At 35.9% G+C, this 144179-nt stretch overlaps 4 protein-coding genes and 1 pseudogene across 7 annotated transcripts; 3 read left to right on the top strand and 2 right to left on the bottom strand.

Moving 5' to 3' along the window:
- The first annotated feature begins 14067 nt into the window (after positions 1-14067).
- On the top strand, positions 14068-29278 carry LOC132268212 (glyoxylate/succinic semialdehyde reductase 1-like). 2 transcript variants are annotated; one of them, XM_059769007.1, is made up of 9 exons: positions 14068-14230; positions 15123-15291; positions 17496-17606; positions 17693-17794; positions 18867-18968; positions 24961-25076; positions 26419-26570; positions 28215-28293; positions 28371-28536. In XM_059769007.1, the coding sequence occupies exons 2-9, from the start codon at positions 15181-15183 to the stop codon at positions 28402-28404; spliced, it is 807 nt and encodes a 268-aa protein (XP_059624990.1). In that variant the 5' UTR covers positions 14068-14230; positions 15123-15180; the 3' UTR covers positions 28405-28536. The 2 variants fall into 2 exon arrangements, with proteins under 2 accessions (XP_059624990.1, XP_059624989.1); XM_059769006.1 differs by lacking the exon at positions 26419-26570 and adding an exon at positions 28819-29278 and having other exon boundaries at positions 14072-14230; positions 28371-28541.
- A 15193-nt stretch (positions 29279-44471) lies between these two features.
- Positions 44472-46510, bottom strand: LOC132268703 (sodium/calcium exchanger NCL1-like). Of its 2 annotated transcripts, XR_009469344.1 has the most exons (4): positions 46217-46510; positions 45458-45548; positions 44928-45079; positions 44472-44835 (listed from the first exon to the last, which is right to left on the bottom strand). XR_009469344.1 is itself a non-coding variant. In XM_059769505.1 (3 exons), exons 2-3 carry the CDS (start codon positions 45020-45022, stop codon positions 44541-44543), a joined length of 390 nt encoding a protein of 129 aa, XP_059625488.1. In that variant the 5' UTR covers positions 45023-45079; positions 46217-46510; the 3' UTR covers positions 44472-44540. The 2 variants fall into 2 exon arrangements, 1 of the variants encoding a protein (XP_059625488.1); XM_059769505.1 differs by lacking the exon at positions 45458-45548.
- Positions 46511-59459: 12949 nt separating this feature from the next.
- On the top strand, positions 59460-60482 carry LOC132270526 (uncharacterized). The gene is made up of 2 exons (XM_059771702.1): positions 59460-59639; positions 59700-60482. Exons 1-2 carry the CDS (start codon positions 59460-59462, stop codon positions 60315-60317), a joined length of 798 nt encoding a protein of 265 aa, XP_059627685.1. The 3' UTR covers positions 60318-60482.
- Positions 60483-62066: 1584 nt separating this feature from the next.
- Positions 62067-63156, bottom strand: LOC132268702 (uncharacterized; annotated as a pseudogene).
- An 18390-nt stretch (positions 63157-81546) lies between these two features.
- On the top strand, positions 81547-132727 carry LOC132268211 (outer envelope protein 80, chloroplastic). Of its 2 annotated transcripts, none has more exons than XM_059769005.1 (17): positions 81547-82319; positions 97432-97525; positions 97758-97840; positions 97972-98069; positions 98203-98272; positions 109821-109914; positions 110169-110250; positions 110365-110400; positions 125758-125911; positions 125997-126137; positions 126590-126660; positions 126778-126856; positions 126938-127053; positions 127178-127325; positions 130840-130909; positions 132102-132257; positions 132406-132727. In XM_059769005.1, the coding sequence occupies exons 1-16, from the start codon at positions 81744-81746 to the stop codon at positions 132254-132256; spliced, it is 2067 nt and encodes a 688-aa protein (XP_059624988.1). In that variant the 5' UTR covers positions 81547-81743; the 3' UTR covers position 132257; positions 132406-132727. The 2 variants fall into 2 exon arrangements, with proteins under 2 accessions (XP_059624988.1, XP_059624987.1); XM_059769004.1 differs by having other exon boundaries at positions 81554-82319; positions 132102-132289.
- Positions 132728-144179: the final 11452 nt, after the last annotated feature.

The following is a 144179-nucleotide window of genomic DNA, read 5'->3' as shown; positions in this document are numbered from 1 at the left end:
ACAGGCAATTTTCTTTTTTTCGTCTTTTTTTTTTCCTAGTTGAGACTCACATACACTGCCTCCACTAAGGTTCAAACCCCTGACCTCCCTTTTGAAAGTAGGAACCTTGTATCGCTAGGCCACATGCTTGTTAGTTCTTTTTTTCATCTTTTCCCATTTATTATTTCCTTCGTGTAACCTCGCGATTTGTGCTCGGATTTGATTTTCAGCTTCGCGTGCATCCACCTCACTTGATTTCTAAGAAATACGTATCTTTACTTTTTTAGAAAAGCATATTAGTTGTTCACTTTCTTCCATAGGGGTATGGATGCCCAGTTTCTTTGGAAACATTTTCTTTTCTTGGGGTGTTTTTCGTAAATATTTTTTGAAGATATTTTGTCTTGGGGGTTTTTAAGAAAGTATCTTTTGAAAGATATTTTCATTTTAGATCATTCGTACAGTTATCATTTTATGTAGGGGCCTTTATGCAATTAACGAAAGTTAATGCTAAGTGCCTCGTTTTGGGCTTGGATCCTCGTATGAGATTTATTTTCATATTTCATCGAGTCACGTGCTCTTAGAAATGCCTTCCGGTCATTCTTTACCGTTTTAGGATTTTTGACCCGTTTGTAACCCAACTTGCTCGGGGCATTTCTTTCTGCTCGGGATTCGATTTTTGACGTCGTTTCTTCCGTTGTTCATTTTTTCTCATGTCGGTTCTTTTTTGTTCACGATCTTTTCCGTTTGAGCACTTCTGGACAGTTTTCACTTTTAGGGGTCGCGCGGGGTTTGGGGGACATTTTAGGGTTTCTATAAGAAGGCGAGGAGAGAGAAAAATCATTAGATCTTCCCCTCTCCCATGGCTGCTGCCACTCCTTTTTTTTTTCTTCCTTCTTCCTTCTCTCCTCCATTTGGTCTCTTTAACCTTTGATTCTTCCTTAGCCAATGAAGGCTTTTATGTCGGCCTTGGCAAGGCCTTCATTTCCATTCAACTAGATTTCTGTTTTGACTATTTTGAGTTCGGGATTTAACTCGGGTTTGGATTTGGGTGTTGCCGCAAGGGGACTTAACGTTCTCCTCGTTGTCCCCGTCATAACCCCGAAGTATCGTCACATTCGAAGGAGTTCCATTTTAGCGTCATTTGAGATTTCATGTCAAATTGAGGTAGGGGATGTCCTATGTTTATATCCTTAATATTTTAAGGTTGAATTTGGGGTTTAATATCTGTTGTATGCATGCTTACATTTCTAGAATCGCATATAGGTTGCTTAGTATATGATGAACTTAGGGTATCATGTTGATTTTAGCTTGTGTATAACCTATATAATGTGTATGTGTTGTTTCCTTTAGGTAATCTAGAATCTAGAGACTTTTAGGTTTGGGGGTTACTTAAATCTAGTGATTTTATGTGTATAAAGATTACTCGAATTGTGTAGAAAGCATGCTTATAAATTGTTGTATATTCCATGCTTAATTTATGTTATAATGAGGACTTGAAACTTGCTTCAGAATTAGATTAATGTATTTCATAAGTTGACTTGTATTGTAACTTAGAGATTTGCATTATGACTTATAGATATGTAGTGTTTATGTATAAATTATGTTGTGTGTGTGCCACTTGAGCTTTAGGAGCATTGTGGTCACATTTAATTCATAAACATGCATTTGATTTTAAATTATGTATGCACGACATACATAATAAGTTTGAAGGATGGACACCATCCGAATCTTGAAAAAAGTGGACATCGCGTCCAGTGGGTTGGAAGTCCTGCAATACACTTGGCCAATGGGGTGTGGAAGTGCACCATTCTCGTTTTCGTGCTCGAGATTTGATTCCGACACCATTTCTCATTATCTTGTGTCATGGAGTTGCATGTGTGAGTTGCATCATAGTGGAGTCTATGTGCGATCTATTTAGTAACTCTTGGTGTGTTGTATATTTTGTTTTCCTACTAGCTTTATGGTAGTTATAATCTTAAGTATATACCTTGTGTTTGATTTTACTTCATTTACAAGTTGGCATTGCCTTTTTAAGTTGTAACTTGTTGTATTCAATTATGGTGTTTGGTTTATAACATGTTCAATTGTAGCTTTAGAATGAACTTTAGCTTCCCCATTGAACTTAGACGTTAGGTAACATGTCCCGTGTGTATTCGGTCTATATTAAACTTGCAAATTCGTTAAAAATTTAGGTTATACACATATGATTTTTCTACGAGTAATGTAAGTTACTCACCCCCGCTGAATGCGATTTGTTTCAAACAAGAAGATGTGGTTTTGGAATATGCAACATCCCTAAGTTGATTTAGTTTTATTGATGTTCTTTGTGTAATTTCATATGCATGCAAATGTTAGCATGTCATGCTTTCTTATGAAATTGTAATATAAAGCTTAGTTTCAACATGCCCTTTTTACTTTGGAACATGCAATGAGTATCTAAGTGTATTCTTTAGATCACATTTTATATGTATGATATGTGTCCAAGGGCCAAACATTCTTTAGATTACATGTATGCTCTTTTAAAATTCAAATCCCTTTTATAATAGCAATTTTATGGATTTTTAGGTTTGATAGATGATATTTTGTATCTAGCGTCCATTGACGCCGTATGCCATTGGAACACATGTAAATATGTATATTACGTTTGCGTGTATGCTCACTTTGCACACAACATCACAATTGCATGAAATGAGCATCCTTTGGGCTCATTATTTTCAAGTTTTGCAAAATCTGGTTTAAGGGGCTTTTAGGGTATTTCTTTTGAAAAATAAGCGTCGGCGTTGACATGGTCACTTAGAAAATGTGATTTCAGGGGGTGTTTCTTCACAACATTTTTTCGAAAAATATCGTCTCAGTCTCAAAAATCCAGCGTCAAATCTGATTTTCTGGTGCGTGCACTTTTTTAGGAAAAAGTCTGATCTAAGGGGCATTTTGGGTATTTCACTTGAAAAATAAGAACTTCTCTTGACATGGCCATGTAGAAACATGATTTTTGGGGGGTCACTTCACAACTTTTTTTTCCAAAAAATGCCATGTATAATAATACTTTTGAAAGCATTTTGGGTCTGTTGTGTTGCATCGAGGATTGTATACTTTATCTTTTTCAACTTTAATTTCTTGTTGTATTCTCAATATATAAATTGAATATAAAAATGTGAATAAGGAAGATTAAGAAATATACTACAATTTAATACCTTAAATGACATTGTAGATTTTCCTATTATGTCTTGAAGTTTGTGTGATGACCCTGGTTTTACAAGCTAGTGCGTCATGTGATGACCCGAATGTTGATACGATAACATATCACGAAGGTGGAAGCGAAAACATAAACGAGGCCTCTAGGAATATACATCAACCCTAAAACGACAAGGTGACCTTCTCTGAAGTCACGGAACTCAACGAGAACGAGAACGGATGCTAGGGTTGAAAATAGACCAAGTATGGCCCCAAGGGCAAAATGGTCTTTTCACCTAGAAACAAAGTCTCTAGGGATGCACGTCATCCCTAAGACGTCAACGTAACTTCCCACGAAGTTACGGAACTCAAAGGATAACAAGATGCGGAAGCGACGTTTTAAAACGGACAAATGCAACCCTAGGGGTAAAATGATCATTTTAAAATAAAATTGGGTGCTACCGAGTACATCATTGGATAGACGACGAAAAATCAATGAAGTTAGACTTAAGAATCACTTGATTCAGAGTCCGAACGAAGGAGTATGATCAAATGAAAACAGGGCGTCAAGGTAGTCAAGCTGCGCCATTATTATTGTATTTATTTCAATGGTTTAATAATATTACATATATATAATTCTTTGTCTTTACTCATGTGCAGATTCATAGTGATAATTAAAGTGCGAAGTATGGAACATACTACAACACTTGCAACCCTAACAATGTTCGATGATTGCCAAACATTAATAAATTGTTCACTAAATAATTAACTACAATTACAAATTGAGCTAATTTTCCACCCTTATTCATAAAATTTTAATTAAATTAAAAAATAATACGTACTTGAAATTCTCAATAGCTCTAAATTCTCAATAGCTCTAAATTATATTTGTTCTTTTTGTAGGACATGGATGAATTCAGCAACAAAGTGACATGCTGCAAAGGAATATTTTTTTTTTTTTTTTTTTTTCCTGGTGAAGATATACTCAACAATAAATCGTGAAAACTTATTTTACGGTGGAAGAATTAAAATAATTGACACTTGATAATGATTCATTTAATGAAGAAATGAGATATGCAAAAAAAAATAAAGATTGAAAAATAAATAATTTAGGAATACTTTTATTTTCAAACAATTATAGTTTTGGATTTTTTTAACATATATGTTTCTTTTGAGAAGACAATTATTACAATCTAAAAATAGTTGGTGCCCTTTCAGATTTTATAATATATAGAATTTTTATATAGTATTTATTTATGAATGTTTTGTAAATTATAGAATTTTTATTTTCATATCTATACTATTATTAAATGTGCAAAGTGTTTCAGTATTTCAGTATTTATTTATTAATTAATATAAATTTTATAAAACTCAAAATTACCTAATAAAATTAAAATTAATTCAAATTAACAAAATATAAAAAGAGTTTAATTCAAATTACAAAGTCTCACATTGGTTTTAAGTAAAAATGATTATATGAAAGCTTCTTATAAAATTATAGAGCTAAAGAAATAATAATCACACCTTCTCGCCTTTTTGACTAAGATCAAGTGTAGTACTAAATTTTTTTTTGTCGGCCTTTTAGCTAACCTTTCTTGGTCTTCGTTCAAATTAAAAAATGAACGTCACCCATCTTGTCATCCATTTAAGATAGTATCTCAAAATTACCTAATAAAATTAAAATTAATTCAAATTAACAAAATATAAAAAGAATTTAATTCAAATTACAAAGTCCCATATTGATTTTAAGTAAAAAGGATTACATGAAAGCCTCTTATAAAACTATAGAGTTAAAGAAATAATAATTACACATTCTCGGCCTTTTGGCTAAGATTAAGTGTAGTACTAAATTTTTTTGGATCGGCTTTTTAGCTAACCTTTCTTGATCTTCAACGCCACCCATCTTATCATCCATTTAATACCGTATCTCTTACATATACCCTAGCTATATATACATACACTTCAATGAAATCTTATAAAATGACATTGAGTCAAAAAAAATTATTAAGTATTTTTCTTATATATATTCTTTTGGTAAATTATATCGATGCATATATATATATACATCCATAGATTTGACACTGGATCTCTGGAAATATCAACAAAGGCATGAAAATCAACAAAATTCAGATTTCCTTCATCGTTTTTGGGAAGACAACTTGCCTAGAATGGCAAAGATGGTCTCTGCATTCTCAAGTGAAAGCCAACTTGGATATTTTAAAAGCTGGATGTATAGTTGTATGTGACTCCACTTTGCCTTTATTTATTTTCTTCTTTACTAATTACTCTGTATATTCTCTTTTTCATAAAATATTAATTGGAAAATACCCTCCATTAATTCTAGCTGAGACACTGGACCGAATTGGACCGGAATGGTGGGCCTATATAGCACATGCAACTCATATTAATTTGATTAGCTAGCTGTTCCTGATTAATTGAGTTATCAATTAGTTTAATTGCTTCTCTTTGGCAACTTTATATTATTATTAAAAGTACAAAAAGTGTGTGAAGGTGTTTAAAATCATATTTATAAATAAAATAAAATAAGTTATGAAATAGAATAATAATCATATTCTATTCAGGATTGCCCATGGTTTACTGTACACGGGACTATCCTACTCTACAATTAAATAAAATAATAATCATATTTTACTCAAAATTATTCGTGGTTCAAATGTAGTACTACTTTCTCGGCCTTTGTGCAAAGAATTTTAGTATTTATTTATTAATTTATATAAATTCTATAAAACTCAAAATTACCTAATAAAATTCAAATTAATTCAAATTAACAAAATATAAAAAGAGTTTAAAGTAATTCAGTATTTATTTATTAATTAATATAAAATCTATATAACTCAAAATTACCTCATAAAATTAAAATTAATTAAAATTAACAAAATATAAAAAGAGTTTAATTCAAATTACAAAGTCCCACATTGGTTTTAAGTAAAAAGGATTATATGAAAATCTCTTATAAAACTATAGACCTAAAGAAATAATAATCACACCTTCTCGACCTTTTGGCTAAGATCAAGTATAGTACTAAATTTTTTTAGGTCGGCCTTTTGGCTAACCTTTCTTGATCTTTTGGCTAAGATCAAGTGTAATACTACTTTCTCGGCCTTTGTGCAAAGAGTTTCAGTATTTATTTATTAATTGATATAAATTTTATAAAACTCAAAATTACCTAATAAAATTTAAATTAACAAAATATAAAAAGAGTTTAATTCAAATTACAAAGTCCCACATTGGTTTTAAGTAAAAAGGATTACATGAAAGCCTCTTATAAAACTATAGAGCTAAAGAAATAATAATCACACCTTCTCGACCTTTTGGCTAATATCAAGTGTACTACTAAATTTTTTTGGGTTGACCTTTTGGCTAACCTTTCTTGGTCTTTTGGCTAAGATCAAGTGTATTACTACTTTCTCAGCCTTTGTGCAAAAGTTTAAGTATTTATTTATTAATTGATATAAATTCTATAAAACTCAAAATTACCTAATAAAATTCAAATTAATTCAAATTAACAAAATATAAAAAGAGTTTAATTCACAATAAAGCTATTATTAAATGTGCAAAGTATTTCAGTATTTATTTATTAATTAATATAAATTCTATAAAACTCAAAATTACCTAATAAAATTAAAATTAATTCAAATTAACAAAATATAAAAATAGTTTAATTCAAATTACAAAGTCCCACATTGGTTTTAAGTAAAAAGGATTACATAAAAGTCTTTTATAAAACTATAGAGCTAAAGAAATAATAATCACACCTTCTTGGCCTTTTGACAAAAATCAAGTGTAGTACTAAATTTTTTTTTGTCGGCCTTTTGGCTAACCTTTCTTGGTCTTTTAACTAAGATCAAGTGTAGTACTACTTTCTTGATCTTTGTGCAAAGAGTTTCATTATTTATTTATTAATTGATATAAATTCTATAAAACTCAAAATTACCTAATAAAATTCAAATTAATTCAAATTAACAAAATATAAAAAGAGTTTAATTCACAATAAAGCTATTATTAAATGTGCAAAATATTTCAGTATTTCAGTATTTATTTATTAATTAACATAAATTCTATAAAACTCAAAATTACCTAATAAAATTAAAATCAATTCAAATTACAAAGTCCCACATTGGTTTTAAGTAAAAATGATTACATGAAAACCTCTTATCCTTTTTAACAAAAAAAAAAAAAGAAAGCCTCTTATCATAATAAAATTCAAATTAATTAAAATTAACAAAATATAAAAAGAGTTTAATTCACAATAAATAGCTCTCATTAATTATTATATCACACGATATAAATTCTATAAAACTCAAAATTACCTAATAAAATTAAAATTAATTCAAATTAAAAAAATATAAAAAGAGTTTCCCGGCCTTTGTGCAAAGAGTTTCAGTATTTATTTATTAATTGATATAAATTCTATAAAACTCAAAATTACCTAATAAAATTCAAATTTTCAAAATATAAAAAGAGTTTAGTTAAAATGCAAATTCATATTTATTTATTTATTATGAGTTTTTTTAATAAAAGTAAATCTAATTAGACAAGAATTATTAAAATAAAAAATATTTATTAATTGTATATATTTATATCTATTATTAAATGTGTAAAGTGTTTCAGTGTTTAGTATTTCAGTATTTGTTTATTTATATAAAAAAATATTTATTAATTGATATAAAAATAGTTTTTGTAAAAATAGTTTCTATAAAATTCTAAAAATTAACTAATAAAATCAATTACATCCTATATAAAACTCTTATTTTTAGTTCAATATGAAAAGAATAGTAATTTTTTATGGATAATTATCACAATATAACCAGTCCGGCCCAATTATGATTATGTCATTATCAGAAAAAGGACACATGTCATCATCCTATTTATCCAAGAAACCTATAAATAAGGGCATGGAGGAAGGAGGAAGGGGCACAAAAATTGAGATTCTAGAAATCCAAAATTCTAGAGTAAAATACAGAAACTCTGCCAAAGAGTTTCAGTATTTATTTATTTATATAAAAAAATAGTTATTAATTGATATAAAAAAGAGTTTTAATCTATACTATTATTAAATGTGTAAAGAGTTTCAGTATTTAAATATTTATATAAAAAAATATTTATTAACAGATATGAAAAGAGTTTTTACAAAAAAAAAAAAAAAAAAAAAAAAAACTCTATATAACACTAAAATCTACATAATAAAATTTAAATTAACCCATTTATCTATTTATTATTATGAATTTTTTAATGAAAGAAAATCTAATTAGACAAGAATTATTAATATATAAAATATTTATTAATTAATATATAAAATACAATAATTTTTATAAAACTCTACAATAAATTATCATTTTTTATGAGTTTCTTAATAAAATTAAATCAAATTAGACAAGGATATATTTAAAGAAAATAAAATAATTTCTAAAAAATACTATTACAAATTACCTATTTTATTTTCAATGAAACTCTATCACACTAGACAAATATACACTTAAAGAGTTTCTATAAAAACATAAATTACCTATTTATCTATTTATTATGAGTTTTTTTTAGAAAATAAATCTAATTAGACAAGAATTATTAAAATAAAAAATATTTATTAATTGATATAAAAAAGAGTTTTTAAAAGAGTTTGTATTAAACTCTAACACAAATTACCTATTTATTTATTTATTATAAGTTTTTTAATAAAAGAAATTCTAATTAAACAAAAATTATTAATATTAAAAATATTTTTTAATTAATATAAAAAATAAAATAATTTTTCTAAAACTTTATCACAAATTACCTTTTATTATGAGTTTTTTTTTTTTATAATAAAAGCTAATCTAATTAGAGAGGAATTATTAAAGTATAAAAGTATTTATTAATTCAAATAAAAAGAGTTTAAAAAATATTTTCTATAACACTCTAACACGTATTACATATTTATCTATTTATTATTATTTTTTTAAATAAAAAATATAATTAAACAATATTATTTTTAAAGAAAATAAAAATTATGAATCTACCTAATAAAAATCTATCACAAATTCGCTAACTCTAAAATCTACCTAATAAAATTTAAATTAACCTATTTATCTATTTATTATTATTAATTTATTAATAAAAGAAAATTCAATTTTCAGAGTAAAATATAGAAACTCTACCAAAGTGTTTCAGTATTTATTTATTTATATATAAAAATATTTATTAATTGATGCAAAAGGAGTTTTTATCTATACTATTATTAAATGTGCAAAGAGCTTCAGTATTTAAGTATGTATTTATATAAAAATATATTTATTAATTGATATGAAAAGTTTTTTTATAAAAAATAAAATAAAAAATAAAAAATAAAACTCTATCAAACTCCAAAATCTATCTAATAAAATTTAAATTAACCTATTTATCTATTTATTATTATGAATTTTTTAATAAAAGAAAATCTAATTAGACAACAATTATTAATATAAAAAATATTTATTAATTGATATATAAAAGAATATAATTTTTTTAAAACTGTACCACAAATTAACTTTTATTATAAGTTCCTTAATAAAATTAAATCTAATTAGACAAGGATATATTTAAAGAAAATAAAATATTAAATGTGCAAAAAGTTTCAGTATTCAGTATTTATTTATTTATATAAAAAATATTTATTAATTGATATGAAAAGAGTTTTCATAAAAAAAATAATAAATAAAAGAAAAAAAAACTCTATAAACTCTAAAATCTACCTAATAAAATTCAAAATAAACTATTTAGCTATTTATTAATTTGAATTTTTTAATAAAAGTAAATCTAAAGTTTCAGTAATTATTTATTTATTTTAAAAATATTTATTAAATGTGCAAATAGTTTCAGTATTTTAATATTTATTTATTTATATAAAAAAAATTATTAATTGATATGGAAAGAGTTTTTATAAAATAAAAAAAAAAGAACTCTACAAATCTCTAAAATCTACCTAATAAAATTCAAATTAACCTATTTATTATTATGAATTTTTTAATTAAAAAAAATCTAATTTTCAGAGTAAAATAAGGAAGCTCTGCCAAGGTGTTTCAGTATTTATTTATTTATATAAAAAAATATTTACTAATTGATATAAAAAAAAAATTTATCTATACTATTATTAAATGTGCAAATAGTTTCAGTATTTAAGTATCTATTTATATAAAAAAAAATATATTTATTAATTGATATGAAACGAGTTTTTATAAAAAATAAAACAAAGTCTATCAAACTCTAAAATCCATCTAATACAATTTTAATTAACTTATTTATCTGTTTATTTTTATGATTTTTTTAATCAAATAAAATCTAATTAGACAAAATTATTAATATAAAAAATATTTATTAATTGATATATAAAATAAAATATTTTTCTAAAACTCTACCACAAATTAATTTTTATTATGAGTTTTTTAAGAAAATTAAAATCTAATTAGACAAATATATATTTAAAGAAAATAAAATAATTTCTATAAAATTCTATCACAAATTATTTATTTTATGTTCAACAAAACTCTATCACAGTAGACAGAAATATAATATTTAAAGAGTTTATATAAAATTTTAACGCAAATTACCAATTATATATTTATTAATAGTTTTTTAATAAAAGGAAATCTAATTAAAGAAGTATTATTAATATAAAAAATTATTTATTAATTGATCTAAAAAGAGGTTTTAAAACAGTTTCTATAAAACTCTAACACAAATTACCTATTTATCTATTTATTATTAGTTTTTTAATAAAAAGAAATCTAATTAGACAATAATTGTTATCATAAAAAATATTATTAAGAACTATTAATATAAAAAATATTTATTAATTGATAAAAAATAGTTTTTAAAAGAGATTCTATTAAACTTCAACTCAAATTATCTATTTATTTATTTATTATAAGTTTTTTAATAAAAGAAAATTTAATGAGACTATAATTATTAATGTAAAAAATATTTTTTAATTGATATAAAAAATAAAATAGTTTTTCTAAAACTCTACCACAAGCTGCCTTTTATTGTCTAAAAATTACCTAATAAAATAAATCACAATAAAATATTTATTAATTGATATAAAAAGAATAGTTATTTTTTATGGATAATTATCACAATATAACCTGTCTGGCCAATTATAATTATGTCATTATCAGGCGAGGACACATGTCATCATCCTATTAATTTATGAAACCTATAAATAGAGGTATGGAGGAAGAAGGAACGGGTAAAAAAATTGAGAAAAATCTAGAAATCCAGAATTTCAGAAAGAAATTCAGAGGGGGCATAAACCTAGAATTATAGAAGCTCTGCCAAAGAGTTTCAGTATTTATTTATTTATTTATATAAAAAAATATTTATTAATTAATATAAAAATAGTTTTTATCTATAAGATACAGAAGTTCTTCCAAAAAAAAAATTTATTATTAAATGTGCAAAGAGTTTTAGTACTTCTTAACTTATTTATTTATATATAAATATATTTATTAATTGATATGGAAAGAGATTTTATATATATAAAAAAAAACTTTATAAAATTACAAAATCTACCTAATTTCAAATTAACCTATTTATCTATTTATTATTATGAATTTTTAAATAAAATAAAATCAAATTAAAAAATAATTATTAATATAAAAATATTTATTAATTGATATATAAAATAAAATAATTTTTTTCTAAAATTCTATCGCAAGTAAGCTTTTATTATGAGTTTCTTAATAAAATTAAATCTAATTAGACAAGTATATATTTAAAGAAAATAAATTAATTTCTATTAAATTATATCACAAATTACATATTTTATTTTCAATAAAACTCTATCACGTTAGACAAAGATATATGTAAAGAGTTTATATAAAACTCTAACACAAATTACCTATTTATCTATTTATTATGAGTTTTTTAATAAAAGAAAATCTAATTGGATAAGCATTATTAAGATAAAAAATTATTTATTAATTGATATAAAAATAGGTTTGAAAAGTGTTTCTATAAAACTCTAACACAAATTACTTATTTATCTATTTATTTTGAGTTTTTTAATAAAAGGAAATCTAATTAGACAAGAATTATTAATATAAAAAATATTTATTAATTGATATAAAAAGAGTTTTCTAAAGTGTTTCTATTAAACTGTAATACAAATTACCTTTTTATTTATTTATTATAAATAGATTTCAGAAAATAAAATAATTTCTATAAAACTCTACCACAAATTATCTATTTTATTTTCTTTAAAACTTTATCACATATAACCTATTTTTATCTATTTATTATGAGTTTTATAATAAAAAAAATCTAAATTAGACAATGATATATTTAAGGAAAATAAAATAATTTTTTAAAAGAGTTTATATAAAACTCCGATACAAATTACCTATTTATGTATTTATTATGAGTTTTTTAATAAAAGAAAATATAACTAGACAAGAATTATTAATATAAAAAATATTTAATAATTGATATAAAAAAATAAAATAATTTTGGTAAAACTCTATCACAAATTACCTTTTATTATGAGTTTTTTTAAAGAAAATAAATAGTTTATATAAAATTGTACCACAAATTATCTATTTTATTTGTAATGAAACTCTATCACATTAGATAATGATATATTTAAAGAGTTTTTATAAAATTTTAACACAAATTACCAAAACTTTATCACAAATTAACTATTTTATTTTCTTTAAAATTCTATCACATACAATCTGTATTTATTTATTTATTGTGAGTTTTCTATTAAAAGGAAATCTAATTAAAAAAGGATATATTTAAAGAAAATAAAACCATTTTTATAACTCTATCACATTAAATAAGGATATATTTAAAGAAAATATATAATAATATAATAATACATATAAATAAAATATAAATGTTAAAGAATTTGAACATTTCCGTATTTATTTTTTTAATATAAAAATATTTATTAATTAATATAAAAAGAGATTTCTATCACATATAAGTATATATCCCTTGTATTTATTTATTTATTATGAGTTTTTTAATAAAAGAAAATCTAATTTTACAAAGATATATTTAAATAAAATAAAATAATTTATATAAAATTGCATCACAAATTACCTATTTTATTTTCTATAAACTCTATTACATTAGATAAGGATATATTTAAAGAAAATAAAATATAACTTAGGGTCTTCCAAAAACCACAAACTCCATATAATAAATTTTTATATCAATTTCAATCTAATGTATGATTAGTATAATTGAGTTTGTATTTTAAAATTTAATTAAAAATTAATATAATTGAATTTCTATTGTAAATTAAAAATTATACTAAATTTCAAATTACCTAATAAAATTTAAATTACCTAAAATAATTTGTTACTTTGCAAAACTCAAATATTTTACTATTAAAATAAAAAATTATTAATTAATAAAAAATAAAATTTAAATATTTCAGTATTAATATAAAAACCTAAAAGAATTTATTAATTTACGAAACTTAAACTCTACCACCAATTTTAAAATATTTCAGTATTTATTTATTAATATAAAGTATATATTTATTAATTCATATAAAAAGAGTTACAAAAAATTGCAACGTTTATTGTTACAAGTTTCAAATCAATAATTTTATAAGTTACAAAACATTCATCACGTGTATTGTGTCTTTTTCTAGTATTTTTTAAATGTTTATAAGACATTTTGGCCCAAAAGTGTTTTGTCTAATTTTTTATAAAATTATAAATAATTAAAAAATATATGAAAACTTTCCTTGTAGCCATCATATTTATTTATTTATTTATTATTTTTTTTTTTAAACTTTAACATCTGTTGATATTTTATTGAGTCATTTGTTATGCGGCCTAAGGTTTGTTCATTTTTTTTATTTTTGGGGTCCGGTTTACAATGCAAAAATACCATTTTGCCCTCATAACTTATTTTATAACATGTGCGTCAACTTAGAAACCCTAATACTTCTTCACAAGTTGCATTGCCGCTTCTAGAGAGTTTATCCGTGAAGCGATCACTGCTACTCGCCAATCTCCGATCCGTGCCATCTTGGATTTCCGGTCTGTTCTGCTCCGAGCATCTCCTTCTCCAATTAGTGAACCCATCTGTAAGTTCTTATTTTTGTTTCTTATTTTTGTTCCTTATTTTCGTTCCGATCATCACCATCACCGATTAGTGAACCCATCTGCAAAGCCTTATTTCTTTTTGCTACAAATCCTTATTTCTTTCTGCTAGTCAGTCAAAATGATTAATTAATTTGAATAAAACTTGACTTCTGAGTTCTTATCAATGATTGAAGGAAAAAATGAAAAGGATTCCGATTTGGCGTCTTAAATGAAATGAGCGGACTAGAATTAGCAGTATTCTAATATTTACTTTCTACCATACTATCTATTAGTGTTGTTATTGTAGTGTATAAAGTCGTACTCTATAATAAAGATAAAATAGGATCTTGATCAATTTACAATACTCTTCATATATTTATCAATTCCATATATGGAATCGGAATCTACATAGTATCCAATTCTATTTCTTTGGTACATCTATTTATTCCGATCAATCTAAAATAATCGACAGGTAACTCTTATTCTTATGGTTCTAATTCCTAGATTTTTTATTATTTCCAACATGAATCCCAATTTATTTTTAGCATTACGTAGGGAAAAAAAAAACATTAAGTTCTATTTTTTTTTAGCATTACGATGAAAAAAAAATTCTAAGTTCTTATTTTTGTTTCTTATTTTTGTTCTGGGTCCTTATTTCTTTTTGCTCTTCTGAACGATCTGAACTGGGAAAAAAGTCAAAAAAGACAAAAAAAAGGCAGGGGAAATAACTGTAAAATGCATATCAGGAACGACAATGATCTTTATCTATAATAAATAAAGAATTGTGTAATCAAATAAGAAATCACTATATTTGTTTTGTTGTATCACAATGTTTTGTCATTGTGAGTGAAAAGTGTACTATGGTTATTTTATTTGTATATGGCATCGGTACAGAGAGGATTTAAAGGTGTGCAGAGAGCATTGCCCGAACCAAAACTGAAGAAAATAAAAAATGGAGGAGGAAATTGGGCTTTTAGGGTTGGGAATCATGGGGATGGCCATGTCCAGAACCTTGCTCCGCCATGGCGCTAATTTGACTGTATGGAACCGGACCCCTTCTAAGGTACCCTCTTTCTCTCTATCTCTCTATATACATAAGTATATTTTTGTATGCTTGGACGTGGTTGGTGAGTTCTGTTGTTGCATTTGATGTTACTTGGCGCGAAACATTTGAAATTGATGTGTTTTCTGCCCTGAGTTTTGAAATAGAGGTGTTGCCTATTCCATTATTTTTATAAAGGAACTGTTAGCAATATCCTAAGGCTGCGGACATCTAAACCCCCAGACCCCTCAATGGAGGGAGACTTTGGGGGAGACTTTAATTGATAGCAATATTCTGTCTGCAATTTCTTGATAACCCATTTTGCTGAAAGTTCTTACCTTGCTGTTCTTCCCTGAGAAGGAAATAGATTCTTCAACGTACTGGTTAATTTGGTACCGTGCATTTTAACTTAAATTAAAATGTTAAGTTTTCTTGTATGAGTTTTAACATTAAAATGTTTGACTTTTCTTGTATGAGCTTTAACTTAGTAATTAAAAAAAGAAGAAAATCAAAGACCATTATCAAAATTGGTCAACATTTACCTCAGTCAAGAGTAATGAATGATGAATACCATAAACTCAACAAAGCTTTGACTCAATAGTTTGGGTTCAATTACATGACAACTTGCTTCACTATTCAGTCTATTTAATGATACAAATTCAATAGAACCACATGCTATCATATTTTTCTTAAATATCTCAAACTTTTAGTACTTTCCATTCCCTAATTAATCTCGATGTGGATCGTGTCAATCTTCCTCATTGGTGCATTTATTTTTCCTATTTGGGTGTTAGTCTTCTTTAATTTGAAATATGGCACCTACAATACCTACCCCATGAAAAGCATTCACCTACGTGAATTATACCGAAAACAAGGATCGAATTCTCAATTTAATCAAAATTCATGCCCCTGGCAATTATCCCCAACTTAAAATTTATTTAAATTCGTGAAGGAACCTGCAATGTTTTTATTTTTCTTTTTCTATAAATTCAATTAAGTTGTGAGTTAATTGTCTACACCACTTATTAGCGGTCCAATACTCTCTTGGAAATCCACTATCACAGGTATGTTGTTTGTAATTATTTGTACTCCGTATTTGTCTACACCACATACCTTGGCAGGAAGTCTCTATGTGCATGTGTGTGGTGCACACTCGCATTATTCTGTCAGTTTCAATTTTCTAATATCAATTGACAACTTTTAACTCCCTTTTCCTCAACAGTAACGACAAATATTTTCTAATTAGAGGTGATTCTGCTCCAGCTTAATGTGTCGAGATCTCTTAAACAAGTAACTCCATAAAATGAATGCCGGTTGCCCTCATATTTCTTTCTTCCTTTTCCGCCTAAGTTTGTTCTTACCTTTTCCCTTGCTTGCCACTTGGCTGAATTGAATCCTTTTCTTCTTAGCTTGATTACAGATTTCAATCGAGATTTAGTTGGTGAGAAATGTACTATGCTAGGGTAACTTTTATAGAAAGCTTTGGTCCTCCTATTCTGGCGGGTGGTCTTAGGTGTAGGAATAGTAGATGTCATGGGAAGGATCAAAGTCTCTTGGATAACTTGAGATGGCCATTACTTGACTAAATCAGGATATTCAGAGAAAGTAGTCCCTCTGGATTCGGCCATAGAGTCTGTCTCATCTTCCTCTAAAAGGCGATTTGAGGCCATAGAAGGTGGATTGAATTCTACATCTGAAATATAAAAATTCTGGGAATTTGTGCTCAAATTTGGTAAGAGAGTGAAAAGAGTTCAACTGCTTCTGAAAATGAGACCCCCCCCCCCCCCCCACCCAAAAAAAAAAAAAAAAAAAAAAAAACATTGATAAAGAAATGATAAACACTCATTTACCAATTGGTGGTGTGTAGCTTTTGTGATTCTTGTCCAATTAAAATTTTTAATTTAACTTTTGATGCATAGCAAATACTCCGTGATTAACTGCAATTATGAGGTTGCAATTTAGTAACTTTTCAAGGGGACAATGCATGTCCCACATGTCGCCTCAAAAATTTCTACTCCCCAAAAGGACATTTTTTTTGGGACAGAGGGAGGGATTATCTTCAACCATGAGGCATATGCACTTTGATCTGTGGTTTTTGACTCAGCGGGTTGAAGTGTGACCAACTTAATCAAGCAATTGGCATTATTTATTTATTTAATTTTTTTTCCTGTTTTTGTCATGTTTGAATCAAAGCCTTTTGTCCTCAAACCACCTTCTGATTTCAGTGTGAGCAGCTGGTGGAATATGGAGCTTCAGTAGCTGAAACCGCTGCAGCAGTAGTTAAGAAGTGCAAATATACCATTGCGATGTTGTCTGATCCTTCTGCAGCTCTTTCTGTTAGTAATTCAGGTTGGTATTTCTAAAATAAACATTTTAACTGACCTTATTGAATTTTCTATTTTTTTTTTTTTTTTTTGCTTAGGTGGTTTTTGATAAAGACGGTGTTCTTGAGCAAATTTGCAAAGGAAAAGGTTACATTGACATGTCAACTGTTGATGCTGACACGTCTTCGAAGATCAGCGAGGTTGACTTGCATGCCAATATTACTGCTTCCTTTTCCTTGTTTAATTGTCCTGCTTTCTATTCACTGTATTTATACCTATGCTACAAAATATGGTGATTGTAAATGCTTATATTAAAATTTTTAGCTCAACATTTTCTAGTTTAAAAAATGCATCCACAAGCTAAAAGGATATCTGCTCTTTCATGTCCAAGATGATATCAGTTAAACTAAATGGGGAGGCATGTATATAATAGAAGTACTTTTCTTAAACAAAAAATTTTTGGAACCATGCATTTAAATTTGTTGTAAAATAAGGTGGTTGTAAATACTTATATTATATCTTGTAGCTCAATGGTTTTAAATTTCTAAAAAGACTAAAATGCATCCCCAAGCCAAAAGGATATCTGCTCTTTCCTATCCAAGATGATATCAGTTGAACTGAGGCATATTTGGAAGAAGTGCTGTTCCTAAACATAATTATTATTATTTTTTTGGTACCATGCATTTAACTCTCTCTTGAAATAAGGTGATTGTAAATACTTATATTAAAATTTGTAGCTCAACGTCTTTAAGTTTCTAAAATGCATGCACAAACCAAAAGGATATCTGCTCTTTCGTATCCAAGAAGATATCAGTTAAACTAAGGATAGGCATATTTAGACAAAGTACTGTTCTTAACATAAAAATTTTGGCCCCATGCATTTAGCTTTCCTTCTTTTGAAAATTAATTTTTTCTGAATTTGCAACTTTAATGCTTATTTATATCTTTTTTCTTTTCTTTTCTTTTGCCAATTACCTTTCCCCCACCCAAAAAAAAGTAAAAAAAGAAAAGAATCAGTTTGATCCTTTCAAACACGTGACAATGGTATCCTCTTTTGTTGTTGATGAGCTGTTTGCTGAAGACCAACAATGTTTGCAATATCAGAAGCATTTTGGAATGGATTTTACAACACTTGATGTACCTAAATTTTTTATTACAGAAGTTTACACAAAAAAATGATGTTTGGTAAGAATAAAATAAAACAGAAAAGAGAAAGGAACCTTTATATGTGGAATTGATAGTCTGATACTTACATGATTCTGATATATACAGGCAATCACGTCAAAAGGTGGTTCTTTTCTTGAAGCTCCAGTTTCAGGTAGCAGAAAGCTTGCCCAAGATGGTGAATTGGTAATTCTTGCTGCTGGGGTGAAGGTAAATTTACTTTCAGCTTTACAGATGCAGTTTGTAGGATTAGTATTTGTAGGCTTACTATGTTGGCTTTTGTCTTTTGTCTTTTACTTTTCCTTTTTGATTGAAATACATATTGAGAAACTAAAGGAAGAACAGTCATCAAAATGACCAGGTGAGCATGGTAGATGGCCTAAATTTGTTACCCAAGCAGTAGCTCCAAGTGTACATCATATATGTGGGATGACATGTGTTATCTGTCAAAATTTGTTGTTCAATCATTCACCAAATATTTTTTTTGAGCAATTTACCATGTAAACTAAGAAGATCATTTCTAGTAAAAGTTCTCTTACCAATAAAGTCAAAACACGATGAAAAGGAAATACATCAGGTGTCTTTTTCAGTACTAAACATTAAACTGCAAATTTGGTAATACCTTTTTCGAATTAATATAGGTGACTGACAGTCTAGCTAGTAGCTATATTGTTATCCTATTTTAGAATTTCCCTATAAACTGCAAGTAACTTTTAAATATCCACAACCATCCATGTCAATGGATGTTACCTGGACTTTATTGATCTCTTGTTTCATAGAGATAACTGTGAAGACCAATGAAGAAACTTCTCTATTTATAAGAGACCTTGGGTATAATCTTTCCTGGCACATTGAAGTACTTAAAACAAAGTATTACATTTACAACTGTTGGCTTTGTTGTTTAATTCTCCCTGTCTCTCTTCTTCTTCATTTTTTTTAATAAAGAAAAAGGGTTTTGGAAATGTGCCACGAGGCCTTGTTCTCTTGTTTTTCTTCACCTTCTTTTTTGGGTTTGTGCATGTTCAACAAGCTTTGTCTTGCATTTTTTTTGTTCTCTTGATTTTTTTCCCTTTAAAAGTTGAGAACAAGTTGGTAATATTGTATAATTCTCAATTAGTATCTTTTGGATCTTAAATCAGCATAGTTTGCACTTTGCTATCCTAATTTTTCGACCACTTTTTTATGACAAGCTTGGTCAAAAGAAGAGTTAAGAGCATGGAGTGCCTGGTCCAATATTCTTAGAATCCCATCTAGTTGAAACAAAACAAAATGCTCAATCATGCCTAGTGTTAGAGGGGTCTTGTCCCATATCGGATCTGGATGTGAAAGTGATTGGGTATATATGGGTTGTGGGTGGTAGCACCACCTAGTCGCTTAATGATGGGGAACGTGATATGATTCGAATACATGAGTTGCACATGCTTCAACATTACTTTTAGAGAAGAGCCCCGGAGGTGTGGGGGTTTGGAAGGCCATTCGGAATGGGTGGAACGAATTCTCTAAACATAACAGATTCAGAGTTCAGGATGGCAGGGATATTCGTTTTTGGGAGGATATTTGGTGTGGAGATCGTACCTTAGCTTGTGCATTCCTTAGATAGTTCCGGATTGCGGAGGATAGGCATGTTTCGGTTGCTGACTGCTATCGGCTTGATAGCGGGAGGACGACCTGGGATGTTTCTTTTCGGAGATCTGTTCAGGATTGGGAGCTGGATGATGTCTACGGTTTTTTGGAGTTGCTGTACAGCCAGGAGGTTTGTGGTGAAGGTAGGGACTCTCTTGTTTGGATCTCTTCTTCTCGGGGTACATTTATTGTGAGATCTTTCTTTGGTTGTCTCTCGGATTCAGATGGGATGTTTTCGTGGAAGGTAGTGTGGCGCTCTAAGGCACCGCTTAAAGTGGCTTTCTTTACTTGGACAGCGGTGTGGGGCAAGATCTTAACCATTGACAATCTGAGGAGAAACCATTGTATTGCTGAATGGTGTTACATGTGTAAGCGTAATGGAGAATCAGTGAATGATCTTCTTTTGCGTTGTCAAGTGGCTTTTGATTGTTGGAGTCTCTTATTGGGCTGTTTCGGGGTCATGTGGGTCATGCCTGGTTCTACGAGAGGGTTGATGGAGGCTTGGAGAGGGGGCTCCATGGGTCCTCAGATTAGAGGTTTTTGGAGAATGGCGCCCTTGTGTCTTTGGTTGTGTTTGTGGAGGGAGCGTAATAGTAGCGCCTTTGAAGGAGAGGAATCTTCTATTGGCGTCCTTAAGTCCTCTATTATTAGTTCCCTTTGCTTTTGGGGCTCGGGTAGGCAGTGCTTTGCTCCCGATGCCATGACAGATTTCTTGGCTTCTTTGGCGGCTTAATGTTTGCTTTTTGCTCCTTTTGTTTTTCTTTGTATTCGGGACGCGTTCCCCTTTTGAATGCATTCTATGAATTCTCTTGCTTATAAAAAAAAAAAAATTACTTTTGGAGAAGAGGGAAAGAGAAATAAAATTGGGGATTTTAGTAAGTTATGATTTTAGTAAGTTATTTTTATCATGTTTGAATTTCAGGGTTATTTTGGTATTTTTATTTTTTAGGGGTTGTTTTATAATTTGCCTATTTAAAGGCTCCTTTGTAATTTGAGAACTCAGTTTTTGAGAATTATTGAATTATTACGTGAGTTAGCGAACTCTCTCTCTTTGTATCTCTTTTCCCTTGTGTTCTTGCTGTTCTTAATCCCTCTGTCTATCTATCCTACCTCATTTGGTCTGATTTCTCATCTCCTTCGTCTATTTTCTCACCTCCTTCATCTAGCCTCATCTTATCTTCTCATTCTCACCCCTTTCTTTCTTTCTAGTTACAACGATCAAGTTCATCGGTGCAAAGTATCCAAGTAACTAGTGATTACAATCACCAAATCACCACAGCCATTACAAGTACCAAAGCAAGAAACGCCTTCAGCCCTAAACCATTTAATTGGTTACTGTTCACGACCTCATCTACTGTTTCCATCAACTCACAAAACCCAAGCAAGCCTACTGCCTTCAACTTCACCCATAACCTAGTTGAAAACTATTATCAAACCCCAACCTGAATATCCACAAAACCCAAAGCCCACTCCACAAAACTAGTCGTTGGAATCGCTTCTGTATCAGTTTGGTAGCACTTGAACAATCACGTTGTCTAAAAAAAATAAAAAAAATAAAAAAAAATTAATAAGAAAACATCACAGATCGTTATTTCCAAAGTTTTCTCTTGCCGTCACCATAGTTAGCCATATCGTATATCTGCTATATCTTTAGTCAAGAATATCTGTTATATTTTCGTACTTGATTTTGGGGTCAAAGAATTCAGTGTGTGATTTTGGTAAGTCAAATTTGGTTATTGTCGGTATCGCCACTTCAACACAGAATTCAGGGATTGATTTTGGAAAATCAACTTTGTATTATTGCAATCTTTGAGATCGTTATTGTTACCAAAATTTCAGCGCCACTGCTTTTGGGAAACTCAACTTTGGATTATTGCAATCGTTAGTTGTCACCAAAATTTCAGCGCTACTGATTTTGGAAAGTCAACTTTGTGTTATTGCAATCTTTGCAATCCTTATTGTCACCAAAATTTCAGCGTTACTGATTTTGGAGAGTCAACTTTGTATTATCTCGTCTGGTTTGGAAAGTTCAGATTTGAGTTTGGAAAGGATGTATTTTGTTTGCCTTATAAACCAGATTTGACCAAACTCAAATTAAAATTAGTCAAATCCTTCCCATTTCAGGAAGTAGCAGATTGAGTATTCAGGCCCAAGCTTAGCCCGGTTCAGAACATCTGACCTCAGTCCAAATTTTAGAGCCATAGACCAAATTTCAAAGCCACAAGGGAATAGTTCAGCATGTTCAGCAGTGAACTGACCAAAAAAAAAAAAAAAAAAAAAATGAAACTTCAGAAAAATATTTGGAGCAGGGTTTCTCTCTCATACACCTTGTAGAGCTACTTTCACGGACACTCAAATCAGACTTGGTAAAGGTACAAATGCTTCATTGAGAATTATTCTAAGTACTTTTATGTGTTTGTTGAAGTCTATAAATTTGCAATAGGTCCTTGGAATTAGAACCATTGATTGTGTTGATTGGCCTTTGGAGAAGAGGGAAAGAGAAATAAAATTGGGGATTTTAGTAATTTGGGGTTTTTATTTATGCTTATTGTTATTTTTATCATGTTTGAATTTCAGGGTTATTTTGGTATTTTTATGTTTTAGGGTTTGTTTTATAATTTGCTTATTTAAAGGCTCCTTTGTAATTTGAGAACTCAGTTTTTTAGAATTATTGAATTATTACGTGAGTTTGCGAACTCTCTCTCTCTTTGTATCTCTTCTCCCTCTTGTTCTTGCTGTTCTTAATCCCTCCGTCTATCTATCCTACCTTATTCAGTCTGATTTCTCATCTCCTTCGTCTATTTTCTCACCTCCTTCGTCTAGCCTCATCTTATCTTCTCATTCTCATCCCCCTCTTTCTTTCTAGTTACTATAAGTTACGACTTGTCCTGCGTCACTTAAGCTATTGGGTCGGATAGTGAAGCACCTGGCCTGTTATAGTAGGTATTAGAGGCTGGCCCAGTCCTTGGTCCGACGTCACGCCAAGTGTGCAACTGGGAGGTGTTCGGGTCTAGGACGGGTTGGTAGAATGCAATGAGGGCATTGCGAGTTCGGGTATGGGAGAAAGTTAGAGGAGTCTTGTTCCACGTCGGATTTGGATGGGAAAGTTATTGGGTATATATGAGTTGGTGTTCGCACAATCTAGTTGCTTAAGCTTTTGGGTCGGACCACAAAGTACCCGGCCTGTGACACCAAGGCACTTACCTAGGTATGAATTCCGCACCACTATGAGGGAGCTAAAATTCTGAACTTAAATAATTGTGGTGGACAAATTTATGTTTAGGGTCTCATTTTATGAGTAAAAAAGAAAGAAAGAAGAGGCAGAGAGCTACCTATGACCACCCTTCAGAGTGTAAAAAATTGAGGAAAAGTAAGAAAGAATAGAAACATAACAAACTTGGTCTAATAACCCCAAGGAAGAATTGCTCAAGGTAAAATAATATTCTAATCATTTGATTTATCTTCAATGGTTGGATGTATTTATCCTCGACTCTTATTTAGAAGAGAGTACAATAGCAGTCCAGAAATTTTGTACATAATTTTACATACAAATGTAGACTCCTTATAGAGACTAGAACTTAATTTTTTAAGATAGTATATTCCCTATAGTCTACTTAAAAATGTTTATTCACAAGAGAACTAACAATAGCAGTACCCGGGTTTCAAACAAGGTTCTTAAAGTTTCATGAAATGCAATTAATTTTGTTGTAACAATATTTTAATTTTTATTAGATCTCACTTTCACTTTCAAAATATTGTAGGTTTTGTTTGCCTTTTGAAAGTATTTTGAAAGTGAAAGTGAGATCTAAAAAATATTAATATATTGTTACAACAAAATTAATTGCATTTCATGAAACTTTAAGAACCTTGTTTGAAACCCGGGTACTGCTATTGTTAGTTCTCTTGTGAATAAACATTTTTAAGTAGACTATAGGTTTTGCCTTTTGAAAGTGAAAGCGAGATCTAAAAAAAATTAATATATTGTTACAACAAAATTAATTGCATTTCATGAAACTTTAAGAACCTTGTTTGAAACCTGGGTACTGCTATTGTTAGTTCTCTTGTGAATAAACATTTTGAAGTAGACTAGGTTTTGCCTTTTGAAAGTGAAAGTGAGATCTTAAAAAAAATGAACAATAAGGCACTTACCTATATATAAGTTGATTTTTAAACACAACCATACATGCTGGCATGCTCAGAGAAGGACATTAGCAGTCATTGCTATTAAGTCTTACGTATGTTCAATGCAGGCTGCAAACATCAACGGGTTGGTGGCCTAGCGGTATCAACCGGAGGTTTCAAGCTTTAGTGGAGGCATGTGTGTGAGTATCAACTATGGGGAAAAAAAAATGCAGGATGCAAACATTCTATGTTATTTAGGGGTGCATGGTGTCCGGTTCGGTACGGTTTCAAGCTGAATCGGAACTGAACCAATTCTAACGGTTCCTTAACAATTGTAACCGTAACCGAAACCATTTAGGTTTGAAACCGAACCGTGAAAGACCGGTTCATTTCTGTTCCGAACAACAATTTGTGCACCGCTAATGTTATTGTCATCTCCACTTATTTGTAATTGCAGGCACTCTATGAGGAAGCACACTGCCTTTTCGATATCATGGGGAAAAAGACATTTTTCCTTGGGCATGTTGGAAATGGAGCAAAAATGAAACTTCTTGTGAACATGTTAATGGGGAGGTAATAATTCATTTTTGCACGAAGGATATTTCTGAATTAGAGTATTCTCTTCAGCATTTTCCACTTTCCAGAGCAAGAAAACTGTTTCAGAATGTAGATTTTGACAGCTGAACATTGCCTATTTTGTTTGGGTAGATTAAAATTAAATAATGATGTTATGTGTGTGATTTTTTCCCACATGATACATTTTTATTCTATATTCTGAAATGTTAAGAGCATTTGTCTATATTGTTAGGTACATAAATAGACAAGGCAAAAGTATCCCCACCGCCGCCGGCCCCCGCACCCCCCTCCCCCCTGGGTCCCGCGGCGACTTTCACCATATGAGCACAATACCACCCTTGGACAAAAAAGTGGGCAAATCACTCATAGTACTTCCAAAAGTGAGCAACTTGCTCTCCTGACAGAGACCTCCGGCCACTTTCCGTCCAACTGTTGCATCACGTGACCTGTACTTTAGTATAATGCCAATATTGCCCTTCAATATGACCGTTGTACCCCTTTGTCTAATCCATCTTCTTCCTTCTATATTTTAGAACCTGCTCTCTCTCTCTCTCTCTCTCCCCAACTACACTGCTAAACAAAATTTCACAATAAAATTTACTCTTTCGATCACTCCCCTCCCTCTTTGGTTGGTCCCATGTTGAGCTTACACAGCCATTTTTGCAGGGATATTGACCCAAATTCTCATTTTAATTGCCTTCTTCCTTTTCTTGGGATACTTATATAGAAATCCAACCTTGCTTGCTAATACTAAGTAATTAAGGGGATGTCAATTTAAATATATATAGATATATCTGTATTTCACAATTCATCTTCTTCGCTATGAGTTGTAAATCTTCACACACTGGCCTACATTGATTTTTGAATGGTGTTATATATATATATATGTATGTATGTATGTATTACCATTAAAAAATATATGTATATATATATGTATGTATATATATGATCATCTCTCAATAAAAGGCCAAACTACTGAATATATGCACTTAAAATTTTTTGGAAGATGTAGTTCCCAATTACAAAAGCATACTTCAAAGGGTGAAAGAAAAAAAAGACAATTTCTGTATCACTGTAAGAAACAATTCAGCAAAGTAAATGATTTTAATTTCTTCTACAACTTAATTCATCTTATATAAACAGAAAATTAGCTATAATTACAAAATCAAATTGCCAAAAAAACTCGAACTTTATCAGTGTAAGAAAAAATCGAGAAGGTTATATGGTTTTAATTTCTTCTATAACATTAATTTCATAACCCTTCTTCTTCTTCCCGAATTTAATTTCTTCTGTAACATTAATTTCATAACCCTTCTTCTTCTTCTTCCTGAATTCGTAGCGAAGAGCCAGAAATCGCCGGAGAAAGTGTTCTGCACTCTCGACCTCTACGAGTCCATCTCTGGCTGAAAATCCAATTGATCTTTTCATTTGAATCAACCTTTGCCGTCCGATCACATGCCATCACCTCTCTCTTGAAATTGCTGATACCAGGTGATGGTTTACATTCTCTCTTTATAGTCGTTGACTGGCCGTTGTCCGTACAGAGTCCCATGCCGGAATCTTACTTCTCTTGCTCGTCTGATGGTTAATTGGTTAGGGCTTGCGTTTGAGCAGCTTAGATAAGGCCCCAATACTTATATATATATTTTTTGGGCTCAAGCCTTGTGACCAGGTTTCTTTTTGGCATGTTGTGGTGGAGGTGTAATCGCCTATGGCGCATGTTGGTGGCGGTGAGGTTAGACAGAACTGACGAGTGAGAGTGGGAGGGAGCAGATAGATGTGAGGGTATTTAGTATTTTTATACTATTTATCTTTTTTTTTAAAAAAAAAAAAAAAAATTAATTTTATGGGGTAGCTTGGTAAATTTACAATTTCGTCGACGAAAAATGGCCGGAGGCCTTTGCCGAGGGCAAGTTGCTCTCTTTTGAAACTACTATGAGTGAACAATTTCGTCGACGAAAAATGGCCGGAGGCCTTTGCCGAGGGCAAGTTGCTCTCTTTTGAAACTACTATGAGTGATTTTCTCACTTTTTTTGTCCAAGGGGGTATTGTGTTCATATGGTGAAAAAGTCACTTTTGCCAATAGATAATTATTAAACATCATATTACAATATTAAACTAGCAATTTGTATATTCTCTCCGTGTTGTTGATGAACCTTTCATCTACCATCTAATTTTTGTCTTGTACATTTTTATATGGAAATAGATCAATCAAATTCATGAATGAAATCTCTGTCCACAAGTTTTTGTGCTACTTGATTTTGGCTTATCCCTTAACTTTTAGAGAGACCACTTTTAGTCTCATTTGGTAATTTGGCAATTTGGCTTCTTTTATGGTGGCACCTGTTCATTCATTTTTTTTTTATTCGAAGCCTTTGGGAAGGTTATATTTAGTTTCATAATATCTACTTTCAAACTACTTGTATGCTCCCACTAGAATAACTACTTCCTCTGAATCTGTACCCATGTGTCCTGGAGCATCTTTACATATGATCCCTGGTTCACTGCTACTTTCTACTTGGCACGAGATTCTTCTCTTTTTATTTGTAGTTTATTCATATCTATATGAGCTGTGAGTTTCTTATCAACACGTCTGAAAACTTTTGGAGTGGTGAAAGCCTACCATATCCTTTTGCCCCAACTATACATAATCTTAAAATTTCAAGCATCTTATTCAGTTCATTTTCACACCCTGGGGCATCTCTTTGTTAGGGATATTAGAAAAGATATCTCAAGTAACTTGAATCTTCCCACTGCAAGAGGGTAACAGAACCTCCTTTTGGTGGGCAATTTTTTTAAGATCTCGCTTAAGTTGGAAAGCTTATAATATCTTATTTTCTCAATATCTTATTTTCTCTCATCTGGATTTGGAAGGAATCCCCTTCAACCATCAGTGCCCCACTGCCTTCCATTATATACTATGTGACACACTTCTATGCTACGCTAATCTGACATGTGAATCTAGTCTGTTTGTGTGAGTAAATAATTTTGAAATTCCTTGTGGTTTCAGAAAAGTGACATTATTGCAAGTCAATATAACATAGTTGCACTACTTTATCAAGATGTTTAAAAAATATCACAGCATGGTCATGGGCTTTGTTTGTTAAATTGTAACAGTAGTTGAATTCTTTGCAGTGTGTTGGCTGCATTTTCAGAGGGAGTTTTACTGGCTGAAAAAAGTGAATTGGACCCTCAATCTATTCTCAACGCATTGGTGAGATGGCGTACTAGAATCTTTATTTAGACGTCTGTTGGTGTTGAGCTAACTCTTGATATGTTGCTTTCTTGCAGGACCGAGGTGGATTTGCTAATCCATTGTTATTGACGAAAGGAATCTCCATGATTGAAAGTTGTTACTCTCACGCATGTCCTCTGGAACAGCAGTTGAAGGATATGAGGTTGTCTTTAGCCCTTGGGAATGAGAAAGCGGTATCAATGGAAGTGGCAGCTGCTGCCAATGATGTAAGACTTCTCCTTATGCTGACTGTGACAAAGAAAAAGACTAACCCAAGGTCTATTATATATCCTTAAAATTGATCAAGAAAAGCTTCAATGCATGAAGCAGGGGTGACAACTTTTTACCCCACCTTAGATTAGGTGACTCTAAAGTAAACCTGATTTTGTTGACTCAATGATTCAGTGGGTTTATAAAATAACTGCGAAAATCCCTCAAATCTGGTCGGTTATGGAAGTGTTTACATAGCTCTTTAATGATTGAATTCACACATTCGTCATGTAGGCATTCGAGGAAGCGAGCATCATGGGTTTTGGGGGCTATGATTTTTCAGCTGTGCACGAGGCGGTGAAGGACCTATCGATACGACGCCGTATAGATTAAGCCTGATGGCTGTTATAAAACTTCTTTGGTGATTATGGAAGCCAAAGCTGTGCGTTCCAGCTAAAAAGTACCACCGTGTGATGATGACGTGCTTCTAATGAATTGCAAAGGCTTATAACTAGTGAAATTTTTTGCTTTTCTGCTGGTTGGAACAGTAAAAATTGCAAATATGAAATGTATCACGCGGTTTGTTCTAGTTTTGGTTGCAAACCTTTCTTTTTGTGTGCGTATTAAATCAACCTAAGAGACAAATAATTGTAGGCAAGTGGTCTGTACGTGTGAATCAATCTTCAAATACCATGTCCGCTTGAATCTTTGTGCGTGATCAATTTATGCTAAATTCTCTACTGCACTTCAAACATTGCATAAGCAGGTATACACTAACAGTGACTATGAGCACCGGTGTCAAGTCATGTGCTCTGTCATGTGCCATCAATTTCAGATTGTTCTAATCATATGATAGTGTTATTACAATCCTCATTGTGCTTATGCAATGTTTGAATTCCGAGGGCAACAGTCATATGTCAAATGTTGCCAAAATGTAGAGTGAGAGGCTCCCTTTTGCGGGCTGCAACGGTCAGAAAAAGGGTAGGGTAATGTGCTGTCATAGACGGCATCCTTATCCACTTGAGTCATCGTCTTCAAACCGTACGAGGGGTTCAACATCTCAGCAAAAATTTAAGCCAAGTGTTGTTCTGCAGAATCTGTTTTCCAGAAGACCTATCCACTGCAGCCCATTTTCACTTGTCAAACCAGATTACCAAGTTTTAAAAGCTGTTGTGTGCTTCATCTTCCACAGAACCGATTTCACTTGCTGCTCTTCATTTAAAATCAATCATGGCAAGTGTAAAACACTTGATAGAAACCATTTCAGCTGGATTCAAGCATGGACAGGTTGAACATCCTTCACATCTTCTATTCCTCTGTGCTGAAGAAGCTGGAGTTGAACAAGCCCCCGTTTCCTCTGTGCTGAAGAAGCTGGGGTTGAACAAGCCCCCGTCGTTCAAGCCAGAGTGTTGTGGCTATAAAATATATGGGTTCGTACTTGAGAGTGAGACAGTTGAGTGTGTAATCTCTCTTTGAAGCATACATACTGGATTGAGGGTGAGCACCCATACCTCCAAGGTTTTTTAACCTCACATTGAGGTTTTATCTTGCAAAAAAAAATTCTTTATGTCAAATGGGTTGCGAACCTACATCGGGCTGCAACTTGAACGAGTTAACCTTCCTAACCCACATCCAACCGAAGTTTTGAAATTTGAGCTTTAAATTTATAAATCAGTTTCATGTTTGGGTTAAGTTTAAAACAAAAATTTTAATTTTTTTTTTCTCCTTTCTCTCTCTCTCTCTCTCTCCGCTGTCCCCTCTACCGCCGCCGCCGCCCCTACATGAAAATCTAGTAAAGTTGGGGATTTTGAACTAACAAACACAAAAAAATCTTACAAGTTCCACACGTTGCATTGAGTTGAAACAAAATTTCAAATATACAGATGGTTGATTTTTGTTAGGAAGTCAATTTCCAGAATAATTTCTCAGGAAAATCTAGTGAAGTTGCAGATTTTGAATGAGAACACAAAAAACTTACGAGTTTCCCATGTCGCATTGAGTTGAAACAAAATTGAACAAAATCCCCATGAAGCTCGGATGTAATTTCGGATTTTCCTACACTTTCTCGGGAAAAAAAATGGCCGGCGAAACAGAGAAAGGCATGATAGAGAAGAAGAAGAGAAACTGAAAGTACTGGGTTTTGATTTCTTGAACAATCTGAAATGATATACCGATCTGGGTTTTGAACTTTTGATTCTTGCAGACAGATAGATAAAACTAAAATATATGGGTGTATCGAGATTCCAAAGGCATCGACATCATCACAAGCCCCTGCTGCTTGGCCTGGTGGGATTGGGCGTCTGCGTGTTTGAGAAAACCCTAACTTTGGCTCACACATACACACACATACATATACAGATCTGAAAATTCATATATCACCAATTCGTAAAATCTATCTGAAAATTAATATATTACTAATTTTGTAGACGATCCACATACAAATATCTATACATATTTATATAAACAGAGTTTCGTAAGGGGAAAGAGAGAAACGTGGATCGACAATTATATATACACACATATACGTATGTGTGTGTATATAGAGAGAGAAGTTAGACAACAAAAAAACTAAATGTGAGAGGGCAAGTTCAGAGAGAAAGGAGATGGAGGCGATAGGGGACTCTGAAATGAGTTGCCCTAAAAATATTTTGTTTCTTTAGAATTATAAAATAATATATTATATAATACATATAATATACATAAATTTTTGAAATTTTTTTTTTATAAAAAAAACTCAATCCGTCAACCCGATCCAACTCTTCCGAAAATATTCGATCAAGGTTATAACCATAACCCATATTGAATATAATTCGTGTTAGCCCAATTTAATTCGATTCGGGTTAAGATTGGGTTATGACTGAACTGAATTGGGTCAGTCCAAGTTGCAGCACACACTTGGTGTAAATTAGGGTTTCAACTTGAGCTGCATAGTTAACTACTTCAGTGCTGATTTACAACTTAACGGAGACATTGTTCAACAGCCTTGGATGTACGGGACGATAAGAAGACAATAACGGATGCATGGAGCCTTGATACTTTTAACATCAACTACCACATGAGGAAAAAGAGCAGCCAAATCCGGCATATACTTTCGAAGCAAAAATTGTTGAAAAAAATAAGCGTAAAGACAATCATTACTGATTCTCTTTTATCCATAGAGGATCATCTCCATCGAGGCTGCGAAACAAAGCTTGAAGAAGGTTCACTCCTTTTCGCTTTATGAATTCAATTATAGATCTCAGTTTCCTATCCCAACCTGTTGATCCCGTGGAAAAGAATAAGAGTAGTCATCTTATTCTCATTAGTTGGACGAGCATTGCTATTTCACCCGACTTAAAAAATACTTAATATCTATTCTTTTTTGAAGTCCAAGTGTCATGTTGTAATTAGTGGAGTCCTTAATAGAAACAAACATGCCTCTCTCCTCTTTGCCCACGCCCCTAAGTTTTCTCATCCCCTCTCTCTATATATACAAATGTTTACATATATATATATATATATATATATATATTCATATGTATTCCCTTTCTAAACTCTCTCTATTTTCATCTTTTTCCATATGAGTTATTGAGATCCGGTTAACCATGAATCTAATTCTTTAATTCTCAATTATTGTTCTTGATATCCAAAAAAAAATTTCAAATGACGAAAAAGATAAACGAAATAGATCTGCAAACGCAATTTTTGTTTTCTTCCTCTTTTTCTTTCTTAGGGTGAAAACTATAGTTGAAGTTGAAGATAATAGAAAAGGAAAAAAATTTCATTCCCTGCAACAAAGCCTTTTAATGGAAAAAATATTTTGTAAAGAGAAGAATTTTAAGCTATGGAAAAAATATTTTGGAGAAATTTTAAGCGAAAATATGTACATACGAGTAATTTGTACACAAAGAAAATATATAACAGAAAGAGCATAAAAGGAAACCAAGAGGAAAGGGTAATTTTGTCTAAAAAATGTTTTGCATTTAATATGCCATGTGAGGCTAAAAAAGGGTATTGCATTTAATATGCCATGTAAGCCTCGATATTGCGATTAGTGTATTGCCACGTAAAAGTCGGTTTTTATCGGTTACACGAAAGTCGTTAAAAATATGATTTTCCTAGTTGGGCATAAGCTTGGTTGTCAGTGTTAAAAGAGATGGGCGGAGGTGTTGTGGTGGCGGGCCTGGCGGCGATTGGTATTGGTCACGGAGAGAGAGTGTTGTCAGCCCTAACACATGTTAAAACCACAACAATTTAATTTAAAATAATGTAGAGATATTTTAACTTAGAGGATCCTAGTCCTTCTTCGCCCTCATATCAAAAAATTTGATCAATTGAGAATTCTCAAACTACTCTTTACTTCCATCAATCTCCTTACCTATATATATATATATCAATATTTTCCTTTAGTAACTTTAATTCTATCTTATAAATATTTTGTGTCTTTTGGATATCTTCACCAAAAGGAAATGTAGTATACAATTATAATAACTAGAATTTAATTTTAAAGGCATTAACTCATATTAAAAATAGTGTGTCCGTCATCATAAAAGGAAACATTTAACAATATAATTATTTTATAGGAACAAGATAGCAGGTAAACGCTTTAATTTAAAAGTATTAACTCATATGAAAAATAGTGGTTTGTGTCGGTCATAAATTAAAGGAAACTTTTTTAACAATATAATTTTTTTCCTGTTTAACAATATAATTATTAAATAGTAGGAATAAGATGCCAAAGAAACGTTTGTGTCCATTGGGTGGTATTCACCTAAAGAAAACATAGTATAAAATTAATAGTAATCAAAATTTAATTTAAAAATAAAATTAATAGTAATCAAAATTTAATTTAAAAGCTTTTTAAACTAATATAAAAAATAGTAAAAAAATGTTAAAAAATATTTGAAAATTCAAAATATCCGTAAAAATAAATAAATACAGTATGAATGATTAGATGAATCATTAAGTACTTTAATTACATATGGATCATTAGGTGTCTTAATGAGAATTTTTATAAAAAAAAATAAATTAAGAAATTCCTTACACTTTTAGAATAGTATAAGCCTGCACCGGATTGAAGCAGATACAAAGAAAGAAATACTAAGATACAACCCCAGAGAATTCAGTTCCATTCTTATACAAAATGAAGAACATAAACCAGCACCAGAGAGAATGGATACAAGAAAAATGCTAAAATACCAGTCCAGAGAGGATAGGTGGAGCGCAAGAACGCAAGCAGACCTATAGTGGCACCAACCACCAAAACAACAAGCACTTCACTTGAAAAGTTCCATGTCAAGCCTTTTATATATATGACTACTATAAATATTGACAAGTTCATTATTTTGTTTGATAATATTTTCAATTTTTACTATTTTTCATTTCTTGGATTTTTCTTATTTTACGAGGGCAATTTCGTCTTTTCTCGTTTTGCATGCCGAACATCGTAGGGTATGCCGGGTGTGTCCGAGAGTTGGTTGGGGTATTCCATTGAGTTTAAGACTTTTGGAAATGCATCGGTTGCCATTTCAGCATTTTTCTATTTTTCGGACCGGGAGGTCCCAGGTGGGACCTGTTACTAGAATCGTTGTGCACGGGAATTTTATTTTGGGCACATGACATTTCACCCATTATTATTTATTACATGTTTATGTGATTTTATGTTTAAATTAAGGTGTGGTGGTAAAGTGTTTAATGAATATATATATATATATATATATATATATAATGTTAAAGATATTATTTTATGTTGTGGGACCCACCACTAATTAGTCACTTTAATGGCCATAAGGCCATTTGCCTAACTATCATTCTCTTCCTCTCTCCCTGCGTCGTTACTCTCTCCTTCTGTTTTCTTTTTTTTCTTTTCTTTTGGAGGCTTCAATTTTTCCTCCATTTTTCGGCCAATTGGTCGGGTTTCCGGTCTTGGTTCCTTAACGGAAAACGTTCCTCTCATCGTTCTTTATCACATAGTTAAAGGGTTTATTTTTCAGAGGAGCGGTGATTATTTTATGAATTTTTGAAATTTTTGGATCTAAGGTTTCAGATGGGGTTTTGGGCCACTTAGAGTCGGATTCCGGAGCTGACCCTTTGGAACAGTAGAATTTCCTCGTCGACGGCTACGTTCCCACTAAACAGTTTTCTGTTTCGCAGCCGCTGACTGGCGTTGACTTTTGTTGACCGGCATTGACCGTGTTGACCTGCGTTGACTTTTTCGGTCAGGGATGTATTTTGGCTACTTTTGAGATAGGGGTGCTCGAATTCACAATTTCTTAGGTTCTATGTGAATTTTCCTTTTTAAATTGACTATAAGCATGTTTAATTTCAGTTATTTTGACCATGTGATTGTGGTTGACTATATGTAAAATGGTGGATATATGCTATGTGATAAATGAGTTTATAAATTTAGTTATATTCTTGCAGTGAAGAAACATGCTTAGAAATGACAAATTGTTTACTTTATGTATTTCAATTGCCATGAAAATTTAATGTCATAATCGTAGAAGTAAATGTTTAAAATATTCTTTTACAAGTTGTGATTATCATATGGGTAAAATGTATGGAATATGGTTGTTGAATTTGACATTTGGAATCATGAAGTATTTATGCATCCATTGGGGAAAAAAGGGGAAAAGTATATATAATTTTTAAACCAATGAAATTATTTTGGGGAAAAGTTTTTGAAAAGTGGTTGTGAAAACCCAGACGCTTAAGAGACGTCTAGTGGTCCGTGGTGTTAGTGTGGTTTAGAGAGGGGACTAGGGAGATACCCTAGTGTGGTTGAGCTAACTAGGCTGGATGCGACGCCTTGGAGGTGCCTTGTGGTCGTGGATGGTTAGTCAATCCCCCTTTCGTGACGCCTTGGAGGTGCCTTAGGTCAGATTACACTAACAATTTGAAAGTTGAAACGATATGGTTTTGGAAACGGGGAGTGACATTGCATGGCATGGCACATCATTGGCATACGTGGTGCATTTGGTAAATGGTTGAGATATATATGTTTGTTGATGATACAGTGGTTTTACTTGACTCCTGAGATATGATCCCATTCTCTTGCTTTCTATTCTCTATATGGATTCACGGGGTCATAAGAGGTGTGTCTTAGACACTTTCTATTGAGCGTTTAGCTCACCCCATCATTTTAACATTTTTCAGGTCATGGGAAGGAAGTGGCGGACGACGTTCCTCCACAGGTTTTGATGGGTTAGTGGACTGTTTGACATATTTTGTAGCTATAATCTCTTATTATTATTATTAATTATAAACCCTGGGATGACACACATATTATGTATTGATATAGGAAAGGACGGTAACATTTTTAGTGGACCTCGGGTTTGGGTAAGAACTCGGTTAGCAATTCGGACCCTCGGGTTCGGGTCATTACAAATTTGGTATCAGAGCGATGGTTCGAAAATCATTGGGACGACGGGTAGAGGCCTACGTGTTTGAATTGCATTGTTTATGTGCCTATGTGTTAAAGTGTTTGTTATTTGAGAAGCATGCTTATTTGCTTAATTATTTATGTGTTTACGGTTTTAAAATGACATATTTATTTGCTAAGTGTTCACATGCTTACGTGTTTAATTGCTAAAATGTGTGTTATATGGCCATGGCGATGAAATGAATAAATAATTGAAAACATATTAATTATGATATAATGACAAGTGTGATTTAGGTAGTAACGGCAAATGGTAGACACGATGTGTGCAGTTTTATTCTAAATGATAATGTGGCAAATAGTGAGCACGGTAGGTGCAAGCATGTCTCGTATGGTATTTTGATGGTTATTAGGCATGATTATGCGAGTGATTTTTTTTTTTTTTTTTAAATGAAAGACGGGGTGTTTAAAAAAATAAATAAATAACTAAATAAATAAATGATGGGACATGATTGTATCATGGTATAGGATACGGTTATTATATATACATTTATATATGTATACATATATAGGAGTATGCGGTTGAGCATAGATGGTTGTGTAGGTTTTGACCTGAGTAAATGAGGAGCTCGGTTGCTCCAGGGTTGTTTGGGGTGCCAATTCTTATTGAACAAATGGCGTAGACTTTTAGCTCGTGGATTGAGCTATTCAGTGTGTAGTCATCCTGATCTTTCTTGTTACATTTTGTGCGGTGCTTAGGACACGACTTTAGAATGGGTTCCTGTGATTGTGGAGGGCAGGTGTGCGAGTGAGGGTTTCGAGGGAGAAAGGTATGACCTTAAGAGGTTAGCGTTTATGACTTGGGTCATAGTCTGGTGCGGAGGTTCTTTTCGAACCGATCGTGGTAGGTAGACAAAAGTTGTTTGAGTCACGAATGTAGTCTATGGGTTGTAGATGTGTATTACGGGCGTTATGGTGCGGTCTAAGAAATTGTGTTGGTTACGGTTGGTTGAGGGGTGATTTTTTCCATTTTGAAAAGTTGTGGGAATGTGCTACGGATAATCAACTCTCGGTGGGTTGATTGCATGGTTCGGTCGATGAGCGAGGTTCTGGGTTGGCACGGTTGTCTAGAGAGTCTCGAGGTAGAGTATAATGGTTAGTTTTAGTGGTATGGTGCAGGATTGCATGATAAGTCAGGTAGTATGGGGTCGTTGAAGTACTCGGTTGTTTGCGGATGAAGTGATAAATGGTAGGTACTGTGCTACCAAATGGACTATGTATTGGAAGTTGAAAGTTGTCGACTGGAGTTGTAATTCAAGTTGTGTTTGAAGTATTAGGAGATAGTGCTTGGTGTTTGAGGATTCGAAAAGGTAGAATGATGATTAGAGTGATTGGGACGAGGGTGATCTCATAGGTCTAGTTGGTAGTCCCATTTAACTTTTGTCGGGGCCAAGGGGGGTTTTGAAGAACGGGGAAGAGGGGAAGTAGTGACGTTGAACCTGAGGTATGAAGCTTTCTTGTTAAGGCATGTATATTATCTTAGAAAGAGTGGTTAGGGTGGTCGGTTAAACGTTGTTGATTGATTGCATTGTAAATAGTTTTGAGGAGATAGTTGAGTGTTGAGCATTCTGGGTTTTATGCTCATTTTTGTTTTGAGGATTTGTCGGCATGGTATTGCCGTATGGAGGTTCATTTCTAATGGTAAATAGTGGCCGTTGTGGGGGAGTATTGAGAATGATGCTTATTCTCTTGTTATGATGGTGTTACCTTAAGGATGTTTGAGGATGAATAGTTTGGTAGTAGCTTGATGGTTTGGTAAAGATAAGAGGTTCGAGTGTCATTCGAGGATGATGGTAGTTGAGGCGTTATAGGGTGATGTTTAGTGCTAATGAGCAGAATGGTTTGAGGTATGATCCGAATGTGGTTTAGGGAGTATGAGTAGTTGTTGTATGTTGTCGGGTAGGTGATGAGATTGTGTGTCAGTTGAAGCGATTATGGTCGGCTTAGTCTTTAGAGCCAGAGAGGACGATGTTACCAAATAGGCACTTTTTTCTTTTGACGAGTTAGTAGGTTGTTGTGACTGAGGTCACTAGTTGGGTGGGCATGGTGATCGAGGCAGTATCATCTGGGAAGGTAGTGATGGAATAGGTGGTAAAGTGTCATTTTATGGTATAGGGGTTGTCATTTGAGAGTGACGGGATGTGGTGTCCAATGGGTTGTGATCGTTTCTAGTGTTGGTATGTTGTGAGTATTGATGCTCTTATCTGATGGTTGTGTCGTGAGTTGTATCTTAGTACTCGACAAATGGGTGGTAGGGATCTGATTGGTTTGGTTAGCATGGGTGTTGCGAGGTATCGTATGCGAGGTTTTTATGTTGATAGTGTATGATGATCCGTTAGTGGCAAGGTCGCTTAGAATTGAGTTCGTAGTTCCGTATGGGTATCCAGTTGGTTCTTCTCCTTGTGTGTAAGGAGTTCAGTTCATCTCAAGTAAGATTGGGTGTCTACGGTTGGACGATTAGTGAGCAGCGTGTGACAGGGTGTCAGGTGCATTCAGGTGCAAGTCATCAGTCTCTTGTGAGAGCGGCGTTCGTTACCCTTTCCATTTGTTTTAGTCCTGATAAGGGTGTTGTTTGTCGTAAATCTTGTTCTCCCTTTAGGAGTTGTACGCGTTCATGGACGGACGGACCTGTGTGTGGTTTGTTGTGCTGTTAGAGTTCATCGGTAAGGTTTGGTTGGTTTAGTCGACTAACCCCCACGGAGGGGGATAAGTCATTGGTTCTTAGTGGTGCTTGTTTTGAGAGTGGTTTGATGGCACAAGTTGCCGAATAGGGATTGTGTTTCCGGTGTCTAGTTTTGTCAGTGATGGCTAGGGGTGTGTCCTGAATGGTAAGTTTGAGGATGGTTAGGTGACGTGATGTGAGTTAAGTACTTGGGTGTTTTTATTGATGTTTGATTTGAACAGTGTCTCGAGGACAAGTGTTGGTATTATTTAAGTGCTATGCAGCTAGGAAGTGAATGTGGGATTCCGTTGAGGAATAATGGGAATGACTAATTTTGATTTTAAGGTTTCAGGCATGAGACGGTCATATTGTGCGTTTTGAAGAAGTAAGAATTGAACCGAATGATGTTATGAAGTTATCTACCTAGTATGAGTGCTATGAGATTATTAGAGAGTTTTTACGCTAATTGATGATTGTGACGTTTGGTGTTGTGTTATTACTAGCTTGTTAGGGTTGTAAGATTAAAGCATGATTGGGATTTTAGAGTAAGTATGTGAATGTTTAGCCATTGTGGTTACGTAGAATGATGGATTGATAGTGAGTGAATCTCATGGTTGTCTTGTGGACTGTGTGAGAGTGTGTATGAGGTTTGGACCTGAGGACAGGAACGACATTTGTATTGAGACCGGATCGATGATGAGAATGGCCTGGTGAATCATTTCTCCTGAATCAGTTCCTCTTTAACACGATGTCGGGTTAAAGGTCACTGATTGTTCGATTAATCAGGAATAGTGAGAGTACAGTATTGCACGATGTGTCAGTGTAATAGGGTGGATTTAGATGGTTTGTCTCGGGCGACAAGGTGTGCTAGGTAGGACTAAGTGTCTGATAACAGGTTTGTGGTACAATCATCGATTATTGAGAATCTCGTTTTGAGGATTTGTGTCTAGGATACAGGAAAGTACATTTTATTGTCCTGGTGACTCATGATTATGCAGTCGTTGGGAAATCTGTTGTTTTGTCTTTTTGAAGTTGTTTAGTATAATGATTGTCGTATGGTGCGGTTGGTGGTCGCTTGTACTAGTATGTGATGGTGTAGCTGTGTGATAGATGATGAGTGTTGGTTTGATAGAGATGTGTAGATTTAGTTTGAGCTTGATTGTGTGATGGATAGGGTTCCTTGTCTAGGATTTTGCGTGTCCTTTGGAAGATGAGTTGAGGTTTGATGTTGTCCTTTTCGGTGGTCTGATGATTGTTTTTTCTCGGGCTTTGGAGCATTTCGTGAATGTGTAAAGTAGACTGATGTCCGTTTTGAGTCATGTATAATGTAGAGCATACCAGTTGGTTTTGCGTTGCGATCTTTTGAGTGATGAGTGCCCTCGTAAGGTGATGAGCGTTGGAGTTTTGTGGTAGTTGTGTCTGATTGCTTGATGACGTCCAGTGTCAAAGGCAATAAGGTTGGTGAGTTCATGATCTTGGAGTTTTGTGAGGTCTTCTTGGGAAGATTAGTGGCGTGAGTCTCCTTTTTAAGGAGGTAGATTTCGAGGACGAAATCTCTTTAAGGAGGGTAGATTGTAATATTTTTAATTTCTTGGATTTTTCTTATTTTATGAGGGCAATTTCATCTTTTCTCGTTTTGCATGCCCGACATCGTAGGGTGTGCCGAGTGTGTTCGAGAGTTGGTTGGGGCATTACATCGAGGACTTTTAGAAATGCATCAGTTGCTATTTTGACATTTTTCTGTTTTTTGGACCGGGAGGTCCCAGGTGGGACCTGTTACTGGAATTGTTGTGCATGAGAATTTTATTTTAGGCACATGACATTTCACCCATTATTATTTGATACATGTTTGTGTGATTTTATGTTTAAATTAAGGTGTGGTGGTAAAGTGTTTAATGAATATATATATATATATATAATGTTAAAGATATTATTTTATGCTGTGGGACCCACCACTAATTAGTCACTTTAATGGCCGTAAGGCCATTTGCCTAACTATCATTCTCTTCCTCTCTCCCAGCGTCGTCACTCTCTCCCTCTGTTTTTTTTTTTTTTTTTGTTTTTTTTTGTTTTTTTTTCTCCTTTTGGAGGCTTCAGTTTTTCCTCCATTTTTCGGCCAATTGGTCGGGTTTCCGGTCCTGATTCCTTAACAGAAAACGTTCCTCTCATCATTTTCTATCACATAGTCAAAGGGTTTATTTTTCAGAGGAGCAATGATTATTTTATGAATTTTTGAAATTTTTGGATCTAAGGCTTCAGATGGGGTTTTGGGCCACTTAGAGTCGGATTCCGAAGCTGACCCTTTGGAACGGTAGAATCTCCTCACTGACGGCTATGTTCCCACAGAATAGTTTTCTGTTCCGTAGCCGTTGACCGGCTTTGACTTTCGTTGAGCGGCATTGACTACGTTGACCGGCGTTGACTTTCCTGGTCGGGGATGTATTTTGGCTACTTTTGAGGTAGGGGTGCTCTAATTCACAATTTCTAAGGTTCTATGTGAATTTTCCTTCTTAAATTAACTATAAGCATGTTTAATTTCAGTTATTTTGACTATGTGATTGTGGTTTACTATATGTAAAATGGTGGATGTATGCTATGTGATAAATGAGTTTGTAAATTTAGTTATATCCTTGTAGTGAAGAAGAATGCTTAGAAATGACAAGTTGTTTACTTTATGTATTTCAATTGCCATGGAAATTTGATGTCATAATCATAGAAGTAAATGTTTAAAATATTCTTTTACAAGTTGTGATTATCATATGGGTAAGATGTATGGAATATGGTTGTTGAATTTGACATTTGGAATCATGAAGTATTTATGCATCTATTGGGGAAAAAAAGGGAAAAGTATATATATTTTTTAAACCAATGAAATTATTTTAGGGAAAAGTTTTTGAAAAGTGTTTGTGAAAACCTGGACCCTTAGGAGGCGCCTAGTGGTCCATGGTGTTAGTGTGGTCTAGAGAGGGGACTAGGGAGAGACCCTCGTGTGGTTGAGCTAACCAGGCTGGATGCGACACCTTGGAGGTGCCTTGTGGTCGTGGATGGTTAGTCAATCCCCCTTTCGTGACGCCTTGGAGGTGCCTTGGGTCGGATTACACTAACGGTTTGAAAGTTGAAACGGTATGGTTTCAGAAACTGAGAGTGACATTACATGGTATGGCACATCATTGGCATACGTGGTGCATTTGGTAAACGGTTGAGATATGTATGTTTGTTGATGATACAGTGGTTTTACTTGACTCCCGAGATATAATCCCGTTCTCTTGCTTTCTATTCTCTATGTGGATTCACGGGGTCATAAGAGGTCTGTCTTAGACACTTTCTACTGAGTGTTTAGCTCACCCTATCATTTTAACATTTTTCAGGTAACGGGAAGGAAGTGGCGGACGACGTTCCTCCACAGGTTTTGATGGGTTAGTGGACTATTTGACATATTTTGTAGCTATAATCTCATCTTATTATTATTAATTATAAACCCTGGGATGACACGTATATTATGTATTGATATAGGAAAGGACAGTAATGTTTTTAGTGGACCTCGGGTTCGGGTAAGGACCCGGTTAGCGATTCGGACCCTTGGGTTCGGGTCGTTACATGTTTATAGCAACTCCACCATAGATCTGCAAACCAACAAATTGAACGCCTCAAGTTCTCCCAAATTGAAAATCTGTAAAATAACTAAAAATCATTGCAATAGAAGAAACTAATTAAGAGACAAACCTCTGAAAATGTCAAGGAAGCAATTTTCGAATTCTTTTAAGTTGCAGGAAAGATGGTTGATGCTGCCACTCTAGCATTCAAGGCCAAAGGAATAACCACAAAAGAGATGAAGAAAGTGGGTATGCGAACTGCAACCGATAATTTATAGACAGCATATACCAGAGGCCCTGCAAGAAAAGTTACAATTGCAATGCCGATGACTAGCAATACCGCCTTCATGCAATCCCATGATAAAAACTTATCAATGATGCCTTACTTATTTTCCATCCCATAGACCAATGAGTCAATTTCTTTCCACTGTTTCGAAGTAATCTGCAGATTCAAATGCAAGATTTTGTGATGCAATAATTGAATTGTACAAAACATGGAGTGAAGATTAACTAGCATTGTGACGTTTTCGATTTTCAGCATTTTTTATTTTTTTAAAATTTTGTTGCCGCAAGGGTATTTTGGTCATTTCACTTTTGCGTACGGATTTAACTTGGGTCCATTTGCATTTCATATATTTTATTTTATATGATTTATGTGTGGTGGTGCACCTATTTTGTATGTGTATGAGGTATATATTGGAGATAAAAGAAAAAGGGAAAAAAAAGTTGGATGTGTAAAGTGGTCTAGAGACCACATTCTTACCAGATTTTTCTCTCTCCCCGCTTGTAACTCTCTCACTCTCTCAAACTCCATTTTTCTTCTTCTTCTTTTACTTCAATCTTTGAGGCTTGATGACTTTCTCAATTCTTGCCGGATTTAAGTGTCGTTTGAGGCAAAACGGAGAGCACGACGAGCTCTACGCATCAGTACCATCAATTTCAGCTTTGGGCTTCCCTTTGGATTTCAAAATTTGGAACCTATTTCAAGGGTTTTTCACATTTAAGAGGTAGGGGCTCTTAATCGATAATTTTCTTGCTCCCATGTAAATTATATCTTCTAAATTGTTGCAAGATATGCTTATTTGTGCTAGTTGTAGTTTAAAGTGATTTGAATGTGTATATATGGTTATGTGAGAACTTGTATTAAATGTTTTATGTGGAAACATGCCTATGTGGTGATTAATATATGTTCATTATGCTAGATGTATTGTTGTATGAAAGCATGTTGAAATTACTTGAGAAATTCTTGTGAAATTATGCTTTACCTACTTAAATTGAGTTGGTTGTGGAATGATGAATATATTCATGTATTGATGCACTCATGCACCTACATTGGGCATGAAATGGGAGAAATTGTTTTGGAACAAAAAGGGGAGTTTTGGGAAAAGTGTTTTGATGAAATGGTTTTGAGAAAACCCGGTCGCCGCGGGGTTACCAAAGGGCCGGTAGGTTAATGTAACCTAGAAGGAACTAGGGAGTCGCCTTAGCGTGGTTGAGCTAACTGGGCCCCTCAATGACGCTGCGGGGTTACCAACGGTCTAGGGATAGTAGCCAATTCTTCTCTCGGCGCTGAGGGGTTACCAAAGGGGGTTACATTAACAGTTTGAAAAGCGACAGATGGATGGTTTTGAATATGGGGAGTGACATCGACATGCATTGCATCCCACATTATTCTATTGCTTATAATGTGACTTGTTGTTATGTTAAGCTCTCCCAACATTGTATAATCCCCATTCCTATTGTCCTATGCTTTGATTGGATTCACAGGGACACAAGAGACGTGTCTTAAGTGTCACCTACTGAGCGTATAGCTCACCCTACATACTTAATATTTTTTTCAGGTCTTGAAAAAGAATCGGCGGATGACAATCCACCTTAAAATTGAAAGTTGTTAGAAGACTTCTTTTTGCTATTTTTGTATTAAGTCTCATATTTTTGTAAAATCTTAATTTGTTATATTTGGTATAGAGATTTGTGAACTCTTGTTATTGTAACTGTATTTTGGGACTGTAATTATGATAATTTGGATTAAACAGTATGTAGATGTTCCACCATGAGATGAGCCATGTTGAGGTATAATGAACGGATGGATGGGATGTTAGCGTATATTAATTGTATTATGTGTTGGGACAGGTTGGAAGTGTTTTGAAAGGCCAAGAAAGGGCTATTGCTTTTTTTTTTATTTGAGCATGTGGTTGTAGTCCCCTTTTTAGGGGAGGTCATGCCAATTTTTTTTTAAAAAATGGCATCAGTTTAGGGTCGTTGCAAGCATTCAGAAGAAAAAAAAATTCAATGGCATACTCATTAACTTAGGAACTACAAAATTGTGTAAATTCAAACATGACTAAATCAGTAACAAATGAGTTGTTGTAACGACTACCTGATCAAATTCATCAATAAACCTTTCTGAGTCCTTGCATCCGGACACACGGGAAGCCTCATTAATCCATTTCCTGATTCCATTCACAAATTCTTTCTCTTCTATCATATGGTTACCATCTTCATCAAATTCCGTCGTCACTTTTGCCACCACCCCATTATGGTCCAGTTCTATTCCGAAGTTAATGTTTTGAATCAGGTTTTTTAGTTCAGATTGCTCTATATGTCCATCATTACTTTTGTCCAACTGCTTAAAGGGACTGCCAAAATAATTTTTGTAATAAGAAATAATATCAAGAAAATATTCACCAAAATCAAGGAAAAAACCTAGATGAAATATAAAAAAATTAACCTTTTTATGTGATCTAGATTAGGTCTTCCATCATGAGTGAGGAGGCCTCTGGCTTCAAGTACTTCATAATGGATGTGCTTCAAAATTCTTGCCATAAGACATTCAATTTTTGTAAGTTCAAGTCATCTCTTATTAATCCATGGCTGAACAACCTGCACAGATGCTCAAAGTAATTTTCCTCCATAAGAAAAATCTAATTACCAATAATTATTAGTGAATAAGACGTGGATCGAAACAATAGTACGATGCAGTCTAAATGTAATGGTACAAAACCATTGATTTTGGTATTGGAATTGTATCTGTGTATTTGTGCGCATGTGTGCACATTAGCAAATAATATTCCGCTTCTGTTAGAATCAATAGGAATACCCAAAGGATGGAAGAAGTTGCCACTTCTGTTAGCTAAACAGAGGTAATTCAGCCTCTAGGACCACCCCAAACAATACTCCCCCAGTCTTAATTAGACCAAATGCACTTGCTTAGATGATAGTTAACAAAAGAACAAGAAGATATCAACAATGAGTGCTTACTTCAGTAGTTTCAGTTTTTCAGTATTAGCTCCCAGCATATACGAAACACAGCTTTATAATAATTCAAATTTCCAGCAACCGAAGGTTCCCTCTGCTTTAAAATAATTTATTACACTTGGTTTGTAGCAGGGATAAGTTATATCAACAAGAACACACCACAACAACTCATAAAACTGCAAGTAAGTAGCTCATAGCAGGTATATTTGTTGCACTTAAACTTTCTGGTAAAAGGGGGGCAAATCTATAATTCCGAATTTAGACCTTCTTGATTTTAGTTTTCACAGTTTCCATTTAACAATTAACTCTTGCTCAAAAATCCACTTCACAGTTTATAGCAAGATGTTATCTATATATAGCACAAAATTAGGCACTTAACAATTTTCTGCAGCAGCACTGTTCTTAAGGACAGAATTGTAATTTTGCAATAGCACAGCTCAATTCTTGGTTCTCTCAGTCATATATTATCAAAATATGTATGCTCAGATGAAGATATTAGTAACTACTCACAGGTATTGCATTCACAGCTCACACACACAGCAGCTCTTTAAGCCCAAAACCCTAGGTTGTGAGGTTTATGAAGTCAAAACAGGAACAAGCCAATTTTCTAGTTTGGAGTCAACTTCAACAGCTTCTAATTCTCAATACAATCATGCTCAGATGATGTACAAGCATAGTATAGCAAGATTATTTCATAATAAACTCAGAAGTATAAACCAGAAAACAAGCTAAATTGAAGGTTTGAGATGTGAGAATTGATACCAGCTTGATTTTGGTTGTGTAGATGCAACCATGCTTAGCCCCCAGAAGTAGCTAAAACTATTTTTGAACCTCCAAGCCTCCTTCTTGCACCAGAAATCTACAACATGTAACCTCTACTAAATTTGCACCTTCTTCATGATGATATCAGAGATTAAATGCAGCTTAAATCAACAATGAATCTCTCTGAAATTACTAAAAATCTAAGCTCTCGAGACCTTCTTCATTTTCAGCTCGAAAGTTCATTATAGGCTGTCTCAGGTGCACACAGCTGCTGCTGACAACACTTTTATACTCTCATTTTGCTGCCCTAGTATATATTAGTATATTCCCTCATTAGCCAACCATATATAGGGAAATATACTGACATTAAATATCATGAATGGACCAATATGCCCCTTGTATAGCCCTAACTTTACACAGCAAAACACCTTTTTTTACAGCCTTAAAAGGTCAATATACACTGCTGATATATGCTGCCAAATAATTGTATTTCTGTCATTAACCTCTCACACTAGGACCTGTGACAAATTCCAATATAGAATGAGTACCCTTCAAACTTTTGACATTCAATGTGACATTAATAGAGCAAACATCAACCAAACATTGATTATGCAGAATTGGTAGTCTTCAGGGACAAAACTGAGATTTCATCAAAGCACAGTCATAAACCATTGATCCATTAATCTAGCACCAACTGAATGTTCTTCCTCAGAGGAGGATTAGACATAGAGAATCAAGAATGAAGAGATTAAACTTTCAGCAAGTACTCAGTTCTGCTGTAAACCAAAAACTGGTTGATTCAATAGACCAAAACTGAGTTAACAATCATTTCTGAACACTGGTTGACAGCAACAACACATAATCAGTGAGATAATCATGTTTAGATTCTAATCTCATGATAGGGCTTACTTGTAAGGGTGTCGTACCCAAGGGACTTGTGTTCATAAAGTTTGTCAACAAATTTCTCAAATTCCCAATTAACTTGAAAATAGTATAACCAAATTGTGATGATTGATTTTAAATGAACTAAGTAGAAAAAAAAAAAGAAAAAAAAAAAGGAAGAACAATGATCAAATAAGATGTAGAATATAGAAAGAGAACTAGGGGCGTGACTTCACCACTGACGTTGCACCACCAGTCAATTGCATCAATTTATTGGAGATATATATATATATATATATATATATATATATATATATATAAAACATGCATAAGTAATTAATCATGGCTACAAACACATATTAATTTAGCTAGAAGATAATATAATTTAAAGCTAAGCATGGACTATCTTTGATTGGCATAAACCATTTACCTAACCACTTTACTCTAGGGTGTAATATGGTCTATTTTTTCTAGGCATAATCCATCAAATCTCTAACATTATATTCAGAGAAAAACCATTATGCAATCATCTCATTCACAACTACAAGAAAGGAATGAGTTGTGTTCAATGACAAGATTCAAATATCTAAGACAAGATAGAAAAATATTTGTAATTGAATTAAAACTTAAAACCAATTCTTATTGAAAATTCAATTAAAAATCCTATAGATTACACAATCATGCATGATAATAATTGTTCTCCAATAATTAAATACAATCAAACAAGTGGTGCTAAGCTATTGCTACATCACAACTCTAGCAAAACGTTTAGCCAAGCATAACTGGAGTTGAATTCTTCATGATTGAGAAAGACATCATCACCGCCATGGATTGATCCCTTCTTACTTTTGAATGCTTGTCCTCTGATCTCACCCTCAAGTTCCTCTCTATGATGCTCTAATGATGTAGAGAACTCCCTTTAAATAAGAGAAGATTAGCCCTAAAGTTTCCTTTTTGACATGGAAGACATATATGAAAAATCTGCCAAACAAGGATTCCAAAATTCGTGCAGACTTCCAGCCCAGTTTTGACAAGGTAAAAAGCTGTTTTATGAAATCCTCTTGAAATACAAAATTGTAGCTCTTCGAATTTCCTTTCAACTTGTACGTGAATTTAGCTGTTTTGACACTCTAGGAGAAAGATATAGACATTTTACCAAAATGGGTTCAAGTTACCAACTTCGGAGGAAGTTTCCTAGTTGGAGAAGGATTCTTCATTTTCTTCTTCTTTCCATTCTCATCAACTTGTGGCTTCTCTTGGACTCTTTTATAAGCTAATTAAATTTTAATCTTCATTATTACTCAGTCCCACGGAATGTCATCTTTTAAAGCTCGAAATCACTAGTCATAACTAATATTATAATTAAAGTCCTGAAATAAATAAAAATAATAAAACAATGTAAAATCACAAATAAACTACTACTAAGAGAATAAAACATGCAAGTAAAGGAGCTAAAATGTATAACATTCTGTGCCTAACATCGGGTGTTGTGTGTTGATACGCTAGTCGGAGGTTCATTGTCTTTGAGTAAAGTTGTGAGGGATTGCACTATCGTTATAACCGGACGGACACTTATGTTTGACCTTATCTTCCTTGAAATTACTAGCTTTGATATCATTCTCGGGATGGACTGATTAGCTGCATTTCGTGCTATGATTGATTGCTTTCGAGGAAGGGTCACAGTTTGTACTCCCGAGGGAGATTGTTTCTTTTTCGTAAGAGATCAGAGTGATTCCCACACTTCAGTATTTTACGGAATTAGTGGGCGAGATCGTTGTGACTTCTTCTTGGCTAGTCTTTTAGCCGAAGAAGAAGATGTTTTAGGAAGAGTTTTATCCGGCAGTTGTTTATGACTTCTTGGATGTTTTTCCAAAAGACTTGATGGGATTACCTCCTAAAAGAGAGATTGAGTTTGACATTGATTTGATGCCTGGTACCACGCTAATTTCTATGGCACCGTATCATATGGCACCGGTAGAATTAGATGAGTTGAAGAAACAGCTTTACGATTTGAAGATGAAAGGTTTCATCTGACCTAGTGTTTCACCATGCCGGTCCTATTTGCTAAAAAGAAGGATGGTTCTTTGAGGTTGTGCATCGATTACTGAAAGTTGAATCATGCCACCATCGAGAACAAGTATCCTTTACCAAGGATAAATGATTTGTTTGACCAGTTGAGAGGAGCTTGTTGCTTTTTCAAGATTGACTGTAACGACCCGAACCTGGAGGTTCGAACAGTTAACCGGGTCCTTACCCGAACCCGAGGTCACCTAAGTCCATCTGCACCACTTCTAGTGTCAAAACGTCATTCTTAGGTTATAATTATGCTTTACAGAAGCTCAATGCAATTTACCAAGGCTTAGGATAGATTATGTCGGAAAAAAGAACATAACGAACAGAACAGATGCACTTCGGCCGACAGAAGCACTTCGGCCGACAGAAGCGCTTCAGTCGGCCGAAGCAACCTCCCCAGCACCGGTTGACTGAAATAGGCATTTCAGTCGGTTGGTTGTGACTTCAACAGTGACTGAAGTCTCTGAATGAACCGGCCGGCCGAAACAGGCATTTCGGCCGGCCGAAATGGCTCAGCGTGGAAATCCTGCTACTGCAATATGCTGAAAACCTGAAAAACGAATGGAGGTCTATAGGAAACGTTACAATCTATCTCAAACTTGCTTTAAAAACTCCTCAAATGGTAAAACTACATAATGTGGTCATGATTATCAATATTTTGATGTGATACAACATTAACAAATCCATTCATATAAGAAGTAGTACTTAGTCTTTACAATTTGCTCAACTTTACATCAAAATAGAGCTAAGGCTCAAACTTGGATTACAATGCCATACTAGTTAGCTCAAATACATTTCAAGTTGAAGCTTTCACAAAAGGATGGCTTAAAGATACAAAAGATAACAAAAATGGACTCCTAACACCCCTCAAGCTTGTGGAGGATTGTCATCCGCCACCTCCTTCCCATGACCTGAAAAAATATTAAATATAAGGGGTGAGCAAATTGCTCAGTAGGTGGTGCCTAAGACACACCTCTTGTGACCCCATGAATCCAAACAATGAATAAAATAATAGGGAATGGAATCATGCTATGCCGAGGAAATACAACATCAATTTCAAGTCCAAATGAGCAATGTGGTGCTATGAAATGTAATGCCGTGCTATGTCACTCCCCATTTTTAAAACCATCCATCACTTTTCAAATCGTTAATATAACCTGTCCCTCGGTGACTCCTCGACAACACGAGAGAAGGATTGGCTACTGTCCCTGACCCTTGGTACCTCCGTGGCGTCATTTGGGGCCCAGATAGCTCAACCACACTAGGGTGATTTCCCTAGTTCCCTTTAGATTACATTAACACCACAGACCCTCGGTACTTCCTCGGTGTCCGGGTTTTCTCAAAAACCCTTTGTCAAAACTTTTTCCTAAAGCCTCATTTTCATCTCAAATAAAATTATTCCCATTTCCTTCCTAATGCTTATGCATGAATGCATCATGCCATGTGCATCATCATTTTATAACTAATACAAAGTTAAACTACATAGCATACTTTACAAGAATTTCCAAGAAAAGTACAACATGCTTTCATATAGCAATTCTAGCAAGTTAACAACACTATTGGCATGAAAAATTAACACTTAGGCATGCTTTTCATAGAAAACAATTAATACACATTGTTACACATTTCATATACAACATCCAAGTAAATTTTTAAGCTTCTATACAAATTGATCATGCTAAATAACAATATAAGAAGAAATAATTCACCAAAGAACAAGAAATCATGCATTAGGAACACCTACCTCAATTTTGTAGAAAAACCCCCAAATGGGTTTAAGCCAAAAGTGTGAATTGCTTATACCAACGTGTAGATCTCGCCGTGCTCTTTCTTTTGCCGCAAACGGCACCCAAAAATTTCAAGAAATGAAGAAGTAATTGAAGTTTGAAGATTTACTTGAAAAGAAAAAGAAAAATGAACAAGAAGAGGGTGAGAGAGTGAGCTTACGGGAGAGAGAGAATTTGAGGCCAAATGTGGCCTTTTGGCCACTAAAATAAAAGTTAGTGGTGGGTCCCACCACTAAAATCCATTTTTGATTTTTCTTTTGCACCACAAAATATATGTGTACATAACCATTTAAATACCACATAAAACATATAAAAATAAAATGCATGAGATGCAAATGGACCCGACTAAAATCCCTGTATACAACAATTCCGGTAGCGGGTCCCACACGAGACCGTCCGGCCCGAAAAACAGAAAAATGCAAAAATGACAAACCTTACATTTCAAAGAGTCCTAAACTCAATGAAACACCCCAAACCACCCTCAGACAAACCCGGCACACTCCACGGTGTCTGGTACGTAAAACGTGAAAAGACGAAAATGTCCTTGCAACAACGGAAAATTCTAAAAATGAAAAATGATGAAAAAGGGGAAAATTACATTGACTTACGGTCATGATATTATCAGTTGTGGGTTAGGGATAAGGATATCCCAAAGACAGCTTTCTGTACACGGTATGGACATTATAAGTTCTTTGTGATGCCTTTCGGTTTGACTATTGCGCCGGGGCATTCATAGACTTAATGAACCGAGTCTTCCATGATTATCTTGACCAGTTTATGGTTGTATTCGTGGATGAAATCCTTGTGTACTCATGATCTCGAGAGGAACATGAGATCCATTTGGGGATAGTTTTGCAGATTTGAGAAAGCACCATTTGTATGCCAAATATGAGAAGTGTGAGTTTTGGCTTCATGAAGTGAAGTTTCTGGGTCATGTTGTTTTGAGAGGCGGTGTGGCAGTTGATCCTTCGAAGATCAAAGCAGTTTTGAATTGGGAGCATCCAAGAAAGATTTTTCTCGCTTGATAGCTCCGACGACTCGATTTACCCGAAAAAGGATCACGTTTTTGTGGAATGAAGCTTATGAGTTATCCTTTCAAGAGTGAAGACAAGGTTGACTATGGCTCCAATGTTGGTGATACCTGAGCGTGACTTGGGTTATGTTATCTTTTACGAATTTTCATGTAACAGATTGGGTTGTGTGTTGATGTAGGATAGTAAAGTAGTTGCTTGTGAGTATAAACACTTGAAGACTCATGAGCATAACTACCTTACCGGCAACTTTGAGTTAGCGGCAGTTGTTTTTTCCTTGAAATGTTGGAGGCATTACTTGTATGGTGAGCGATTCAAGGTATTCTCGGATCACAAAAGTCTCAAATACCCTTTCTCTTAAAAGGACTTGAATATTAGGCAGAGGTGATGGGTTGAGTTCATGGAGGATTATAATTTTGATTTGTTGTATCATCCAGGCAAGGCAAATGTTGTAACAGATGCCTTAAGCTGACAATCTCGTAGGGCTTTAGCTAGTTAGGCCATTCGAAAATGGAAGATGCTTAAATATTTGGCTAAGATAGGATTGCAGTTTAGTGATGTTGATGATGGCAGTGAGTTAGCATTTTTGTTTAGTCTTATAGCTCAGCCTACTCTTATTAGTAGAGTGATTGAGTCACAGAGATAGAACCCAAAGTTGGATGCCATCCACACGCAGATTTCGGGTGGAAAAACGGTGAAGGATTGGACCATACATCCAGATGGAAGTCTATGGTTAGGGATTTAATAGTTGTTCCCACAGTTTGTCGTGAGGTAGTTATACGGGAGTTCCATATTTCTTGCTTTGCAGTTCACCCAGGTGTTAGTAAGATGTATCATAATTTGAAACGTTAGTATTGGTGGAGTGGAATGAAGAAGGATGTAGCTATTAAGTACTGAAATATGTGCATTTCAACCCTTGATCATGAGTATATTAGGACCTTATTCTATCTTATTTTCCTGCTTTAGTCTTATTTTACGTTTTTCCCTTTTTCAAGTGCATAAGGTTGAAATGAGCTAACTCAGTTGAAATAGAACCTTGGGAAAGTCAACCAAAGTCTTAGTCAGAAGATGGAGCAAAATGGAAGCAAAATATAAAAATTTTCCTTTTAAATCAATCGAACCTTCAATATAATCGATCATATTTTGATCGATCCAGCTAGCTACCTTAATGGATCACAGCCCTCGTCCTTAACCACATAATTGCTTTTGTCCTTATCTTCATAAATATCCTCTATCAGTTGTAATCGATCCAACTCTTCTATGATCGATCATAAGTTTTGTCCTTATCTTCAAAAATATATCAGCCTTTGTCCTTATCCACATTTATTAGCCACCATTCATCTTAGATCGATTGAGCCGTACCTATGATCGATCGAACTTGCCTCGAAAACTGTGGAAAACATAATTGAAGCCTGATTTCAGTGGGGCTCATGACGCAATCATTTAGGAGCCTAGTGCACGAGGTCTGACCATTGGGGTGTGACTTGAGTCACCTATATAAGGGAATTAGCCCTTTTTGACAAGTGGTTGGACAATTTGGCAAGGATTAGCTTAGCATTAGATACATTTTGGGACATTCTCTCTTTAGTTCATACACACTCTCTCTAGGGTTTTAACCAAGGAAAAAGAAGAAGAAGATAAGCCAAGCTTTGGAGATGATTTGTGAAGCAACCTTGAAGACATCCATCTTCTCCATGAGTGTCTAGTTTTCCACTTAAGGCTTAGATGAGCCCTAAGCATGTGTAATTAAACTCTTGTTCTTCAATTTTTGTGGATTTAGATGTTGTAATTTGTGTTATGGTCTTGTGCAATCAAACTTGGTTGTACTAAGGTTTTATTTATAATTCTTTCTATTGATTCTCTATGATTAATTGCATGTTGTCTTATGTGTAGTTAAATGAGGATTAATCTCTACACTAAATACTTTTACTAATTGTGTTTAGTGATGGCCATGCATGGTATTTATTGGATACAATTATCAATTAGTTTGATGGGTTATGGCTTAATCTTGATGAGTTGTTCTACACCTTAGTTTACTTGTAGTTAAATAAACAATTTATTCTTGATTTTGATAGTCCATGCTTATTATTGCAATTTGTATTATCCTCTTGATTTATGTGTGCTTGTAGCCACATTTTGATTACAATATGTTTTCCTCATTAATTGAAGACTCTTGGTTTAGTTACATGAGTTTAGTAGTGAATTCCACGCCCAAAGCCCCCTCTTCTTATTTCTAAACCCTATAACTTAGCATTAATTTTAATTGCATGTTCACATTAGTATAATCAATCAATCAAACTTCCTTTCAATCTCACGTTCACTAGTGTCATATTAGATTCCATCCCATAATCCTTGAGGACGATCCCTTCTCACTTTATACTTACGTATAAGTGTCTTGTGGCTTTTATAAATATAAAAGTTGATGCCCACTTTGCACTCTTAATTCTTAATTCTAAATATTTAAACACATTTTTGTGTACACACCAAGGAAGCATCAGTAGCACAACTTATGGCGAGATGTCTCACTTGTTAGCAAGTTAAGGCCGAGCACTAGAGACCCACTGGTTTATTGCAGCCATTTTCGGTAGTGCAGTGGAAGTAGAAGTTTATTACCATGGATTTTGTGACAGGGCTTCCTAGGTCACATAGAGGGAATGAAGCTGTATGTATCATTATTGACATATTGACCAAGACAGCTCACTTTTTGCCGATTAAGGCGAAAAATGACGCAGAGGCACCTGATAGGTTGTATATGAAGGAGATAATGAGATTGCTTGGAGTACCATTGTCCATTGTTTTGGAAAGGGATACAAAGTTCATGTCAAAGTTTTGGGAAGGACTTCACACAGCGTTTGGTTCACTATTGTACTGTAGTACAACTTTTCATCCACAGACAGACGGCCAGTCAGATCGTACCATCCAGATCTTGGAAGACATGCTTCGGACCTGTGTATTTGATTTAGGGGGTAGTTGGGAAGATCATTTGCCACTTGTTGAGTTTGCCTACAATAATAGTTATCAGACGAGCATTCAAATGGCTCCATTTGAGGCATTGTATGGTAGGCCTTGTCGGTCTCCAATTTGTTAGACTAAGGTGGGCAAAACAGCCGCCTTGGGACCGAAAATTGTGCTTAAGACTACAGAAAAGATCAAGTTGATTAGACAGAGATTGCTTACAGCTCAGAGCTGATAAAAGAGTTATGCGGATAGGCGGAGACGGCTATTATCCTTTGAGGTGGGGACCACGTCTTTCTGAGGGTTGCTCCATGGAAAGGATTGATGAGATTCAGGAAGAGTGGCAAGTTATCACCATGATTCATTGGTCCATTTAAGATTTTGGAACGTATAGGAGAGGTTGCCTACAGACTTGCATTGCCACCACAGATGGACTGAGTCCATAATGTTTTTCATGTATCGATGCTACGGAAGTATGAACCGGATCCATCTCACATTTTGAGCTAAGTTGATGTGGATATTAACGAGGATGTTTCTTATGAGGAGGGACCAGTTTAGATCCTTGACACATAGGAGAATCTGTTGAAGGACAAGACGATACCATTAGTGAAAGTTTTGTGGAGACACCACGGCATTGAGGAGGCTACTTGGGAACGAGAACTGGAGGTCCGTTCTAATTATCTAGAGTTGTTTCCTTCCCTATGTATGGCTTGATTTCGGGGACAAAATCTCTTTATGTTGGGGAGATTGGAACGTTTCTCAATTTTCCGCATTTTTTCTATTTTTTGGATTATTTTATTTTCCAGTCTCGTTTTGCGTGTCACGCACCGATAAGCATGCCACGAGGGTTTCGAGAGTGATTAGGGAATTTCTTTGAGTTTAGAACTCTTAGAAAATATTTTTTAGTCATTTTAGCATTTTTCAAATTTTTGGTCCTGGAGGTTCCTTGTGGACCCCATGCCCAGATTTTTTGTGCTTAGGGCTATTTTTTGAGATCATTCCATTTCATATTTTAATATTTGGAGGGTATCTATGTGATTGAGTGTTTTATTACTCATTTTTAGCATGTATAGTATGTGTATATGCATAAAAGAGGGGTTTTTAGACATTTTATAAGTCAAACGGGACCCGCTTTGACCATGGGATTACAAATAGGCCACATATACAAATTTTGGCCCATTTTTCTTCCTTCTTCAGCCAAGACCAGCTTATTCTCTCTCTAAATCTACACCTTTAAGCTTCAATTTCACTTGATTCCTTCATGAATTGATCTTTGCCATATAAGGCAAAGTTGTAGAGCTCGAAGAGAGCTTAAATTTGATCAGAGCAGAGTTGTATTTAGAGGACATTGGGATTTTCAAAAATTGGGGTTTTTCTCTTGAATGATGTAGAGTTGTCTAACTTTCATAGTCCTCTAATTTTGTAGTCAAAATCATGTTTTTCCCTAATTTTTACATGTTAATTTAATGTCAATTGTATAGAAGCATGTTAAGGTTTTATGTATATTGTAATTATTGGCAATTGATGTTGAAATGTATGTGGTTATATGTTTCTAAATGATTATATAGCGGATCATGCTATTTGATTTCATATGTGAGAATGTGGAGAACAAATTTATGATGTATGACCTTGATGATGTATAAAATACCATGTATGCTAGGTGTTGTAGAATTGTCAATGTGAGTATTTAATTGTCAAATTCATGTGAAGTTAGAATTGTGACTATGAATTGATAATGATGACTATTAAAGCATGTTATATATTGTAAGCATGACATTGATGACATTGCATTGTCATTGAACATTGGGTATGTTGTGAGGAAATGTGGAATCTGAATGTGAATTTGAAGAAGTTTTGATGAAAGGTTTTCCTAAACCCGTTTTTGGGGAGGTACCCCTCTATTGGCTGTGTTAACTAGCTAATAGGGACACATGAGGTACCCGTTAGTAATTTAGCAACCTCGAGTCCCAAATGGTAGTTAGGAGGTACCCTTTACCAGGGACGACTAGCAAATTCTCCTTAGGGATGGTGGGAGGTATCCAAAGTCCGGTTAGTTAGTATGTTTTTGATGTGGGAGTGCAGGCGTGTGTGTGTGGTAATGCACTTGCATAAGTCATTTCATGCATTGGATCACTTCAATTGTTGATGATGGATAACTTGTGACTTGTTGATAATGTGTGATCCCCACATAATCCCTATTCTCTTATTATATTCCTTGATGTGTTTGAGCATGCGTTTGTCTATTTAATTTTAGGAGATGCCATTTAGGCAATCTCTACTGAGCCGTTGTGATCATTCGTCCACTTATCATTTTTAGGAAATGGACGACCCACAACCTCTTCCATGATGGCATCGTGACTTCTTTTGTAGACTAGGCGTTTGGTCTATTTTCAAGCTTGTAATTTTGATGTAAAATGGGATTTGTAATGGACATGTAATTTATTTTGCTACAAGCTTGTATATGATCGTTACTTGTATATTATCTTGCGGATGGAAATAGTTTTGAGACCATCCTTTAGCCTTTTATGGTCTCATCAGGATTTCTAATCCCATGTACGGCCTTATGGCCATGTTATGATGTAATCAGATCCACTTGACTACATTTGATGTATTAAACTTGCCAAAGTGATTATCTAACATGTATGGATGTTAATTCGTGGTTGTTTTCGGTTAAATGTATATTTTCAGGGCAAGTTTACATCATATATATGCTCATATTTGGACCCAAGGGCTGTAAGGGACTCCGGACACACAAATAGACCTTATAAGCCTTTTCAGTAGAGAATCGATCGATGTGTGGCAACCCAGACGTCGACTGGTATCTCGAATTCTTGGGCAATAGCAAATTTCACTGTTCAGGGACAAACCAGTCGACGTTTGAGGACTAGACGTCGACCGAGTTCTGTACCCCTTCATTTTCCTTTTCTTTTCTCATTTTGTCTAGTCGCAGCCTATTTAGTGATGCTAATTCACACTATAAAGATCTAGTATGGTGTATTAATTACATTTTGACCTTGGAAATGACTATGTTGTCCTTAGATGACCTCGGGTTCGGTTAAGGACCTGGATAATGATTTGGACCCCCGGGTTCGGGTCGTTACATTGTTTTATTTTTTCAATTCAAATAAAGTTACTAGGATAGATAACCTGATCTATTCTATCTTATCCCATCGGTTATTTATTCTCTCCTGTGAGTCTATTTAACGGATCCTTATATTCATATTTCTATTTAGAGAAAGTTAATAAAAACTCCGTTTTGCTTACCTGGCTATTTTTCTTTCTCCTCTGTTTCTATCTTTCCTGTGAGTTAGTTATTCAAATACCCAAAATTCTATCAATTTGTACCCAAATTTTCATTTGCTTGAAGACAGCCAGCACAATTTTTCTTTTGCTTAAAGAGTGTGAGATGCGAAACTATTATGTAAATTTCATTAGTTTTTGTTCCTCTCCATTTTGACAACTAGAATCTTTGACAACTTTTAAACAATCAAGTACAATCCTCGAGTTCAATAACAAGGATAAAACATGGTGGGACTATTTATTTCATTTCCAAAATAATCACCTATCAAGGATCCATAAAATTTTATGAGGGGGTGGCCTTTTAATTTGTGGGGACAAACTTTTATTGTGAGTCTATTTTTGTAATTTTAACAGGATTTTTTTCATAAATTTTTAAAAATTTAAAGTATAAAATTCCAAAAAATAAAAAAATAGTGGGGCAAATTGTAATTTTAGTGGGATATCTTCATAAATTCTAAAAAAAAATAAGGTATAAAATAAAAATATATAAAATTCAGTGGGAGCATCTGCTCCCACTAGTCCTATGTTGGGTCCGTGCCTATTTGTCAAATGGCTTTATTTGAATCTAAATGCTATTATTGGTGTTATTTATCCGTTGTTTCCGTCGCACCAGCTCCAAAATAACATTTAGTAGCAAGAAATATTTTACAAGTATCTATATGTATATGTATATGTATATGCAAGTGCAGGAGTGAAATCAATAGTTTGTTTATTCTTTAAAAAAAAATGTCAGTGCCTCTTCTGTTTTGTTTTTGTCAATGTGCATTGAGTGCGTGCACGAGTTGTGTATGTTAGAAATAAGTGCACTAGAAACACATAGAACTCAATAATTTTGGAAGAACATAACTTTCACCATCACTTAGTCCCCCCCTAAGACAACTACCACTTACATCCCCCACCCACCACTAAGACAATTTACTACCATTAACATGATAAATGCACACCTGCATCATGTGTACCAAAAAAAACTATAGTTTCTTTTTCATGCTTTCTCTATCAGCTATGAAGTGGATAAGATTCTTTATGTGTCCTTCACCCCAAAGAAAAAGTTAGGAGTTCGAACCTAGGTGGAGGTACGGTTTTTGCGTAATTATTTTAACTTCCAAAAATAAAAAATAAAATAAAAGATATATATTCAACAATTGCAAAATGAAAGATCACAATTTGCAAGACTATAATTCCACTGCCTCCAAATACAAGAAATAAGAGAGAAAAATGGATTCATCAAATAGCCATTTCCAGGCTCGCTCTGTCAGCTTACCCTCTCGATCTCATCTATTCGTCCCTCAGTTTGATGAGCATTTATGTAGAGTTAGATCTTCTGAAGCTACCTCTTCCTCATCATCATCATCAATAAGAAAAAGGCTAAGTGGCCTTGAAGATTTGTACGAGTCCGTACACGATTTGTTTCTATTGCCACACGTTCCTCAAGTCTTTGCCCAGGAGCGCCACTAGAAATGGGTTGATGAGGCTTTGGATGGATTTCTCAGGCTCTTGGATGTCTTTGGCACTGTTAGAGATGTCCTGTCGCAGACAAAGGAGAATGTACCAGAACTTCTTTCAGTCCTGCGCAGAAGAAGAGACGCCAATCGCTTTGGAGGATGCTTGGCCAATAGAAAGAAGGTGATCCAAAAGTCACTAAAGGACTTGAAGAGTATAAAAAATAAACATGCTTCCCTAGTAGCCATGGACAAAGACCATGTGGCCACTGTTAGCATGTTAAAAGAGGTTGAAGCAGTCACTGTTGTGGTGCTTGAGTCCTTGTTGTCCTATATTATGGGGACAAAGGTGGAATCAAGGTCGAGAAGCTGGTTCTTAGTGTCCAAACTGATGCAGCAGAAAAGAATAGCATGTGAAGACGAAGAAACAGATGCAAATATGTTTGAGAAGGTTGATGCTGCTTTGCATTCTCTCATGGCTCACAAGACAAGAAAATCTATTCACTTTGAGAACATGAATATCCAACTTGGGAAGTTGGAGTCGAGCATTCAAGATCTTGAAGAAGGAATTGAGTCCTTGTTCAGGCATTTAATCAAAACTAGAGTTTCCCTCCTCAACATTCTCAACCACTAGCCAAGAGAATATGATATAGTGGGATCCAAAGTTTCTCCTCTGAAAAAGGCCTGCTGAGTAGCTAGCTGTTCATATTTTTACATCAAAATCAATATACTTGTATATATTGTCCTTTTTAAAAAAAATTATAAATCAATATACCTGTCCAAAATTTTCAGTGCTACATTACCCATTTCCTTTTCCTATAAAATTTATTGTGTTAAAATTAAATAGAACGTATATTTCTATCATTTATTTTAAATCTCTAATTTTTATCTAATACATGGAATTTCTATTGGAAAAGAACAAATAAACATGTGATGGTTTGGGAGCAGACTGAGGCATTTTCTGCTGATGTGCCTGCTTGTGTTAGAGCATAAATTCAGTCTGTACCTTTGCATTTTAGGAAGGATGTTATCAAATGGAAGCATGGGGTGGTGAGTTTCAAGTCCATTTGGAATCATTGTAAAACGCATGACAATAGTCTGGATTGGCATAGAATAGTTCGGGAGGTATTGCAGGCCTGGGGCTTCATTTGCCTGCTTTGATTATTCAGAATTCCTTTCCTAGTCTGGTTAATTTGCAGAAGAGGGGTTTGTGTCTGGTTTCCATTTGCCATTGCTGTTGTAGTGTTGTTGATTCGGCCGACCACCTCTTTATGTCTTGCCCTTATGCCAAATGTATTTGGAATAGACTGAATGATATTTTGAAGCTTAATATGCCACACCTGCTGTCTTTGTATCAGCTTTTGGTTTGGTTTTTGCAGCAGACAAAGGTTCAAAGTCATAGAGCAAAGGTTCTCCAATGTATGCTTCTTACTGTAATCTGGGCTATATGGAAACAGAGGAATTCTGCTCTTCATGATGGAGAAAGGAGACAGCTGATATGGTTTCTCAATTGATTTATGGGAGTGCCTTTCTCAATCATGTCAGCTTTTGCAAAAAAATGTATAAAAACATGGTATAAAAAATTCATTACAACAATTTATCATAAATTTCTCATAAGAAAAAAGAAAAAAATAAACAAAACTTTTCTACCGCTTGAATGAACAATGGTTTTGGATTCTTGGATCTCTAAATTGGAATTGTAATAACAAAAATCACAAACAAATAATTGTCCTACAAAGTTGTGGCTCTGGAATTTTTTCTTTTTTGTTGTCTGTTCTAGCATAAACAAATCAAACTATCCCAAAATATTGTATTTTGATCACAAGTACTACTAATATTCATTGATATTAAGTCTTCAAATTCATTGTGTGTGTGTATAGATTAATAGTCAAATGTAGCAGAAACAAAGAAAGTGAAAGATGTGAATGCAACTGCTTGAATAATTAAATACAAAGCAAGGACTTAATGAGTTGTAGCCCCTAATGAATATGAATCTGCATCTGTAAGGATCAATGAGCTTAATGTTATCATCTATGGCAATAAAGGGCTAGTTCTGTGAGAATTTGATGTAAAGGCTCTACTTTGTAATCTAACTGATCCCTTAGATATAAATTGATAAGTTTTTGGCTATTGATCCTTACAAATAACTTGATTCTTTTTAGATTGAACTTAGAAATTAATGAGTTTATACCCAAATTCATTTTAGTTTATGCCTATATTTCTACTGAAACAAAGAAATATAGGCATGCCTGCCATTCACACCTGAAAAACCAACTAATGAAAGGAAACATCCGAGGAACAAGAGATAGGGATAAATAGAACTTTTCAACGCCAACAAATATTTCCAAAAAACCAAGGTTCCAACAAAAGAAAAGGATAGCAATTGTGCATAAGTGATTGAATATATTGATTTATATTTCTTATTTACAAGTATGAACAACTAATTGCTAGGCCTTTTTTCTACGAAAAAAAAAGAAAAGAAATTGTAGATGTCAATGATACAGGCATACAAGACAATGATTTCTTCTGCTAGTGGTTGAGAATGTTGAGCAGAGAAACTCTGGTTTTGATTAAATGTCTGAACAAAGACTCAATTCCTTGTTCAAGATCTTCAATACTCGACTCCAATTTCATTAGTTGATTCTGCACACCCTCAAGGTGCACAATGCTATCACTTTTTCTCGTCTTGTGACCCATAAGTATCTGCAAGGCAGCATCAACCTTTTCAAATTCATTTGTATCTATTTCTTCATCTTCACATTCTACACTCTTTTGGTGCATCAGTTTGGAAACTAATGACCAGTTGCTTGGCCTTGATTGCGCCTTCATCCCCACAATATAGGACAGCAAGGACTCCAACACGGCGATAGTGACTGCTTCAACCTCATTTAACATGCTAACCGTGGCCACAGTTTCTTGATCTTTTACGACGGCTTGGGGAGTTTGTTTATTCTTTATACTCTTCAAATCCTTTAGGGATTTTTGGATCACCTTTTTTGCCTTCTTTCTAGAGGCTAAGTATCCCCTAAAATGATCTGTGTCTCTTTTTCCTGCGCAGGACTGAAAGAAATTCTTGTACATGTTCCTTTGTCTGCGAGAAGACATCTCTAATGGTGCCACAGACATCCAAGAGCCTCAGATATCCATCCAAAGCCACATCAACCCATTTCTCGCGGCACTCTTGGGCAAAGACCTGAGGAATGTGTGCCAATAGAAATAAATTGTCCATCGACTCATACAAATCTTCAAGGCCACTTAGTCTTTGGCTTATTGATGATGATGAGGAAGATGTAGCTTCAGAAGACCTTACTCTAAACAAAAGCTCGTCAAACTGAGGGATGAGAGGATGAGATCTAGAGGGTAAGCTGACTGAACGAACATGGAAATGGGCTTCTGATCTCAAAGGAGAGGAATCCATTTTTTCTTTCTTATCAAGTAAAGGCTTATCGCTTGAATGTGAAATTCTATTCTGCAAGTTGTGCTCCTTCATTTGTCAATTGTCAATATATATATATATATATGGATCATGGGTTGAAGCATTGAAGGAGAGATAAATAATCTCATCCCCTTCAATTATCAATGAGTGCAATGGTGACTTGTCTCCCTCCCACCAGCTCAAAAATAACATGTGGTAGCAAGAAATATTTTACAATTAAACATGTGTGTGTATATATGTGTATACAAATGCATGAGTGAAGTCGATACTTTGTTTATCCTCTAACAAAAAAATATAAAATAAAAAAAATGTTTAGTGCCATTCTCTGTTCTGTTTTGTTTTTATCAATGTGCATTGAGCGGAGTAGATACACAACTCAATAATTTTGGAAGATAAGTGGAGGGACTACCACTAACATCCGCCACTAAGACAATTTACTTCACTAACATGATAAATACACACATGCATCATGTGTACCAATAAGGACTAAATACTAAAGTATCATCCTGCGAAATAATGACAGATCATTTTGTAAATTATTGGTTTAATAGCTTGATTAAGTAATAGAATCGTCAACAAAGAAAATGAAAAGTAGCTTGAAAATGCTATTGTAACATTAGGCTTTTTACAAACTTCAGCACTTATTATATCAATTATGATTAATTTTCGGATCATTTTGCTTCCGTTTTATGCTTTATAACATGGTATCAGAGCCTAATTTCTCTTCCTAGATTCGGACCCCTATTTTGAGATATTCCCTTGACATCTGAAATGTTGCTAAGGGTTTCTCGGTGCTTTGTGACTTGTTTGGGTTGCCGGTTTGTTCGGCAGTAATGTTCTTCGTTTTTGCCATATCTATGGCAGTTTTTATTGACTTGTTTGGGCTGCCGGTGTGTTTGGTAGTATTGTTCTCACCTTTGCCGTGTCTCCGGCAGTTTTTATCAATTTGTTTGGGCTGCCGGTGTGTTCGGTAGCATTGTCCTTACCTTTGCCGTGTCTCCGATAGTTTTTTGTTGACTTGTTTGGACTGTCGGTGTGTTCGGTAGCTTGTTCTTCATCTTCTCTCTTCTCTCTTCTCTTTTCATCAATCACACTCGTTGTTACTCGTCATCTCAATGCCAAGTTGGGCATTAATGCCCCAACTTGAGGGGAAGTATTGAAGATTTAATGGAGTAATCAGTGGAGGAAAATCTTTCAGTAATTGATATTGTTTCCTATTATTGAAGATTCGGTGTTAGTAGAGGAATCAGTGGAGAAAAATCATCCTTGTTTCCTATTTTCTAATCCTTTCAATTCTCATAATTTCTTCTCCTATATAAAGGAGCATCCACCATTGTATTGTATATGAATTGAGTGAGCATTATAAAAATTGTATTGTATATGAATTGAGAGAGTAATATATGTGTGTTCTACTTGTTTTATTTATCTTTTCGCTTCCGTTTTATGCATTACAATGGTAATAGTTATGTGCACGGTGACATGCCCAGTTGCCTCCAAGAGAGGCTGGCAGACCACGGGTTTTGGTTTGCAGGCATGTGGAAGGGAAGAGACACCGGTGATGGCAACAAAAATAGTGGTGGTTCTGAGAGGGATGATGATGATTATGTGATTCACACACACATTCACCGTTGATTGTTATTACAATCGCCATTTTCATGCACGCCGTGTGCATAACCGGCTTAACAATACTTGAGGTTGGCATGCCTAAATTGCTGGTCATGTATAAAGTTGTGCCTTATAACTAAGCTTTCTTTGAGACTCTAAAACTACTCTAATTAGTATATATTTTCCCTTGGCAGATTTATAATTCCACGAAATTTGTGTATGCATATTAAGGATAAAACAGAATCGTTTTGAGAGGAATAAAGCTTGACTTAAATTGATGCCTTCTTTCATGCTTGATGGATGACAGTCGTGATTCTTGCATGAATTAAACAGAACCACCAGCTTGAGTCTTTTAATTTGTATTTCAATCTGAATTTGTCTTTGCTTTTTTCATATAAGTTCCCAAGTCATTGGAGATCAAAATTGTGAAGCACTAAAATTAGAGTGTCTGGTCATATTCATATTCATTTACATTATGCTCATGATCAGCTTGTTCTTTAGGATTATACACCATATATGACCACATAATTGTGTTTGAGTCCTGGATAAAGATCATAGAATTGTGGCGGCTGTTGATATGTTAAATGAGGTTGAAGCAATCACTATCGGTCTGTCACTGTGTCTGAGTCATTTTTGTGAGTTGTGCAGCGAAATATATTGTAAAAAAAGTTTTTATCTAGAGAGAATTTAATTAAGTCGATCTCTATTTAATTAACTCTGCTAAAATTACCGATTAATTAAACAAATTAATCAAATGCAAAATAAAAGTAAGTAAAGTCTGAGAGATGACACTGGATTTTAGCGAGAAAACCAATTAGAAAATTTCGAGTTTTGTGCGCTATCCCAAGTTTAAAAAGATCCACTGTATATGAAGCAAGGTACACCAAACTATGACTCAGACTCAAATCCTTTCGCACTACCAAAACTCAATCTGTTGAATATCTCTGACTCTGCGACTTCCTGTCCAACAGTTCTTGACTTCAGACTTATGCCTCGAACCTTGTAGAAAGGTTGCTAGTAGATCAACAACACAACGCCTTGATCCCTTCAAAGTGTGATATGGAGTTCTTCTTATCTGAATTTGAATTTGATGTAGAAGAAGTAGGTATGTTCTCTCTCTGATCATTGTATATGCAATATTCAATAGACTTGAGCATGATTAGGATTTGAACAACACTCTAAATTCACTCATGCATGTGTCTATAGTGTATATGCTCTCAAAAATCTCACAAAAACACTTTTAGTGAAAATCGTAAGTTTAATGCAAAAAGCCACACAAACCTAGATGTGAAAATATATTTATATAGACTTTCAAAAACCTAAATATACTTGCAAACCTAGATGTGAAAATATATTTATATAGACTTTCAAAAACCTAAATATACTTGCAAACCTAGATGTGAAAATATATTTATATAGACTTTCAAAAACCTAAATATACTTGGAAAAGAAATCAAATTCGTGAATAGGTTTTTTTGGAAAGAAGGTCTATACCAAATAGGAAGTTAAAATAGATCAGGAAACAAAGTTTACCAAAACTGTCAGAAGACCTTCAACCGGTTTAAAGTCCTTGAACTGGTTCAACTTGGCCAGTGTTTGAAAATTTTGAAGTAATGAAACTTGAACCGGTTCAGCTACATGGAACCGGTTCAAGTTTGCCAGTCTTGAACATGAAGGTTAACACTTCAGTGATGCATTTGCTTTTTGGAAGCCATGTCAAATTCTTACCCTCCATGGACCAGATAAATGCATGTATTTCCAACTCTATTTTTAATGCAGGGTGTAGGTGTAAAAATTTGTCGACTTTAAAAAGTCAAAGAGTAAACATAACACACTCAATGAAAGTAATCAATGCAATGCAAAGCAAAGATTAAGGTTTTAATAGATATCTTTATTAGAGGTCCATGCCTCTATTTATATAATTTTTGGTGGTAGAATTTAGGTATGACTGGCTAGCATTGCTTGCCCCCCAGGAGTCATCCACAGTTAATGGTTTCCTTTCCTTCTATATAAGACTTGTCCGGTATATTAGACTCTTTTAATTATGTGATTGATGGACCCAAATCACCGCCCTCATTTGTACTAGGCCAGGGACTGGGCCGGAGCTGCAGGTTTGACTTGCTCTATAACTGGGCTGAGATATGAATGATGTGTAATTTGGGCTTATCAATTTGGGCCTTCGAAGTTGAGTGACCTAAGAGACGTATAGCAAAGCCCATCTGCTGAGGTTAATTGGTGGGGAGATTTTTCCCTCCACACCAGGATATTTCTAATACCCTATTAGGTTACTTTCTATATTTTCATTTCTTTTTTTTCTTTTTTTTCTGTTAAATTGTATTGTTAAACTGATTGCCGTTTCAAATATGCTTAATTTTGAATTTCTGGTCCTTAGTTCAGAATGGCAGTTAGTCATATCAGCTACTTCTACTTGTTACACTATTAAAAATGTTGACCCATCTTAAATAGTCTATTATATATGTTGGGTTTGTCTTAATTTTGAGACAACAATTGGGTAATTTCCCTATGTTGTTTTCCTGAAGTTGTATATATTGTTAATAACAAAGTTCAATGATTAGAACGTTACTCAACTATGATATCTTTTTTTGCAGGCTTAAGTATGTTACTGTTGATATATATTCACAATCTTGAAGAATGTGAATTGTCAAAAAATTTCAATTTTGCAAGACGTAATTTTCGTCTTAGTTTTAATTTTTATGACATTTTGATCAGACATATGTAATCACTTGCTTATTCTTCTCTCAGCAGGGTTGCTTTGTTGATTACATTTGATAGCATGTTATTCGATCTCTTTTGTTCACATCTTGTTTGATATCTCAGCACTAGCAGTGTCCAGTAATTATATGTTTGTTGTTGTTCTTTTATTTTTTGGGTCCAATGTGTAAATGTGTTGGTTTTGGAGAAAAATTTGAGGACTTAAGTTAACTGTAAATAGGAGATTTTTATTTTATGAATTTAACGTGTAAAGTTGATGTGAACATTAACTAACCTGCATATATAATGTAAATAAAAATATTTACATTGGTACTCTGTTTGTTTCGACGTAAAAATATTTTTTTATTTGTACTTTTTGATATTTGGTAAAGGTTTAAGTTAAGATTGAGGTCAAGTTTTTCGGGCGGAACATATAAAATAACTTACCAATTATTGATGGATAAATTATTTTTGTAAAATTTTAATATATTTTTCCTTCATAAATATTTTACGACAACCAAACATCAAAAAATTAAAAAAATATTTTTTAAAAAATATTTTACATCCAAACAAACATGTGTCACCGAATGTACAACCATTGGTATTTCCTCATATGTTGAGGGTTGTAGTTGGTGTAATGGAAAATGTATATCATAATAATGTAAGTTGGTATCAAAAACTACCATACAATTCTACATAAAGTTTTTAGAAATTTTCACTTAGCATTATTAATATATTTTTTTGAGTTGTCAAAAAAATAAAATATTTGGCCCTAATAGCATTACTCTTGTTATAATAGGAAATTTAATAAATTTTTAAAATTATTTTTATGTTGTTTACAAATAGGGTAAATTACAATGACCTCCCCTGAGGTTTGGCCTAATTGTAAATAAACTTGAAGTTTGCCATTTTGTTGCAAACACCATCTTGTGTCAAATTTTGATATAAATTTACTTATCTACCCTCATTGTTATATTATTAAAAAATTTAAAATATCTTACAATTTTAAATTTGAAGTTTGCCCATATTAAAAAATAATAATAATAAAAAATAAAAAATATTTTTTTCAACACTCTCCACCAACGCCAGACGCACACCCAACTTCCACCACCACCATCACCGACCACAACTAAAACCATATATATATATAACCCAAAGCAACAAAGCCTACAGACTTTTTTTACTATTATTTTTTCTCTACTTCTCTCTATTCCTTCTCTCTCCTATCCACCAACGCCAAACCCACACCACCTCCTTCCGCCACCATCACCAACCACCACCCCATCACCGGCAACCGTTGAACTGGGTGTTGAAAAAGAAAGGGAGATAGAAAAGGGTACTTTCGTGTCTTAGAATATTTTTTTTTGTAATTTGATAATATAAGGGTATAAGGGTCTTTTTAACTTAGTTAAAAGGCATTTTGGTCACTTCTAATCAATATTCTAACAAAAAGTACTGCAAGGAGAGGTCTTTGTAAAATGGGGCAAGCCTCATGTGAGATATACATTTTGTAATTAGCAATTATCGGAAACAAAACAAGTCCTAGTTGAGTTGTAATTTCAAGTTACCATATCGGGATTGACAACGACTGTAGAATTGAAAGGTTGTTCAAAGCTACAATGACTGAGATCATTCAAGCAAGGAGAGAACAACACTTTAGGAAGAAATCTAAAGAGGTTAGGACACATTCTATACTTGGTATATTTTTCGGACGTACCAAAACAGTGTTTTCAGCCTTCAGAGCCTTAGGATTCAAGTTTGCAAGACTTGAACCGGCTCAGCCTTTCTTGAACCGGTTCAAGACCTTCAAGGTTAGCTTCGAGTTCAATCTGCCAATCTTAAACTAGTTCAGCATTCCTTGAACCTGTTCTAGAGTCCTGACAGCTTTTGGTAACTTTAGTTTCCTATTTCAGATTTTTTTCCTAATCGGTTTAGAAGTATACCAAGTCCTATGCACGAAATTTTCTATATTTTCAAAGGAATTAGGTCATTTTAAATTCTACATAAACCTTGCTAGTCATCAAGGTTTATTCATGGCTTTAGCACTACAACTTCATTATTCATAAAAGCCTTAGGAAGATTATTTTTGCAGAAAATCCAAAAGATTTCTCTATTAGTCTTTCTAGAACACACACATAAACACATAGTGAGTTTAGAGTGTTGTTCAAAATTCCTGATCTTGATCATGCAGTTGCATCTACATCGATTAAAGAAAGATCTACTTCTACATCAAATTCAGATATTGAAGAACAGAAGTAAAAGCAATCATACTTTAAAAGGGTCAAAGCATTCGTGAAGTGTTGTTTGATCTACCTGCTACTCTTTTACAAATATCAAGCATAAGTCTGAGGTTAAGTTGCTATTGGACGGGACGTCGCAAAGCTAGAGGATTGTCAAATATTGGTGTTTGGTAGAACGATAGGGTGTGAGCCAGAGTCAAAATTCAATGTACTTTGTTGCAAACATAGTAGATCAATTTACTTTGAACTGCACAGTCCATGAGGTTTTTCCCGCCCAAACAGTTGACGTATTTTATCAACTGGGGTTTCTTCGCTAAAAATCATGGTGTCATCTCTAACTCTTTACTTTGCTTTATTTTATCTTGCATAAGATTAATTGTTTAATTGCTAAAATAAGTAAAATTGGAAAGACATAGATCTGTTTCTAAAATACAAAACTTTTTAAATATTCCGCTGCATACAACTCACACCTTAAAGGGACACATCGCAAAAAAATTACAAAGCTCAGATTTATTGCAATTCGATTAAACCTCAGGAGAGGCTATCGTAGTTTACCCTTATAAATATTAAGAAGATCATATAGTAAGGATTGTCTCACAAAGTTAGTTTAGCCTTATTCAAGTAGGGGTAAATGGCAAATTTTCCAACAAAATCATTATATATAGGATAGTAATATATATATATATATATATATATATATATATATATAAAATATTATTTTTAATATTTGAATAGTTTAATCTTTTAACTTATTTTTAATATATAACACTTGGTAACCTAGCGGTTAGGTTGTTCTTTATTATTTTTGGGAGGCCAACTTTGAACCTTAGCACCTCTAACTTCTAATATAACATTATTGCCCTAATTCTAATGATAAGAAATTGAGGTGCTAATTCTGATGGTAAGAAATTGAAGCCTTTTGATTTAAACAAGAAAACAAAAAGAAGAAATTGAAGTCTTTTTTATTTTTTCTTTTCAATGTTTGGTTTGGAAATTTTAATTTTACATAATGTTTAGATTTTAAGAAGCATGGAATTCGTTGGAGTACGGACATTCTTGGAAACTTGTTTTACACATTCGACGAATTTATAATAAGACGATATTCACATTTTGCTTTTTTATTATTGCACTTCAATAGTATTAAATAAAATGACACTTTTAACTACTTTATAGATACATAAAAAAAATTCTTTCAAATACCATAACTACCCTTTTATTTATGGAATGATTTTTCATTTCCCCCTCTCTCCCCAATTTACGGCTTCAATCTCTGGCGCTTTCCTAACCCCTTTCTTTTTTTTAGGTTTGGGGCTTACACCCTCTATTAACTTTCTTTCTGTACTTGGATTTAAGTGTTTTTGGAATTCGTTGGTGTTTTGGATTTTGAAATCTACTTTTTTTATTCTGCTACTTCAATGGTAAAAATTTTGTATTGAAGACTGTTAATTTGTATCATAAATTTATTAATTTTGATTGATTGTTTTTATATGATAGGACATGTCTGCATGTGAAAGACACCTTGAAAACATTGAATATGTTTTACTAAGATTTAATATATGGATGTCAACAATTAAATTATTCACTTATGAGTCGTTGAAGTCGAGAATTATAACAAATATATGACAAAACAATTTATAAAATTTAAAATGTGACTGAACTTTATTACACAGATTAACATGGCCTATTGGTAAGGTGAGTGCGTTCATTTTTTTTTTTTTTTTTTCATTCAAAATTAGAATTACAATGTCTAATTGTATAATTAGCCGTATAACATTCTCAAACTTAAAATGTTTGGATCTAGAGTGTTTATTGACAAAACTTAGTAAAAATATACCACTAGGTTGAGTTACTGTCCACAAAGTACTAATGGAATTAGAGAAGGTAGACACAAGAGTACATTAAAAGGGTAATTAAGGTATTATAAAATAAAGGTTAATGTATTAGTGAGTTCAAGATCTTTTTGTCAAATTTTTTTTTTTTTTTAAAAGTGAAGCGCAATCGTAGAAAAGTGAAGTGCACATTCCTAAGTATTGACACATCTTGGACATGTGGTAAAATATAACCTATGAACCACCTTCATATTGCTCAATATGACTTTATTTTAGTCTAGGATTAAGTATAATTCGTTGTAACAAATTTAAAATAGATGTTTAAATAGAATTTATGTAAAGTTTGACCATATTAAAAGTAAAGAAATAGAAAGATTTTATTAAGGGAGTGATTACTCATTTAGGAAGCAGTCAACATGCACATTCTCTCTTTCACACACACATATCTCATGCATAATTTTCATGTCCTTGTTTCTTCTTCCTATATGTGACAGAGATAATTATACTTACACTATTTATATGTTATAAACTTCATGCTATGGAATAATCGTTCATGGCATATAATATATTTATGGTTGAGTAAGTGAATTTAGAGGGAGTGAACTCATATAATTACCGAAGTTCGTAGAATATCTTGTTTCAACCATTTCCTCTCACTGTAGAGGACTCTCTGTGTTTCAGAGTTTCTTCTCCGATCTGTTATGTTTTGCTGGTATGGCTTCCCTGAAAAATCCAGATCATTGTTTTTGCAGGTGGTCCGCTCGGTTGATCTCCAGTGTTCTGTGGATTTTCGGATCAAGTGTTTTGATCAGTAGTCATCACACCAGCCAATCTTCGCAAATCTTCCCCTTTGATCCCAGTATTGTATCGGTTTCCTTGGTTTCCCTTGTAGTTCTGCGTCGGTCTATTTGTTGTTTTGGGTTCTATATAGTCACGATGTTACTTTGGTTTCCATCTTCTAAGCGCTAAAGTCGTAGCCATGGAATATGGGGACTGGTTGGGTGTTGTTGCTTTTAGTCGTATAGCCGGTACGCCATTGATGCTTAAATCTTGAATCTATTGTGGTGTTTTGATGCTTCTATTTTGCGTTCCAAGCTTTCTTCTGGCGTGTCCCCTTTCATTTTGTTTGGGAGCGTTTCAGTTGTTGGGGTTGAAGTTGGGGAGAATTTTAGGGCTTTTGCAAGTTGAATGGGTCTCTGTAGCATGGTTGATGCATCCTCTGTCTGCGACGATCCGCACAATGTTTATTCCGAGCGCCATGTCTTATGGGTCGTGGTAGGGTGTTGCCGGAATGTTTTGTCACGCTAGTATAAATTCGGTGCATGGCTTTTGTGCTGATACTTGGGATCACAGTTGTTTTTATGTTGCACAGGGATTTCATGCTGAAGAAGGCTCGTCGGCGTTCTTTTGCTCTTCTCCGTTTGATTGCTCTGCGGCCAACCGTCATTCTTGGTTCTTGGGTTGTACTGTTGGGTTTCAAATGGTGGACTTGAGGGTTATGATGGTGCTAACTGTGCGTGAGATAGACGCAAGGTACGTGACATTATCAAAGGTAATTATGTCGTGGTCAGTGGTGCTTGTGCGTGAAGGACACGATATAATTGTAGGGCTTATCTGTGTTCACGTGGCCCTTGTTCTCAGCCTTTGCTAGCTCTTTGGTGGGATATGCATAGTTGTACTTTTGTTATAGTTGGATGTGGTCTTGTGGTTCTTTTGTTTTGTTGGGATGTTCAGTTATTTGTTTTACCTATGGTTTGTGTGTTGTTGTTCTGTCTCTTGTAGATGTTGTAGGGCGTTTCTATTACCAGGCCAAAAAATATGTATATATTTATGGTTAAGTATAGAAAACCCTCTCAAACTTTGCTTCAAATTTCTCTAAACCTCCAGTCTCCAGAACATTTGTTTTGACCATAAACCCTTTATACTATCAAGATTTTAGTATGTAGCACTCTAATAGCAATTTGCTATTTGAAAAATGATGATTTTATTTGCACGTGACCTACAAATAATATAAATATATAATTTTATGACTAAATGCCCTTTAAATGTCATTTGACCTATATTTAATATACAGATCAGTCTTCTTCTCCATTATTAACCACCTCTTCTTCAATGAAATGATTTAAAACATGAGATGAAATAAAATGAGTGTTGTAGCACACTCACAAAATTGAAAAAACTGAAGAAAAATAGAGATAACTCATAAAAGTTCTTCAGTGAAACTAGGGAAATGGATATCTCAGTATAAGGCCATTCACAATTCTTCATACTAGGTCCACAAACTCATATTGTATTGATTAAGAGCATATTACATATTCCCAATTTTTCATACTAGATCTATAAACTCATATTATATTAATTCAAAGAACAGTTATATCACATATCAATCGAAAGACTAAACTTTCAAAGTACTTGTAAAGAAAAAGAAAAAGAACTGATCAAATGATGGGAGTTTGCGTGCCTCAGTAGGAGTAGTTGTCTTGTTCACCCTCTCTTAACTTCAAAGAAATCTTGCAGTGAATAGGCCACCTTAGCTTACCCTCATTTTCTGTAATTCTTTCCCCGGCTTTTATTCTTAAGGCTAATGCTTGAAATCAGAAGTGAGAATGCTGACCCTTTCTGGTCGCTCTCTTTTATCAATCAATATTTAAAAATGTGTGGTTTAGTACTACAGTATAGCGAGTAAGGATTGTCCACAAGGACTAGTGGCTTGCTTCGATTTACAATTAGTGAAGAAATGATGTAACATAAGTGATGATTGTTTTATTCTAATCAACAACTAGAATTAAAGCTATATAGAATGCAATTAAGTGAGCAGTAATGAGCAAGATAAGATAAGAGAAAGAGAGACTTAAGACATGGAATCCACCTCTAAACCATGGCATTGTACCATTGTAATTAAATTTGGGAAGAATCAATTATGCTACTAAGAATTGTGGCTACAAGCACACAATTGCAATTACAATAAAGAGAATATGTAAATTGCATCAATAAGTATAATTAATCAAACTTAAGTACCTACCTACATCTAGTCTAGAGTTGTAGCACCATCCATCAAATCTAAGTATGAATTATCAAATTGAATGCAATTACATCAATTAAGCATCATTGTATAACCAGCATTCACATAACTACAAGAAATGAAGATGTTGAGATCAATCAACTATAATCAATGTATAAGATAATATAAAGATCACGAGATGATTAATTTGAGTATTAACACACAACTAAACTTGAATCAACAAGCATAATTCGCAAGGTTATATAACTACACAATTTAAGACCCCAAATTGAAGACAAGTGATACAATATATGACTTAGGGCTTCATCCAACCCCTAAGGAGGAAGCTAGCTAGCCATGGAGATGGTGAGGATTATCATTGAAGTTTCAATCTTAATCTCCTAGCATTGCTAAAGCTTTCTTCTTTAATCTTCAAGAGCAAACCCTAGAGAGAGTGTGTAGAGTGTGAAATATAAATTTGTAATTTGGTAAATTTCTTTGTCAAAATGAGTCCAATCGAGTTGTAGATTTTTTGTTCGATTTGTCAAGATTCAAGATTGAAAGCAGAATTGAATAAGTGGTCGTGTTCATACTTTGATACACTCCGTAATGATGAGAACAATGTTTTATAAAGGTATGTGAGTGTGTGAGGATTTCTTCCCCAATACCGGAGTTTAGAGTATTTTTTATCTATTAATTAGTTTAAAGTTATGGCTGAGTTGGTAATATTGGATTTCTTCATATTAGAGAAAGTATAAGAATTTATTTCTCTTTCTTTAGGACAACCCTCAGCATATAAAGTTAGATTTTTTTTTTTTTTACTTTATTTTTATTATATGTAAGTACACTCACAGTGAAAAGTAAACACTTCAGTCCTATTGAGAAAATTGTAATTATTGTATTTTTTTTTTTAAATGTTTTTTTTTTTATTATAATTTTTTTCTAAAAAAATTAAACAATAAAAATTTGTTAATATGACCATTTTTAAACTCAATGAATATAATAAAACTAGGTTTCACATTGTTTATTTATATATAATATATTTTTAATCACGTGCAAAGCACATGCTTTTCCCTAGTACTATTCTAAAGTGTAAGGAATTTATTAACATTTTTAGAATTTTCAAAAATGCAAAATAATATTAATTAAATACTTTACATTTAATGTTTTAAAAACCTTTTATTTTTATACACATTTTAAACTTTCATTTATTATTATTTTTGCTTTTAATAAACAATTTTATTGTTTGAATAGTTACAATTAACATTTGAGTTTCCCACGTTTCAATTTTTGAAGAGGTACACAGCTTGAATTTTCCATTTAATTTGTTGTAACTACTATTAAAACTGCTTGGACTTTTTATTTCTTATATTATATGTGTTTTATACAATTTTAAAATTTTATTGTTGTTTTATATAAATGACTAAATGCTAAGAAATCTGCTTACGGTTGCGGTGAAGACATGTGTTTTATCTTTCTTTAGAGTATGGTTTAGTGAGTGAGGGGTGTTGAGAAACGATAAAAGAGAGATGGATATGGAGGGGCATTTGGAGCCAAGAATTAAAATCTACGCTTGTAGTTGGGGTCAGTATGATGCATGTAATGAATTTTTCGTTTTTCTTTGTTTATATTATTCTATGCTAGTGTGATTTGATCTTCTATAAACTTTTTATTTTCATTGTTGACTGGCCATTTCTTTAAGTAGTGCTTAAGCTATTGTAGAATTTGAAAAATGGAATGTATATTCAAATGGACGAAGATCTTGAAAGTTTCATGGTCCTAACATGGTAGATGTTCATGAGGTGGTCGTGCATGAAATTGCATAGAATAGAGGAAGAGGATTATGAAGAGTACAAGTAAAAGGAAGAGGGCTTCATGAGCTTTCTCATGGCGTCAAGGCCGAGTCAGCTCCTAATTTACAGGATATACCGTTGTATGGTGCTCTCTGAATGTGTTTATAGAGTTGGAGTCTTTTTCTAATCTTCGAAAATCAAATTGTTCATGTTTTAAAAAAATCATCTATTGGAGTTTTTAATCCATTTGAGTACATTAATATGTAGAATTTTTAAAATTTTTATTGAATTTTTAAAATTTTGATTGGATTTTTTAAAATCGAATTACCAAATTATTTGCGTTCACCATTTCATTTTTCGAAGTTCTTTTAAAGTTTATGCAATATAAGTGAAATTTTGTGCATGTTATTTATAGATTTTGAGATGTAATGATATATAATGACAATGCATGCATAATATTTCTCGTTTACCTAGGTATTATATAGAAGTTTGATTTAATAAAAGTAATTGCAAGTACAATCTAATAGTTTTCCTTTTTTTCAATCTTATACTTGAGTTGTAAGAATTTGTATTGTAATAGCTGATTCTGATTCATATTTCTTTTTAATATCTTCATAAAGGGAAATTTCAAACTAAGAATGATTAGGAAAGCCAACTTTAAAGTAGTTTTCATAGAAAATGTTATTTTCTCTATATCAAGTTATCAGTCAAATGTCATATAGAGAATAATTTAGTGGTATAATGTAAATTAAAGCAAAAAATAATAATAAGTTTGATATGGTGTGTGTGTGTGTGTATTACAATAAAGTTTAATATGGAAACTCATGCACACACGCACCCACTCGTACAGCAAGGTAACGCATTCTCATGTTGCCTATCTATCTACAATCTTCTTTTGCTTGTTGAGGAGGATATGGTCGTGGTCATTTCTTTTCTCTTTTTCTTCTTTAATTTTTAAACACACGGTGAGTGTTTCTTAGAAAGGAAGTACTGTTTGGAATATTGCTCCAATAAAATAGGAACTACGAATTATAAATTAAGTTTGTTAGGAATTTATTTTGCATCATATATATTAATACGTTTAAGAGAAATCTTTTCAATTTATACGTGCTCTTAAAATTTCAATCACCAATTTTGATTTATAAACTAAATTCTGTAAATTTAAAATTTTTACTTCTTCTAATCAAGATTTATCAATAAAAATTTTATTAATTGGTCTCAAAGGGTATAAGGCCAGTGTTAGATTGTTGAGAAAACAAAACTATACTCAGGAAGTTTAGAATAACTATAATATCAACTTCTCAAATGTGGTAATCCTTACGTTGAGTTGCACATTTTTGTGAAGTGAATATTTATTTGTAATTTGTAGAGTGAATTTTTTTTTTTTTTTTTTTTTTTTTTTTTTTTTTTTTGTGAATTATTTTGATTTTTTTTTTTTGGAATTTTTTCCCAAGTAAAATAACTTTAATCCTAATTCACCTTGGTGAATAGTTATACAAGGATGACTGTTGTGCTTACTATGATGCATCACCGTCGTAGAAAGGTAATTTGTGCAATCATCAAGATGTCTTAAAATGTGATGATTGCTCATGGGAATTCATTGAGGTCTATCATCGTACTTACCTAAGAGGTGAGACTTCAATTGGGATGTTTATGTGTTTTTTTTTTTTTTTTTACTTATTTTCTAATGATATACATCAAATTCATGTCTTGATTACCCCAAAACTGCTCATATAGTGTTCGAATGGCGACTGAGTGATCGAAAACATCGCTATGACTTCTCTATTTTGCCACTATTAAATAATCTAATTTATGTTACAAGCCTTTGAGGGGCTCTATTTTGGGTACTGAAAGAGGAAAAGTATATGAGGAGTCATGTAAGTCCTATTAAGGTAAGTGTATATGCTTAAACTTTACCTCTTTAGATAATTGAAAACATGAAAAACGCAAAATAGTTCCAAATGTATTACTTTATATTTATATTAATTACTATTTAGAATCAAAATTAAGTTTTTTTTTTTTTTTTTTTTCTTATTAAATACATATTATTTAGAATTATAAATTAATAAAATGCATGCTCATTTATGCAGGTTTATGATCCATTTTCGAGTTTGAGATACAACTAGAGAAGTATACCTAATATTTTTTTATGACTAAAAATCATTGTTTGGTGATTATTCAATCACGTCATCTCACGTGAATTATGCTAGTGTATACAGACACACACATAAATGTATACCAATGAATTCCTTATATAAAGAGAACATAAACAAGGATTAGATGCTATGATCTATGTCATCAAATAGGTTTGACCTTGTTACAACTCATATTGGTAGTCAACAAAGTTTGTTTATACATAAAATTTATGACAACTTCAAAAACAAAATATACATGTATATGCAAATGAATTACTTAGTCTTTTTCAGAGAACTACTAAAAGGTGTTCTTAGTGTTTCTCAAAAATGTTTTCCTTTGGGTTAAAAAAAAAAAAAAAAAGGTTAAAAAAATTACAATAAAAATCCACAGTTAGTCACAAAAAAGAATTGAGGTTTTTTTTTAAAAGGGTAAAAAAAATATCATATTTAGGAAAATATGCAATCTTCTTGCTAATAATGGTCTATTGGAAGTTGTGCAATATTTATTATTTTTGGTAAGTAATTAATTTGGCAACTGAAATAATGAAAAAAATGTTGTAAAAAGAATGTTGTGTACAATTTAAATTTGTAAGAATGTCAATATGCTCAATATTATGTGTTTTTTTTCCTAGTTAATATGCTCAATATTTTTTCTAGTGCAATCCTCACTAAATTGTTTTTCTAGTGCAATCCTCAATAATTTTTTGTAAAGTTTTTATTTATCTTTATTTGGCAATACATTGAATACATCTAAATTGTGAGATGTTATGTTAATTTTTTCAAGTCCCATACATTTTACATTTCACCAGTTAAGAATACACTTCAAGTTTATAAGAACTTCAATAAAATTCTTCTCCTCCCTTTAAAAAAAAAAAAAAAAAATCAATATTGTTTTTGTGCATTTTTTGTTGTTGTTATTTTTAAGAATATTTAAGTGTAATACACATCTAATACTTATAATAAATGTTAAAAATAAATAAAAGAGTGATATGCAATACATTTTCAGGAAACAATTTTCAGTATATACAACCAAGTTGTTTGGCCAATAAAAATGGTCGGTTCTGATGGAACCGGATAGGCGTGCCAAGAACTACTGTAGTTTCAAAGAGAGATCCAAACAATATTCCAGATGGAAGATTGCAAGACCAGGCGATTGTGAAAATGTCTGAACACCTCTGGGTTCATTTTGCCTTTAAAAATGGATTTCAGGACTGCTATTTGGCTAAGGAAGATTGAACTACTTATGAAAGTAATTGACTTGAATGTAAAATAATCTTATATAAAGTAAAGTGCAGGACTTAGACTAAATATATTGAAATTGCATTGCAATGAAAAGAAAGATTGTATTGAAATGTTGTTGTAATTTGTGTTGTGTGTTTGAATAGGCCTTCTAAGTAACAATAGCATGACCTATTTATAGAATTTAGTAATGGTAGTTAGCATATCCCATGACTTTCCACTTGCATGTAACCGCTCACTTTCTTAGTTGTCACGGGTTCCACGATTTTCCACTTGCATGTAACCGTTCGCTTCCTTGGCTGCCACGTGTCCCAAGGTGGTCACGTCACCAAATGGCTTTCTTAGATGAATCCACGTGTTGCTTTATGATTGCACCTACGTTTGCATATCACCCTTCCATGGAATCGGCCATAACAGTTTTCCAATGGAAAGTGACCGATGATTATGGTGCAAATAGTTCCCTTTTATTAAGCCACGTGTCTACCTTGGATTGGTTTTTAGCCAAAGCCTTTAGAAGACAGTGATTTCCACTAGAACATCGTAGTACCTTCCATTGGAAATCGACCAGGGCAATCCTTCCACTGGAAAGTGGCTGATAATTATGGTGTAAATAGAATTAATATATGGCAAGTCTTATGTAAAACTTGCCACGTGTCAACTAGTCATTGGCTGAAACATAGGGTGTAAACACAAGAAGGTTTATAAGTTTTTGTATTTTGAAATTTATTTTTGTAGTTTTCACAACCACGCAGATTTTCAAACTGAAAATTTTGAAAATTGTACTCTGTTTTGGTTCTTTAAAAACTGTTCTTGAAAACAGTTTTGAGAGTTGCAAACCAAGCAAGGCCTTAACTTCATGCGTAAATATTTAGTTTTGGTAGGGATGGCAATTTAAGCCCAAACCCATTAAATTGCCCAAGCTCGTCCTCTAAAATTAAATCATTTGGGTACTCAAATTTAAGTGATTGGTGAATAATGGGTAAAAAGTTAGTACTCGTTCAATTCAAGGGTCAAGGGTGGATTAAGAGTGGGTACTCATCATAATCTGCTCAAACAAAATCTCTCTCTCTTTTTTTTTTTTCCTATATTTTCTCTCATTTTTTTGTCATAAAAAAAAAAAATTATTAATAATAATATTTTATATTTCTATCTCTCTCTATCATTGTTTTCCTCACTCCATCATTGTTTTTCTATCTCTCCTCCCTGTTTCTCTCTCATTGTTTTTTTTTTATTTTATTTTATATATATATATATTTTATTCTATCTCTTTTCCCTTTATTCTCTCTCCTATTCTCTCTCCTCCATTTTCTCTCTATCTCTTTCTTTTTCTGGGCTGTGATAATTCTCAAAGTAAGTTGTATAGTAATTTTTTTTTTCAAAAATAAAAATAATAAAAAATTTAAAGGAAAAAAAATGTAACCAGTGAGACCAAAAAATTAATTAATTTAATGTAAAAATAATTTTTTATAATTTTTTTTGGTATTTAACAATTAAAGAATTTGACAATTTGTATCTAAAAATATTTGGGTAATTGGTTTGGGTGTGTGTTAACTAGCCCATTTAACATCCAACCCTTCTATCACTCATCATAAATGGATTGACTCGCCCATTCATGATCAACCCATAATTCGCCCACCCAATTAACACCCCTAAGTTTTGGATACAAATTTCTTTTTACACAAGTTTAAAGGGGCAAAAGTGTCTTCACAAATATTTTAAGGGTGGAGTAGATCGATAGAAGGGGTCAATTTATTACAAAGGTGTTAACTAGATGAGAGACAAGTGAAATATTTCAAAACTGTGGGGAGCTTTATGTAATTTATCCTATCTACTGGCGTAAGTGTAATATACCATTTTATTAAATTTTTTTTTTTTTGGGGGTAAAGGCCACCTTTTCTATTCCCCCTCTAAACCCTCTGGAAAAACAAACTAGGGTTTTTCAATTATCACGCAAAGCCTACAAGAGAAGCAAGCTTGCCGAGACACAAAGATTCGCTCACTACTGTTAGCCGACAACATTAATAGAGAAGAACAGGATTAAGCAATTGCAGACTCATCTCCGGTCAAATAATGCCGGAAAACGAAGGCGTTCGCTTCATTTCCTCCTCTCTCAAAGTTCCTCTCTTCCCACTTCTCCACCACCACCATCGCCACCACCACTCTATTCCTCTCTTCTCTACTCTCCAATTTCATCCTCAAATCCTAACTTCGACTCTCGCCAAAACCAAAGACTCAATCAACCATTTCGTCAAATCATTTCGTACTCGCAAGAGAATCTACCCGTTTCACGCTAATTCGTCGCTCTTGTGCACGGCGTCATTGGCCTTGACTCGGTTCGATGAGTCGACTCAGGGCGCATTGGAGGGCGCGATGACTCAGTCGAAGGGTGGGCACTCAGTGAATCGGCACGATGAAGAGAGGGTCTTGATCAGCGAGGTCTTGGTGAGGAACAAGGATGGGGAAGAGCTGGAGAGGAAGGACCTTGAGAATGAGGCTGTTGCCTCACTGAAAGCGTGCCGGCCGAACTCTGCTCTCACAGTTCGAGAGGTTCAAGAAGACGTGCATAGGATTATTGATAGTGGGTACTTCTATTCTTGTATGCCTGTCGCAGTTGATACTCGGGATGGTATTCGGTTGGTGTTTCAGGTATATTATATACTGTTATTTGTCCTTTTTCTTAGTATTTTGATGTTCGTTAGTATTGCATTTTACAAATGAAATATATGTGTCCAAGGCTGAGGAATAACATAGCTGAATACGCATTTTGCATGACTTGTTTCATGGGTAATTTAAATCCCACTCAGGAAAAGAAACTATATTGTTTTCCTGTAAATCTTAAGAACTTGAAAATGTAATTGGACGAAAAACATCTTCTGATAATATGTGGAGCTCATAGGAGAATTGGCTCAGATGAATTCGTTCAAGAAAGTTCTCATAATGCCATTTTGACTGTTGGGAGAAGGTAAAGGGAGAAAAGGATGTTGATTTTGCCTCCATGGTCTTTTCATCCACCTGTTTTGTTGAGCATGAATGAATGAATAGTGTGAGGATATAGTTTTTTTTTGCGTAGTTGTGCCACCTGTGTGCTATTTTGAGCGGCTTTTGAAATTGTACTTATCAAAAAAAAAAAAAAAAAAATGAAAGAAAGAAAAGAGGTCTCATGCTCCATTGTTGGTCACAAAGGAGGGAAGGAAGGAGAGAGAAAACAGGTTCATCCCATCATTGTACCTTACATTTATAACTAGGGAGTCTTTGAAAGCCAAACATTTTGAAGTGAGCCTCCCTTGATATTTGCTACCTTCCAGTTATGGGTGGAATGATTTGGTGGGTTGAGAGGGATTACATTCTTTCCACTTCCATTTCCCTTTAGACGGAAGAAAATATCTCCATCCAGCCTTTTCTGTTATATCTTTTTTTTTTTTTTTTTTTTGATAAGTACCTTTTCTGTTATATCTTTAATCTCCTTTTACGTTTTCCTCTTGCCAAACGGGTTATTTGCCGACTATTATCAAGTTTATAGTAGGAGGTTGACTTGGGATGTGCGGTTTGGGAGGCATTTCACGATTGGGAGTTGGGGGATATTGATGAGTTTTTGGCATTGCCATATAGCCAGAGTGTGGGTGGGGCAGGGCATGATGAGTGGTGTTGGGTGGTTTCCAGTCATTGAAGATTTGAGGTGTGTTCCTTTTATCGGAGGTTTTGATCTCTTTTCTTTGGAAGGTAGTATGGCGCACCAAAACCCCTCTTATGGTGGCTGTTTTTTGGATGGATGATGGTGTTGGGGAGGATTTTGATGATTGATAATCTGATGAGAAGGCGTTAAATTATCGTCAATTGATTCTGTATGTGCCAAAGGGAAGAGCCTGAAGAGGAGTCGGTAAATCATCTTCTTTTGCATTGACCAGTGGCTAGGGATAGCTGGGTCATGATTTTTGCACTATTTGGTATTCCTTGGGTCATGCTGAATACGAAGAGCATGCTTGAGGCTTGGCGAGGTTGTATAGTGGTCAGGCCCAAGATGTTTGGAGGGTGGCGCCCCTTCGCCTATGGCGGGAACCAAACCGATGATCCTTTGTTGGAGCAGAGGTTCTTATTTGGCTGCTCAAATTCTCTATACTTTATTATTTTGGGCTCGTGTTGAATTGTAAATTTGTGGGAGAATTTGTGGATCTTGTGGATGGTTTGGGAGTAAGTATAATTGGCCTTGTTGGTCCTTGTGCAGTTGTTTTGGGATGTGCTCTCCTTTTGAATGCATTTTAATGATATTTTACTTGTAAAAAAGGGAAAAGAAAGTGACTTCTGGAAATTCCAGAAAACAAAAGATTCGGTACTCTTAGAATGGCTCAACATATTATATTCAAGAACTGTGGTTAACTAAATCCACAACCACACACATTATGGCTGATATATAAAACATTTCTAATATTTAAAACTGCTAATATATTTGTCTAAATTCTAGAAGCATGGAACTGCTAGGAGCTTGCTTTCTCCTTATTGCTCCTGCATAGTAATTGCTGGTTTTAATCATTACAGTTTTAATAAACAAAATCAATTGTTTCTCTTCATGGGGGCTGTTCCCTATCTGATTATATCAATAAATTCTGATGGATTTTAGTTAAATCGGGCAAACAAACCGTGAATAGTTGTTGAAAGAGAGAGAGAGAAAGAGAATATATGAAAACGTATCTATTATTGAGTGAGTAATACAATAATACAATCATAGTTGTTAAAGGCGCCGGCGGCGCAAGGCGCCTCCAGGCGCCACCATGTCGCCTCCAATGGCTTAAGGCGCTGAGGTTGAATAAGGCGGCCGCCTTTGTATAACAGGCGCAAGGCGACAAGCGCTCAAAAGGCGCGCCCACCTGAAAAAGGGAATTTTTTTAATTGTTCTGTTATTTTTTTGGTTTTGTATTGTTTATTATTTGTTTATTAATTGTTTATTATTACTTTTTATTTGTTTATTACTTTTTATTTATTTATTACAAATCTTACAAGTTACAAAACAAAAAAATAAAAAGAAAACCAAAAGCAAAAGTGGAAAGAAGAGACAGATCTGCCGGCAGCAAAGGCAATATCTGCGAAGCTCTCGGATCTGCCGGTAAGTTCTCCTTCTCTCTTTCTCGTTCTTCTCTCCTCTTCTTCTTCTCTCCTTCTCTCTTCTTCTTCTTCTTCTTCTTCTTCTTCTTCTCTTCTCTCCGAATCTCTTGTCAGATTTTTTTGTTTTTTACTCTCTTCTTTTCTTCTTCTCTTCTTCTTCTCTCCTCCTTCTCTCTCCTTCTTCTCTCGTCAGAATGTCAGATTTTTTTTTTTTTTTTTCTCTTTTCTTCTTTTTCTCTCAGCTCTCTCCTTCTTCTCTTCTCTCCGAATCTCTTGTCAGATTTTTTTTTTTACTCTCTTCTTCTCTCCTCCTTCTCTCTTCTTCTTCTCTCTTCTCTTCTCTCGTCAGAATGTCAGATTTTTTTTTTTCCTTCTCTTCTCTTGGCTCTCTCTTCTTTCAGTTCTTTGAGTTCTTTCCTTTTGCTTTTGGCAGATTTTTTTATTTATTTTTATGCTTGTCTAGAATCTAGATGATGTTGTTCCTCTGTTTTTTTTTAGGGTTTTTGTGGCTTAGTTGTTGTTTCTATAGATTAGTGCCTTACTGCCTTGCATGTGTTTGGTGATGCATTTGATTGATTTTGTTTACTCATTAAAACAGATAATAGAGATATACCTAATCAATCAATCACTTACCCAAAAATGATTTGAAAAATAGAATCAATCATGGTGCTTATAGAAAATTAGATTGACTTGATTTGAAAATATAGCACATCCTTGATCCTTGTGGTTTTTGCAAGATAAATTCATAATTTCTATTTAATGCATCCAAACATGGTGTTTGCAGCTTGCAAAAATGTTTTATTCGTGCTTAATGAAAATTAGATTTGATTTGACTTAAGGTACACATCCATGTGATTTTGCAAGATGAACTCAAATTTTCTATCAATTAATGCAGCATCCAAACATTATTGCATCTTTATATATACTATTGCATCTTTAATTCTTTATTGGGTGGGTTTTGTTTTGTTTTTTTTCAACATGCGCCTTACTTCAGTTGGGAGCACGCCTCGCCTTGCGCGTCAGGCTCCAAGAGGCATTTGCGCTTTTGTGCGTCTTGAGCCTTTAACAAAAATGAATACAATGGTGTTTATATAGGAGAAGTTACGGGAATAGGTGAGTGGAGAACAAGTAAACCCTATACATGGTATTCTCTCTATGGTAATGAGGGGTAGGTGACAACTTATACAATACTAACTGTACAGGTGTGACAACTCATACAATACTGTACAACGTTACAACTCATACAATACTGTACAACACTCCCCCGCAAGCTGGAGAATAAATGTCAATATCTCCCAGCTTGCTACATGTGGAATCAATAGAGTTCTTGGGAAGCACCTTAGTGAAGATGTCTGCCAGTTGTCTACCAGAAGGAACAAAAGGTGTAACAATCTTATTCGAGTCAACTTTAGATAGAAAGAAATGGCAATCTACTTTAATGTGTTTAGTCCTTTCATGGGAGACTGGATTGATAGCAATATGAATAGCTTCCCGATTGTCACAGTGGAGAGGAATTGGGTACCGGACTAAAATCCCAAGTTCCTGTAGAAGAGTTTTCAACCAAGTAAGTTCACAGCCAGTATGTGCCATGGCACGATACTCTGCTTCAACACTGGAATGAGCCACAATTGACTATTTCTTACTCTTCCAAGGTACTAGATTTCCTCCTATGAAAGTGCAGTAACCCGTGGTGGACAGTCGATCAGGAGGAGAACCGGCCAATTTGCGTATGTGTATCCCTCACAATCCGAAGATGTCCAGAAGATCGATAAAGCAAACCACGTCCTGGAGCACCCTTGAGATACTTCAAAATGCGTACAACTGCCTCCATGTGAGGTACCCGAGGATTGGTCATGAACTGGCTCAACTGCATAGGAGATGTCTGGACGAGTGATTGTGAGGTAAATAAGTTTACCTACAAGTCTCTGATACATCTCTGGATCATCGAGTGGGTCACCGTCATCCACCTTAAGTTTTACATTAGTCTCCATGGGTGTAGCTACAGGTTTTGAACCAAGATATCCAGTATCCTTTAAGAGATCAAGAGTATACTTCTGCGGAGAAAGACTAATGCCTTGCTTTGACCGAGCCACCTCAATTCCTAGAAAATACCGAAGTTTGCCCAAATCCTTAGTAAGGAAGCTAGAGCGCAAGTGATGGATTAGAACTTGTATCCCATCTTTGTCACTGCCAGTGACAACAATATCATCTACATGCACCACAAGAATCACAATACCACGTTTCGTTTTCTTAAAAAAGAGAGTGGTCAGCCTGGCTTCTGGTCATACCATGAGCTACCACTGCTTTACTAAACTTATGCACGAGGAAACTGTTTATGAGGCCATAGATAGACTTCTTAAGATGACACACACACTCCCCCTTATACTCAAACCCAGGTGGTTGAGTTATATAGACTGTCTTAGTAAAGTCACTATGCAGAAAAGCATTTTTAACATTAAGTTGATGAAGTGGCCAGTTTAGATTAGCTGAAAGAGAGATTATCACACGAACAGAATTCAGTTTGGCCACAGGAGAGAACATCTTAGTATAATCAAGGCTATAAGTTTGAGTGTAGCCTTTAGCAACAAGTCGAGCTTTGAGACGGTCAACAGTTCCATCAGGCTTTTGTTTAACAGTAAAAACCCAATGACAACCAACAACCTGAGTATCAGCAGGCTTAGGAACAAGGTCCCAAGTATGATTCAATTTTAAAGCATTTATTTCTTCTTCCATAGCTTTCCTCCACCCTGGATGATAAAGTGCCTCCTTGTAAGACTTAGGAAGAGCAATAGAGGATAATGACAAAGAAAAAGCTTGAAAGGAGGAGGACAATTTATTATATGATACAAAATTGGAGATAGGGTGATTGGTACAAAACCATTTACCTTTTCGAACAACATAGGTTGATAAAGATCAGAGTCCACAGAGATGAAAGAATCTCCGGGCGTTGAAGCGACGAGTGGAAGTGGCAAGGCTGGGTTTACTATTTCAGTCGTTGAAACACGATTAACTACTCTTTTTCGGCGATGAGCATAGACACGAAGAGCTGGTGGGATGTCAAAATAAAAAACCGGAGTTGGGAGAACATACTCTTGAAGAACAGAGTCCTCCAGACAATTACCTTTCTGGGAATAATAAGGAACATCCTCAAAGAAAGTTACATTTGCACACACACATTATTTATGAAGAGTTGGATTGTAACATTTATATCCCTTTTGAGTGCGAGAATAACCTAAGAAAATACATTTGTGAGCACGAGGATCAAGTTTGTCTCGTCCCAGACTTAGATTATGAACAAAACAGACACACCCAAACACCTTTGGAGGAATGAAAAAAGGGTTTTTGTCAGAAAACATCATTTGGAAGGGTGATTTTCCTTGAAGGACCCTAAAGGGCATGCGGTTTAAAAGATAAGCAGCAACCAGAAATGCATCTGCCCAAAATTGTTTTGGAACATGCATTTGAATTATTAAGGCACCAACGATAGCTAGGAGTGGGCCATTCTTCCGTTCAACAACTCCATTTTGTTACAGGGTATCAACACAAGATGTTTGATGGATAATGCCCCTCGACTCAAGAAACTTTTGAAAAACATTAAGTTTATATTCAAGGGCATTATCAGTTCTAAGAACAAGTAATTTTGCGTCAAATTGATTTTGAATTTCAGCATCCTTCTCAAACCCCCCACCAATCGTCTTCTTCGTCTTGAGATCTTAAAAGACACAATGGAAAGGAGAAAAAGTAACTGACCAATTTAAATTTGATATGATTTTGCGAACTGACAATAAATTGAATGAAAATTGAGGGATATATAAAACTGATGAATTAGTGAGACCCGAAGTGCGGAAGGTACCAATTCCATGAACAGGTGATTTGGCACCATTTGCTATAGTAACAACCGATGGTGAGAAAACATGAGAAATATTATAAAGAAAAGATGGGTTACGTGTTATGTGATCGGATGCCCCTGAATCAATAAACCAAAGTGTAGAAGATGAAACATGGAGACCCGTATTACCTGAAGTAACGATAGTAGCGGCGGAGGAGGGTTGATTTGCATGCTCACGCTTTACCAGAGAATTATATTCGGCCTTGGAGTGAACGACTTGTTCATTCGCAAGTGTGGGAGTAGTCTCCTCCGAAACCAAAGCTTGATTGGCCCAAACTGGCTTGCCATGAAGAGCCCAACAGAAGGCAACAGAGTGATTGTTTCGGCCACAATGAGTACACTTCTTGCCGCCGCAACCTCCTCTGCCGCCAGGAGTACCACAACCTGGGTTGGAAGGACCTCTGCCCCCTCGTCCTCCACGGAAAGTATCATGTCGCTCAGTAGGAACAACAAGAGTAGAGTGGTTGCCCTTTTCAATCACAGGGGCATGAATAGATGCTCTTCGAACTCGAGCAAAAGTCTTACTTGATGTAGGTATCTCCTTTTTTTTTTTTTTGGATAAGTAATAATTGAATTAAAAAGGCGTTCAAGAGGGGAACGCATCCCTTATACAGAAGTGGAACTGGGGTTTAAGGCCCCAAAGAAGCCAAAAAAATAATTAAATCTTCGGAAGAGGAACAAGACTTCCTCTTCACATATCTGAAAAGAGAGCGTATTATATGAAGTTTCAGAATCGTCATGGACGATTCTTTCCCTTCGAACATTCCACTATTCCTCTCCTTCCAAATGCACCACCAGCCACAATGTGGTACAACTCTCCAATAATCGCGAACAACATTACGCACAGGTCATCTTCTCCAAATACGAAGCAAATCCTTAGGATAACGAGGTATAACCCAACACATACCAAACAGGCAAAAAATAAGATTCCAACAATCCCTCGCTACAGGACAATGCATGAGAATATGAGCAACTAACTCACCATCTTGTTTGCAAAGGCAACACCAGTTAACAAGACAGTTACCCCTTTTCCTTAGATTATCAATCGTCAGGATCTTACCCTATACAGCGGTCCAAACAAAGAATGTCACCCTAGTTGGAGCCATAGAGTGCCAGATAATCTTCCACAGAAAATCAATGATATCAAAATCAGAAAGACATAAGAATAAGGATCGAACTTCGAAGCGACCATGGGAAGAGGGAATCCATATCAAATCATCACAACCGCTGCCAACTGCCTCCTGTCGATACAACAGATCCAGAAAATCACATACCTCGTCCACCTCCCAATACTGAAAAGAGCGTCGAAATTGCACGTCCCTCGTAATCCCACTACTATCAAGCCAATAACAGTCTGCTACGTAGGCATGTCTATCAATTGCAATATTGTATAATCTAGGAAATAAACAAGATAAAGGCTGGTCTCCACACCAAAGATCCTCCCAAAAGTGTACACACCTACCATCACGAACTTTGAATCTGATATGAGTAGAAAAAGCATCCCATCCCTTCCGAATGAATTTCCACGCCCCTACTCCCACGAGAGAGACTGGACGAGTAGACCAACCACCACTCTCTTCCCCATATCAGCATGAAACAAGCCTTCGCTAAGGGTGATGTCTTTCCTTCCCGTACCTCCATAACCATTTTCCCGAAAGAGCTTGGTTAAAGGGGACCTCTGACACTAAGACCACCAAACTTCATTGGCTTGCAAACTTGTTCCCAATTGATAAGTGATACTTAAATTCTTCTCCTCTTCCGCCCCAAAGGAAATTCCTTTGAATTTTTTCAATCCTAGCAGCAACAGAGCATGGAATTTGGAACATAGATAAAAAATATGTGGGAAGGCTCGATAAAGTGCTCTTTATGAGCGTAACTTTTCCCCCCTTAGACAAGTATTGCTTTTTCCATCCTGCCAATCTCTTTGCATACCTTTCAATCATAGGGTCCCAACTCCCCACCGTTCTAGAGGAAACCCCTGAAGGCAAACCCAAATACGGAATTGGAAAAGAACTCACCCTACACCCAATGATTGCCGCTAAAGATGAGATATCTTGAACATCTCCAACCGGAACAAGCACACTTTTAGCTACATTAACCTTCAGACCAGAGACAGCCTGAAAACAGGCCAAGATACACCTCAAATATCTAAGCTGAGACACATCAACATCACAGAAAACCAGGGTATTATCCGCAAAAAGTAAATGAGAGACCTCCATCTGATGGACAGGATCTCTTCCCACCATAAAGCCCTTAATTAGATCAAGATCCTCTGCCCTTCGCATAAGTCGGCTTAATCCCTCCATAACAATAAGAAAAAGGAAATATGACAGGGGATCTCCTTGTCTTAAACCCCAAGAACACCCAAAGAAACTAGTAAGAGACCCGTTCACAAGAACAGAGAACTTGACAGACGATAGGTGCGTCTCTATCCACTTCCTCCATTTACTTCCAAACCCTATTCTCTGAAGCAAATAAAGCAGGAAATTCCAATTCACATGATCATACGCTTTCTTAATGTCAAGTTTGCATGAGACTCCGGGAACACCACTTCTCAATCTAGAGTCCACACATTTGCCTGCAATAAGGACTGAATCAAGAATTTGCCGTCCTCCAACAAAAGCATTCTGGGAATCCGATATAATCCCATCCATCACTCCCCTCATCCTTAGAGCAAGAACCTTAGCTATAAGCTTGTAGATACAACCCACTAAACTGATAAAACGGAAGTCTTTAATGCCAGAAGCACCTCCCTTCTTAGGGATAAGAGCAATGAAAGTTGCATTTAGCGACTTTTCAAAGGCACCAGTAGAATAAAACTCCTAAAAAGTGCCCATCACATCGTTTTTCACAACCGCCCAACTTTCCATAAGAAACCGCATAGTGAACCCATCTCGCCCCAGAGCTTTGTCCCTGTTACAACTTGATAAAGCCTTTGTAACTTCTTCTTTAGTAAAGGGAATCTCAAGCCCCTCCCTACCGATCTCAGAGATACCCTCAAAATGAAGACCATCAAGTTTAGGTCTCCAAGCTAGCGGCTCGGTATAAAGCTTCTGATAAAAAGAAGCAATACCATTTCGCACATCTTCCTCCCTCCAGATCTCTACACCTTCCACCCGAATACGTCCTATATGGTTACTTCTTCTATGAGTATTAGCGAGTCTGTGAAAAAATTTTGTATTACGATCTCCCTCTTTTAGCCAAAGAGCCCAGGATTTTTATTGCCATAATATCTCCTCTATACTAGCAATCTCAGCTAGAGCTGCTTGACAAGAAGCTCTTCTAGAACGCAAAAACTCCACATCCCCACCCGCCTCTTCTAGGCGATCAATCTCATAAAAATCAGTAAAGACTCTATGCTTCCTCCATTCAAGATTCCCAAAAACATCTTTATTCCACTTCTTAAGATTGAATTTGAGAGCCTTCAACTTCGTGGTTAACATGAAGCTAGATGAGCCTGTAACGACGACTCCCTCCCACCAAAATTGAACTTTCCCTTGGAAGTCCTCCGCTCTTAGCCACATATTCTCAAATCGAAACGGAGACCTTTGAGAACACAAACCTCCACAATCTAAAACCAGAGGAACATGATAAGATGTGACCTGTGCTAAAATTGCTTGAACGACATCCGGGAATTTCTCTTCCCACTCCCCAAAGATCAAGAAACGATCCAGCCTTGAAAAAGTGACTGGGTCCCTGCCATTTGACCATGTATAGGTTGCGCCTTCCATTGGTAGATCAATGAGAAGATGCTCGTCAATGAAATCAGAAAATTGATCCATTTCAGAAGACCTCCTTCCTCCTGTGGACCTCTCTAATGGGAATCTAACAAAATTGAAATCTCCACCCAAACACCAAGGAAGAGACCACATTTCTTGAGCATGGTTTAGCTCCTCCCAGAAAAAAAGGCCAATCAATATCGACAACTGGTCCATAGACCCCAGTGAAAACCCATCTGAAATTTGCCTCTTCCAATTTGAACTTGCAAGATACTGAGAATCTCCCCACCCATACATCCAACCGAGACAACCATCCACAATCCCACATAACTAAGATACCACCCGAAGTACCTGTAGCATTCAAGACCTCCAATTCCACAAACCTTCCTCTCCACAAACTCCTAACCACCCCATCAGTAATGGATGCCAATTTTGTTTCTTGCAAACAAACAACTTGGGCCCCCCACTTCCTTAAAGCTACCTTTACCACCCTCCTTTTATTCGGATCGTTAAGACCATGAACATTCCAAGTAATAATTCGTAGTTTCATTAAAAACCAGATAAGATGATCTCCCCTCCTCCCATCGTCGAACTCTGACTCCTAGTCCTTCCCCTCTCCCTCACCACCCTTTTCTTCCCTTCATAATTAACTTTAGAGATAAGATTCTTGATCTCTTGTGCCTCTTTTCAGGATGATATTGGCCTCGTGTTCACTACCTCTTCAGTCACAGCTACCTCTCTTCGTTCCACTATATCTTGAAGAATGGATAGTGTCAAGTCACTGTTCCCCTCTGAAGAAACACCCAACAACTCATTAGCAGCTCCTATATTTTCAACCATCCAGTCCTTACCCAAGTTAACATTTGTGTCTGAACAACCAGGTCTCTCAATTGCCAATGGTTCCTCCTCTATCACTTCAGAAAAATCATTCTCCAGCCAAGGGACAAACTCATTGGAGCAGACTTGTTGGTTGGAAACCAGATCAGTAGCCACCTCTTCATCACAATCTCAGCCAAAATCAAATGACTCTGTAAATGAGTTAGAATCTGTATTGTAGTCTCCCATTCCACTACTCAATAAACTGAACAATTTATTCTCCTCAACCCCTACAGACGGCATGCAATTAAAGCCTTTTAAGGCTACATAAAGGCGGAGTTCTTTGAGCAAAGCCATAGCTGACTCATTAGACAGCTGAAAGTGAAGGTCTCTCCCCACGCGGACCAAACCCTGTCTGATGCGTCCTAAACTGCACAATTAAGTGAATCAGCTTGCCCCGAAGTGACAATTCCGCTGGCAGTCTTCCTATCTGTAGCCAACCCATACTCGTCTGCAGGTGCCGAAGGCACAACAGACAAAACTCTACTCTTCTCCATTGACATCTCAACATCGCCCCTCACCGCTCCACAAGAAAGAGAGGAAGAAGAAGGTGGTGTTGTAAGGGAGCTCTGAGGATGAATAACAGAGGACATACCTGGGTCAGTGGAGGTCCATTTCTGTTTATCTTTCCTCGACCATCTATAAACATGGCTGTTTCTGTGAAAATCCCGAGATGAGAGTCTAAAGCTGCTTCCCATTATCCGAGTAGTAGCTGGTAGGGACTTAATTGAAGCATCAGCGCAACACTGTAGATGACGAAAGGCCTTCTTGTCTGTTCTCACACCAGCCTCATCGGCACTAAATTTCATCCATCTCCTCTTCCCCGGTGAGTTCCAGAAATTCGCAGAGATAGCATGATGAGGACGACTTTGTAGATGATTGATAATGGGTTCAGTAGCTGGACTGGGCTTTGTGTTAATAAAAGAAATTGACATCTGTTTTTTTGGGCCCAGTGAACCTTTCTTTTTAAGTCATGTAATGGCCCATTACGTAACATAGCATTGCCTCGGCTGGGCTTAGACAACTGTGGGCTGGGCTTGTCATTGAGGAAGGAAATGGATAACTTATTGCTGGCCCCCCACATAACATTCCTTTTATTTGTAACTTGTGGTCCATGACTGACAAACGGCCCACTGTTCAGCCTAGAAGATACAAGCCCATACTTACGCCCATCTGAGTCCGCTGCATGAAAGGCTCTTGTGAAGCCACGTATTTGTCCACGTGGTTGATTACCTTCAAGGCGATCAAAACAAGGATTTGAATGGCGTTGATGATGGGTGTTATGCGCACGCCTCGGAGATCTGCCTTCCCCACTCGCAACCGGCGCGTTGGCAAACGCTCTTCTCTTTCCTTGAGAACTCAGTTGAGTCTGCAAATGCCGTTGACGTCCACCGTTGAACTCTCCATCAGACGTAAGGGGGGAAGCCTCACCAACCCCATAATAGGATTTTGGAAGGATGCAAGGTGAGGTTTCCTCAATCAAATTGATCTTAAAGGCCACTCGTTGGTCTTCTACAAAAACATAATCCGGCACCACAGCTCTGGCGGAGACATAAAGGAGAACTCGCTCGCCACTCGCTTGATCATCCGCTACCACACCTCTAAACCCTCTCCAATGGCTTCGAACAATTTGTGGCACCAGAGATGAATGGGCAACCCGAACAACACCACCCTTCGTAACTAGGGATGGCAATTTGACCAGCCCCCGCGGTTACCCGTCCCACCCCGCACCATTTTTGGTGGTTTTGGGGGACCGTTTTGCTTATTTGGGCGGGGATGGTTTGATGTAATAAAAACCCGCACGGGTTTGGTGCGGGGCGGGGGGAGGTCGCCCCGCCCTGTTTAGGTAGGCAAATTACTTAAGTACCCTTATTTCATTAGTATATATATTTCTCACTATATATTAAGTACCCTATATAACAATATTAAAGTAACAAATGAATTTGATTAAAAGGAAATTTGCAATGGTGAAGAATTGAAGATGAGGGGAAAAAAAAGAAAAAAAAAAGCAAATCTATTTCAACAATAAATAAATTTTGGTCTTAAATGGGGCGGGGCGGGTACCTGCGGGGGTAAAAATGTTAAACGGTTACGGGGATGGGGTGGAAAGTTCCCCTGTTTTTGCGGTTTTGGGCCGGGACGGGGGTGGGGTTTTTAAACGCTTGTGGGGGTGGGGTAGTGTACACCCGCCCAAACCCGCCCCCATTGCCATCCCTATTCGTAACCTAGCACGATCAACCATGGCTGAGCAACCCACCGCAAAGTCCCACTTGTCAATGTATAAGGAAGCTTCACCCCATCTCTTCCTCCCTCCATCCAAGACCCTGCGTGCTTCGACCTCCGATGGTAGACGGAACAAGAAAAGGCCGTTAGGTAGGGTTGAAATTTTTACTCCACACAAAATCTACCATGATTTCGTCGCCACTCCTCAATCCTTTTAGTACACCCCACATCACGATCAAAACGACTAACCAAGCAAGATTTCAAGACGGATTCACGTTCTGTAATACTCTGATGATCAACCCTAAGAACTACATCTCTATCAATTGAACAACTTTTGATATTCCCATGGAGATTAAGACATGGTAGGGTCGCTACTTTGAGATACGAACGTTGCATGGCCTGCAGAAACCAAAAATCCAACACCAGAAAAAGAAAAAAGAGAACGACAGACCCCAGAGTAGAAGACCCCGGCGTCAAAAAAGAGAAAGGTTGAGAGAAAAGTCAACCATTGGTCAATGAACAATTGGCATGCATTTAAGTAATTTGCTGTGGGTATCTCCTTGCCAGACAAAATATGTGAACTGATTGGAGCGAGTTTGGGTTTTAAGTCCAGATAAAAATTTTGCCACCCGAAACTCCTCCTTGTGCCGTTTTTGTTGTTCTATGTCTGCAGTCAATGGTTGGTAGACATTCCTTGGGGCCTTAGGGTACCCAAGTTTTTGTGTTTTGTTAGGGATGCGTTCCCCTTTTGAACGTTTTTTTTTAATGAATTATTTATTTATCAAAAAAGAAAAAAAAGTCAATGGTTGGTAGACATTCAATTCTTCCCACACGCCCTTTAGTTCTGAGTAATAATCTTCATAGAACGATCTCCTTGCTGGAGATTAAAAATATCCTGATACAACTGATAAATACGAGAAATGTTCTTCTTTGAAGAATACATGTCCCTAAGATTTTCCTAGATATCTTTGGCAGATTAGAGGAATGACACGTTGTTGAAGATCTCATGCTCCAAGCTGTTCCATAACCAAGTCATAATCTGAACATCTTCTTTTTTCCCAAGCCTCAATAATCTTTTCATCACTAGTGGGTTTGGTTGATTTAAGATAGAACAGTTTTCCTCGAGCCCGTAAGAACACCTCTACGGCTCGAGACCATTGAAGATAGTTCGAGCCTTTCAGTTTGGTGCTGGTGATTGACCCAAGAAGATGGGATTCCTTAGTATCCATCACAATAGTTGCCGAACAAATGAGATATAGTGGCGAGCGGGAGCCGAGATAGATTTCCCTTTTGATACCATGTTGAAAGACAGAGAGAGAGAATATATGAAAACATATCTGTTATTGAGTGAGTAATACAATCATACAATGGTTTCTATATAGGAGAAGTTACGGGAGTAGGTGCGTGGAGAATAAGTAAACCCTATACATAGTAATTTTATATATGGTAATGAGGGATAGGTGACAATTCATACAATACTAATTGTACACGTGTGACAACTCATACAATACTAACTGTGCACGTGTGACAACTGATACAATGCTGTACAACAGTTGTCAATGAAGCTTGCTGGCTCTGGTTTCACTTCATCTTCATGTTCAATAGAAATACTTATTCTACTTTGTTGGGGAAATTTGCGCAATTGTAGTCATATGGTAAGCATCTGGTAATGCTTGATTGTTCAGGTGGTTTTATGTCCTGGTTTTAATTGCTTTGCCATTATGTTCCAATCATGAAGTCTTGGTTTTAAGGTACTGTGGATTGCATCTGTGCCTTTATAATTTTGCTGAACTCTTTTAGTATCCTATATTAGGAGACATGACATCGATTTAGTCTACTTGTTTTTATACTTGGTAGGACATTCAATTTAATCGACATGCCTTGAACATCCATAGAATCATATTTTCTTTGGTTTGGAATGACAATGATTTATTTTAGTATCTTTTGCCATAAGGTAGAGCCAAATCAAGAGTTCCAAGGGTTGGTATGTGAAGGAGCTAATGTTCTTCCTGTGAAGTTTGTAGAGGATGCTTTTCGTGGTGGATATGGTACGTTTCTTTTCTTTTTTCTTTTATTTTTCCCAAATGCACATGCAAGCCTGTTATTGAATTCACCCGACTCAATAATTACCCATTTTGGGATCGTCCAGTGCCAAAGTCACTGAATGGGTAAGTCACCAATCCCTAAAATGTGTGTGTGTTATATCATTTGTATATATATATATATATATATTGAATTAGTAGATTTCCATATTGTCGATTTTGGTGTCAAGTTATGCAGGAAAAGTGGTAAACATCAGGCGCCTGGATGAAGTAATAAACTCCATTAATGATTGGTACATGGAACGGGGTCTTTTTGGCTTGGTTAGTGCTTTATATATAATACCTTATATTTTTGTGCTCTAGATTTTTTTTGCTTCGATGCGAAGTACAATAATTGAACTTGTTTTGTGCCCACAATTTAGTTATGTTAATGGTGGGTATCACTATCACAGGTTTCAGATATCGAGATTCTATCTGGGGGTATCATTAGGTTACAAGTTGCAGAAGCTGAGGTGAACAATATCTCTATCCGTTCCCTTGATAGGAAGACGTAAGAACTTGCCTTTTGTTTTATAAGTTCTTAATTGATTGTGAGGTTATATTATATATTTTAATTAATTGTGAACACCAGTAACATTAGCAGAACATTTTGCCTAATATAAATTGCTTCGCTGATATCTCAGTGGTGAGCCAACTGTAGGGAAGACAAGGCCTGAAACAATACTTCGGCAACTTACCACCAAGAAGGGACAGGTATTTGTGTTGACAGTACCATTTTGCTTAAACCTATGATGTTAGTATTTATTTTGAGGTGGAGTTGTACATGTTGACATTCTGTAGTGATATTGTTTCTCTTGCTATATAGAATGAGGCTCTGCTATTAAGGATTTCTTTAGCTCTCATGTAACCTTACATTTCTTTTTTATATGTTATTGCTTCTTAGAGGAAGGAGGGTCATTTGTGTTTTGTCATTCGCTTGCTGAAGTTCATCATCATTCTCCAGTCTTTAAATTGATGAGCTTGGACATCTGTGTTCTCTCTCTTGTCATCAAGTACATGCCTTGACAATTTATCCATTTTTATCACTGTCGCTACTTTCATAAATGTGTTAATGCAGCTAAAAATTAAAAATTTAGTATTTGACAATTTGTATTTTTTTTGAAGTTGCAAATTCATTTGAATTTTGTGTATCCATCTGTTGAATTGATTTTAAAAGGTAAACTTTCTTAGAAAGCGTAATGATTTTTTTTTTTTTTTTTGATAGATAAGAAAGATTTCATTAAAACACTCAAAGGGGGAGCGAACCCAAAAAAACAACTGCCAACCATGGCGACACCATAGCTTTAAGCTATCAACAAAATCCAAAAGACAACGACATACAATCCCGCCCATTTACCCAAAAGAATAAAGAAGAAAGTATACTATACTTAATAGCCCAAATAGGAGACTCCCCACCCTCAAAGTATCTCCTATTTCTCTCTCGCCACAAGCCCCACCATATACACAGGGGAGTAGCCCTCCAAGCATCTCTGACTCATCTCTCCACTGTACACCCTCTCCAAGTCTCATGCAAGTTGACCGTAGATTCTGAGAGCACCCATGGATTACCAAACGCAACCGAAAACAAAAAACCAAACATCCCTTGCCACTGAGCAATGAATAAGAAGATGGTTGACAGATTCCCCCGTCTTCTTACACATGTAACACCTGTTAACCACAACATGCCTCCTCCTCCTAAGATTATCAATGATGGGGGCTGAATGCTGATTGATCAACCTTTTCCCCCCCAAAGGATCAGGAAGTACTTACCTGAAGTTTTACCCTGCCACAAACTGTTGAGACTTGAACTCGTGAATGGATAAAGATATTAGAATACAATTATAGGTGTATATAGTTGGAATATTTGTCTAGTCAGTTGTCTGACTTTATATTTCCATTCTATGTTTCATTTCACTTTTATTTATTTCTGTTTTAGCAACCTGATATTCATCATAAACATTTGTTCAATGACACTCGTAGGAAAAAAAAAAAAAACTGTACAATGTACAAAATAATGCTGATATAATGGCTTGTGCCCTTGACCCAGGTTGAACTTATTGGTTATTTATCTACAAGGATGATTAAAGCATTTCTATAGATGCATCTTTCCTTGTTTTAAAAAGTAATTTTATTGTGTCTATTGATAAACCAAATCGAAGAATGTCTTGATAGAAGAAGTCGATGAGTATGTTTTTGCACGTCTTTGGGGGTTGTGAGAGCAAGAGCATAGAAATGTGGTTAACTTATGAGCTCTTAATCCCATTTAGATATACCGTTCTAACATGATATCCATAATCAAGTACTTTAAATTGAAATATGCAGTGGCTTATTGGAAAATAATGTGCTTTACTTGAACGTGTGTTTGAGACTTCTTGGATATTTGGTGTGGGGATCAACTATTATCTCGCACATTTCCCAGATTATAAAATATTGCAGTTGACAAACATGCTTACGTGATTGATTGTTATCGGCTTGATAATAGTGGAATTACGTGGAATGTGCACTTTCGGCGGTTATTTTAGGACTGGGAGTTGAACGAGGTGAGTATTTTTCTGGACCAATTGTATCGGCAGGAAGGAATTGGTAGGGGGCATGACAATTTGATATGGATTCCCTCTTCTCACGGTTGTTTTGAAGTAAGATCTTTGTTCTTATGCCTGTTTAATTTGTTAGCTTTGTCTTCCCGTGGAAAACTATATGGCGCTCTTCGGCACCTACTAGGGTGGCATTCTTTGTGTGGACAGCTGTGTAGGGTCAGATTCTGACGATTGATAATTTGAGGAAGAGGGGAAATTGTATTGTTAATTGGTGTTGCCTTTGTAAGCAAGATGGGGAATCTGTTAATCATCTTCTTATGCATTACCCTGTGGCGTACGATTGTTGGAATCTTATTCTTGGATTGTTTGGCATGTGTTGGGTAATGCCACGTTCTACTAAGGATTTGATTTATGCCTGGAAAGGATGTCGCATGAGCAGAGGTGTGCGCGATTTTTGGCGAAATGTCCCACATTGCGTATGGTGGAGCATCTGGAAGGAGAGAAACAGTAGAATGTTTGAAGGGAAAGAGTAGTCTACGGCGACACTAAAACTTATTATTATTTGCTCTCTCTTTAGTTATGTGAAGAGGAGTTCTTGCTCTTCTTCTGATGCTTTAATTTCTTTTCTGGATTCGTTGGGGCCTTAGTCCCCGATTATTGTTCTAGGGACTCGTTCCCCTTTTGAACGCTTTTTTAATTTATTTTTACTTATAAAAAAAAAAAAAATTTGAAGTATATAATTTCATCATTGAGGAGTGATTTTTTTCAAGGTTCTAGTACCACAAATTATTTAAGATCTCACTTATAAAAAAAAATTATGTAATTTCCCTCACTAAACACACACACACACACACGCATAAGGGTTCATTTGCCTTTTTTTTTTATAAGTTAGAATATATTAGAAGGCATTCAAAAGGGGAACGCATTTGAAAGGCTATACAAGGGCCAAAGTTAGAGAAAGGTCCTACGGACCTAAAGAACCCAAAAAATCTACAATCTCCTCTATAGATTTACAATTTCTCCCTATCACCCAACTAAAAAGAACTAATAATAAGAAATTTCAAAGCCCGAATGGAAGATTCCGCCCCATCAAAAGATCTTCTATTCCGCTCCTTCCATATACGCACCAAACACAAAGGGGAACTGCCCTCCAAAAATCATGGGCGTGGGCCCCCACGCTGCAGCCTTTCCAAGCGTTAATCAAATCCCTCGAAATCCGAGGCATAACCCATTGGACACAGAACAAACCAAAAATAAGGCATCACCTGTTGTGAGCCACGGGGCAATGCAAAAGAAGCTTTTCCACACACTCACCATCCCCTCTTACACAATCAGCACCAATTGACAATAATCTGTCTTCTCTTTCTTAGATTATCCATGGTCAAAATCTTACCCCAAACTACAGTCCAAACAAAGAAGGCCACTATGAGGGAAATCAGAACCATTGAAGACAAGGAACAAAACACGGACCTTGAACCTCCTTAGGAGAGGGCACCCAAAATAAAAGTGAGAGCCTCTACCATCCACTTCCTGTCTATACAAAAGATCCAGTACATCAAAAACATTGTCCAACCCCCAATCTTGGAAGTAACGCCGAAATCGCACATCCCACGTGAGCCTACCGCTATCAAGCCTAGAATTGTTGGCAACCAGGGCATGTTTATCAATGGTAATCCTGAAAAGTCTGGGAAAAGAACAAGCCAACGGGCGATCGCCACACCATAAATCCTTTCAGAACCAAACGCCCCTGCCATCCCGTGCTCTGAATCTGATGTGTTTAGAAAATTTATCCCATCCTTTCCGAATGAATTTCCGAACACCTACACCTCCAGACTCCAGTGGTTAGAGGACAACCCCCCCCTCTCTTCCCCAAAACGGCACGAAATAACCCTCCTCCAAAGTCGATGACGTTCGCTTCTGATTCTCCACAACCACTTACCAAGGAGAGCCCTGTTGAAAGGGACCAGCCTCCTAATGCCTAGACCACCCAATTGAATAGGCTTGCACACTTGCTTCCAGCGGAAAAGATGATACTTGAACTCCTCCCCTCGACCACCCTAAAGGAAGTTTTGTTGAAGTCTTTCAATCTTCTAGCTACAAAGGAAGGAATGTGAAAGAGAGAGGAAGTATGCAGGGGGACTCGACAACGTACTCTTCATGAGAGTAACCTTCCGGCCCTTCGAAAAATACTGCATCTTTCACCCAACCAGCCTTTTCTCAAACTGCTCAATCATAAGATCCCAACCTCCCACCCTCCTCGACAGAGTACCCAAAGGCAGGCCCAAATAAGAGATAGGAAGTAAGCTCACCCAACACCTGAGAACTGCAGCAAGAGAAGCAATATACTGAACCTCTCCCACAAGGACAAGCGCGCTCTTTCCCACATTAACTTTTAGACTGGATACTGCCTAAAAGCAAAGCAGAACACACCTATCTCAACCAGGACACATCAGCATCACTAAAAACCAAGGTATCATCCGCAAACAGTAAATGGGAGATCTACACATGATGAACCGAATCTCTACCCACCCTGAAACCCCTGATAAATCCCAAATCCATTGCCCTTTTCAACAACTTACTAAGGGCCTCCATAACAATGATGAACAAAGATGAAGATAGAGGATCCCCTATCTTAAGCCCCTAGAATTGCAGATCCAGCAAGAAGCTACCATTACTTAGCCTGGAATCCACACACTCGCTCGCAATAAGAGTGGAATCCAGAATGTGCCGGCCACCAACTAAAACGTTCAGGGACTTTGAAATGACACCATCCGAAACTTCCCTCAATCCCAGAGTAAGGACTTTAGAAATAAGCTTATAAATGCACCCCACAAGACTTTTTGATCTAAAGTACTGGACATCAGAAGCTCCACCCTTCTCAGGAATGAGGTAAGTGAAAGATGCATTCAGCGTTTTCTCAAACCGCCCATGAGAATGGAACTCATCAAAAGTGCTCATCACCTCACTCCTAACCACATCCTAGCTCTCTAACAAAAATCTCATGGTAAATCCATCCTGACCGGAGCTTTGTCACCATTATAGCTCTTCAATGCCTTCAACACTTCCTCCTCAAAAAAAGGAATTCCATCACCGAAATTGAGTCAAAGTGAAGGCCACCAAGCCGGGGTCTCCAACCGTTAGTCTTAGAGTAGAGCTTCTGATAGTAGGAAGCAATCCCCTTACACAACTCTACCCTATCCACGCAGATCCTCCCAATATGTTTGCAGGCCTATTAAAAACTTCGTATTGCGGTCTCCCTCTTTAAGCCATAATGCCTGGGATTTTTGTTGCCACGAAATCTCCTCCATAATAGCAAACTTCACCTGACAATCTGCTCTCCAAATGTGCCGAGTCTCCACAATACCACCTGCCCCCTCAACTGATCAATCTCAACACATTAAGTTATAGCCCTATTCTTCCTCCACTCTAAGTTCCTAAACACCTCCTTACTCCATCATTTAAGCTCATTCAAGAGACAAAGCTTCCCAGCCAAAACAAAACTCTAGGTGCCAACCACCGTAGCCTCCTCCCACTAAGACCAAACTCTCCCCTGAAAATCCTAATCTTTAAGCCATATATTCTCAAAGCTGAACGGGGTGCGTTGAGATATCAATCCCCCACAATCCAAGACCAACGGGATATGGTCAGAGGTCACCCTAGCCAAAGCTGCCTCAACAACATCCTGGAATTTCTCCTCTCAATCCATAGAAATCAAGAATCTGTCCAGCTGGGAGAGAGTGGGCGATTTCTTACTGATGAACCAAGGAAAGACCGCGCCCTCTAACGGAATGTCAATAAGATGGTGGCCATTAATGAACTTCGAGAACTGCATCATAGCCACACACCATCTCCCACCCGTAGATCTCTTTGTCGGGGACCTAACCACATTGAAATCCCCACCCACACACCATGGAAGAGACCACAACCCTTCACAAGACTGAGCTGCTCCGAGAACAAATGTCTCTCCTCCTCATCCATCGGCCATAAACCCTGGGAAAAGCCCATTTAAAACCGTCCTCCTCCAAAACGAAGGCACATGAAATAGAGAACCTTCCTCTCCAAGTGTCCACCCTTGATGGCCATCTCCTATCCCACGTGACGAGGATGCCTCTGGAAGGCCTTGTAGCGTCCAATGCCTCCCACTCAACAAACCTGCCTCCCCAAAGGCTCCTAACCACCCTATTCGACATCGAAGCAAACCTTCGTTTCTGGTATGGCTGCAACTCGGGTGGGTTGGGCACTCATCTCGGGCTCAGCCCATATAGAAAATCTTCAGCCCAAGCCCGCCTTAAGCCCGAGTCGAGCTGCCCAAACCCAGCCCATACATAACTAGTCTAGCCCGAGCCCACACCATGAGCCCACCTTAGAAGAATTTATGTGTAAAAAATACAACAATTTATGCTGGTCTCAGAACTTGAAGTTGAAACCTTCAGCAAAAATCCCAAGCACACTACCAACTTGGCTACCACACTCTTGTGATTTAAGTATAGTTATATATAATATTTTCGGGCTCGGGTTGGGATTCGGGCTTCATTTATATCAACCTAAGCCCAGACTGAATTGAATTCAAGCTCAAAATATATAGCCCAGGCCCAAACCGAAATTAGAAAAACATTGCCCAAGCCCACAAAATTTTGGGCTGGGCTCGGGTTATTTCAGGTTGGGCTGGCCCGAGTTGCAGCCCTAGTTTCTGGTAAACAAACCACATGAGCCCCCAACTTCACCACCTTCCTCTTATCTGGGTCATTGAGACTGCGGTCATTCCATAAATAATTCGGAGCTTCATGAGAAAACAATGTCTTTCACCTCCCCTTTGCCCCTCCCTCTATCCCTCACACTTCCCCTTTCCCTCACCAACCCATCCGTCCCCTCATATTTGACATAAGAAATGAGATTTCTCACCTCCTTCTCCCTTTCCAAGAAGGGGGGTTCATCTTTCTTCTACCCCCCTTTTTCTCTAGGCTTCTTCTTCAACTCCCCTTCTCTCCTCTCCATCGTCGCATGAAGAATCGACAAAGCCTGTTCTTTGTTGCCCTCAGAAGAGACACCCAACAGTTCACTATTGACACCAATATTCTCTTTCACCTACTCCTTACCTAAGTCAACATATTCCTGCCTCTTTACATCCATCTCCATACCTTTCTGGCTCACCACAGCCAGAGGATAAACCACCCCCAATTTTGGATGACCCTCCTCTGCCCACAAAATCAAGTCAAGAGGCCCTACCGCCGAGGGTGATTTGAATGTCCTTGCCAACACACACTGTCATCTTCTCGGAACTCCCAGTCAAACCATCCGTCTGGGGTCTCATACAGTCCCTCCAACCGACCTACAATGCCCAGAACCCTCAGCCCTCCGAATGCGAGACTCTGATAGTCTCCCCAAATCCCTACCAGAAGAAGAAGACTGAGCATTACAAGAAAAATCCGAGAGGAATCTAGAGTCCCCCATGCTAGTCAGGTCATCGCCTCGGTCAAAATCTGTCCCAGTCGACACAGCAGATGTCACATCCCTTTCTGACAGCCCAGAACACCCATATCTGATCTGAGCCTTCTCAGTCACCTCTTCCTCTGATACCGCCTCCACTACAGGCTGACGATTGAGAGAAGGTATGTTTGATGTGGGTTGTAGTGACAAAGAATGCCATGGATCCTTTGCTATGATACAAAATTTATGTAGGGTGGATGGAAACAGAGGTGAGATAGAGAAGAGGAGAGATGAGAGAGGCTAGAGAAGGAGAGGGAGGAGAAGAGAAGGTGAATTTAGGGGGAGTAAACTTGAACTCATTTCAATATTCAATCTCAAATAATAACTATCTATATGAGTTACATTTATGCTTATTTATAGGCATCAAAAGCTTGCTTAACAAAGAAGTTTGGCACCAAAAGCTTCCTTAACAACTAAGAAAACTTAGTAATTAAGTAAACACAAAATATCCTCGTAAAAAATGCAGAAGTATCTCTGCAAAACATTACTACAAACAACCAGTAATCATTATCTGATTGCAGCCTTAGGGTGGTGCACGTTCGCAGGCTAGCCTTAGGGTCTTCATCAGTTTCTGATATTGATTATCATTGACAATTGAGGCTTGGGACTAGCTTAAGGTGGAAAAATGGTTAGGCTCTTCTCACAAGGTGAAGGTGAAGGAACAAACTTTTTTAGTGTGATTCATTTGATTAGATTTGATGTGTTTTTCCCTAAATTTCATTCCAATGGTAAAGATGGTGGTGATGGGTTCATAGGTGTGGCGGTGTTGATAGCAGTGGCCATGAATAGAGTGGGAAAATCGACGACCAAATCTGGGCGATTTTGGTCTTAAGCTTATGGTGTCAAAACTAGCAACTGCTCCCTTTTCCTGTTTAGCCATTGCTTCATTACTCCGCCCCCCCTCTGTGGATGCCCTGCTCCACCTCCTCCGACGGGTGCTGGCCATGCTGCTGCTCCATCTCTATACTTTTGTTCTTAGATTATATATTCGTGTGTGTCTATATATATATATATATATATATATATTCATATTAATTAATAATATTTAGTTATCAATAATAATAATAATAATAATGTAAATATGTGTATCTTTTATCAAATCAAGGGTAGTTTTCATATTAATTAATAATATTTAGTTATCAATAATAATAATAATAATAATGTAAATATATGTATCTTTTATCAAATCAAGGGTAGTCTCACTAATTTCACATTGGACAATTAGGGTAAAAATGTCTCTGCATAATATGAATTGGGTGGCTCGGGACATTTGGGCCATGCTCTTGGGCATGCTTGGGGTTCTTTGGGTCATGCCTCTGTCTCCGAGGAGTTTAATGGAGGCTTGGAGAGGATGTACAATAGGTTCCCAAGCTCGAGACTTTTGGAGGGTGGCGCCTGTGTGTATTTGGTGGAGCTTGTGGAAGGAACGAAATAGGAGATCCTTTGATAGTGAGGGGACTCCTATAGGGGTGCTTGCTTAGTTCAAAATTTTGTTGAGTTTATGGGAGATTGTAAATCTATGGGGGAGATGGTGTATTTTTTTGAACATAATGAGAGACTAGGGACCCTATTTGGTCCTTGTGTAGTTTTTGTGGGATGCCCTCCCCGCTTGAGTGCATGTTTCTATGAATCTTATTAAAAAAGAGCAAAATTGGATTTGTAAAAGTCTCAAGGATGCCCTCCCCTTGCCCTAATGGTCACTAACGGTCAGGGCAAGGGGGAATCAGTTACTAAAAGGTAAATGTCAAGGGAGGTCTGTGTTATTATGAGAGCAAGAGGGGATGTCCCTGTAATATTGACAAGCCTTAGGGGAGGCAAGTGTATTTTGCCCAAAAAGAAATAAAAGGTGGACCTTCTCCATAATAGCAAGTAGTGACAAATCTTCTAGAATACATAATATGATGTGGGAGTGTACTTGGGTTGCATCCTTGGTATGTTTAGTTTCAGTGTTATTTGGTTTCTGATGTATGGCATATAAGGCCTAAACACGTCACAAAAAATACTACAAAATCGTGGTTGAGGGTGACTTGTAGGGCTGTAGATGAACCGAGCTAGTCGAGCTTTGGAGTGTTCAGGCTCGGCACGCCAAACTTAGATACTTGCTTGGGCTCGACGTGTTTGGATGAGCTTGGTTCAACTTGAGCTTGTTTTTGTATAAAATACACGTATAAACACATATATTCACAATGACATGTATACAAACCCATAAACATCTTCAAGCATATAAATTTATATATATATATATATATATAAAATATAAAATATATGTTATATGTACGTAGGTGTAGAGTGATTTCTCTTTTGATATATATATATCTCTTTGTTGACCTCTGATTTCTCATCCACCACCGTTGCAAGCTTTCTGTCGGCAAGGATGGCAGTGCACTTCAGTCTCTTATTCTTTGTAGTTGAAGCAAAGATGAAAGGGAAAGAGTGAGGAAGAGATGAAAGGTATAATAGATTTGGTAGAACTCTACAAACTGATTTGAAAGTGCTGAGATGGAGATATATTTGTGAGAACGATGAACTTGGGACATGGCTGGGATGTGGGTGACGATTGTTAGGGCTTCTAGAGCTGTAATCACTCATTTTGTAGGTTTATCATAACCGTTGGATTTTATTGCAATCTAATGGTTCATACTTCATAGGTTATGTGTTGGTTATGTGTTTATTAATATTATGGGCCTTGGGCACGATGTCTCGAAATATATTTGAGTTTGGTCTAAACTTACGAGTTATGACATATGGGCTAACTTTAAATATGTGGGGCCTAGTATACGACCTTGTTCAAGAGCCTAATGAGTTGGGCTCAGCATCATTCCAGCTTGGCTCGTTTACTAAACGAGCCCGAAAATTGAGCTAGGGCTCGGCTCAATGAACAACCTGAGCTTTTAACAAGCCAAGTTCAGGCTGTTCGTGAACAACTTGGTCCATTTGCAGCCCTAACGACCTGACTCATTTATAATGGAATTCAATGACAAGAAGTAAGTGCTTCCAGCTGCTTTACTTGGTTCTTGTTATGGTGGCTGTGTTGGCATGGCAGAAGTGAGCAAAAAGTGACGTAGACATGTCATTTTCCAGATAAATTGAAAAAGGGGATACTTTTGGATTCAGGGGAATGATTTTACTCCAGGCTGGGCCTAACTCTGAACTGCACCTTATTCTAGTCATATACTTCCGTGGGGTTGTAGGGAATTTTTCTTACCGACTGTAGGCTCAAGTGGAGGAAATGTGATGTTTCAAGTTGGGCAACTAATCTTTCTCTTGATAGCAATCAAACTCTTTCATAAGTTCCTGCTTTCACATCTGGCATAACATCATATGTACTTTATTTATCTTGTGTCCTTACATGTCCATTTGAATGTTTACCATGTCAACGTGTCCGTGGCATGTCATATAATGCATTCTATGTTTGTGTGCATGCAAAAGAGTGAGGTTTCAAGGAAGAGAGATGCAGCATTATTATTTTTGTGAGTATACATACATATGCAGATACATACGTATTCATATATATGCATTGGTTTATATTTAGTGTCCTTAATTCTTTTCTTCTTGTTGTTTTTATTGTTTTTCTTTCTTTTTTCTCCACCGTTATGTTCATATTGTATATGTACGACATAGGTCAGGTGGAGTTGTGTTAAGTGATAGTAAAACATCAATATTCTCTGTAGTTCTCTTTGAAATAGTTCTCTTTGAAAACAATTAAAGACTAAATTCAATACTGGTTATTGCCTTCTTTAACATTCTTGGTACTCTTTTTTTTTTTTTTTTAGTCAGGCAAGTACTCACACACTTTTTGGCCACGCCCAGCTTGAACCCCTCCCCTCCGAATGGGGAGGCTACACCATTGGTAGTTTCAACCTTGAATGCAGTGTCGCTTTATATACATCGATGCAAAGTTTTGCTTCCATTTGCATTGCTATGTCCATAAGACGAAGCTTTAATGTAGTAACTCCATGTCTTTGTGATACAATAAACTGAAATACTTGGCTACTTTTGAATTTAATAGATGATCTGTTAATGTGACCTTTTTTATTTTAATTTTTTTCTATTCAGGATAAAAAGTGACCTTTTTCTGATATTGGAGTTATGAATTAATTCTATTCCCATTGATATGACCTTAGTGGTGTTTGGATGGAATTATATCATTTGTCACTGAGCTTATTACACTGGTTTTGGTGGTTTCATTTTCTTACTAGTAGGAGTTATATACTTGGAATTGATATTCTTTTACGTAGGTCTACAGTATGCTTCAAGGAAAAAGGGATGTGGAGACTGTGTTAACAATGGGCATCATGGAAGATGTTAGTATTGTTCCCCAACCTGCTGGAGGTAATATGACGTGCCCATCATGCGTGCAATAAATGAAATGATATGCTTTTCTGTATATTATTTTTCTGTTTTTGCAGTTTTTCTTTGAGCACACTCCCTTTTGAGCACTTTATCATCATCATCATCATCGTTCTTTCCTTTTGAGCATTTCTTTAATGCAATTTAACTGATAAAAAAAGTGTTTATATATATCTGCGTGTATTCTTCATCTATCTACTGGTGTTTTAACTAAAAGTCCTGTTGCCACATTTCAGATACTGGTAAGGTTGATTTGACAATGAATGTTGTTGAGCGTGTAAGCGGAGGCTTCTCTGCTGGTGGTGGAATTTCTAGTGGGTATGTGGTGTTACAGATTTACAATCACTGATACATTTGATTTAAATTACTGACTTTACATTTATATGTGTGGTATCTGCAGCAATAATTACTTTGTGATTGTCCCTTTTGTAGGATAACGAGCGGCCCTCTATCGGGACTCATTGGAAGGTAAAATACTATTATAAGCAGTGCTTTGACGAGGGTGCCACCTCATCGCAGCTTTTTCCTGCTATTGCGTTTTGGTGGCACAGTAGCCATATTTTCTAGTTTTTTATTCTTCAACCTTCCTCCCTACTCCTTTTTTGGAAATGTGCTAGTTGTACCTTTTGCATGGGTGATGGTTTAATTTGCCCTAAAGTACCGAGGGTAGTTTGATGAATTGTCTTTGTGCCAATGCAGTGCCAAAATTTTCTTGTTTTTTCTAATGTTGTTTATTATGGTCAAATACTTACTTGATTCACTGTTTTTACTTATTTGTCCGTAATAACATGAAAAAATAAAATCAATCATTGGTAATGATGAATTCAAAACTCAAAGGAGATTAAAAGAATTTAAGTGTTCACATAAATTAAATACCTGATGCATGCCGATCCTTTTGTAATTGAAAGTTCCCTTTGTTATCAACGATCTTCCAATGGTAAGGATAATAACTGCAATCTCTTTGTATTACTAACTTGGCACGATCCATAGACTCATAAAGGTAACCTGCAGTTGGTTTCTCATCTATATTAACTAATCTTAATACTTCCACAAGTGGCTCTTGAACTTCACATATTTCAGTACCACTCTTTCGGAAGTCTTTCCTTAAAATGATCTTCCTCACCTCACAAGAAGCACCACTCTTTAGTCTTCCAAAGCTTGAGTTCTTCTATTCATCTGATACAAACGTTTTCCTGAGGACCTATTGGATTCTCTGGATTGTTAGAAAGTTGGTGGTAAATATATAAATACGAGGTAGTTAGTCGTTTGCTTCCCTTGCTCAAATGTTTCTGCAAAACTTTTTTTCTTCTTTTCATTTTCCATATCTTCTATCTTTATTTTTTTGGTAAGTAAGAATGTATTAGAAAGCGTTCAAAAGGGGAACGCATTCCAGGAACTATACAACGGCAAAAGCCACAGAGAGGATCCTAAGGACCCAAGGAACCCAAAAATTCAGCGATTTCCTCTATAGATGTACATTATCTCCCTAACTCCAACTAAAAAGCGAACTAATAATAAGAAATTTCAAGGCCCCAATGGAGGATTCCTCTCCATCAAAAGATCTTTTATTCCGCTCCCTCCAAAGGCACCACTAAACGCGAAGCGGGATTGCCCTCCAAAAAACCCGGACGTGGCCCCCCCAGCGCGGCCTCTCCAAGCATCAATCAAGTCCCTAGAAGACCGAGGCATAACCCATTGGACTCCAAACAACCCAAAAATAAGGCTCCAACACTTGTGAGCTACGGGGAAATGCAAAAGAAGGTGATCCACCAACTCTCCATCCCTTTTACACAAGGTCAACATATCTTCTATCATAAGGTCAATGCAATAAGCTGCACAAGCTGACCAGTATAAATTCTTCCAAGCAGCTTTAAATGCACTCTCCTTATCCTTCACTACCTTTACAACATTACTTTCAACAATCTCCTCAACAGCTTCATTTATCAACCCAATTTAAAAAATTAGCATCCCATTGTCCTCGAATGATTTTATGTATTCCTCGGTCTTTTGCATTTGCCATTTAAAATCTCTCTCTGCAAGCTCATGCCAGTGGGCAGCTTAGCTCCGGGCCCTAACTCGCAATATCAATCATAGGCTGGGCATAGCGACTATATATATATATATATAATATTTTTTTTTTCAGAAACAGAGTTTGCCAACTGCATTCCCCAACTTATCTCTCTTATTCTTCTTCCTCGTCTCATTAATCTTTGGCTGTGGAGGTTTTACTTCTCTGATGTACATCCATTGCCCTCAACCTAGCCTTAAGTGAATCCAAATCAATCCACTGTCTGTCAGTCCCTCCAAGATCCTGTGACTCATACTCACAAGTCAAGCGTGTGTTGGGTGGTGAGGGAACTTGACCCCTGAGTTATATTATTAGGATTATCTTTCCATGTCTTTAAGCCACGCTTACTGCTAGAAGAAAAATTTTGAAGTCAAAAATTATTCTTAAAATCTTGGAAGTTCTTAGAAGTTAGAAACTGAACTTTTGGATGGCCTACCAAGCAATTTTTTGGCTTATGATATTTCTTCGTTATCTAATCAAAATAACCATCAACAGAAAGGTAACCAAATGTGATGTAGGACAAGGGAGAAGCCTTAAATAGTTAAGAACTAAAGAGTTCAGAGGCTGAAAGTCCAAAGAACTAGGGCTGAAATGTGGAGGTTTGATAGTAGAAATGTAGAAAAACAAAGGAGAAGTGGGTGGAAATTCAAATAAACAGATTGGTAGAGAGAAAGGATTGAAAACAAGAAAAAACCTATTGGAATCACTCCAACAGGGCCTAGGTATCACACCTAGCTAGAGAAGGCCTCGCACCCTCATAATTTGTGAATCACTCACCAAGAAACCTCAAAGGATATTTTTATTCATTCATTGACTTCCTCACCAAGATTACATTGTACCCCTTTTATAACATTCTGTGAGTGCAGCTCATTACCCTTGGAGTACCCCATAATTAAAGTAATCAAAAGTTGACTCTATTACATAGTAAAATTGATCACCCCATAATTGAGGTAATCAATGCTTACCTAATAGCATAATTAAAGTAAATAAAAGTTGACCGGATCTCCCAATTATTCCAAACTCCATGTGGACCCATATTATCTAGCTTATGCCAGCTCGAGCCTTAGAATCCTCCATTTTGCACCTTTTATACACCTTTAAAAATTTCTGCCATTGATCTCCATCAATTCTCCCCGGCTTGGAAAAACTCGACTCCGTCGAGTTAAAGGGATGAAATCATGAAATTGCTCATAAAGGCCGGGAGCCAAGTACTGGAACTCACTATCTGCTACCCATGTACAATAAAAAAGTGGACTGCCCTTCCATGTGACTAGGAACTTCTGATAATCACTCTGAAAATCAGCTCGTGTCTTGTGCCTCTCATTGCTTATCGCAATCTTCCTTTGAACTTCAGCATGAATATTCTAGAGATGCTTATTAAAAGCATCAGCTTCTGCACTAGGGCGTGCCTCAATTGGTAAAATGACTAAATCAATTGGCTTCCTAGGACGTAAATCTGTCACAAGTTCCAAGGGCCTGCGCCCAGTGGTCTTGTTTACAGATCTGTTATATGCAAATTCAGCTATAGGAATATTCTGGTCCCAACTAGGAATATGGTCACCAAGAAAACGAAGCAAGTCACCCAAGCTTCCAAGAAATAACCTCAGTTTGGCCATCGATATGTGGGTGAAAAGAACAAGAAAATTTCAGCCTTGTATTCAGCAACTTCAATAATTTGCGCCAAAAATAACTCAAATTTCACATCGCGAGCAGAAACAATTGTGTTGTGCAACCCATGAAGTCAGACAATGTCTTGGAAAAAAGGATTGGCAATGTAGACAACATCAGAAGTCTTAGAACACGAGGAAATGTGCCATTTCTGAAAAACGATTCACAACAATAGATATAGCATCATGTCCTACACTAGTTCTAGGCAAGCCAAGAAGAAAAGCATCTCTTGACTCACGATCCTCGTGATTCTCTATCATTCCAACTTCCACACCTGGGTTTCTTTTTGCAATGTTAACATGCTAGCAAAGAACATGCTTTAAGTTATCATTCAACGCAAATTTCTTGCATAGAAGCTCCTCATCTGCGGTATTGTTTACGAGTATCACAACATGGTTTTGGTGAGAATGACACTGATCAACAATGTCAGCAATCACCTCTTGCTTTGTGCCCCCTTGATTCTGAGCATCCAAGGCACCCAGTCTTTCCATTAATCAATCTGTTAGTCTTGAGCATTTAGAATCCCTGCCAAGCTGAGTCCAGAAGCATTGGATTGAAGAGAGGCTTGAACAGCTTCCTCAGATGGTGAAGCAAGGAGAACCACTGGCTGGATTTGTGGTGGAGTAAGCAACGGGACACGATTTTCCTCTCGTGGTCGAAATTCTACTCCAACAGCCTTCAGATAATTATGTGCAGCATAGTACTGAGCATATCTTCCCCTGAGCCCCCCAAAGCTTCACTGAAGTACCATTTATCCAAGCCACTTTGAAAGGTTGTGGATGTGGTTGGATCGAAAGCTTTAGGCGCTCAACCGTGGCTATGGAGACAACACGCTTTCAGCCACCGCCATTAATAATACGCTTCCGAGGTTGGTTTCCACTTTTTTTGTTTTTGATAAATAAAACGTATTAGAAAGTGTTCAAAAAGGGAACGCATCCCAAGAGACATACAAGATACCAAACAAAAAGCCCTATGAACGCAACAAACCCAAAAAGTCCACAATCTCATCTAAAGATATACAATTTCTCTCCATCACCAAACTAAAAAGAGAACTAATAATAGCAAATTTCAGCGCCCCAATGGAGGTTTCCTCCCCATCAAAAGATCTTTTGTTTCGCTCTTTCCAGATGCTCCACCATACACAAAGGGGGGTCACCCTCCAACAAACACGAGCATGGGCCCCCACCCTTTCGCCCCTCCAAATGTCAATCAAATCCCTTGAAGACCGAGGCATAACCCAATGGATGCCAAAAAGACCAAAAATAAGACTCCAGCAATCATAAGTCGAGGTTGGTTTCCACAACGAACTTGCATCTGAAAATTAGAGTTAAGCCGCCAATCTTCGTCTTCAACTTCAGGGTCTTCAATGATTTGGGCCGTGGAAAGTTTGAGATGCTCAACCATGGCTGTGGAGACAACATTTGGGCTGCTACCGCCATCAATAATAGGCTTCCGAGATTTGTTTCCACAAAGAAATTGCATTTGAAAATTAGATGTGAGTCGCCCATCTTCGCCATCAACTTTAGGGTCTTCAAGGATTTGCTTCACAACGAAGATGGAGGAGACATTTTCTTCATATTCTTCCAGATGATCAGTGTTGTACGTTTCATCATCAAGCAGGTACTTATTGTCCTTGCTAGCCATCGTACTCTTTCCTTCAAGATCAAGCCATTTTATAGAAAGATGGATTTGATCCACCATTTGGCAGCATAGTTGTTGTGCGTGTGCTGCAAGTTCCATCACTCGACTTTGTAATATCTCCAGCGGCATCACGTGGCTCATGATGATTCACCTCTAAAGTTTTTTTTGGAAACTCCAACATAGGATGTAGTGGTGGATCTGCCTTCAAACTACATCATTGCTAAGGGTTTAAAGGTTGTTGCTGCTCCCGGTTTCTGCCATCGTTAGTACCAAATGCAGAACCTCGTTCAAGGGCTGCCGATTTGTTAAAAGGCTGCGAAATTCGAGCTCCTATCTTATCGCATCGAGCGTTCAGCCTTGTCCCAAAATATGTGATAGCAACTCAATCTCCTGATTGTTATCCAATATTTCATTGCCCGATTGAGTAAACATAATGTCCACTTAGGCTCTGATACCAAAAACTGTTGTAGGACAAGGGAGAAGCCTTAAATTGTTAAGATCTAAAGAGTTCAGAGGCTGAAAGTCCAAAGAACTAGGGCTGAAATTTGGAGGTTCAATGGTAGAAATGTAGATAAACAAAGGAGAAGTGGGTGGAAATTCAAATAATCAGATTGGTAGAGAGAGGGGATTGAAAACAAGAAAAAACCTATTAGAATCACTCCAACAGGGCCTAGGCCTTCATACCTAGAGAAGGCTTCACCCCCTCAGAATGTGTGAATCACTCATAAAGAAACCTTAAAGGATATTTTTATTCATTCATTGACTTTCTCACCAAGATTACATTGTACCCCCTTTTATAACATTCTGTGGAGTTTATCACCATGGAAGACAGGCGGTGGGCTTTCAGACTTTTGTTGACAGAAGAGATCTGTCCTTCTCTTGTGGCGACTTCAAATTCTTACGATGTGAGTGGTAGGAGGAGACCCCGAGTGATTTCGGATAGGAAGGCTCGAGCGCTACGATGGCCTAGAGGTGGTCTTTGTGCTTCGCTGGGCAGATTATGGATTGTCATGATGGTCTTTCCCAAGAACAGGCGAGCAGATCTAGGGGTGATACACGTGGTTGGTGTTCATGGCCCTCTCGTTGTCAATGCAAGACAGCTGTGGGCGCACGTAATTATGCATGTGAGCATGTGGGACATTTGAATTCTGATAAGGATGGGCCTGGGCCACACTATGGGGCGGTAGGGACTAAATGTTACAATTGGGTCTTAGTCCAAGCCCAAGCCTATTAAGTTTGTTGGGTCATCCTCTTTAGCTGAGCTGTATCCGACCAAACCCAACTCACTTGGGTTAAGATCGTTGGCTAGGCTTATTTTAAGCCTGCGCCCAGATTGGGCAAGTTTAGAGGGGATAGAGTGCTTTCACCTGTGGTAGAGGTGGGGTCTGAGGATGAGGTGGTTGACTCGGATTTGAATGGATGTGGGTTTGTTGGGCTGTCAGAAAGGGATGGGATGGCCAGTGTTGATCTTTTTGGGTGATCAGAAAAGGATGGGATGGCCAGTGTGGATTGTTGTTCTGATTTGGATTTCTTGGGGAATGATGGGTTTCTTTTTGAATTCTCTTCATCGGTTCAGCCTTCTTCAGTTGGGGAGGAGCTGGGTTGGATTTCCGAGCCTATTACGGCAGGGTTGATGATTTGAGTGATTCTATGCTGGATGGAGACATGATGGGGAGGTCACAGATGGACCCTTTAACTGGCGCTTTCGAAAGGATGGTAGTTTGTGTTGGGAAGGACCTTCGTTTTACCTTTAGTGATGACACAGTTGCTCTGTTGGTACAAGATTTGATGAAACACAGAACTCTGCCTATTGATCATCCTGTTTGTATGGATACTCAGGTTGACGGATTGGAAGGTGGGGAGGATAATGTTGTTGATTGGATGCCATGTGTTGGGGAGGAGGAGGAGATGGAGGATGGGGTGGGATAGGTGTTGAGGGATAAACAGTGTGGGGCTTTGGATATGATTGTGTGGGCTGAGGAGGACATCCAAATTTAAGGGTGGTTGAGCCCTTAACTGTGGTGAGACCGGAAAGTGTGGTGACTGATGGTGTTAGACAGGATTGTGTTGATGAAGGAAAGGAGTGGGTGAATGATCATATTGGTGTTGTTAGTGAACAGTTGGGGGTTTCCTTCAATGGTAATCGGAACCACACATTGGCAATCCTTCACGCAACGGTGGAGGGGAGAGAAAGGGAGATGAAGAAGTCTAGGAAGGGGGGTCGTAGAAAGAGGAATGCCCCCCTTTGGAAAGGGAAGAGGGAGTTGAGAAATCTTTTCTCTGACGTTAATTACGATACTAACAATGGAGGGTTGTTGGAGAGGGGTAGGGGTGGGGAGGGTGATGGAGGGGTGCTGGATACTGATTACTCATGAAGCTACGACTTGTTTCGTATAATGTCTGGGGCCTCAATGACTTGGACAAGAGGAAGGTTGTGAAGTTGGCAATAAGAAAATGGGGTGCTTATGTGGTTTGTTTGCAAGAAACGAAGATTGCTATAATGACGGATAGGGCGGTTATGAGTCTTTGGGGTAGTAGGTTTGTTGAATGGGAGGTGTTCTTATCATGTGGGATAGGAGATGGATGGCAAGGGTGGAGGTGTGGAGAGGGAGATTCTCCATCTCATGTGCCTTTGTGATGGAGGAGGATGGTTTTAATTGGGCATTGTCGGGTGTTTATGGGCCGGTGGAGGATAATGAGAGAGAGGTGCTAAGGGATGAGCTTGGTGTTGTGAAAGAGATGTCGTCTCTTCCTTGGTGTGTTGTTGGGGACTTCAAAGTGGTTAGGTTGCCTTCTGAGAGGTCTACAGGTGGTAGATGGTCTTCGGCTTTGTTTTAGTTTTCGGAGTTCATCGATGGGCATCATCTTATTGATCTTCCTTTAGAGGGCATTGCTTTTACGTGGTCCAGCGGGAGGGACTTGCCCACTTTCTCATGCTTTGATAGATTCTTGATCTCTGGTGAGTGGGAGAAGTTCTCGGAGTTGATTCAAGCTGCTTTGGCTAGGGTGACTTCTAATCATATTCCGTTTGTTTTGGACTGTGGAGGTTTAGGGCCAGGTGCACTCCTTTCAGATTTGAGAACATGTGGCTGAGATCGGATGATTTTCAAGGAAAGGTGTAGGGTTGGTGGGAGGAAGCCTCGTGGTGGGTACTCAGAGCTTCATTTTGGCTGGGAAGCTTCGTTTTCTTAAGACGAAGCTTAAAAGATGGAATAAGGAGGTCTTTGGGAACTTAGAGTGGAGAAAGAACAGGGCTTTTGTTGAGATTCTGGGGATTGATGGGTTGGAAGAGGGGGGTGGTATCATTGACTCCCAGCGGGATAGGAAAGCAGGTTGTCAGGTGGAGATCGCAGAGATTGCTGTTATGGAGGAAATTTCGTGGCGCCAAAAATCCTGAGCTCTTTGCCTTAAGGAAGGAGACAATAATACGAAGTTTTTTCATAGACTTGTCAATGCCCATAGAAGGGGCAATCACATTAGGAGGATTCATGTGGATGGAGTGGAGTTGTGTGCGGAGGAGGTGGTGCGTAGGGGGTTTGCTTCTTTTTGCTAGAGGCTCTACTCTGAGCCGTTACAGTGGAGACCTCATCTTAATGGCCTTACTTTGACTTAATTTTTTCGATTCATAGGGATGGCTTGGAATATCCTTTTTCAAAGGAGGAGGTGTTGAGGGCGCTAAAGAGTTGCAACGATGATAAGGCTCTAGGTCGGACGGATTTACTATGAGATTTTTGTTGGAAAGCTGGGAGGTGGTGAGATATGAGGTGATGCGTACCTTTTATGAGTTCCATTCTAATGGGAGGTTCGAAAAGTCGCTGAATGCATCTTTCATTGCTCTTATTCCTAAGAAAGGAGTTGTGTCCGATGTTAAGGACTTTAGACCAATAAGTTTATTGGGTTGCATTTATAAGCTTATTGCTAAAGTTCTCGCCTTGAGATTGAGGGAGGTTCTGGATGGTGTCATCTCAGAGTCTCAAAATGTATTTGTTGGGGGAAGGCATATTCTGGATTCCAGGAGTTCTATGCAAGCTCGATATTGAGAAAGCTTACAATCATGTTAATTGGAATTTCCTGTTATATTTGTTGGGGAGGATGGGTTTTGGGGAGAGATAGAGGAAGTGGATTGAGACTTGCATTTCTTCTGTTAAATTCTCTGTTCTGGTGAATGGGTCCCCATTCGGCTTTTTGGAAGCTCTCAAGGGTTGAGACTACGGGATCCCCTTTGTCATTTCTTATTTCTTATTGTTATGGAGGCCCTTAGCAGATTGATGAGGAGAGCAGTGGAGTTGGGTTTTATCTGGGGATTCAGGATGGGCCCGGATTTAGGGCAGCAAATGGATATCTTTCATTTACTTTTGCATACGATACTCTGGTTTTCTGTGATGTGGATGTGTCCCAACTCCGATATTTAAGATACGTGCTGGTCTTCTTTCAGGATGTGTCAGGGTTGAAAGTTAATGTGGTAAAAGTGTGCTTGTCCCTGTGGGCGAGGTTTCAGAGGTGACTTCGCTTGCGGCGGTTCTAGGTGTGGGTTGAGTTCCTTTCTGATTACTTATCTGGGTTTGCCTTTGGGTGCTTCGGCCAGGAGGGTGGATGTTTGGGATTCAGTGATTCAGCGTTTCGAGAATAGATTGGCCGGATGGAAGAAGCAATATCTTCCGAAGGGTGGGAAAGTCAATCTGATAAAGAGCACCTTGTCTAGTCTCCCAACATACTTCCTATCCCTCTTTCAAATCCCGTGCACTGTTGTTGATATAGACTGGAGAATCTCCAACGGAATTTTCCTTAGGGTGGAAGGGGTGAGGAGTTAAAGTATCATCTTGTCAGGTGGGAACATGTTTGCAGGCCATTTCAAATGGGTGGTCTTGGTCTTAGCAGGAGGATCCCCTTTAATAGGGCGCTTCTTGGGAAGTGGTTATGAAGATTTGGTAATAAGAGACATCGCTTATGGAGGAGGATTGTAGCGCGTCGCTCTGGGGAGGAGAGAGGGGGATGGCCATCCAAGCCGGTTAGATCTGTTGCTGGCGTGGGAGTGTGGAAATTTATTTGCAAGGGTTGGGACGAGCTGTCTAAGCATATTAGGTTCAAAGTTCAGGAAGGCAGGGATGTTCGGTTCTGGGAGGATTATTGGTGTGGGGATTGCTCATTGTCTCGGTTGTTTCCAAGACTTTTTAGGATTGATGCGGATAGACATGCTATGGTAGCGGACTGTTTTCGGCTTGATAGCGGAAGGCTTACGTGGGATATGCGTTTTCGACATTCTTTCCAGGATTGGGAACTTTGGGATGTCCTTGGCCTTGGATCTTTTGTATAGACAGGATGTGGATTGTAGAGGGTCTGACTCCTTGGTTTGGATGGTTTCTCCTCAGGGGAGGTTTGATGTCCGTTCTTTATTCCTTTGCCTCGCCGGTTTTCATGGCTCTAGTTTTTCGTGGAAGATGGTTTGGCATTCGAAGCCTCCTCTCAGGGTGGCATTTTTTGTTTGGATTGCTGCTTTGTGTAAGATTCTGACTCTGGACAATTGAGAAAGAAAAGACAAATCACGGTCAACTTGTATTGTATGTGTAAGAATGATAGAGTGTGTGGATCACCATATCTTGTATTGCCCTGTGGCTTATGATTGCTAGTCTTATTTTTGGTTTTTTTGGCATCCATTGGGTTATGCCTCGGTCTTCAAGGGAATTGATTGACATTTGGAGGGACCAAAGGGTGGGGGCCATGCTCCTGTCTGTTGGAGGGTGACCCCCCTTTGTGTTTGGTGGAGCATCTAGAAAGAGCGAAAGAAAAGATCTTTTGATGGGGAGGAAACCTCCATTGGGGCGCTGAAATTTGCTATTATTAGTTCTCTTTTTAGTTGGGTGATGGGGAAAAATTGTATATCTTTAGATGAGATTGTGGACTTTTTTGGTTCTTTGGGTCCATAGGGTTTTGTTTGGTTTCTTGTATATCTCTTGGGATGCGTTCCCCTTTTGAACGCTTTCCAATACATTTTATTTATCAAAAAAAAAAAAAAAATCTGTGAGTGTAGCTCATTACCTTGGAGTACCCCATGATTAAAGTAATCAAAAGTTGACTCTATAACATAATAAAAGTAATCACCCCATAATTGAGGTAATCAATATTTGACTCTAGGTAATCAATACTTACATAATAGCATAATTAAAGTAAATAAAATTTAACCGAATCTCCCAATTATTCCAAACTCCATATGGACCGATATTATCTAGCCTATGCTAGCTCGAGGCTTAAAATCCTCCATTTTGCGCCTTTTATACACCTTTAAAAATTTCCGCCATTGATCTCCATCAAAATGTCAACATTTTCTTTATCTCATTTGAAGCATTTGAGTATCAATTTTTAAAACCTGTGTATATTCAACCATATATATGTATTTTATCTTGTAAGTGATTGTTGGTAGTCACTTAAATTATAAAGGCTATGAAATGGGGTGATTTTGGTCCTTTTGATTTAAATCGATAACTTGAATCTTTTTAATTTTTAATGTAGTTCCTTACGAATTGTTGAGTGCTGCAGTAAGGTTTAATTATTTTGATTCTTGGTTACGGTGTTCTCTTTTACAAGGAATATCTGGATGTGGACTTAGTAGGTTGATAGGGAGGGCGGTGGAGTTGGGTTTTTATCAAGAGGATCATGGTGGCTGGGGATGTTGCTCATCATATGGAGATATCTCACTTATTGTTTGCGGATGACACTTTGGTGTTTTGTGAGGCTGAGGTGTCCCAGATGAGGTACCTGAGATCAGTGCTAATTTGTTTTTAGGCTGTTTCAGGCTTGAAAGTGAATGTAGGGAAGAGTGCCTTGGTTCCAATGGGGGAGGTGCAGAATATTGGTAAGTTAGCTTATGTGCTTGGTTGTGGAATCAGTAGTTTTCCGATTACATACTTGGGGCTACCTTTGGGAGTTTCTTCAAGGACTATGGGTGTTTGGGATCCGGTGGTTGAGAGGGTTCAGAGGAGACTTACAGGGTGGAAGAAGCAGTACTTATCGAAAGGTTGGTAGGTCTCAAGCCTCCCTACATATTTTTTATCCCTCTTCCAGATTCCATCTGTGGTTGCTATTTCGATTGAGAGGCTTCACAGGAACTTTCTATGGGGTGTCTTACAAGGAGAATATAAGTATCACCTTGTTCGTTGGGAGCAGGTTTGTAGGCCGATTCAGGCCGGAGGCCTAGGGATAAGAGGTTGGTACCATTTAACAGGGCCTCCTTGGCAAGTGGTTGTGGAGATTTGGAGTGGAACGCCATAGGCTGTGGAGGAGGGTTATTTTGTGCCGGTTTGGGGAAGAAACCGCGGGGGGGGGGGGGGGGGGGGCTCGTGTTTGGTGAGGACTCGTGGTGGTGTCGGCGTTTGGAAATCCTTTAGGAAAGGATGGAATGAGTTTTCTAAACATATTAGATTCAGAGTTCAGGATGGTAGGGACGTGTGGTTTTAGGAGGATCTTTGGTGTGGTGATTGTACCTTTGCTTGTTCATTTCCCAGATTGTTTAGGATTGCTGTTGATAGGCATGCCTCGGTTGCTGACTGTTATCGGCTTGATAGCGGGAGGTTGACTTGGGATGTGCGGTTTGTGAGAGCTTTTCAGGATTGGGAGTTGGACGACATTTGCGGATTGTTAGATCGTTTGTATCAGCATGAGACCCGTAGCAGAGAGAGAGATTCGCTTGTTTGGGTGCTTGCTTCTCAGGGAAAGTTTGAAGTGAGATCATTTTTCCGATGCCTCTCAGATACTACAGGGATTACGTTTCCGTGGAAAATAGTGTGGAGATCTAAGGTGCCGCTCAAAGTGGCGTTCTTTAGTTGGACAGTGGTGTGGGGCAAGATTTTGATGCTCGACAATTTGAGGAGGCGAAGACAAATCATAGTTAACTGGTGCTGTATGTGTAAGTGCGATGGAGAATCGGTGGATCATCTTCTTTTGCATTGTCCTGTGGCTTTGGACTGTTGGTGTCTTTTGTTAGGAATGTTTGGGGTTTCGTGGGTAATGCCTAGATTTGTGAGAGGATTGATGGAGGCTTAGAGAGGGTGCTATGTGGGAGGTTATGCTCGTGGGTTTTGGAGGATGGCGCCCTTGTGTTTATGGTGGTGTTTGTGGAGGGAGTGGAATAATAGATCCTTTGAAGGAAAGGAATCCTCGATTGTTGTTCTTAAGTCAACATTTATTACATCTTTATGTTTTTGGGGTTCGGTTAGGCTTTGTTCCTCCCCGGAGGAGATGAATGATTTTATTTCTTCCTAGGGACCACAGTATCCCTTTGTTGTTTCTAGGACGCGTTCCCCTTTGGAATGCTTTTTGAATGAATTTGCTTAATTATCAATATATATATATATATATATATATATATATATATATCTGGATGTGGATTGACACCACTATTAGTGTTATGTGTATTCAACTAGGGTAGTTAAATGTTCTTAACCAGAGAAGTTGTACTGTGTCCCTGTTGCCCTTGATGACATCTTAACATAATTGTATCATTGGGTTGTAATGCAGACAAGGATGGTGTTCAGGCGAAATCAACTATTGCTTGTCTAATAAGTTTGATCCCTCAACATATGTATCCAGTATGGAACTATTTGAGAAGAGGCTGTGGCTTCTCTCTTCTGTGGAAGGAGCTATCTTGGCTTCTATCTATACATTTCTGAAATTTATATTTATGAGCTATCTGTTGATTTATTAGTCTTGTTTAGTTTCATATGCGGTAAATTGAAACATGTTCAATTACCAACACGTGCCAGTTACATGCTTTGTGTAATGTTGTGTTCTATGAATTCTCTTATTTTCCATCAACTTACCTGATGTAGGTACGAAAAGACATGGGTATGGTATAGGATACTGTTAGCCGAGATATGATTAGCGCAAATCATGGGATGTGACTTACCATATTATCTGAGATATGATAGCCACAAATAATGGATTTTACTTTATTTACGCATATGTCTAGGCGTAGAATATGCAATGATTTTATTTAGTTTCCTTTATTGTAATATTAACATCTGCTCTTTTTAGTATATAAATATGAAAGTTGTGAATGAGTATTTATATATCTCATTCAAACCTTTTACATATTTCTCTTCTCTTTATTATATATTATATTTCTTCTTGGTATCAGAGCCAAGGTGGTTCGACTGCAATGAGGGCATTGTGAGTTCAGCACCACCCATTCGGGAATGGTCTAAGGTGACATCGCCCATCGAGGAAGTGTCAAGTAGGCAGGGTGTTCCGACCAATGAGGGCGTTGTGAGTTTGGCTATTCAGAAATAGTCTTAGGAGACATAATTGTTTCTTTTTATGATTCTTTCATCTACATTGTTTAAACATATGTATGAAGGGGAATGGTCTGAGGAGACATAGTTGTTTCTTTTTATGGTTTGAGGAGACATTGTTGATTCCTTCATCTACAGTGATTAAACATATATATGAAGGGGAATGGTCTGAGGAGACATTGTTGATTCTTCCATCTACATGTTTTAAACATGTGTATGAGGAGAAATGGTCTAAGGAGACATGATTGGTTGTTTATGGTCTGAGGAGACATTGTCGAATGTTTATGGTCTGAGGAGACTTTGATTTGCTGATTGACACTTCATTTGACAGAAAAGTATCCTAATTAGATTTACACATGTTAGCAAGACCGTGTTTAAGGATGCATTGTCCAAGTTGTGTGTCTCAGACATCCACACACCAACTCGAGGGGGAGTGTTAGCCGAGATATGATAGGCGCAAATCATGGGATGTGACTTACCATATTATCTGAGATATGATAGCCACAAATAATGGATTTTACTTTGTTTACACATATGTCTAGGCATAGAATATGCAATGATTTTATTTAGTTTCCTTTATTGTAATATTAACATGTGCTCTTTTTAGTATATAAATATGAGAGTTGTGAATGAGTATTTATATATCTCATTCAAACCTTTTACATATTTCTCTTCTCTTTCTTCTATATTATATTTCTTCTGATACACATCCAACACATGAAGCTAAATTGGACAGTCTGGTCCTCTACATTTGATGATGGAAGAACCACCTCAAAATTTGATAGTGGAGAAGGATTTCCTACTTTGAGAATTATGAGGATCCCCTTTCTTGACCACACATTATTTAATTTATGACCTAATTTTATGTATCTTCGAATAATAATAATCTTGTATATTACACTAATGTACAACATATTTAGCGTTTGGACGTGTTTGCTTACCCATACCTGGACTTTTTGGGCTCATTTCGAGTTTAATTCTGTGTCCTTCAACTTTGGGATTTTAGGGAGGACCAACACTTGGACACACACCTAAGTCCATCTAACATAGGTGTAAATTAGTGGGCTGTTTCTTCAATTTAGTTGTTTCATTATTAGATCTCTTTTTCCTACCATGACTATAGACTATATAATGTTCTCATGTATCCTTATACTTCGGTTGCAGCTTTGCATATTCTCATAGGAATGTTTTTGGGAGAAACCAAAAATTTAATGTTTCATTAGAGAGAGGGCAAATTGACTCAATATTTCGAATAAACTACACAGACCCATGGATTGAAGGAGATGATAAGCGGACATCAAGATCTATCATGATTCAGGTAATTTGTGATTTTCTTATACATGTGTACTTTGAGTTTTAATGATGAGAAGCTGATAAATATTAATTTGCTTCTTTATTGATAGAATTCAAGAACGCCTGGCACGCTTGTTCATGGAAACCAACATGGCAATAGTAGCCTTACTATTGGCCGGGTAACAGCTGGCATTGAATACAGTCGTCCATTTAGGCCAAAGTGGAGTGGAACGGCTGGACTTATTTTTCAGGTACTTCACTAAATTCATGATTCTATATGCTTAGTAGGATCCTTTAGTTTTCCATGGGTGCCATTCAGCTAAACAAGAAAAAAAGAAGGGGAAAAAAGTCTTTCAGGGGGGTCCTTACCGAATTATTTAAGGCATGGCTAGCTCTTTCTCACGTAGTGATGTTTTTGGTGGAAAAACGTTAAACTTGAAAGAGTGATTGTTGATTTTCTCATCATTCGTCATAGTTACTTTTGTGATTCATGGTTTGCATGTTGGAGTGGGATCCTTTACCAAACTATATGGGAACTGCTGTGTCGAAAAACCTAACGTCTCTAGAATTGGATAAGTGTTATAGTTCATTCAATGCCTTTTATTTAACTATTGTTGATGACAAAATTGTGTTTTTAACCATCCATAATTTTTGTTTATGCTTTCTTGTCATCCATTTCCATCTATTGATCCAATTGTTCCAGCATGCGGGTGCTCGTGATGATAAAGGGGTTCCTATTATTAAGGATTCTTACAACAGCCCCCTTACTGCAAGGTATGCATCTCTGAAGGCTGAACAATTAAACACTTATAATGTTAAACTTCCAAGAGTTCTTAGTTTGTTAATCATGCCATTGCGGGTCTGATACATTTGCTTCTCACTTCATTGCAGCGGCAATAACCATGACGATATGTTGCTTGCTAAATTTGAGAGCGTATATACTGGTTCTGGTGATCCTGGGTCTTCAATGGTTAGTTGTCACTTGTCAAATTTTACTGACAAAAGATCTCGTTCACTCCATCATAGACACTAATCTCCATCACTTTTGCAGTTTGTATTCAACATGGAACAGGGGCTTCCTGTATTGCCAGATTGGTTATTTTTCAACAGAGTGAATGCTCGTTCAAGGAAGGGTTTCGAAGTAGGTCCTGCTCGTTTTCTTTTTAGGTATTGAAGATTGTGAGCAGCCTGATACTAATTCTCCCTTTTATGTAGTTCTGCTTAAATTGTGCTACTTTTTAACCTTTCTTTCTTTTGTCTTTCTTACATTCATTGGTTTCTATTGTAATAGTCTGTCTGGCGGTCATGTGATCGGTAATTTCTCCCCCCATGAGGCATTTGCCATCGGTGGGACAAATAGCGTGAGAGGTTATGAAGAAGGGGCGGTAGGCTCAGGGCGATCTTATGTGGTTGGCTGTGCAGAAATGTCTTTCCCCCTGGTATTGCATTTTCCCTGTGGGTCTACTTGGTAGTTAGTGATTTCTGTTTTCTTATTTCTGTTGCGGGTCATTTTACTTGCCTTGATTACTAAATTTTCCTCTCAAAGATTGGTTATGGATCTATGATGCTGTAATACTGGCTGAAATTCAGCACAGCTTTATATCTGTTGAATGGAATTTTTTTGTGAATAACATTTCAAACATGATATATGCAGGCTCAACAAGAGAGTACCTAAGCATAAATGAACTGGAACAAAGTTGGTAATGCAGTCGTATAAATCATAAGCTAGTACCTTGAATTGACTGTTTAAAATCAGAAGTATTTGAAATAAATGGGAATCCAGCATGGTATATGGGAATTGGGAAGTCATGAGGGTAAGGTAATAGTCAAACCCTATATTATGTTGCACAGACCATTCTGAACATGTTAACTACTTTTGTATTGGGAGAAAAAAAAAAAAAAAAAAAAAAGAAAAGAAAAGAAAAGAAAAAAAATACTACTTTTGTATTGGTGGATAGCAATATGGCATCTGTAACATATTTCGTTTGACATACACCTAGGAAGTGTATCCAAATTACTCTCTTTTATTATGTTTCTTGCATAACATGGTTGATTCAGAATGAGTAAGTGCCCATGTTAATCACTCCTATATCATCTAAAAATATAAATTGGTTAGTAGGAAGTAAAACAAAATATAAAATTTTGATATATAGCCATGCTTAAGTAGTCCGATATGGGAAATATGATAAATCTGATGCCTAACATGCCCAACCCAATGCATGAATCCCGAATCTATTTATATGGATTGAAATTGATGTCAGTGAGTAATCCAGTAGTGGCCATTTGTATATGTTGGACAAACCATTCAAAGTAAAATTGAAGAGGTTAATACTTTTATGGAGTGTTGACAAATGAACACCATCAGCTATTGGGGGAAAAAAATATTACGATTACTGTGATTATTGCCATTCTCCATGTTGAAGGATTTATATATTTAAGTTACACCCTCTTTAACAACTTAAGCTTTTGGAGTAGATGGCTGTCAAAATGGTATTAGAGCCAAAGGTCTCAAGTTCAAACCTCACTATCTAAAAATTGAAAAACACGTGTTGGGCCAAAAGAGGGCCACACGTGAAGGGGCGTGTTGAAGGATTTATATATTTAAGTTTCACCCGCTCTAACAGCTTAAGCTTTTGGAGTAAATGGTTGTCAACACTCCATAATTGTAGGCTTTAACTGGGAGAAAAACATATGTACCCTGAATTTAATTCTAGCAATGGTTGGCAGTAAAAGAAGTATTTAGAAAATGATCCTCAGTAGAATTGGGGCAGTTAAGATGGATGACTGGCAAGACAATAAATAATAGGTTAAGAAAGTGCTTTGTTTGGGAACATGAGTTGAGGCTGCATGACAATGAATTTCCTACAATTTGACATAAGTCATGGTCTTGGATGAAATTGAGTTTTGATGGATTCTTGTTGCCAATATATGAAGCCATACAAAGAAATATGCTCTATAACTCTTAAACATGTACATTCATAATCATTCCTGTTTTGGGTATCACTTGCAACGTCTTAGCAGATCTCATTTTGTTGATAATTTTTGTGCCCTTACTTTTGGCTCATTAGTATAATTTCTGAAGTGTATGCTTGCACATATAAGTTGGTCAACCACTTTTTACTTTTGGCTCATTAGTATAACAAAATATGGGGCATTACGCAGTGGCCTGGTTGGTAGAACACCCAACTCCCCAAGCGGGTGTGCCCGTGAGCTTGCCAGGATTATATAAAAAAAAAAATGGTATAACAAAATATGAACTAGTTGAACTCTTTCTTTTTCTTTTTTTATTTATTTATGTAAATGTAGTACTAGTGGGTTAATTCTTTATATGATATTTGTGATATTATACTCTTGAGTGGTTATTCCGTGCAATGTTGGTGCTTTAGTAAGAAGAAAAATAAAAATTGATCAGAATAAAATGATATGAAGTAATTAAATTGTGAAAAGTGAACAAATATGGTAAATGCGTAGGAAAGGCTACATACATCTCACCCTCCATGGACCCCGGAATGGCGGGAGCCTCGTGCATTGGGTTACCCCTTAATTATATAGTGAATGTTATATGTGTACATATGTATGTATGTGTATATATATGGGAAAAAAAGTAAGGACGGACAAAGTATGTATGTGTATATATATGGGAAAAAAAGTAAGGACGGACAAATTACACCAACCTCCACTCTAGTTAGTATAATATCATTGACATCCCCACAGCGACCATTAAAACCTGTTAATGCGGAATGCAATTTTACAATATTCACATTATTGTTTAAAGGATTTTTTAAGTTTAAAGTTACAGTTTAATCAAATCCCATAATTCTCATTCTTGTATCCACTGTAATTACACACTAACCAAATACTGTTATTTTTATTAAAAACATTAGATTTTCGAAATATGAATAACCTCTTTGAATAATAGGTCATTTTTGGGAAATTCATATTTTCTATTGTGACATAAATTAGTGAGAAATCCCTCACAATTTGGCGAATGATATTGACAAATTTTTTTTTTTTCCTTTCTATTTTGTTAATGATCCAGTAATGTTTTCATGATACTGATTATTGACAATTTGGTGAATGATATATTTTTTTGATAAGTACAATTTGGTGAATGATATTAACATAATGATATTGACAATTCATATTTTCTATTGTAACATAAATTAGTATAATGATATTTTCGTTAATATATTGATGCCATTGGTGTCGCTGGTTGTTTTGATATGTCAATATGTATTTGTACATTCGGATATGGATGTTGAAACATATAGTTACTCAAAGATGTTGGAAATTGAGATGTTGATAATATATACTTGCAAATACTGGAGATAGAGTCCACTCTGACATTTTTGTTCTTTTTCTTTCTTTTCTTATTTCTTTTTTCGTTCTCCATTTCTTTTTTATTTTTGGACAAGTATAACATACTCCTACATCCCAGTTTTGGCCTTTAAACTTTATACCTCCCTCTTTGGGCATGGGAGGAGATATTTCTCAAACTAGTTTTCATGTTTATGAACAATTCGTAGCTGATGTTGTCCTCTGATGGTGAATTTATTGAGTGTTATTGAGGCTGTGTCCAATTTCTTGATATTCCATTCTAAATTTATTGAGCGTTCTTGAACGTTACTATTTTTATAGGAATTAAGAAACCATTCATTGAGCATTTAAACATTCATGCTCAGAGAAATCATATTACAGCTGCAGTAAGAAGTGAGGTTAATTCAGTTTGCTGGACTTAACATGGTAATTGTCATGGTGGAAGGGTGGGACAGAATAGTTAGGGGATGAGTTAATGATCTGGCCTTGGTAAAATCGACATGACAATATGATTCATGTTGCTTAGAATCCATTAACAAGATTGTTAGGACTCAATGGTTATCACAATCTATTTTTTTTTTTTTAATTGTTCATTCAAAATTATTTATACCCACTTATCTTTCCAATTTATTGCAGTTGGGCCCAGTGGAGGGGGTTATGTTTGCTGACTATGGAACTGATCTTGGATCTGGTCCGAATGTTCCTGGTATGTTTCTCTTTTTTACGGTTACCTCTCCAATATGATGAATATGTAATACTTAAGGTGAAATAAACTCCTGCAAAAAGATAAAGTGCATGTACCTGTAGATGCAAATGCACTTTGTAGTCCGTGTCTCCATCTTTGAGTGACAAGCCACCCTATACCATGTATCTGACCTTGAGTGAACTCGCTCTTCATTGGAGCATACAGTTGAACAAGACTTTTGCCCGTTTTGACCTTTGTTTCCGCTTTCGTTTCATTTAAGTTCTGTGACTTCATGGAAGGCCACATTAGTGTCTTAGGGATGATTTATATCAGTTAAGACAAGTAAATTAGTATTTTCTCTTTTTAGGGGAGAGAATTTTTCATTACAAACAGAAGCTAAATTTTCTTGAATCTGAATTTCAACAACTGTTTGATCTTTTAAAGTTAAAGAAATGGTTTTTTTCTTTTAACTGTAAAGGAAGATAACTATATATAAAGTTACATCCAAGAATGAAATTCATTCCCATGCATGTATGGGAAACAAGGTCACTATTGATGATACAGGAAACCTCGAATAAACAGCGTCACCTATGATCTGCTGTTATATAGTATAGTGCAAAGTAGCAGAATGTTTCTTCTGATCTAATTGAAACAACTTGCCAATTACGGAACAATTACTGTTGGATCCCATGTACAATGTGAGGTCATCGTGATCGAATTACTTTTGCTACTTATATGGTTTATTTTTTTTATTTTTTTTTTTATTTATTTTTTTTGTATAAGTGATACTTGGGAGTTTTTATGTTCACATTCTATTTAATTTTGATAATTATAATCTATGTTACATGGACTCGGATACAGGTGTCGGACACAGGTGTGTATCCATGAGTTAGACTAGCCAAATCTCCAAACAGAAGGACACACGGACACGGCTAAATATTCATTTTATTAATTATTTTATTTTATTTTCTGGAGTAAAGTGATGTTTTTATCTAATATAATGTTCAATATAGGCATTTAACTCATTTTAAAGTAATAATATAATGTAATTGAATGATTGGCTATGCTTTTTAAGTACATGTCCAACCAAAAGTGTCGGACGCATATTCCATGCCCATGTCTGAGGGATATTGTGTCCGACACGGGTACTTTAGTACTTTTGAAGAATCCATGTAACAAAGATTATAATACAACTTTACACATCTATTATCAGGTGATCCTGCTGGGGCTAGGCTAAAGCCTGGAAGCGGACATGGATATGGCATTGGTATGCGTGTGGATTCTCCTTTGGGACCTTTGCGACTTGAATATGCCTTTAACGATAAGCAAGCAGGGAGGTTTCACTTTGGTGTTGGTCACCGGAACTAAGGTCCTCTTTACATTCTCCATATCATGTTGATGGTAAATGTTATTCTTATGTTATTCTTTCGTTAGATTCTGAGACCTACTGCTAGTAAATGAATTTTGCTGATATCATATTCTTGAGCTTCTTCATGTGTTCGTCTTTACATTTGCAGGCCAAGAGAAATTTATAACCATATAGAAAACAGAAGATCAATATGGCAAGATCAGCATCCCCATGCTTGCTAAATGACAAGTGTTATGCCAATTCTTTTTCTGTTTTGGTATTTACAATTTTTTTTTTTTTTTTTTTTTTTTTTTTGGGAGTTTTTTTGGGGGGAGGATGATATCTGCAGCTTTATGTGGTTGGTCTTACATGCTCTGTGAATTTTTATTTATTTTTATTTTTTTTGTCATTTCAGTTTTTAAGGACCCGAGGGTTAATCTTGTAAGCAGACACCATTTATTTAGGTAAGGAAAATCATGTAGTGTCGGAAAGTTATAGAAGCATACATTAGAACTAAAATAGCAGGACAAAGTCCTGGATTAGCTATGCACTTCCTAGAAGCAAGAAATGACCGTTTTTCAATCCTCATGCTAAGTTAGATTCCTCTGCCTCCAATTTGGCCCCCATACCACAGTATGGAAGATGCATGTAATAATCTTAGATGCCACTGTCTCTGCCCTAGACTGAGTGTCAAACCATTCAGATAGCCATCTGAGAAATGGATATTACCTGAGGCATCTCCAAATTATGCATTTCATTAAAGATTATCCTAATCTAAAAACCAGTGTAAGTAAATAATTTTTTCTTAAAAAAAGTACAAAGATTGTCCACTAAAAAGTATTATATTTAGTTTATAAATCAAAAGAACCCTTTCTCTCTTGAGTTCCGCACGCGCACACAAAAAAACTCCCTTGGACACTTCTAGTGAATTTTGAATTCCTCAAACATCTATTTAACTTTAAAATGGTATTTTAAATTGCTCAAAAAAAACCTGCCATGAGTGTTGGATCTGAATTCTGTGGTTTCATAATAAGCTATCACTGGGTGAATAAGTATAGTATATGTATGATTTATATTTTTCGATTCCTTATCTACATCGTTTCAATCCCATTTTAGATTGAATAACAAAGTACACACTCAAATGCAAGAGCATCTGTAAAGAAATTAACATCAAAATTAGTTTAGAGTTTATTATGAATTTGTTTATAATTTATAATCCATCCAACCTTCCAATTAGATTTCATTCATATTGCAGCATCACCATTCATCTTATATGTATGTATGCGTGCGCGTGCGCGTGTGCGTGTGTATAACCTTAACTCATGTGCAAAGATAAAAAGACTAACCCTAAATTGAGAAATGAATAAGACGCACCACTAATCCTAAATTGAGAGAACAACAATTTGCAAAGAGATTGTATTGACTTCTATGGGTGGGTGTGATGTGGGCGAGTGCTAGCGGACTGCAGGGTGTCAGGATTCTACATGGCTTGGGGAAGGTAAAGTATTATATGTAAGTTCTATATCCTTTTATAATACAATGCGTTTTAAAGTTGTGATGGAAGTAAATTTACCAGAACTTCAGAGTTAAGCATGCTTAACCTGGAGTAGTATTATGATAGGTGATCTCCTGGGAAGTCTCTGGTTTGGGGTAGTACCAAAATGGGGTGGCCCTTGTGAAGTCTCTGGTCTAAGAGAGCAAAAATCAAACAATATTGTGTCTAGATAGGGTATTGTGTTTGGATAAGATAAGGGTTGCAAATGGTATCAGAGCTAGAACTCAACCGGAAGTGTGGGCAACAAGGACGTTGTGTCCATGGGGAGGGTGATTATGATGACCTCTGTGGGCGGGTGTGATGTGGGCGTGCGCTAGCAAGCTACAGGGCGTTATGATCCCACATTGCTCGGGAAAGGTGAAATATTATATGTAGGTTCTACACCCTTTTATGACACAACATGTTTTAAAGCCGTGATAACAATGAATCTACTAGAACTTCAAAAATAAATAATCCCTTTCTTATTTTTTGACTTAATTATGGAAAATGCTATACTTAACTAATTTTGATTTGTGATTTTATCTTAAACTATGGGGCTTCTTATTTGTTAGCTTTGTGTTTTTTTAAAAAAAAGTAATTTTTGAAATATAGAAAATATATTAATATAGGAAAGAGTGAAAAAATAGCAAAACTTACCATTATAGCATCCAAACCCTCATATAATTTAATAACTTCAATTCAATTCTGTTAGTATATATCTTTGAAGAACCTTTCTATTAAATCTTTAAATAATTAAAACTAGAAGGTATAATTTTTTATTATGAATGAGTGATCTCTTTCTCGTGAATAAGAATCCCCTTCTATCAAATTGTAAAATAATTAAAACTAAAAGCTATATATTTTTTACCATGAATGAATGACATCTTTCTCGTCAATAAGAACCCTAATTTACATAATTCACTTAAACCTTTTTATAATTGTATTTTGATTTGGTATTTTCTAATTAAAGTTAAATTTGAAAGAGATACCCAACAGATATTGAGTAATTGAAAAATATAGAGAGTGCAGAAGAGGATATTATACGTATATACGTATACATATAATAAAATTATTAGTAGAGAAAAGAAAATTAGTGATAGAGAGAAGAACCTAGTGTAATAGTTTGTTCTTTTATTTTCGTTCAGTTAACAATTAATTTAGTTTGCTAAAATAGGAAACACAAATGCATAAAAGAATAAAGTGTAATATGTATTAAAATAGAGGACATTCAAATCTTTTTAGTTATGCCACAGCAGATTCAAGAACAAATCTCCATGTACATGTAGCATTACTCCTAATTATTTGGCTAGTTCTTTTCAAAAATAAATATTCACGTCAATTGTGATAAAATCACCAAATTTCTTTCGTGATCTTTAGCATTTGTTTATGCAACAAAGTTGATTAATACTAGATATTACTCAGTTGGAAAAAAGGAGACGAATAAAAACCAAATAAAAAGGTGTTGTTTCAATTCTTTGCAAGTTCAAGTAGGTTATCCGTAAATGTTATAAAATTCAAGTTTAATGGTTTTTCTTCATATGCAAGTACAAGTACATATATGCATGTGTGTATAGGCCTGGACAATAGATGACCAATATCGGGTTGTTTTTTTTAATCAACTGATATGACAAAGACTCCTTTCCGGATGCTTTAACACGTTAAACAAAGATGGGTGTTGCTTTCTTTCCGTTCAAACCTGTTTGTACCATAATTATCAACCACTTTTTATTGAAAAGTTGCCCTAATTCATTCCAATGGAAGGTACTTACTAAGTTCCAGTAGAAATCGCTATCTTCTAACGACTTTGGCTAGAAATCAATCAAAGTTGGACACGTGACTTATTAAAAGGGTCACCTATAACTACTTACATCATAATTATCGGTCACTTTCCAATAAAAAGTTGTTGTGGCCGATTCGAATGGAAGTGTGATATACAAATGTGCATGCAATCATAAAGCAACACATGGATTCATCTAAAAATGTCATTTAGTAAAGTAACCGTCTTGGGACATGTGGCAGCCAAGGAAGCAAGCAGTTACCTGCAAGTAGAAAGTCATGGGACATGTGTCAGTCAAGGAAGCAAGCAGTTACTGCAATTGGAAAGTTATGGAACACGTGGCAGGCCAAGAGGTAAGAAATTACTTGCAAACATGACTTCCAAGTGGACACGTGGCAGAATTTTCATTATAAGAGCGGTTTTTCCAATAGAACATGCAATATTCCAGTGGAATGTCATGCTAATAAGTAGTAGAAATGGCATAGTGTGGATTAGAACGTGGCTGCAAGTTGAACACAAAACCTGGAAACATGAGACACGTGGAGGATTTCTAGTGGAATAGTGGTTAGTCCCGTCCAATGGAAAGTCGTGCTGAAAAAACAGAAATGTGAGAAAACATGATCCCACACGTGTAAACACTATAGGAAGGCCAAGGAGTATGTGGGACACTTAGGCAAAATCTGGTCAAATCAATATAATTTCCTAAAGTAATTGCCATCAGAAAATTCTATAAATAGGGCATTATGTTGTAGCTTTAAGGGCCTGCTCAACACACACAACTATAGCAACCTCAATTTATCTTTCAATTCCTACAATTGTATTTCATTTATCTTTACATTTTCACAATGTACTTCAATTATCTTCATTAATGCAACTTAACTTTCAGTACTTTACTTTCCAAGTCATGCACCTTCAATTCATTACTTTCAATCCAACATGTTAAGTCCTTTCATTTACAACCATAAGAAAAACTCGAAGTCCTTTGTCACTAAAGGCAAAAAAGAACATTTGAAGGTGGTCATTCCGACCTCCTTTCAGTCGCCTGATCCATTCCATTTCCATCTGGAATATAGGTTGGACTCTCACTAGGAACTTCCTGAGTACCTCGCACACCCGCACTTCCACTAGACCAACAGAAGAGATTTTTTGCAAGCCAAACAAAACCCTAGGCTGAAAGTAATCGTACCAAGTAATATAATATTAGAGTAGGATCCTCTACTATAAACAGGACATGCTGTACAACAAACTACGATGTTTAAGACAAATTTTTTGAAAAGGTAATTGAAGTGTGAAACATAATATCCCAACGGCATTAATGATAAATTATTAAATAAAAAATAAATTCGGTGCTCTCTAATGGTACTTACCTTCTTATTCTCCGTGATGGTTATTTTCTCACAGAGAAAAGAATAAGAGAAAATAATCCCCAATCAGACCCAACTTCTCAAAGTAATGCTTTTGATTTCCTTTGCTATGCTTGGATTTGCATCTGTTTCTATGAAAAGTCTAAAGGAGATGAGACCCGCTTTAGAAAATAAAAATAGAGAGGTTTCTTTTGCAGACTAAGAGACTGAAAGAAAACTTTTTCAATTAATAATTGAATATAAACTGGCACTTATATTAATTAATATACAAGATTGGATTCAAACTTATAGCACAGAGTTACCGATAAGAAAATAGAAAAATTAACAGATGTTTATAAACCATATCATTGGATGGAAAAACATATATATTGCGTTTGAAAGCATTGAATTGGTTGTTTGAATTTGAGCTTGGAAGAAATCTTCCAAATTATCAATTCGGTGCTCCCAAACATAACAAAAATGATTTGTAATAATTGAACCCAATTAAAGTGATTTATAAATTTTTAATTTTATTTTCGACACCTTTTAATTTTTTTCCCAATACCTTTAATATTTAACTCAATTCTTTTTAATCTTATTCTCAACATCTTTAATCTTATTCCCAACGCATTTAATCTTTTCCTCAACATCTTTTAATTTTTATCTCAATGCCTTATCATCCTTCTCTCACCTCAAATCTGAGTAATCTAAAAAAATTAATAAATCAATCAAATTGAGCTACCCTGCCCTGCTCAAATAATACTAACATAAAAACTCATTTCAGTGTCGTTGCTAGCACAGAGCAGCGCCTGCTTACTACTTGAGTAGGGCGTTGATTTATTCATTTATTATTATTTATTTCAGATTACTCATATTTGTGATTGAGAACAAGATTAAAATACATTGAGATAAAGATTAAAAGGCATTGAAATAAAGATTAAAGATGTTGAAAACAAAATTAAAAGGTATTTAGAAAATTTTTAAAAGGTGTTGAGAACAAGACTAAAAGTGTTGAGAATAAGATTAAAAGGTGTTGAGAACAAGATTAAATGTGTTGAGAAAAAAATTAAAAATGTGTTGAAAACAAGATTAAAAGGTATTGAGAAAAATATTAAAATGTGTTGAGATAAAGATTAAAGGTGTTCAAAACAAGATTAAAAGTTTATAAATTACTTTAATTGGGCTTGATTATTACAAATCACTTTTGTTATGTTTGGGAGTACCGAATCGATAGATTGGATAATTTCTTACAATTCCAAATCTAAGCTACCAATACCGTGCTTCTAAACGCAATATTTATGTTTTTTCATCCAATAATATGGTTGATGTATGTCTTTTAATTTTTATGTTTTCCCTATTGGTAATACTGTGAGTGTTATAAGTTTGAATTCAATCTAATATATTAATTTATACAAGTGCCATTTACCATAACCATTCTTATATGATTGTTGCCAGAATTGATTTCGATCACGTATAAAAAAAAATTATTTAATCTCTTAATTTATATTTAATTATTAATTGAAAAAGCTCTCTTTAGTCTCTTATATAGTCTGCAAAAGAAACCTCTTTAATATAAGTACTATCCTTTTAAAAAACATGCTTTAAAAGAAACTCATGCAGTGTTGAAGATGATATATATTTTTTATTTTATAATTTGTCGTTTCAAGCTTAAATTACCTTTTCGAAAAACATGTCTTAAACGACGTAGTTTATTGTACAGCATGAGCATGACTCACTTACGGCATAGATTCGTAGTCCTATAATCTAATCTAATGACATAAGTACAATAGCTCATTTTTTTTATTAATTTTGATTTAAATGTGGTCAAACAATTAAAAATGCCAATTCGTCATGCGCACAATTATGTATGGAATGGATTACCAATGCAGTAACATAATGGGATGGATTACCAATGCAGTAACATAAAATCAAGTAATGTGGAAAATTATAGTAAAAATCAGTGGACCTAGTCATTAATATACAGCAATTCAATCCATGATGTCCCCCCAAAAATATGTTAGGTCATTCTCCACATTGTGTAAATGTTGTTTGTTTTGTTTTAAAAATTCTTCTAAATATGTAAGAGACATCTCCTTATAAGTGCCAACAATTTCTCCCTTAGATGATATGGGACGTCACAATCACCCGCTTTTGAGAACTAGTGTCCTCAATAGCTACTCTCATGAATTTGTGCACTTTTCTCTATTTTTGGTTGGGGATTGACTTTGATATCATATTTCAGGATTTGCTCATATTGTTTAGATACTTTTCGCTTTGCACCTTTTCTGTGCTCACGATTTTCGAAACCCTTCTACACGCGTCTACATAGGTAGGAGGCACCTTCACCTAGGAGGAGAGAAGTTGTTGGCACTAATAAGAGAGAATGCCTCTTATTTATGTAGACAAGTTTTAAAAATTGTGAGCACGGAAAGGGTGCAAAGCAAACAACATCGTATCAGGAAGATCTAGACAAATGATGCCAGGGCCAATTTTTAACTGAAAATGGAGAAGCATGCACAAGCACATGAGTTGATTGTCACATTCTATATCACTTGGGGGATAAGTTGCAAGCACATTACTCCTATATGAGATACATCTTGAAAATTGTGAATACAAAAAGGATACAAAATGAATAATACCACTCAGGGTGTGAGTGTGTGATGAGTCCTAATGGTTACACCATGCAAAATACTATTATGATAAGCTTACTAGTTTATGATGGAAACATATTGTTTGGCTATTTTTTTAGGGGCGTGACAAGGTCTATTTGGACCCTAATGGTTGAATGGATAGCCAAACTATCCTTCATTGATCACGTAATTTTTGGGCACCATCTAACCAGTTAGATGGGGTCATTTAACCAATTAGATCACGTTTGCGGACCATCTAACTGGTTAGATGCCCCCATCTAAACGATTAGATGGACCTTGCAGTGAGTGTTGTAAGCGTGAGTCATTTATTTGTGCGCATAAATCCCTGAAGTGTGCATCTGTGCACACATAAGGGGCAAGTGTACGCATAAATAGCGTTTTGGGTTTTGCACAGCCACTGGAATCTCATCTAAACGATAATATGAGACCAAGTGTGCGCACATATGGTTTCACAATCACTATTTAACCCCAAATTTTTGTATAATTACATATTTGACCCCCAAAGTACAGAATGATTCTAGAAAATGATAGAATTACCCCTGAAGGGTATGAATGTTATATTTTAACTAATAAATGACCATTTTGACCCTATGAATTTTTAAATCACTTTTGGTCACGGTAAATGTCTATTTTACCCTTTTGAGTTCTATATTATTAATTGACCACATAAAATGATATACCCTTATGAACCCTAAGAGCATAGAATAACGTGGTGTAATGTTTTCGATTTTTATTATTTTTCATTTTCTAGGATTTTCTTGACTTTTCAGGGTTAATTCAGTTTTGTCTTGTTTTTCGTGCCGAATACCATGGGGTATGCCAGGTGTATTTGAGAGTCGATTAAGGCATTACCTTGAGTTCAGGACTCTTGGAAATGCAATGGTTGCCATTTCAGTATTTTTTTTCGATTTTCGAACCGGGAGGTCCCAGGTGGTACCCGCTACCGGGGTTGTGTTTCAGGTCCATTACATTTTATGCCTTATTATTTGAGGTGTAATTACGTGGATGCGGGATTGTTTGTGATTGTAACTTAATTAGTGTATGTATGTATATATATATCTTTTGATACCCCCCGGATCTCCGGATGCGGGTTGGCCAGGCACACGCCCGATTACCCGAGGATATCAAATCAATTAGTAATAATCGAACACAGAATATAAATATGATTAACAAGAATAAATAGAAACGCTGAAAAGAACTAAAACGATAAACCAATAACTTTCATTGATAATCAAAATCTTCTGATATAAATCATTCTCCATAATATACAACTTGGGAATCCATACTATGTGGACCCCTAATCAAAACCCAGCTGAAGATAACTAAACTAGAAAGAAAATCCAAAACTAAATGTAAACAGCAATCCTACACAGTCGGAAGAATGAGTGACCGTCTCTGCTCAGCACGAACAAGCTCTAAGTCTGGAACTGTACGTTACCTGAAAAATAATAGTGGGTCAGACCCACAAACAAATTCTATTCTAACTACAATCCAAACAGAGACCCGATACACAGATACATTCTAGATATCCCAACCATATCTATAGAGTCCTTAAATATATATATATATATATATATATACACACACACACACACACACACACACACACACACACACACTACAGGACTCTCACTGGACTACAATGGGGGTCTCAACCTGAATAGAAGGCAACATGCAAAAACGCACCCATAGGTGGGCATGAGTACCTAGACCTAACAGGGTATACCTCAACCATCATAACCAGTTACGTATCCCAATGCATTTACGCTCCCTAAGCAATGTTCCTGAGACTCAAGCTCATAACGTGGTACTATAAACATATATTTAAAGTCCATCCAAAATCAGAGTATGTCATTCAATTCTTTATTAATCTGACATAGGATTTATAATCCGGTTAGCCATTCAACTTACTCAGTCAATTTGACTTAACCGTGAATAACAATAAATCTAAGTAGTCATTCAACTTACTCAGTCGATCTGACTTAACCACAAACAACAATTAATCCAAATAGTCACTCAACTTACTCAGTCGATCTGACTTAAATAAAATTAGGATTCAATATTTTACATTCCTTTCCCTTAATCCAATAGGGTAGATCTTAGTATTTTTTTGAGCTAAACCATCCTTAGTATGCCACCGTCCCATACCGGTGTATACAATCCACAATATCCATTTAATTGACAGAATTTAATATCAATTCAGCAATTAAAATTCCACACATAAATCCAAGTAATTGACAGAATATAAGCAATAATTCCTCAATTAAAATCCAGGTTAACTTCCATGAAAACTGCGGAACCTAAGTATTAGTTCAGCAATTTAAGTCCAAAACCAATAAGCTGCAGAATTATAAATAGCAGTTTAGCAACTAAAATCCAAAAACCATGATCCAGTTAATTGCAGATTAATGTATAATAACTCAGCAATTAAAATCCTAGCCTTAATCCATGTAATTGCATAAACAAGTTTAAATCTTTCAGCAATTAAAATTTCAGACAAAGGAATAGGTCAAGTCTGATAAATAGATGACCCTACTGTGCACCTAAAACAAGATTTAACATCATGCCATAATCCATTAAATCTCTAAATTAAAATTAGACGATTAAATTCGTTCCATCCGTAAACAGCCTGTATAGTTACTTAATTTCATACTAATTTAGCCTTTAGCCTACAAGCATTATTTGAACCATACAAGACTTTAATCCCACATGAAACCAATATTTGGGACCTCCCAATACAATCCCAACCAATCCAGAACACGTAGATCATCCAAACAGTACCTAAGAAAAATCCCAGAAACATCAAAATAGAAGAGCCTTCTCCATACACTTGGGAGCCTTCTCCATTCAGTGAAAAAAATATTCCAGAACGCACACATATGAGAGAGCCTTTAATAACACCTGTATTTAATGTTAACTACTCCAGTATACTTCCAGAACAGTTCTAGATACATACATCATCCAAATAGTGCACCCGAACAAACCCAGAACGCACTAAAACATGGGAACCTGCTCCAAAAACTTAAAAGCAGGCTCTGTAGAGCATAGAGCCGGCTCCACCACTCTTGGAGCCATCTCAGGAGGGTTGGGAGCCTGCTCTAGACTCCCCAAAGCCGGCTCTGAAGATGAGGGAGCCGGCTCTCTCTTCCATGGAGCCGGCCTCTCCCTCTCTTAGAGCTTCCGGTCCAATTCTCCTTCATTTCCGGCCATTTACTTCGTCTCCGGCCACTTCCAACCTTACTGTTCTTCATCTAAACTGATCTTAACAGTCTATTATATATCTAGTATCATCCCAGTCCTTTGTTTATAACAGTGAGAGTTAATACGACAATTAAAACAGTACAAATTTGCATGTTTTAAACAGATGACGAACACCAAAGTTGGAAGAAATATTTCAGACAAGATAACCACAAACAGATGATCAAGTTGGCATATTCTAACATGCAAGATTCAATTAACGATTAATTAAAACCCTAGAGACTATCTAGGTATTCACATAACACAAGCCAACGGGAGAGAGAAAGAAAAAAAAAAAAAAAAAAAAGAACTTGCCAGTGTGCTTTTGAATCAAAACCTCGTCGCCGTCTTCCTAATTTTTTTTCCGGCGATTGAGATTGTCGTCAGGGACTCCTTTGCTTTGGTTCTAACCCTCGAACAGCCCTCAACCTTCCTCCTTGGTCCAGCCTAAATCTTTGGCCGAAACCCCCAACTCTTTCTCTCTGTTTTCCTCTCCAAACTCTCTGTATCTCATCGCCTCCACTATTCCGTGATTAGGGTTCTAAAACCCTTGGAAGACTTATACAAGTATATAAATAGGTTTAACTAAAACCTAATTCTAATTCCAACCTAATAATAAGTCGGCTAACTCCCGATGCCAACAGATATAAAACCGTAGAAGCTTTCTTTATAGTTAAACAATTTATAAAAAACAAAGTTAATCAAATACACTAATTAATTCACTTAAAGCAAATAAATAATTAATTCAATTAAATAAAACAAAAACACAAATAATTAAATTAAATACACAATTACACAGATAAACAATTTGCCAGTTAAACACATACCCACAAAATCAATTAAAACTTCACATGAAATAACATTTAAATTCCAATTTTATCCTTTTGAAAATTAGGGGTAATACATTCTTCCCTCCTAATAAAAGGAATTTCGTCCTCGAAATTCATTTTCGTTCCATTGTGGACGTTGCCTCTGTATAGGGCTCCACTGAATTCCAAATCCCCCAAGAAAAATTTATGGGTCCGATGTAAAGGAAACATAAAAATTATTCAACACGTAGATTGTATTTAGCAACTACTCATCTTTACCCTATTTTTATATAGGGTAAAGATCCACATTCGTCCAAGTTCCATGGCATATATTTGCAAAACTTCTATGCATCCAATCCTAACGTTTTAGTAACGCTAATCTATAAGCTACCGCCTAAATAGATAAACACCATTCACGAAAAGTCAATTTAATACATAAAAACTGACCTTCCTCAAAAGCGCACCCTGCTTCCGATATGGAAGACATTCCAAATCAACTGTTTCCTGATAGAAAATTCTAATGTATAAGTGTAACGATTTACAAAATCGTACTGCCGCCGCCTAACCGCGCGCAATCCATTACAAAGGAGAG

The sequence above is a fragment of the Cornus florida genome, unplaced genomic scaffold (assembly GCF_030987335.1).
Source record: "Cornus florida cultivar Cherokee Brave unplaced genomic scaffold, ASM3098733v1 CherokeeBrave_3.0.0_Hap2_Chr08, whole genome shotgun sequence".
In the NCBI taxonomy this organism is placed as follows: Eukaryota; Viridiplantae; Streptophyta; class Magnoliopsida; order Cornales; family Cornaceae; genus Cornus; species Cornus florida.
Note: the sequence above shows the minus strand (reverse complement) of the source record. Positions and strands in the feature narration are given on the sequence as shown.

Bases quoted from the DNA above. Each gene is read 5' to 3' on its own strand.
- LOC132268212 (XM_059769006.1), top strand. From the start codon at position 15,181: ATGGAGGAGGAAATTGGGCTTTTAGGGTTGGGAATCATGGGGATGGCC. The intron at 15,292-17,495 runs GTACCCTCTTTC...TTCTGATTTCAG, and splicing joins GGAACCGGACCCCTTCTAAG to TGTGAGCAGCTGGTGGAATA. The intron at 28,542-28,818 runs GTAAGACTTCTC...TTCGTCATGTAG, and splicing joins TGGCAGCTGCTGCCAATGAT to GCATTCGAGGAAGCGAGCAT.
- LOC132268703 (XM_059769505.1), bottom strand. From the start codon at position 45,022: ATGGCAAGAATTTTGAAGCACATCCATTATGAAGTACTTGAAGCCAGA. The intron at 44,836-44,927 runs GTTAATTTTTTT...TTATTTTGGCAG, and splicing joins AATCTAGATCACATAAAAAG to TCCCTTTAAGCAGTTGGACA.
- LOC132270526 (XM_059771702.1), top strand. From the start codon at position 59,460: ATGGATTCATCAAATAGCCATTTCCAGGCTCGCTCTGTCAGCTTACCC. The intron at 59,640-59,699 runs GTACACGATTTG...GAGCGCCACTAG, and splicing joins TTGAAGATTTGTACGAGTCC to AAATGGGTTGATGAGGCTTT.
- LOC132268211 (XM_059769005.1), top strand. From the start codon at position 81,744: ATGCCGGAAAACGAAGGCGTTCGCTTCATTTCCTCCTCTCTCAAAGTT. The intron at 98,273-109,820 runs GTATTTGTGTTG...TCTTTTACGTAG, and splicing joins TTACCACCAAGAAGGGACAG to GTCTACAGTATGCTTCAAGG. The intron at 127,326-130,839 runs GTATTGCATTTT...AATTTATTGCAG, and splicing joins CAGAAATGTCTTTCCCCCTG to TTGGGCCCAGTGGAGGGGGT.